General features: G+C 34.7%; 2 protein-coding genes, 1 non-coding gene and 1 pseudogene across 3 annotated transcripts; 3 read left to right on the top strand and 1 right to left on the bottom strand.

Annotated features, from left to right (window-relative positions):
• Positions 1–11,557: 11,557 nt before the first annotated feature.
• Positions 11,558–15,950, top strand: LOC131179243 (G-type lectin S-receptor-like serine/threonine-protein kinase At4g27290). The gene is made up of 8 exons (XM_058145454.1): positions 11,558–12,815; positions 12,919–13,005; positions 13,433–13,561; positions 13,773–13,917; positions 14,184–14,398; positions 14,754–14,991; positions 15,087–15,237; positions 15,309–15,950. Exons 1-8 carry the CDS (start codon positions 11,558–11,560, stop codon positions 15,612–15,614), a joined length of 2,529 nt encoding a protein of 842 aa, XP_058001437.1. The 3' UTR covers positions 15,615–15,950.
• A 28,609-nt stretch (positions 15,951–44,559) lies between these two features.
• LOC110636819 (G-type lectin S-receptor-like serine/threonine-protein kinase At4g27290) lies at positions 44,560–107,273 on the top strand (annotated as a pseudogene).
• On the bottom strand, positions 88,329–88,435 carry LOC131179607 (small nucleolar RNA R71). The gene has a single exon (XR_009148498.1). It is a non-coding gene; the product is annotated as a small nucleolar RNA R71 (small nucleolar RNA).
• A 20,114-nt stretch (positions 107,274–127,387) lies between the features above and the next one.
• Positions 127,388–128,448, top strand: LOC110636818 (G-type lectin S-receptor-like serine/threonine-protein kinase At4g27290). Its single transcript, XM_058146251.1, has 2 exons — positions 127,388–127,736; positions 127,874–128,448. The coding sequence occupies exons 1-2, from the start codon at positions 127,388–127,390 to the stop codon at positions 128,446–128,448; spliced, it is 924 nt and encodes a 307-aa protein (XP_058002234.1).
• The last annotated feature ends 15,731 nt before the right edge of the window (positions 128,449–144,179 follow it).

Below are 144,179 nucleotides of genomic sequence, written 5' to 3'. Positions count from 1 at the left end.
TCGGGGTCCCAGCGAAGAACTCAAGCCGTGACTACCCTCGAAGGACCGGGTCCCAGTGAAGATCTCAAGCCGTGTCTACCCGTCCTATCCATAGTCCACACCACATCACACGCACGCCAACGCATGCACACTGCTCCAAATTACCATAACAACATCCATGGCACTTTAACAATTGTGAATGCAACATAAATCGTGCCTAGAGTTTAACTATATAGATATATACATATAAGTGATGCATGGGCATGCTTGAACATATAATAATAGTGAAATTACAATTAAAATTAATATTTTACTCACAGACTTGACAACGGTTATTGTGGCGGCTAGGCGGAGGAAGAAGGCTGTCCCAGCTCACCTAATAATTACATTATAATTATTTAATATAATTGACTCAATACAAATCAAGAAAATATCAAATACGCCCTAAGTCGTGTCGAAAATCCGGCAGTCTCCCATATACCTTGGACCTACCAAATCTGCAAAAGGGCTCAAAACACACTTCTATATTCACTATCCATATATACACATCTCAATCAAATCACACACTCCCTCCGGGCCCATCAAATCACCATCCATCACATTATGTAAAATTTCAATTGAATCCTTATAATTGATTATTTTTGCAAAAATTGCCCAAACAAGCTCTAAAAATTCTAAAACTTTGCCCCACAGTCCTTAGCAATATTACTAGACTATTGCAAAAAGAATCATAATTTTCTAAGCTACCACAAATATTTTATGGATTTTTAATCCTATTTAAGCACTAGAAAATTATGAAAAAGCAAGGTTCGGGTTTACCTTTGCCGATTTTGACTCCGGGGACGCGCTTGGGATGTCTGATAATGGTGAGGTAGCCAAAACCTCGATTCAATTCGGAGACTTTTTCCAATAGCCGATCTGTATGGCCGAAAATTCATAGACCCGGACAACTGTCGAATTTCCTCGAATTGAAGAAACCTACAAGCCCACAACACGTGGGTTAGTACATAAATTTTATGGAATTTTCTAAGCTCATTTAATGCTTGAAAAATATCGTGAAGTTCCGTGGGACCCACCAAAAATAGTGTCGAAAATTTGAAATTTATATTGCCGCTAAGCTCTCGACGAGTGGAGCGCCTCTAGTACTCTCTGCTTTCTCGTGGGGTTCACAGCCATAGAAATTTAGCCCAAAAGTCAAAATGAATTTCGGTGTTCTTGGTGTCTATGGAAAGCTCTTGACGAGTAGATGGATTTAGACACAAGACCCGGTCCGATTGGTGGCCGGATCGGTAGGATTTCGGCCGGGAAGATGAAGTGGCGTGCTTACGCGTCGCGTCACTTCGAGCGCCTTTTTCTGGCGTCCCAGGAGGCGGCCGGCGAGCTGGGGCGGCTGGGGACGTGCGCCGGCGGCCTGGGGTGGCAGGGGAGGTGGGGACGTGGCAAGGGGAGGAGGGAGGAGAGAGAAAACGGGAGAGAAAGAGAGGAAGGAGGAAACGCGCGCGGGAGAAAAAGAGAAGAAGAAGAAGAAGAAGAGGCCGGTCTGATTTGACCGGTCCGATCCGGTCCGGTTCGATTCGGTCGGTTCGATTCAGAATACAAAATTTTGAATTTTTATCATTGGGACCAAAACGAGGTCCAAAATTCTCAAAAATTTCTAAAACTCAAAAATTCGAGACTCAAAATATATTTTTAGTTTTGCTACGTAGTCTTTAAATTAATTTTTAAAAATCATCAAAGTTTATATTTTCGAAAAATCGAATCTGATTTTTAAAATCCGAAAAATCTCAAATAATTTCTTAAAATTTAAATAAAATTAAAATATTAATATTACTCATAAAATAATAAATTTAAAATTTTTGGGGTGTTACATTCTTCCTCTTACGTAAAAATTCGCCCTCGAATTTTACACAAGGCGTAATAAAGTACATGATTACACATTGAATGTGATATGGTACTTGCTACGCATGTCCCGCCTCGACTCCTAGGTGCACTCTTCCACCGATTGGCTCCTCCACATAACCTTAACCATAGGGATCTTTGATCTTAGTGCCTCACTTGGTAGTCCACTATGGCTACATGTTGCTCCTCAAACGCCAAGTTTTCTTTCATCTCTATTACATCCAAGTTGTAGCACATGAGAAGGATTAGGAATGTATTTCCTGAGCATAGAGATGTGAAATATGGGATGAACATGTGAAAGGTTGGGTGGTAGCTCCAACCGGTAGGCAACTGCTCTAACTCTATCAGTAACCTCAAAAGGTCCAATATACTGAGGTGCCAACTTGCCCTTCTTTCTAAATCTCATAGCTCCCTTCATCGGAGAAACCTTTAGGAATACATAATCGCCTACTACAAACTCTACATCCCTCCTTCTGGGGTCTGCATAACTCTTCTACCTACTGAAAGCTATTTTCAATCGTTCCCTGATCAAAGGAACTATCTTTGAAGTGTACTGCACTAGATCTACATCATGCACCTTCGCTTCTCCCATTTCCGTCCAACACAGAGGAGACCTACACTTTCTTCCATATAGTGCCTCATAGGGTGCTACTCCTATGCTGGAATGGTAACTGTTGTTGTAGGCAAACTCCACCAAAGCTAGCTGATCATCCCATTGACCTCCAAAATCCAAAACACTCATGCGAAGCATGTCTTCCAGTGTTTAGATTGTCCTTTTAGACTGTCCATCTGTTTGAGGGTGGAAAGCAGTACTAAAGTTCAACTGTGTGCCAAGTGCCTCCTACAACTTTCTCCAAAACTGAAAAGTGTAGCCCTCTCACGATATTATGGAAACAGAACTCCATGTAATCGACTATTTCTAATGTAGAGTCGCATACTGTGCCATAGAATATGTAGTCTTCACAGGCAAGAAGTGAGCTGATTTGGTTAGGCGGTCTACAATTACCCATATTGAATCATATCCTCACGTGGTACGAGGCAACCCAGTCACAAAATCCATGGTAATCATTTCCCACTTCCATTCTGGGATAGGGAGCTCTTGTAGCTTCCGACGGTCTCGTATTCAAACTTCACCTTCTGACAAGTCAAGCACTTAGACACAAAGTCTGCTATGTCTCTCTTCATGCCATTCCACCAATAGCTATCTTTCACATCATGGTACATCTTGGTGGAGCCTGGGTGGACACTGTACAGTGCATAGTGTGCCTTTTGCATGATTTCATTTCTGAGATCGTCCACATTGGGCACACATTTCCTGAACCTTGCACTAGGGCGCCATCATTGGCAAATCCAAACTCACCACCTTCACCTGCTGTACTCTTTCTATGATCTTCATCAATTGTTGGTCTCTCGTGCTAGGAAACTCTAACTCGTCTCGCAAGTCCGCCTCACCGAAAAGTGAGCCAATAATACCCATCATCTGAAAGATCTAGGATTAATCCTTGATCCATCAACTCATGTACTTCCGAATCAACGGTCTTTTCTTCCACAAATGTGCGCCAAATCGCTGTAAGATTTTCTCGCCAAAGCATCTGCTACTACATTGGCTTTCCCAGGGTGGTACTGGATGGTGCAATCATAGTCTTTCAGAAGCTCCATCCATCTTCTCTATCTCAAGTTTAAATCCCTCTGTTGGAAGATGTACTTCAAACTCTTGTGGTCGGTGTATATCTTGCACACTTCACCATACAGGTAGTGTCTCCAGATTTTTAGTACAAAGACTACAGCCGCCATTTCCAAATCATGGGTGGGGTAGTTCTGCTCATGCCTCTTTAGCTGCCTTGAAGCATAAGCCACTACTTTTCCATTCTGCATCAAAACACACCCTAGGCCAACTCTGGAGGCGTCACAGTACACGGTGTATCCTTCACCGCTCATAGGTAGTGTTAACACAAAGGGCGGTGGTTAGACACTCCTTAAGCTTCAAAACTTTCCTCACAAATATCCGTCCAAATGATTGGAACATTCTTTCTAGTCATCTTTGTTAGGGGTGGCGCTATCCTGGTATAATCTTGCTGTAAACGACTATAGTAGCCAATTAGACCCAGAAAACTTCACACCTCAGTAACTGTTGTAGGCCTAAGCCAATCAGTTACAGATTCAATTTTCTTGGGATCTACTTGAATGCCTCCACTAGAAACCACATGTCCCAAGAATGAGATGCTTTCTAGCCAAAATTCACATTTTGAAAATTTGGCATATAGCCGTGCTCCTCAAAGTCCGCAACACCATCCTCAAGTGCCACACGTGCTCTTCCTCGGTCCGAGAGTATACCAAAATGTCATCTATGAATACGATGACAAACGGTCCAAAATGGCTTGAACACCCTGTTCATCAAGTCCATGAAGGCTGCTAGTGCATTAGTGAGTCCAAAAGACATCACCAAGAACTCATAATGATCATATCTTGTCCTGAATGCCATTTTGGACACGTCCTCACCCCGATTCTCAATCGATGGTAGCTCGATCACAGTCTATCTTGGAAAAGAATCTAGCCCTTGAGCCGATCAAACAAATCGTCGATCCGAGGAAGTGGATACTTGTTCTTCACAGCTACCTTGTTCACAAATAGAACAGAGCACCCCAGTGAAGTGATCTGACGTATGAAACCCTTGTCCAAAAGCTCCGTGGTTGCTCCTTTAGCTCTTTCAATTCTCTGGTGCCATCTCGTAAGGCGGCATTGATATGGGGTTTGTACTCGGAATAATATCAATGCAGAACTCTATTTCTCTTTCTGGTGGCAACCCTGGAAGCTCCTCAGGGAAGACATCCATGAATTCTCTGACAACAGGAACATTTTCCATGTTAACACCTTCTACAGATGTATCTCTCACCAATGCCAAATATCCTTGACATCCACGCCTCAACATTTTTCTAGCACTAATTGCTGACACCAAATTATATGGAGCCAACCATCAAAACTAAACTCTTCCACACCAGGTATGTGGAAATACACCTTTTTGTTCCTGCAGTCTAAAGTGGCATAGTGAGTTGCCAACCAATCCATCCCCAAAATTACATCAAAATCCATTACTGGTAGAGGAACCAAGTCTGCTGGGAGGATCTTTCCATCCACTACTACTGGACTACCCGGAAAGACCATATCTACATCTATGTTGTCGCTAAGTGGGGTAGCTACAGACAAAGGGCATTCTAAAGTTATAGGGCTTCTAAAATCTCATGGCAAATACAGGAGAGATAAATGAGTCCGTAGCACCCGGGTCTATTAAAACACGAGCCTCATAGGAATAGACCAGAAGAATACCTGCCACAACTGCATTTGAAGCCTGAGCATCCTGATGGGTCAGGGTGACAATCAGAGCTTGACCCCTACCCTGAGTGGCAGAACCCTGATATTGACTCCTACCTCCTGATCTGCCTCCAAATCCACGTCCCCCTTGTCCTCGGCCTCATGGCCATCGAACGGATCGCTCGCCATGCCGAAGTACCCAGATACAACTGACGAGGAACATTTGCAACAGAACCCTGTGACCCCATCTGTGGCTCACTGAACACGGGGCATTCCCTAGAAAAGTGACCTGGTTGGCCACACCTGAAGCATACTCCTGAACCCATCATACAAGGTCCTGAATGTCCTCTTCCACATTGTGCAAAAGGTGCCAAGGAGGATCCTGAACCAAACCCAGAACTACTGTACCCCAAACTATGACCACTGTTGGATCCGTACCCTGGTCTGAACCCTCGAGGTTTGTGTCTAAAATCACTTTTCTTATTCCTACTTTTTCCTCTGTAATTACTCTGGCCACCACTATCCGGAGTACCCATGTGGGGAACACCTAAAGAACCCTCTGCTCTATTTTTCTTTTCCCTTCCGCTGTCATCCACATCATAGCTAATCTCAATCTGTCTAGCTCGATCAACTACCACATCAAAAGACTGATTAGACATCATGGCCAGGTTTGCATACCTCCTGTCAAGCCCGGAATCTCTTCACCTTCATAGTTTCTGTAGCTACTGCTGTAGGGGCATACCTGCTCAATTCCAGAAATTCTGTAGCATATTTATCTACAGACCTGCCATTCTGTCTTAAGGCCTCAAAGGCCCACTGCTTTTGGTCTCTAAAACTTTCTGGCACAAACCGGTTGATGAACAGTTCCACAAACTGAGTCCACGACAAACCCTCCATCTGAGATAATATGTAGTCATTGATCCATTGTCTAGGCATAGGCCCCATGACATGCTGCATACACTCTATAAGTCTTCTATCAATCAATCGCACTCGCTCCTACCGCTCATAGGAATCCAAACACCGATATGCATCATCTGACACATCATAAGTACCAGGCACCAACTTCTTGAAATTGATGATCTGTTTGTAAGGTTTCCCTCTTGGTGCGGTGGACTGTTACTGCTATGGAGGGTGGACCATATACTGCGCCATCATATCGATGGTTCTCTCAGAACCCACCTAGAGTAGCCGCCATGGGGTCCACTAACCCGGTGCCATAAAAGACTAATCTCAGATCGTGGCACGCTCTTCTACTTGAGCTCTAGGCCTCCTACCCGCCTCCTGGCAAAGGCGCCATCATCTGTCGACACCTCGTCAGGCACTTCTGGTTCTGGTGCAGTGGCAGCTCTCCTGCTTCTACGCATTTTCCTGAAATTCAGCAGCATTAGCCCACAATATTCAAAACAACATGTTACACAGCTCTATAGACTCAGATTTATACATAATTATATGAAGCAGAAACTAGAAGCAAAGATGACAATGCAAGACGAATGTGGACCCTATTTTCCGCATGTGACTCCTATTAGACTCTTCCCAATACTTTAGACAAACATTCCCTAAGAATCTGGAGCCTAAGCTCTGATACCACATTTGTCACGACCCAACCTATGGGCCGGACCGGCACTAGGACCTAGGCCAGCCTAAAGCCCCCGAGGCCCGTAGTAAGCCTAACTATTCCTTAACCCAACTCAAAGGCCCATTGGGCCCAATTTCAAGAAATCAACCGGACAGAGTCCGGCCATAAAATGGACCTTTCAACGGGGAGTTTTTGACTCACCCGACCTGTAAACACAATAAATAATCAATTGGGGAGCTCAGCTCACCCTCCACATACTCAAATATCATAAAATAAATGGGAGCTCAGCTCCCTCATCCAACCCATCAAACATGCATAAAATAATAAGTTTACAGGTCCAAAATAAGAATTTATATTACAGACCCAATTTAAATAAATGTTTCTAACACATGCGAAAATTCTAGATATTTATAGAATTACACAAACATGAATAGACGACCTGCGAAAGAGAAAAGTAAGTTAACCTCAAAAATATACTCTTGTGGCCTGGAAAAATATTGAACAGGAGTGAGCGTTCGACTCAGAGAGTAAAATATCAATTTTAACCATAATCTCTATAACTATCTAAAACTAATGCACCCTGTAGAGTGAAATGTAACATCAGCAATATTATCACATCATAACAACAAAAAAGTAATTTGGAGCACTCACACACCCAATAATATCAATCATAATATATGGGAGCTGATCCCCTATACAGCTCTCTTAAATCCAACCTGTGCCAGCGAAGAACTCAAGCCGCACTTTCGCTCAATATACCAAATCGGGGTCCCAGCGAAGAACTCAAGCCGTGACTACCCCCGAAAGACAGAGTCCCAGCGAAGAACTCAAGCCGTGTCTACCTGTCCTATCCATAGTCCACACCACATCACACGCATGCCAACGTACGCACACTGCTCCAAATTACCACAACAACATCTATGGCACTTTAACAGTTGTGAATGCAACATAAATCGTGCCTAGAGTTTAACTACATAGATATATACATATAAGTGATACATGGGCATGCTTGAACATATAATAATAGTGAAATTACAATTAAAATTAATATTTTACTCACAGACTTGACAACGGTCACTTTGGCGGCTGGGCGGAGGAAGAATGCTGTCCCGGCTCACCTGATAATTACATTACAATTATTTAATATAATTGACTCAATACAAATCATGAAAAGACCATATACGTCCTAAGTCGTGTCGAAAATCCGGCAGAGTCTCCCCTATACCTAGAACCTACCCAACCTGCAAAAGGGCTCAAAACACACTTCTATATTCACAATCCATATATTCACAACTCAATCACATCACACAGCCCCTTCTGGGCCCATCAAATCAGTCATCCATCACATTATGTAAAATTTCAATTTAGTCCTTATAATTGATTATTTTTGCAAAAACTGCCCAAACAAGCTCTAAAAATTCTAAAACTTTGCCCCGCGGTCCTTAGCAATATTACTAGGCTATTGCAAAAAGAATCATAATTTTCTGAGCTACCACGAATATTTTATGGATTTTTAATCCTATTTAAGCACTAGAAAATTACAAAAAAGCAAGGTTCGGGTTTACCTTTGCCGATTTTGACTCCGGGGATGCGCTCGGGATGTGTGACAATGGTGGGATAGCCAAAATCTCGATTCAATTCGGAGACTTTTTTCGATAGCCGGTTTGTCTGGTCGGAAATTCATAGTCCCGGACAACTGTCGAATTTCCGCGAATTGAAGATACCTACACGAAGCCCACAACACGGGGGTTAGTACATGAATTTTACGGAATTTTCTAAGCTTATTTAATGCTCGGAAAAATACTGCGAAGTTCCATGGGACCCACCAAAAATCGGTGTCGGAAAAATTAGAAATTTATATCGCCGCGAAGCTCTCAACGAGTGGAGCTCTCTGGTACTCTCGGTTTTCTCGTGGGGTTCCGGTTTGCGAGAAATCTAGCCCAAAAGTCAAAATGGGTTAAAACTTCACGGGCAAAAATTGGACAAACCGCTCAATGGATTTCGATGTTCTTGGTGTCTATGAAAAGCTCTCGACGAGTAGATGGATTTAGACACAAGACCCGGTCCGATTGGTAGCCGGATCGGCTGGGAAGACGAAGCAGCGCTCTTGCGCATCGCGTCGCTTCAGGCGCCTTTTTTTGGCGTTCCAGGTGGCGGCCAGCGAGCTGGGGCGGCTGGGGACGTGCGCCGATGGGCTGGAGTTGCAGGGGAGGCAGTGGCGCAGCAAGGGGAGGAGGGAGGAGAGAGAAAACGGGAGAGAAAGAGAGGAAGGAGGAAACGCGCGCGGGAGAGAAAAAGAAGAAGAAGAAGGGGCCGGTCAGATCCGACCGGTCCAATCCGGTCCGATTCGATTTTGCCGGTTCGATTCGGAATACAAAATTTTAAATTTTTACTCTGCCTTGGGACAGAAAACGAGGTCCAAAAATTTCGAAAAAATTTCAGAAAACTCAAAAAAATTCATAGACTCCAAATATATTTTTAGTTTTGCCACGAGGTCTTTAAATTAATTTTTAAAAATCATCAAAGTTTATATTTTTAGAAAATCGAACCCGATTTTTAAAATTCGAAAAATCTCAAATAATTTCTTAAAATTTAAATAAAATTAAAATATCAATATTACTCATAAAATAATAAATTTAAAATTTTTGGGGTGTTACAGTCTCACTCAAGAATGATCACTCTCTGCACTTTTCTTTCCCTTGAGACCACTTTCTCATTTATTATGGAATGCTTTTAAGGGAAAACTTCTCTCTTGGCTCATTTTTGTCATAGTTTGGGTTTAGGGATTCAAAGTAATCAATTTGATTAGGTTGGGTTAGAGTCAAATGAATCAATGGTTTGATTTAGCTTCTATGACATTTTTATTTATAAAAAATGGAGAGAAACGCCACATGTTAGCTTATGTTGTAGATTTCACTTTTGGTCAAAATTAATTTGAATCATTGGACAGAATTATGGCAAATGTTAAAGGTGCGGATATTTAACCAAAATTAAAAGATATGGATATAAACGTGAATTGATGAAAAGGTGTGGCATTTTTTGTCCAATTGGCATTTGAATAAATGTGAGTGTTTCGCTTGAAATAATTAACTATTAAACTTATGTTAAGGGTAAAATTTTATTACCTTTATTATATGTTATATAATTTTTAAAATATACGATAATACTAAAAATTCAATCTATTCAATTTAAAAATAATAAAATTGTTTTTAAAAAAATAATAAAATAGAAAAATTAAAAATAAAAAATGTTTTAAATTTAAAATTGAACTAAATTAAATTTTAAAATAAAAATTTAATTTTAATACATATTAGACAAAAATATATTAAGAAATTAACTAATAAATTAATTATCATTCAAAAAAGTAATTTATGATTTAAAATAACTAAAAAAGGTCATTCTCATTTTATTTATTGTCTTAAACAGCCAAGAACCAGTCCACTGAGGGCCTATCGTCGTACTGGAACTTTAAAATGATAAACTTCAAATACCTAATTTTGGGCGTTGGAAATAATGGAAATTAATTTCTTGAGCGGAGACAGCTGGTTTGAGGCGGTCTGCTTAGGGACCGACGTAACGACAATTACCTTTGCTTTGTTCTTGGAATTCATTGCCACCGGGCTAACTTAACTATCACCTTTAAAATTGCGATTTTTTTTTAAAATTTTAATTAAAATTCATATAAAAAATTATTGGGAATGAACATTTTGTGATTTTGGGAATTGAATTGAATTCAATTTTAATCAATTATATATTTTTTAATAATCTTTCAATAAATCAAGTTAAAATTAAAAGAATAAATAAAAAAATTTAATCTATTATTAATTGAGTTTCTTAAATTCAAATCTATTCAGGCATTTAGTTATAATCATACAGTACTCAACATTAAATGCTTGAGAAAATAGCCGTCATTGTTTGAACGTGAGTTCCTAATGGATGTACCTGAAACACTGGAGTCCATGCATACAGTAAATGAGTCGATGTATACAGTATTCGAAAGGTCTAACCGCTTTGTTTTGGGTGTCATTGAATCACTAATAATAAATCCTCAACTCCCAACTGCCACCTAACTCTTTTGACCTATTCTATCTAACGGTGAGAGAATTTCTTTTTCGTTCAATTTTATTTAAAAATCAAATCGAATCGATTTTTTAAATATAATTTCAATTTAATTTTTAGTAATTTGATTGTAATTTAATTTTTATATTTAAATTTTAATTTAATTTGATTTGAATTTATATCGAAAGTTTTTAATATATTTAAAAAATAATAAATAATGTACATATAATCCATTTTTCGACTCGGCACACATCTAGTATAGTTTCAATTACATTATATTTTTAATGAAAAATCAAAACCTAACTAAAATAATAAGATCAATTTGACTCGGTTCAAATTGATTCAATATAATTTTCTTTTATTCAGTTGATGAATGGTAGTATGAACGAACATATATTTCTATATTGAAATACAGTACAATGTAGATGTGAAGTTTGATTCAATATAATTTTCTTTTATTCGGTTGATATTGATTACACGTTAATGGAGTCAAGAGACTTCAGTCATCAAAGAAGAATCAGCGTGTAAAAGATGTTCTGAAATTTCTCACATTATCATTCTCGACAACTTTCCACCGTTTCAGGGATAGATAACCAATCATTTAAAGTCTTCTGTCTTCAAAAGTTTGATTCTTAAAAATTACGTTTTATAAATTTTGGTTTCGTTCGAAATTTTAATAATATATATATATATATATACACTTAAACTTTTACGAAGGTATAGCAAGAAAAATCAATGGATGGCTCCTTCACACTTCTTATTATTTCCTCCATTTTATTGCTTATTATAACAATATCCACTGCAGCTGACACCATAACTATAACTCAACCTATTAAAGATGGAGAAAGCATAGTTTCAGCTGATGAGGGCTTTAGATTAGGATTTTTTAGCCCAGGCAACTCCAAAAATCGATACTTGGGTATATGGTACAACAAAGTATCTGTCGCGACCGTAGTTTGGGTTGCTAACAGAGAGATCCCCCTCGCCGATTTATCAGGTGTTCTGAAGATTACTGAGCGAGGACTAGTACTTGTCAATCACAATGAAACCATAATTTGGTCTTCCAACTCCACGGGATCTGTGAGGAATGTTGCGCGGCTTTTGAATTCAGGAAACCTTGTAGTAATAGATGAGGATAACCCTGAAGATTATTTGTGGCAGAGTTTTGATTATCCATGTGATACATTCCTTCCAGGGATGAAGCTTGGATGGAATAGAGTAATAGGCCTGGATCGCTACATATCGTCATGGAAGACACCTGATGATCCTGCTCGAGGTAATTTTACGTGTGGATTTGATCCTGCTGGTTATCCTGAGATGATTGTGAGAGAGAACTCAATTGAGCGTTTTCGAGTTGGACCATGGAACGGTCTTAGGTTTAGTGGATTTCCTGCGTTAAAGCCAAACCCCCTATACACATATGAGTTTGTTCTCAATGAAAAAGAAATATATTACCGTACACAGCTTCTTGACAACTCGCTTCATTCAAGGTTGGTGATAAATCGGAATGGCATTCTCCAGCGCTTCACTTGGATCGAGCGAACACAGAACTGGGAGCTTTATCTTACTTTCCAAATTGATAATTGTGATAGTTATGCTTTGTGTGGTGCATATGGTAGCTGCAATATTAAGGACTCTCCAGTGTGTAGTTGCTTGAAAGGATTTGTTCCAAAAGTTCCAAAAGAGTGGGACATATTCGATTGGTCAAGTGGTTGTGTTAGAAAGACTCCACTAGATTGCTCTGGAGATGGATTTCGTAAGTACTTTGCCGTGAAGTTGCCAGAGACTCGTAAATCCTGGTTTGATAGGAGTATCAATCTTGAGGACTGCAGAATCATTTGCATGAAGAATTGCTCATGTACAGCCTATTCAAATTTGGATATTAGGGATGGAGGAAGCGGGTGCCTTCTGTGGTTTAATGACCTGATTGATATTAGAGGATATGAGGAGAATGGTCAAGATATTTATGTAAGGATGGCTGCGTCAGAACTAGGTATGAAGTTCTTTTGATACAAAGCTGTTAAATTATTCTTTTCTTTCATTGCCTTCACCAAATATAATTGGATTTCCTGACTCATTTTCTGTTGTGACAACAGAAAATAAGTCGGGCCTAAACCATAATTTGGTCAGCAAGCTGATTGGATATGATGTGCACAGGAGCACCAATTTGACAATGAATTGGAGTAATTCTTTTTCTTAGTTTGCCGTTCGCCGTTCCATGTGTTAATCCTAGCTACATGGAATAGCAGGGGTATAATATAATTTCTCCAATGTATTGTGTGTATACTTGAATTCGTTTGCATGACAGCATAACTTAGCGTGCATAGCCTGTTACATCGTTTAGCATGAATAATAATTCAGAATAGCTAAACCTCCAAGCAGCAACATAATGGACTAATTTGCTTAGCATAAGACACTATTAGTTACCTCCAAGTTCTAACAGTAGCGACCAAATGCATATGAAAATTTGCTGTTTTTAAAAATGAATTTGGTAGCTGTGGTAGAGTTATCCAGCGCAATTAGGCCTTTTTCTAGAAAATGAATTGGAAAACAAAATTATCATTGATTTCTAACTCCCAGTCTTTCTGCTTGTGACTGCTTTATGTGTAGATGATGACATGAGGATTAAGAGTAAATCCAACGTGAGGATCATTGTAAGCTCTGTGTTATCCACAGGGATTCTGTTCCTGGTGTTAGCTATAGTCTTGTGTGTTAGGAAAGCGAAACAGCAGAAAGCTGGTACGTTTTTCACTCCTTGAAATTCTAGCTTCCAAATTATGGAAAATATTTGGGCTTGGTAATATAAGAGAATCATGAATCAGCGAATGACATTGGTAATATAGGAGAATCATGAATCAGGAATCAGGAAATGATAAGGATATAAGAGAAATGGAGATAACTTGTCTTTTTCTTTATATAAATTTTTATTCCTTCTGACTCCACTTTCCAGGAAAAGAAACTGGCAGTTTGGAAGGAAATGCAAATGACGAGGGCCAAAAAGAAGATCTAGAACTACAGCTGTTTGATTTTGGCACTATTGTTCATGCAACTAATAATTTCTCTGTCACCAATAAACTCGGAGAAGGAGGCTTTGGACCTGTTTTTAAGGTAACAAAAATTTTTTTATGGCTTCACCAATTGATTTCGCAGCTCTTTGGATTATTGTATTTCTCCAGTATGGCTTTTTCACAAATTATTCAACCAGCAGTATTTAGCCTTATTGTGGATAAATTGTGATAGTTTAGCAGTTGTTCCAATTTCAAAGACTGAACAGGTAAGCAGAGAGGTATCAAGCACTAAACCAAAATTCTAAGCCTTCATTATGAAAATCAGACTTTGCTTATTAAATGATGTGATTACTTGCAGGAATATTGAAAGATGGACAAGAAATAGCTGTGAAGAGGCTCTCACAATATTCATCTCAAGGACTCGATGAGTTCAAGAATGAAGTAATGCATATTGCCAAACTTCAGCATAGGAATCTGGTGAAGCTTCTAGGATGCTGCATTCAATCAAAAGAGAAGATGTTAATCTATGAGTTCATGCCCAACAAAAGCTTAGATTTCTTTATTTTTGGTTTGAATCTTCCAAGACCCTACATATTCAATTATTTTATTATTGTCCAAAACATGGATAGAGCATTTCTTTTCACTATTAGGCCCGAGGCAAGTTGTAGAGGCAAGATCAATTGGCAATAAATGCATCAAGAGAAGGGAAAAGTTATAGTACCTAAAATGTCCTGGTCTATAGTTTCCTTTGAAGCCAATTTGAAATTGTCTTGAAAAGCTTCGGGCTTTCTACGCTTTCAGTGGAATACATAACAATATGTTTTTCTAGGAAATTCATCAAATTGTTACTCATGCATTGCCTTTTCTTTCTCCTTTTCTTATGCTCTTACATATATAATAAGAAGGCTTAAAATATTTGATAGATCAAACACGGAGCACACTACTAGACTGGCCTAAGCGATACCACATTATCAATGGGATTGCTCGAGGACTCCTTTATCTTCACCATGATTCAAGGCTAAGAATAATTCATAGAGATCTAAAAGCTGGGAACATTTTATTGGATAATGAAATGAATCCAAAAATTTCAGACTTTGGCCTTTCTAGAAGTTTTGGAGGAAGCGAAACTGAAGCCAATACAAATAAGGTGGTGGGAACATAGTAAGTACCTTCTAAAATTGTATCCCATGTACAAGTGTATTTGTATTGTAACTTAATTCTTGTATGTTTATTTAATGTTTAATAATTTTCTGCAGTGGTTATATGTCGCCAGAGTATGCAATCGATGGCCTTTACTCTGTGAAGTCTGATGTTTTTAGCTTTGGTGTTATAGTGCTAGAGATAGTGAGCGGGAAAAGGAATAGAGGATTCAATCATACAGATCATTGTCTTAACCTTCTTGGACATGTAAGCATCACATCAATAATTTCTTATCTCTACATGGTGAATGTGAAATAACAACCATGTTAATTGTTTAGGCTTGGAGACTACAAAAGGAAGGGAGGTCTATAGAAATGATTGATGCTTCAGTGAGAAATTCATGCAACATATCTGAAGTGCTACGGTCATTACATGTGGGTCTACTTTGTGTGCAACAAAATCTAGCAAAAAGGCCTAGCATGTCAGCTGTTGTTGTTATGTTGGGCAGTGAAGGTGCATTACCAGAGCCCAAGCAACCAGGATTCTTCACAGAAAGGGATCTCATAGAAGTGAATTCCTCTTCAAGCTATTACAACTCTAGTTCAGCTAATGGTCTCACTATTACACAACTAGGGGCTCGATGAATATGCATCAATAGAGAGGAGCCCACACATTGCTGCTATTGAAGCTTTCTGCTACTACCTCTGTTTTGTTAAAGTGAAGTTGATGCAAGTGTTGCTGCTAAATTTCTTTTGACTGATTTTACTAATGAAAATGATGTTGCTATGGGATGTTTAAATATTTTGTTATTCACTAGATCTTGTATTAGGTGGAATTGTTGTAAAAGAATGGTGAAGCTTATTTTGGGGGTTTAGTTTGAATGACAAACTTCCTTAATTTATGGGAGTTTGGTCAACAAACTTTGGTAATATCACGTATAAATATTTTTCAAAATGAGTAATAGATAATTTTCCTCTCCACTTTCTTGTATAATTATTGATGTTATTTTTTATGTGGCTTGAATTTTGGATATATCTTCATAGACTCGAATTGTGACTTGACCCAAACACTTTGCGCTACGACTCGATTGGGATAAAAAGTGAGATCATTGGTAGGCTTTGAGCTCAGGAGGGTGTGGGGGCAATGCCCCTGCGATATTAACCAATATAAATATTGTAATATTATGTTCTTTTTGGTAGAGTTGTGAAATATTTGAAAAACACACTGGGGTTAGGGTTTGAGAGTTCTAAGTGATTGCATCTTGTTCTTTCTCATCATAGTGGAGTTTTTCCTCTTGTCTTGCCGACGGACGTAGACCTTACAATCAAACCACGTTAAATCCTGTGTTATTATTCTCTTTTTCTATACAGTGTAATTGTGTGATTTGTGTGTGTGCCTTAGATTTGCGTGCCTATTATAACAAACTGGTATCAGAGCTTTGTACGTGAAATTTAGAGTTTACAGTTGGCGTCGTCTTCAATGAAGTATGAGATGGAGAAGTTTGATAGTGGATCGAGTTAGTCTATGGAAGATTAAAATCAAATCTTCCTTGATCTTGAAAGGTCTATGGAAGGCAATCAAGGATAACTTTCTAAAAGATATAAAAGAGGTGGAGAAGGCTGATATGAAGGATAGAGCCTTGAGTGCAATTTTCATGAGCGTAACTGATAATGTCCTACACAAGATTGCTAGTGAAAGCTCAGTGTTTGTGGCATAGAAGAAATTAGAGGAGCTATACTCTGCCAAATCATTGACCAACCGCTTGTATCCAAAGAAAAGGCTTTACAATATGAGAATGAGCGAAGGTACCCCCATTAAAGAACATCTGGATGAATTTAATTCAATTATTATGGACCTGAAGAATACTGATATAGATATTGATAGTGAGGATTAGACCCTTATTATGTTATATTCTTTGCTACCCTCCTATGAGAGTTTTGTTGATACTCTATTGTATGGGAAAGGCGGTATTTCACTTACTAATTCTCTAAAATCAAAGGAGTTGGAAAAGAATTTTCCAAATAATAGTGAAAGATTTGATAGGGAAGGCTTGGTGAGCAGGGGAAGAACACATTCAAGGGAGGGTTCTTCCAGCAAGAAGAAATCTAAGGCCAGCAGGAAGAAATCTAAAGCCAGATTTAAGTCAAGAATGAAAAAAGCTAACTATTTTGAGTGTGGGAGCAAGGACACTTTAGGGAAGACTATCCTAAGTTGAAAAATAAAAAGGGAAAGCAACCAAAAAGTTTTACAAATGTGGTTGACAGGTTTATCGATTCTGATGGTGATAACAGTTTTGGGGAAATTCTATCTATGAGTTCAAATCATGGACAAAATTTTTAAATTCTTGATATTGGTGATACTTATAATATGTGTTCACACAAAAACTGGTTTGTCACTTACAAACAGATGAGTGGTAAGGTGTTTCTGGGCAATGATCGTGCATTTCCTATGGAAGGAACTGGCAACATTAGATTAAAGATGTTTGATGATATTGTCAGAACTATAGAGTGTTGGCATGTTCCAGGACTGAAGAGGAACCTGATTTCTCTTGGGACACTTGACTCTTATGGATTCAGATACCATGCAAAGTATGGAGTTCTCAAAGTGTGCAAGGGCTCTATGGTACTCATAAAGAGCAATTTGATTTCAAGATTGTATTTCTTCAGGGCAATACAATTTCAGGTGAAGCTGTAGTAGCATCCGAAAGCAATAATCAAAATCAAACTTAATTGTGGCATTAATGTCTTGGTCATATGAGTGAAAGAGGGTTATCTATATTGAGTAAGCAAGATTTATTGGACGGGTAGAAAATAAAATCTATGGACTTTTGTGAACACTGTGTGTTTGGCAAACAGACCAGGGTGAAGTTCAAAAAAAAGGTAGTATGCAAGACTAGAGGAACAGTGGATTATATCCACTCAGATTTATGGGGTCCTACTAGAATCCCTCCAAGAGCGGTGTCAGGTACTTTATAACTTTGATTGATGGTTACTCTCAGATGGTGTGGGTGTATTTTCTGAAAACAAAAGATGAGGCATTTTCAACCTTTGTCAAGTGGAAGACAATAATTGAGAAGCAGACAGAAAAAAAAGGTCAAGTGTCTTAGAACTAATAACAGGTTGAAATTTTGCAATCATGAGTTCAATGCATTTTGCAACAATGAAGGTATAATAAGATGTCGCACTTGTGTAAGGACACCACAAAAGAATGGTATTGGAAAACACATGAACATAACACTTTGTGACAAAGCACGAAGCATGCTCTCACATTTAGGATTGGGAAAGAATTTCTGAGCTGAAACAATTAATACAGTCTGTTTCTTGGTTAATAGATCTCTATCTATAGCTGCTGAGTGCAAACTTCTATTGAGATTTGGTTTGGTTCATCTATTAATTACTCTTAGTTGAGAGTGTTTGGTTGCCCTGCTAATGCTCATGTGAGGGATGGTAAGCTTGAGCCTAGTGTAAGAAAATGAGTATTTCTTGTGTATGCATCCAAAGTGAAAGGCTACAGGTTGTGGTGTAATGATCCAAAGTCTCTAGGATTAATTATCAGCAGGGATGTGACATTTAATGAGTCTGTTTCATTGGATAGTTAGATGAAGAAGTCAATAGTAGAATTAGATCATGGTGTTAGAGAACAGGTGGTGCTTGAGTTGATACTTCAGCAGTTTACTCTAGTGATTCAGAAGATGAGGTGCAAGATCCTGATCAACAAGAGGATGCACCTGAGCAATAGCAACAAGAACCATATAGCATTGCAACTGGTAGAGAGAGAAGACAGATTAGACCCCTATAGAGATATGCATATGCAGATCTAGTTGCGTTTGCCTTGTCAATTGCTAAAACAGTTGATGTGCATAAACCCAGCAATTATAGAGAAGCTATTTCTTATTCAGATGTAAATCAGTAAGTTGGTACTATGGGTGAAGAAATTGAATCTCTTCACAAGAATTAGACTTGGGAGCTTGTAACATTGCCTAAGGGACAGAAAGTGGTAGGCTGCAAATGGGTGTTCAAGAAAAAGGAAGGCACTCCAAGGGTTAAAGCACCTCGATATAAGGCATGATTGGTAGAAAAAGGCTTTACTCAGGGAGAAGGAATTGACTTTAATGAAGTATTTTCTCCAGTTGTGAAGCACAATTCTATCAGGGTCTTACTTGCTATGGTTACTCTTTATGATCTAGAGCTTAAGCAATTAGATGTGAAGATAGCATTTTTGAATGGTGAGCTAGAGGAGAAAATTTATATGAGTTAGCCTAAGGGATTTGTCATTCCAGGTATGGAAAACCATGTTTGCTTGCTTAAGAAGTCTTTATATGGTTTAAAATAGTCCCTTAGGTAGTGGTACAAAAGACTTGATACATTCATGGTTCGTAATGGCTTTATTTATAGTTCATATGACAGTTGTGTGTATCATGGGAAGCTTTTAGATGATTTCTTTGTTAATTTGCTATTGTATGTAGATGACATATTTATTGCTACTAAAAGCATGTCACAAATTAATATTCTGAAAAAGTAGTTGAGTGATGAGTTTAAGATAAAGTATTTGGGTGCTACAAAGAAGATTTTGGAAATGAAAATTACTAGCGATAAAAGTGTTGGGAAGCTTTTCTTGTCTCAGTAGGCCTATGTTGAGAAAGTGCTTAAGTGTTTCAACATGAATAATGCTAAGCCTGTGACTGTTTCATTTGCTGCCCATTTCAAGCTATCTGTAGACATGTCACCAAAATAAATAAGGAGATAGAGCATATGTCTATTGTTCCCTATTCGAGTGCTGTTGGTAGCATCATGTATGCTATGGTTTGCACTTGACCTGACATTTCACATGCAGTTAGTGTTATGAGTAGATACACAGCGTGTCTTAGGAAAGAGCATTGGCAGTCAATGAAATGGATTCTAAGGTATTTGAAGGGTACTACAGATGTTGTTCTGACATTTGATAGGGCCAAAATGAGTGATTCAGTTGTTAGCTATATGGATTTAGATTTTATAGGGGACTTAAATAAGAGAAGATCTCTGATAGGTTATTTGTTTACTCTTTCTAAAAGTGCTATCAGTTGGAAGGCAACATTGTAAGTTATAGTTGCTTTGTCTACCACAGAGGCTAAATACATGGCTTTAGCAGAGGCAGTAAAGGAAGCTTTATGGTTATAGGGTTTGGTGGGTGATCTTGGGTTGATATAGAATAAGCCAATAGTATTTTGTGATAGCAAGAGTGCAATACATCTCACAAAGAATCAGATGTACCATGAGCGAACTAAGCACATTGATGTCAGATATAACTTCATTTGGGACATTGTATCTTAGGGGACTATAGTTATGTAGAAAGTCTCTACACATGTTACTCTAGTAGATCTGATGACCAAATGAGTCTCAGTCAGCAAGTTTAAGCATTGCCTAGACTTAGTTGATGTTTGTAGTACTTGGTAGTGCCCTTGCAAGGGCATATGGAAAGACAGAGTGTTTATGGTTATTTGGTTGATGATGGAGGAAATTCAAGCCAAGGGCAAAAATTGTTATTTTTTATGTGGCTTGAATTTTAGATATGTTTTGATGGACTTAAATTGTGACCCGACCAAAAAACTTTACAGTGCAACCCAATTAGGATAAAAAGTGAGATATATGGTGGTAGCAGAGGGCATAGGCTGATAGGACAATGCCCCGGCGGTATGGACCGGTATAAATATTATAATATTTTACCCTTTGCAATAAAGTTGTGAGATATTTGGAAAACACACTGGGGCTAGGGTTTGAGAGTTCTGAGTGATTGTATCTTATTCTTTTTCATCATAGTGGAACTTTATGTACATGTAGAACTGGTCATGAGCAGTTGTATAACGTTTGTAATAATATTAGTTTGGATTTTTCTAATGTAAATTCTGGACTGATGAATGTAAATTGTTTTAACTTTAATAAAATATGAATGAAGTTATTTTGTTTTAATTTGAACGAAATTACTTAGTATTATTTTATTGATGATATTTGAATTGGAAATTATTGATTTGAATTTTGGAGTTTGAGAAATGATGTGATAGTTGTTGAGTTGATGAAATAAATCATTGGAAGTGTTCTTTACAGGTATTTGAAGAACTGTTTTATTAAAATACAGACGGCACTCCGCTGAAATTTTTCTAAAATTTGCGAACAAATAAAAAGGGACAAAAATTTTAACTAGTTTTCAAACTCTAATTAAATGTTTTAATACCTATTAGAAAATGCTCACCACTTCTAAAAAGTAAGAAAATGATTTTAAAATCTCTTATAGGGTACTTAATGAGTTACTGGTAGGTGAAGTTCCGCAGTTCATTAGGTATTTTACGGGATCTTGTTATGCCTTACAGAGGAGTAAGGTGTGACACTCCAATAGCTGCAGAAGATGGGTAATCATTTAAAGGAAGGTGATGTTATGGGACTTGTTACTTTCATTCACTTAGCAAAATTCAAAGCAGGCTCATCCAAATAAAGTGCTAATGCATGTCTTATGAAGGCAATTATGTTGTCATATAGCCATATTTCCCACATTAAAAAAGAATATTGAGTTTTCTATAAATCCTAAATTATAAACCAGTTATTAGTTAAAAATTGAACAATGCAACTTTCAATTGTTGTAGTGAAAAGATCAACAAAATCTTAAGATTGGGGCATATTGTCATTTCCCTATTCAAGTTTGGTGAGCCGTTATTTATGTTTAGCTTTCTTGACAAATATAGTAGAATGCATAGTCTATGAAGAACATAGTCTTGGGTAGAGTATTTGGAACATATAAAATCAAAGACTTTACACCTACATAATATACGCTCTTATATCTACTAGAATTACATCGCATAAAAATTAATAGATTCATGCTCCTTTTGGATATCCACTAAAAAAACTTAATAATATAAAGCCTCACTGGCTAGTCCACAACAATCATGGGGCACCTCATTGCGTAGATAACCAACAACTAGCCAAGCACCGAAAACAACAATTGGATTAATGCACGCAAATAAGCTTAAGAAAAATAACCATACTATCTATTTAAGTTTATTTAGAAAGACACTGCAAAGAGTAACACTTGAAGATATTAAATACTAGCATTGTATAGAACACATTTATATAAATATTATAAAGCTGAACTTTGAAATAGGTTAATACAATATTGACAAGTATTTACTCTATTTTTTTGCCAAGTGGCATCTTATGGAGAGAAAAGTTCTTTACCAATTTGTTTTCTAAGCCCCAACACCTTCTCTCTATTATTCTTCTCATTCAATTCTTATCATGAAATCTGTCTTTTGCTTTGTCTCCCCTATTTTTTGGCTTCAGTTTCAATTATTTTTCGTCTCCCCCTTAATAATCCATCATATATAAAACCCCCACCCTTTTAGCTGCTAGCATCATCAAAGAGCATATCATTGTGATGCTTATAGTAGAACGTAGCATTTCTCAAGTGTACGAAGAAGGATTTGAACTTGGAGAAATGCCTTGATAAAGGTTAAAAAGTCACTCATTATGTCTTTGGCCTGTAAGCAATCTAATAGTTGTGTTATTTGTGCTTGTTTGTCTTCTAGATTATGCATCCGATTTTGTATCAATAGATGTTATATATTTTAATTGTATGGTGTCTAAAATAAAATTTGTGTTTTTCTATTTGATTGGGCCAAGGAAATATTGTATTACATTGTTATTTTTTTTTCTTAAAAAAAAATTTGAAGTATACTACGTAATTTCATCGTGCAACGTGTGGGTGATTGGCATGTGTGAGTAAATTACTGACATTAAAAGCATTATCTAATTCTATTGCAATATCACTAAACTACACTGCTTATGATGACCTGATAAAGCCCTAAATCATGACTAATCCATGTAATGTTGTTAAAGGCGGAAAAAGGCACTAGGCAAGGCAAGGCGATGAAGGGGCATGTCGCCTGGCTGAGGCACGCTCGGCTTCTGTAAGGTAAGCACGAGGGTGGAGAGGTGAAAGGAAACGCCTTCCAAAAATAACATTTTTTTTTTTAATTTTCAATGGCAAAATATTAAAAGAACCCTAACATTTTGTCTTCATTTTCATGCCACCAAGACAAAGAGAGAGGAATCATTCTACAAATAGGTATTCTTCTCTTATCTTTCCTCTCTCTTTCTCTCCTCTTATTCTTCTTTCACCTCTCTCCCCTTCCTCTATTCTTCTCTTCTTTCAGTTGGCACAACCTCTTTCAGCACTTGCATCTATTGATTTTGTATCAATAGATGTTACACATTTTAATTATATGGAGTCTAAAATGAAAATTGTGTTTTTATATTTGATTGGGCTAAGAAAACATTTTATTGCATTGTTATTTTTTTTCTTAAAAAATTTAAAGTATACTATATAATTTCACTGTGCAACGGGCGAGTGATTGGTTTGTGTGAGTAAATTACGGACATTAAAAGCATCATCTAATTCTACTGTAATATCACTAAACTACACTGCTTATGATGACCTAATAAAGCCCAAAATCATGACCAATCCATGCAATGTTGTTAAAGGCGGAAAAAGGTGCTAGGTGAGGCAAGGCAATGAGGTGGCATGTCATCTTGCTGACGCACGCCCAGCTTCTAAAAGGCAAGCATAGGGGTAAAGAGGTGAGAGGAAACACCTTCCAAAAATAACATCTTTTATTTATTTATTTTTTTTAATTTTCAATAGCAAAATATTAAAAAAACCCTAACATTTTGTCTTCATTTTCACACCACCACGACAAAGAGAGAGGAATCATTCTATAAATAGGTATTCTTCTCTTATCCTTCCTCTCTCTTTCTCTCCTCTGATTTTTTTTTTTTCCCTCTGTCTCCTCTTCCTTTATTCTTCTTTTCTTTCGGTTGGCACAGCCTCTTTTAGCACTTGCATATACACTTTTTAGAACTTTTTTTTTTTTTCTCTTCTCTCCTCCTCCTCTATTCTTCTATTCTTCTTCCACACCATCTGTACTCTAGCAATTCCAACACTTTATTATTTTTTTTTATATCTTTGTTAGATTTATTAGATTGGTATTGTGATATGCTTTTTGTTCAATAGATACTGTGATTGAAGATAAAAGTTGACAAAACTAAATAAATTAAATTAAGGCAATGTATATAAAAATAAATGTGTGAAAAAAAACTCTTAGTAATCTAATAAATGAAAAAAACAAATAAACAACAAAATAATTATTCTCATGTAGAGATTTGCCTTTCTCAGCCATTGGAAATGCCTACGTGATAAGCATACATATTACTAAGAGTCAGAGATGAGGCATTGATGCTCACAATTTTGTGAACAATCACATATGCACAGGAATTGCCAAGAGATATGGTATATATTATGTCACAAAAGATGCATTGCTTTTCACATTGCTATAATATGGCAATTTATAACTAAACTCACAATAAGTTTGCAGCACTACTATCAATAAAAAAGACATTGATAATGGGATGGAAGGAATAAAAAGATTAAAAGGTTACATACTCAGTTAAAAATAATTTTTAATAGATTATAAACATAATGTGAATTATAAATATAAGATTCAACTATCACTCTAATAATGAATCTTGAATAAATTAAATTCTCATAGATCTAGAAAGCGTACCCAATGAGGAGTTTGATTAAGCCATATCATAGAAAAATCCTTTGATTTAATAAACTGATTTCTCCTTCTCAACTTTTCTTGATTCACACATAAAATTTTAGTGATGAAAAACTATCTTGAGATAATTATAATATATTAGACTTTATGAAAAAGAGTGTGTGACCTTAAAGGTAGAGAGATGACCAGTTTATGTATATGTACATATTCAATACTTAATTTGGTACGCCAATCAAGTAATCCTTGTAAAATTAAGTTTTTGTTTTAATTAAAATAAATATCAATTAATTTCAGACCAAATTAAAGGAATTAATTTTGACCCACATAATAATACTCATTACGGCCAAAAAATCTTACATTCGCATCATGTCCAGTATTAGGGTTATTTCCAGCAAGAATAAGAGAAATTTCTAATCCATGGCAGAAGGCTTGGTTGAACATTAGCCTAGTTTGGAATGACGACACAAATGGAAACAACGAAAATAAAGCAATTGGAATAAAGATAAGCATTCCCATCCCGGCATCATATAGACAAGCAATCGAGTAGGTCAATTTCCATAATCCTAACTTCTTCATCAAAGGCTTCCAGTATCCGCAATCTGAAATTCGAAAAGATTTTGATATTAAATTGTATATGTGACAAATAAAAGCGACACCGAAGATATAACATTGAGGCATTAGTTGGACTATGCATTCTTTCGTTCTCACTTTCTACTCACAATACTAATTTTGACATTTTATTCTCAATAGAGAGTGATTTGATAGCTCAACATTGCCTCTTAGTTATGAACTACTAAGGAAGAGATGGTGGGGAATGTTATAAATAGCTTGTATGTTAGATAGTATAGAGAGAAAGAATTCCTATATTGTTAAAATATAAGAAAGTGAAGGAATGACAAGAGTGAAATATGTATAGAATTATATATATATAATTCAATATATATTATTCTATTATGGCACTTGACAAGTATATGTGTAAAATAAAATAATTATCATATTGTAATTTTCGTAAATAAATTACGAACAGATGTGTTTATTAACAAGTAGATGTGTCTGTTAATAAACAGACATGTCAATTCTATACAAACAGTCACAACTGTTTGTATAGGTGTCTGTTAATAAACCGACATGTCTATTCTATACAAAAAGTCATAACTATTTATATAGGTATCTGTTAATAAACAGATATGTCTATATAAATAGTCACAACTATTTGTATAGGTATCTTTAAATAAACAGACATGTCTATTACACAAATAGTTGTATCTATTGGAAATAGACAAATGTGTTTATCTAGTAAAGGTGTCATGACTTTTCATTCTTTATAAATAAGGATGAGTTTTTCAATTCAGATATATACTACTTCTACTTCTTCTTCTTTTCTTCTAATCTCTCTAAATTCGGTTCCTATAAAGAGTTCTTAAAGGAAATCTTCAGGAGTTGCTGTCTGCAGATTTCAGGCTTTGTTGTATCCTGGAGGTATATTGCCATAACCTTGCAGTAATCTAGTAGGGGCAATTAATACCTTAAAGATAGTGATTCATCACGCCTCAAAGCCTATTCTACCCCACTGCCTCAATAATTTTAAGGTATTAATCGCAATGGAGTCCAAGCTGTTTCCGTGATGAATCAAGACTTTGTGAAACTTGATCGTTTTGATGGGACAAACTATGTTACCTAGAAAGATAAGATGCTATTCTTACTCACCACATTGAAGATTTCTTATATACTTGATCCAAGTCTGCCTGCTATTTCACCACCAACTCCAGAAGATTCTGAACAAGAGAAAGCAGATCGAGACAAACGTGAAGAAGATGAATTGCTGTGCAGAGGTCATATTCTTAACAACTTGTCAGATAGGCTATATGATCTATTTACTTCTGTCAAGTCTCCAATGGAAATCTGGAAATCACTGGAGTTCAAATACAACTCAGAAAAACAAGGTGTGGATAAATTTCTCATCATGAAATATTTTAAATTCCAAATGGTTGATAATATATCTGTTATGGATCAAGTCCATGAGTTACATGTCCTTGTTTCAAAACTTAAAGATTTCAAAGTGATAGTTCCTGAATCATTGCAAGTAGGAGGAATAATAGCAAAACTTCCTCCTAGTTGGAATGATTATAGGAAGAAATTACTACATATCACGGAAGATTTTTTTTTCTTGAACATATTCAGAAACACTTGCGCATTGAAGAAGAGACAAGAAATTGTGATAAGAAATTTGTTTCTGAATCTACTACAAAAGTTAATTTTGTGCAAGGAAGTCATAATTTTTAAAAGAGAAATTTTGGAAGTAAGAGAAAGTTTTCTGAAGCAGCAGGCAATATTACTAGTTATGGCAGCAACAGCAAATCAAAGAAAGGAAGAACTTGTTACAATTATGGCAAGAAAGGGCATTACAAATGTGAATGCAGGTTTCTAAAGAAACATAAGAAAGAAGATACGAATAATAGTGCTCAGAATTCCAATAAAGCAAATATAGTTGAACAAACTACTGAATTGATTGCAATGATATCAGATTTGCATATTGGAATGGTAACAGAACTCAATATGGCTACAACAACCAATTCCAATGATTGGTGGTATGATTCTGGGGCTACTGTTCATGTTTGCAATGATAAGACTCAATTTAAAAATTATGAAGAAGTTGTAAATGGGTAGAAAGTTCTAATGGGCAATCATGATTCTGCTAAAGTGGTGGGAAAAGGAAGTGTTGAATTAAACTTCACTTCTGGAAAGAAGCTATTATTAGTAAATGTGTTGTATGTGCCAGAAATAAGGAAAAATCTAGTGTCTGCTAATCTATTGTGTAAGAAAGGTTATAAGGCTGTTCTGGAGTCCGATAAAATAATTGTGTCCATAAATGGACTATTTGTGGGAAAAGGTTACTCATGTGATGGAATGTTTAAACTCAGTATTAATAATAATATGAATATTTACATTTTATCTTTGTTGAGTCATCTTTATCTTTATGGCATGATCGTTTAGCACATATTAGTTTTAAATCTTTAAAATTTATGGTTAAACATGGTTTAATTTCATATATAGATGATAATAAAAAATCTTGTGAAATCTGTATACAAGCAAAAATGATTAAGAAATCTTTTCCAAAAGTTGAAAGATCTTCTAAGTTATTAGAACTTGTGCATTCTGATATTTGTGAATTAAATGGAATATTGACTAAAGGAGGAAATATGTATTTTATAACTTTCATAGATGATTTCTCCAAATATACTTATGTTTGTTTAATGAAAAATAAAGATCAAGCATTCCAAATGTTTCAGATTTATAAATCTGAAGTTGAGAATCAAAAAGGATTTGAGAAGTGACAGAGGTGGTGAGTATTTTTCTATTGAATTTTCTTCATTTTGTGAAGAAAATGGAATTATACATCAAATTAGTGCACTTTATACACCACAACAAAATGGATTGGCAGAAAGAAAGAATAGAACCTTAGTAGATATGCTTAATTCTATGCTTGTGAAATCTAATTTGCCAACAAACTTATGGGGAGAAGCTTTACTTACTGCTTGTCACTTACATAATAGAATTCCCTCTAGAAAATTTAAGATTTCTCCATATGAATTATGGAAAAATAGAAAACCTAACTTGAATTATCTAAGAGTATGGGGCTATTTAGCATATTATAGAGTTCCAGATCCTAAAAGGACTAAATTAGGTCCTAGAGCTTTGAAAGGAGTTTTTGTTGGTTATGCCGAAAATTCCAAAGCTTATAGAATTTTAAATTTAGACTTAAATGTAATTGCAGAATCTAGGGATGTTGAATTTATTGAAAATAAATTTCATAATGACCCTATACATGAGCCCATGAATAGTTCAAGTCAAAGCAATGGTTCTAGTATTGATATTAATTTTGAATTGACTTCTAGCAACAAAAGAAAGTTAGATTCTTCTAATAAAATTAGAAGAAGTCAACGTATTAGAAAAGAAAAAAATTTACATCCAGATTTTATATCTTCTCAGGCTATTGTTTTTCTAGTAGAAGGCAATAGGTCAATTGTCTTTAACAAAATACTAATTTTGTTAAACATAGCAGATGATCCTAAAACGTTTCAAGAGGCAATGACTACAAGGGATGTGGCCTTTTGGAAAGAGGCAATTAATGATCAAATGGATTCATTATTATTTAATAATACATGGGTTCTAGTTGATTTGCCACCTGGTTCCAAACCAATAGGATGTAAATGGGTTTTCAGAAGAAAATATAACACAGATAGATCAATTCAAACTTTTAAAGCTAGATTGGTTGCAAAGGGTTTTAAACAAAAAGAGGGAATTGACTACTTTGATACATATGCACCAGTGGCTAGAATAACCTCTATTAGAGTACTTTTATCTCTATTAGAGTACTTTTATCTTTAGCATCAATATATAATTTATATGTACATCAAATGGATGTTAAGACAGCCTTTCTAAATGGTGACTTAGAAGAAGAAGTATATATGGAGCAACCAGAAGGATTTGTTTTACCAGGGAATGAAAGAAAAGTTTGTAAATTAATTAAATCTTTATATGGTTTAAAACAAGCACCGAAACAATGGCATGAGAAATTTGATTCTGCAATTTTGGAATATGGCTTTAAACATAATAGTACTGATAAATGTATTTATTCCAAGTTTACAGATCATTTTGGTGTGATAATTTGTCTTTATGTTGATGACATGCTTATAATTGGAACAAATATCGAAGGTGTGAATGATACAAAGAAGTATCTAACCTCAAAATTTAAAATAAAAGATTTAAAAGAGGTAGATACAATCTTAGGTATCAAAGTAAAAAAAATATAGTGGGGGTTTTGCTCTTTATCAATCTCATTATATTGAGAAAATATTAAATAAATTTAATCATTTAAAAGTCAAAGAAGCAAAAACTCCATATGATGTTTCTTCCAAATTAATTGAAAATTCTGGCAGGGCAATTGCTTAAATTGAGTATGCTAGTGCAATTGGTAGCTTAATGTATGCTATGCATTGCACTAGACCTGATATTGCTTTTGCAGTATGTAAATTATCAAGATACACCAGTAAGCCTAGTATTGAACATTGGAAAGCAATTTCAAGAGTTCTTGGTTATTTAAAAAGAACTATAAACTTTGGTTTATTTTATAATAAATTTCCAATTGTGTTAGAAGGTTATACTGATGCTAGCTAGATAACTAGTATTAATGATAATCAATCAACTTCCGGTTGGGTTTTTATCTTAGGAGGATGTGCTATTTCTTAGGCATCAAAGAAACAAACTTGTATAACCCATTCTACAATGGAATCAGAATTTATAGCTCTAGCAGCAGCTGGTAAGGAGGCAGAATGGCTGAGAAATTTTTTACTAGATATCAAGTTGTGGCCACAACCGATGCCTGCTGTTTCCTTACATTGTGATAGTCAAGCAACAATGTCTAGAGCTTATAATAAAATTTATAATGGAAAGTCTAGACATATTAGCTTAAGACATGAGTATGTGAGACAATTAATCTCTAATGGAATTATCACTATTACTTATGTCAAGTCTTGTAATAATCTGGCAGATCCATTTACAAAAGGGCTCTCGAGAGATATGATAAAAAATACATGTGCTGGATTAGGATTAAAAATATTCCATTAAATTTACTAATGATGGGAACCCTACTTTATAATATTATTACTAAATAAAGTTTAAAGGGTAACAACAAGTCATTAGTAAATGTTGTAATTAAGTACTTAGTGTATTAAGTTAATGGAATGAGGATGAGTTTTTATACTCTTAATGAAGTTTAAAATTATTACAAAGGAAACTTCACCTATATGAACATAGGAAGTGGTGCCGCTTCAACAAAAATGAGAATAACTTTTGTAAATGTTCATGAAAACAGGAGGTAGCACAAGGCCATATTCATGCTAAAATTTTGGTGAACTTTTTAAGTCGAACTAATTGATTCATGTGTGTAGTATTTCTGGTTCTATTTAATAGGAATCTAGATTTAAGCTAAGGCCACCATGATTTCTTTAGAACTTTGAAATACTTATACTAAGGAAAAGTTTAAATCGAAAGATACTTTTCATTATGCATGAAACAATGGGATCTTACAATACAAGCTAAGTGGGGGATTGTTATAAATAGCTTGTATGTTAGATAGTATAGAGAGAAAGAATTCATATATTGTTAAAATATAAGAAAGTGAAGGAATGACAAGAGTGAACTATGTATAGAATTATATATATATAATTAAATATATATTATTCTATTATGACACTTGACAAGTATATGTGTGAAACAAAATAATTATCATATTGTAATTTTCGTAAATAAATTACGAATAGATGTGTTTATTAACAAGGAGATGTGTCTGTTAATAGACAGACATGTCAATTCTATACAAACAGTCACAACTGTTTGTATAGGTGTCTGTTAATAAACCGACATGTCTATTCTATACAAAAAGTCATAACTATTTATATAGATGTTTGTTAATAAAGAGATATGTCTATATAAATAGTCACAACTATTTGTATAGGTATCTTTAAATAAACAGACATGTCTATTACACAAATAGTTGTATCTATTGGAAATAGACAAATGTGTATCTAGTAAAGGTGCCATGACTTTTCATTCTTTATAAATAAGGATGAGTTTTTCAATTCAGATATATACTACTTCTACTTCTTCTTCTTTTCTTCTAATCTCTCTAAATTCGATTCGTATAAAGAGTTCTTAAAAGAAATCTTCAGGAGTTGCTGTTTGCAGATTTCAGGCTTTGTTGTATCCTGGAGGTATATTGCCATAACCTTGCAGCAATCTAGTAGGGGCAATTAATACCTTAAAGATAGTGATTCATCACGCCTCAAAGCCTATTCTACACCCACTGCCTCAACAGGGAAGGTGGAAGAGCTCTGAAAACATGTTGTCATTTTTACATCCCAAAAATCAAAGTTATCATCAGCAAAAACAGGTGGAACAGTGACTTAGGCTTGTTAAGTTTAGCTATTAGATAGAATTAGTACCTGATAGTTAATATCTGATAGCTGGTAACTGATTGTAACTAATATATTTTAAGTATTTGATAAAATTATGTTCAATCGTTACTATTGATACATAAAATGACTAATAAGGTATATATCGCATTGTTTATTTTATTATTGAAATAGAATATAATTATTAATTTATTATATCATATTATTTATTTTATTATCAAAATTAATAAGTAAAAATAAAAAAATAAAAAAAATAATTTTAAAATAATATAGTATTTAAATATATTTATTTTTAAATTATGAAAATAATTTATTAATTAAAATGTTTTATATTTAATGATGGTGTGATAATTTAAATTTTTTTTATATTTTTATAAACTATATAACAGATACGATAATAATACATTTAAAATAAACTTTTAACTTCATTAAAATAATGTCGAAATGTTCACAACACTTTGAAATACATACGGCCCTTCCTGGATGCAACACGTCACTTTGAAAGAGTGGGATTAACCGAGGGTGTTTTTGTCAACACACGAAATAAATATGCGAATTTTTGTGTTTTAGCAAACATATTGGTTCAGTTATTTGTACATCTATCAGTTATTAGCTACATATGATAATTGAATCATACATCCACCTAATCCTATAAGTGGTCATGGTTTATTTTGGGCATGGAGTTGAATCAGTTGATTAAATTTGGAATGGAAACCGATCAATGGTTCATGGTTTTAAATCAGACGGAAACCTTATTATTCAGGCCTACCTTCTCTCAAACCACAATCAGACCAGAACTGTTGGTTCAGCCCATTAATTTAGTTCAAACTAGGAAAATAAAAAACATAAATTGAAAGTCAAATGGAAATTTAATGTATAAGCTAAATTGTTTGATTATTATAAATTGTAATATATAAGGCAATTTAACCAACTATTTAAGAAAAAAGTTTTGAGATAATTGCCAAAAAAATCTGTACTTTTCAAAATTTTATAATTCTACCCCCTATTATGAAAATTATTAATTTAATCTTGAACTTTTTAATCCTTGTCAATTCTATCTCACTGTTAAGAAAATTATTATTTCACTAACAGAGATGCTACGTAATACACCACATAAATATGACTTAGTTGCAGTTAACATAGAAAAAGAAGAAATATCTTTGAATGAAAGCAAAAAAGTATGTTTAATTCAATATAAATAACTTGTGTTAATATATATTTGACAAGTTGCACTTAAACAGTTCTTTACTGTTGATAGATAAAATAAAGCTATTGGATTAAGATATTTTAATAGACTTGAAATATATATTTTTGGGTAGGAACATATTATTTTAGTATATTAATATGAAAAGTATTTCATATTAATGAAATTGCATTCTTATGTGGCACTTACATGCTATCTCTGTTAGTGAAATAATAATTTTCTTAACGGCTGGGAATTAGTAAGGGTTAAAAATTTTTGGATTTAATTGGTAATTTTTATAGTAATTGATAATTTTCATAGTATAAGGTAAAATTGTAAAAATTTAAAAAGGATAGTGTCTTTTTGGAGTTAACAAAAAATTTTTTGATTAATTATAATATGATTAAGGAAATTTGAGTAAAAAAGTAAGGAAAATATTTTAATTACTTATTTTTTATAATATAACTATAAGTAAGGTAATAATGTTTTGACTTATAATTTAAAATAATTAAAAGGCTGAAATCAATACGTGCAATTAGCATAAATATGCATAGGAAATTATCATAATTAAAAAAGAAAATAAATAAATTAATGTACAAGCATAAGAAATTAACATATTGAAAAAAAGGAAGTAATGTAATTAGTTTTTCTAATTTTCCATTTAAATATTTTTTATTTAAAATAAAAAATACTAACTTAATTTTTTTTAATAATTAGTTTGACACTTAATTAAATTTTTTTTTTGAAAAAAATAATTTTACTAATTTGGAATTGGAATCACTCTCGAATCATACCAGATAGGGATGGTAACGAGTAAGATACTCACGAAATTATTCTACCCAAATCTAATTATTATTCTCAATATCCGAATCTGTCTCATATCTAATTAAATTTATTCTAAATTACCCAAATCTGAATCAAATCAGATTATAATATACATAAAATATATTTTGTACTAATAAATTATATTTTAAAAATTAATAATTTTATAAAATATTTAAATTCTATTTGTTTAAAATATAATATATTAAAATTATAAAAATTATTATGAAAAAAATATATTTTATATTTAATGCAATTGGTACCTAACATATAAAACCTGAACTCGACATGGGTGTTGTATATTAAATCCAAACCTTCTCAAACTTGATTATATATTACCATAACTTGTCAAAATAAGGTTTCATCAAGTCAAATATTCAAAAATTCCCAAGCTATTGCCATCCCTAATACTGGAATGGTTGAGGACCAATTCCTTTAACTTGGATTTAGGTTCCTTTAGCCATGAACTGGAATCAACCCGTGGCTACTCCTACTTGACCTTGGTTCCATAAATGAGTTGGCTTTGAAGAATGTACATTATGAGTATGTTTAGAGATGGTAATTTATGTCGTGTTATGTCTAAACAGGCCGTCTCTCATTCTGATATGATATATGATTATGCTCAACTCAAAACACGACACGATTATTAATCATGTCAAAACTTTCAATCTGAACACGACCTATTTATTAAACAGGTAACAAGATATGACTCGTACAACCCATTTAATAAATAGGTCAATTAAACAGGTCACATGATACAACCTATATAACATGTTTAATGACTCATTTATTAAATAAGTCACTTAAACAAGTCATATAACACGATCCTCAAAACCCGTCTAATGACTCATATGATCTGCTTACCTTAAAATTTGAGAAGATTGCAAGGGAGAGGATAGGACTTGAGCTTGGCTCTATCCAATACTCGTATAATTAATAATCAACTGCACTATACTTCAACTTTGTATATAATATTCTTAATATATGAATTACATCTATTTATAATCATTTATTTTATTAGTGTATTTGTAGAAATTATTTTATAATCAATATTAAATTTTTATTACATTTATTCCTTTAATTTTATTTCTAAAAATAAATAAAGTTTTGTTTTCAAATATTAACCATATTAGAATAACTATCTAGTTTATTCATATATAAATTGAGGAGTTATAATAAAAGGGGCCATATCAAGTATAAATGAACAAAAGTAAAATATGTTAACCTGATTAAGTGGGTCAACTTGATTAAACTCTCAAACCCATTTACGACTCAAACTAATTTATATTAAATTTAAATCTGTTTAATTATGTGCCGAGTCATATTTAGTAATCAAATTATGTTGAAAATGATAAACTCTAAGTATATTATTACAATCTAAGCCTGGCCTAGCTTGAATTGGGCCAGGCCTTATTTTTATTTATTTATTTTGTTTTTTGCAGTGGCCTTATTCATTTCCTATTTTATCGCCGGACAGGCTTCAATTGCATTTCCATGGTGCAGTTGGCAATGAGCATTCCACCAGTCATTTAATGTTTCCATATCGGGCAGGTAGAAGATATGCCCTAAATATCGTTGATTCCACACGACAATTAATGATGTTTGCTTTTTTCACCCTCTCCCTTGAAGAATTAATGTTTGTTCCACGCTAATTGAATTAAATTAAATTAAATTTTTTATTAATTAATTTTTTTTTATTTTTAAAATATTATTTTTTTAATCTTTTAAAAATTAATACAAAATTGAGAGAAATTTAACTCAATTAAAATAGAAAATATATTCGACCAGTTATCAGTTATAATCGAATTAATCAAAAAATTATAATATATATTTTATATTATTAATTAATTATTTAAAATATATTTATAATACTTTTGTTTACAAAACAATAAATATGATTTATTATTAATAAGAAATAATTACAAATTAAATATTATTACCAAAATTATAAAAATAATAATTATAAAAATATATTATTAATAATATTATAATTAATATATAAATTAATAAAATTCAATTATTTGATTGATTATGAAAGATAACTGAATCAATAACTGAAAATAAAAAAATTTTTAAAATTATTAACTAAAAATCAAATTGAACCAAGCATTACACTCATTAAGATAATCGAATTTCATCAGTTCGATTTAGTTATAGTCGAATAACACACACTCTACAACCAATTGAATATTGCAATGTTCTTATTGTAGCAAAAGTCTACAAAATTTATATAAATATTATTAAGTTGAGATAAGAAAAAGAAATACAAAAAGTTATTAATTGATGTTCTTTTTAAATTTGTGTGAGAGTATTTTTTTTCTTTCATGCGTCATTGTGAAATTTTTACATGAGTTAAACCTATTTAATAGGTTATGACTCTTGATCATGCTAATATAAATTATTAGAAACTCTTAAGTTATATCTTATTTAAATGTTTTTATTTTTATTATATTAAGTGGATCTTTAATTTATTTAAGTAATAAATGAACTTAATTAATTTATTATAGTTACAAAATTACTTTTAGAATTTAAACATTAATTTTATGGACAATATAAAAAAAGGGGGATTTTAATATATTGGATATTTTTATTTTCATTATTTCGGCCATTATTCTTTAAATATAATTTTAAAAAAATGAAATTCAAACAATACAATCAAAAGATAAGAAATGCAATACTATCTTTTTCATTATAGTTCTTACATAAATATATATTTCAATTATTTGACGTATATTAAAAGTAGTAATATTAATTGCTTGGCATTTTTACTACATATACTAAGTGGAATTGAGGCATTTGAACTATGTCGTTGAATATTGATCCTTCTAAACAACGGAGTCTGGATTGTCAATTTGAGCCTGAACTATGTCGTTGCCAAGTCCCAAGAGTCCCACATCCGGTCCTTTTCAATTTGTAAATGATTTGAGACAAGAGTCCATAATTGAAATTAGGATTAAAACAGAATTAGGATTAAAAGTTAATTAGGAAGTTATATAGTTGAGTTTTAATCAGTAAGAAATAATTAGAAAAAATGAAATTCGGTAGTCCATAATTGAAAAGAATTTGAAGTCTTTCTCAAAGTCCAAAGGCCACAAGGCCATAATTAAGAGAGTGGCAGTGCAACACGTTGAGAGGAATAGTGAGTGTTGCCGTGAAGCATAAAAGTGGAAGGCCATTAAAGCACAAGAGTTTGTGCGCGATAGTGAGGGTTACCGAAATTGTTAGATTTGTTGAGTGATTTGTGAGGGTGAGAAAAATAATTAATGTTTGTAATTAATTTTTTTTTTTATAGTAGATTTGTTTGGTAGAGTAAGTTTATGTCGAAATCACCTTAGATTTTGTTTTGTGTTCTTTAATTTGTGTGGGTATGATTTTAGAAAGCAAGTGATGTCAAAGCTGTGGTTCGAGATATCAAAGATGACGAAAACAAAATTTGAGATAGAGTTGTTCGATACAAAAAATAATTTTAATTTGTGGTAAAGTAGTTCCTTGTGCAACAAGGATTAATCAAACTTTGAGCAAGAAGCAATTGCCAACCTTGAAAGATGATAATTGAGAGGAATTTCAACAAAGGACAGTGAGTATGATTCGATTGACGTTAGCCCTTGATCTGAGGTATAATGTCTTGGAAGAGATTATATATGTTGTTTTGTGGAAGAAATTTGAGAGTTTATATATGTCAAAGTTACTCATAAATCATTTATACTTGAGGAAGAAGTTGTACAAATTCAGAATGGATGAAGGTACTGATGTAAAGGATCACCTTAATATTTTCAATAAATTAATTACCCAATTGGCTAGTGTTGGTGTGAAGGTAAATGATGAAGATAAAGTTTATTGCTCCTTACCTCTCTTCCACAATCTTATAAAAGCTTGGTAACAACCCTAACAATTGGGAAAGAGACTTAGAAGGTAGAGGAGGTTACCACAATTATCTTAGATGATGAGAAGTTCAAGAAAACAGATATTAGTAATGAAAGTGGAACTTTTGTTGTTCGTTTCAATCGTGGAAGAAGCAATACACGTGGAAATAATTGGAGAAGGAAATAGATAGAGCTCAAGCCACGAGTAGACCTTGAAGATAGAGAATGCTACTACTGTTATAAGAATGGCTACATTCAATACTATTGTATGAAGATAAAGTAAGATTTTGAAATTCAAAGAGAGTTGCGAAAAAGAAAAAGAAGGAATTGCTGTAATTGCAATTGATGATGGTGTTGACAGTAAATGTTTGAATATAGATAATGATAAGAAAAGGTAAAAGATCTATTACAAGGTGAATGGTTAATAGATTCTGCTTGCCTATTCCATGTTTACTTAAAAAATGAGTGGTTTGATGTGATTAAAGAAAAAAAGAACAGAGAGAGAAAGTGAAGCTAGGCAATGCGAACAAGATGGAGATCGAAGATGTTGGTAGAATGAAGATCAAGTTATATGATGATCGTTTGAAATTGTTAAATGAAGTGAGGTATGTTCTTAAATTCAAAAAAAAAAACTTAATTTCCTTGGATAAACTAGATTCTTTGAGTTATGGGAATCCAATTTATAGTGGAGTCATGAGAGTTAGTCGAGTTACTCTTGTGATCATGAAAGATGAGAAAATTTGTGTAAAGAATCTCTACAAATTAAAAGGAAGCACATTGGTTGGAAAAATGTAAGTGAAGGCAAGAGATAACATCAACAATCAAGAGTATAAGAGAGTATCCAAGAGAAAATTAATTTTGCAGATGTGTTAAAAACTAATTCCATTTGAATTAGAGGTGAAAATGGTTAAAATTCCAAGTAAAATAGAATTAGGATTAAAATTTAATTAGGAAGTTTTAGTTGAGTTTTAATTAGGAAGAAATAATTTTTTTTAAAAAAATCCGGTAGTCCATAATTGAATAGAATTAGAAATTTTTCTAAAAGTCCAAATTGGACTTCTTGTTCATGTGGCCTATAAAAGACAAAGGCTATAAGGCCTTAATTAGGAGGGTGGCATGTGTAGTGCAGCACGTTGAGCGGAATTGGTAAGTGTTGCCATTTCGGCCATTATTCTTTAAATATGATTTTTTTTTTAAAGAAAAAAAAAGGAAATTCAAACATACTATCAACATCAAAAGACGAGAAATGCAATGCTATCTTTTTCAATATAGTTGTCACATTAATATATATTTCAATTATTTGATGTACATTAAACAAAAACTATATCGTTGCCTAGTCCCAAAAGTCCCACTTCCTTCCCTACATTTTTTTAGCAACTTGTTAACATTTGAAGTTTCATGCTCAATAACTTTTAATTTAAATTTCTATTTTATATAAGTAACTTATAATCACAAAGACTGATAACATGCTATCATATACAATTAAAATTTGACCATATTCATTATAATACTTATAAATTTTTAAGGTTTAATTTTGACTAAAATCATATTTAAAGTTTCAAAAACATATTATATATAATCAAATATATAAGCTAAAATCACTAACACATTAATAGTTTAGTTTTCTATATTTTAATGCATATAAGTCTATATATGTATTACATTAACACACTTGTAGTATTTAATTTTTTGCATAATTTATATACATTTAATATCTTATGCATCTTGCATATATATTATTTAAATATGTTCTTATAATCCAAATACAACCTAAAACCTTGAAAAAAAAAACTAGCATGTAACATTTTAACTTTACTTGATATAAAAATAACTTGTTTATTATAAGAAAAATTAAATTTAAATTATAATATTATAAATATTAATATCAATTTGTCAAATAGTTAGATATTTTAGTATTAAAATTAAATCTTAAACCTTTTAAAGATTCAAAATTTACATAAAGAGAGAAAATGTAACTGTAATATTTAGAGATAGTTTAGTGTTAAAGTTCAACTTTACCTTTTATTATTTTATACACCTAATAGATTAGTTTATTAATTTGTTCATATATAATTAGACTTATTATTTATAATAAATAACATACTCTTTTTTATATTTTATACTACAAGCAATTAGTAATATTAAACATAAATATAAGTCACGTGTTACTTTATAGTTAAATATTTTTATTCAAATTATGTATATAATAATTTAAATATATTTTTTAAGTTTCAAATATTTATTAAAAAATTATCAGAAAACATTTTAACTTTATTTGTCATGTAAAAAATAAGTTAATTTTCATATAAATAGAATTAAAATTATAAATAATTGCATTTTATATAACTTAATCACATAATTAATAAGTTATAATAATTTTAAGCAATAATTATTAATATATTGTTTTATAAAATAATCATAAACGAAATTAATTTATTTGTGAAATTAGGAAATAAAAAAAAAATCAATGCAATTGAGCTCGTAAATGAACATGTTTACAAACCTTCAAATGAGTTAACTCACGAGCTTTCAAACAAGTCAGCTAATGCGATAGTTGAATGAGTTTATTCATGAGCTGGTGAACCTATAAATAAGTCAGTTTGTAAGCTTATATAAACGAGCCAACTTGTGAGCATTAATGAGCTAAATATTAGTAAGTTTAAACTCGACTTATTTAAAAAATGAGTTGAGATTAAATAAATCTTTAGAACTTAAGAAAATTACTGAATTACAAAATATTTCACTGCCTGAAAACTTATTTAAGACTATACAAAGACCTCTTAAGTAAACAAATTTGATCAAGTTTTGCTTTTTATAACTCTAAGGGGTCACATATTGACCTCCTCATCTGTATATTCACGGAGAAAAACATTATTAATGTCTAATTGGTAAATAGGCCATTGTTTAGCTATTGTTAACACTAAAGGTAAGCATTTGGTCGGTTTGACTTAGACTTAAAAAATTGAATTACCAAAATTATGTAAAATGAAAATTGAATCAAACAAATTAATAGAGAAATCAAATTGAATAGTTTGATTCATTAATTTCATTGAGAAAACAAATCAAATTGAAATTGAAAAATTGAATTATTGAAACTAAAATAAATTGAAATTAAAAAGAGTTTAATGTTTTTTTTTAAAAAGAAAAACTTTTAAGGAAAAGATTGTTTGGGTACATAGTGAGTATTTTTGAGCAAAAGGAGTAAAAAAAATCTCAAAAAATTGAAAAAACAAAATCTAAAAAAAGCACTGTTAGTATTAACAATGAACGTGGATATTGGATATTATTTTAGCGTATTGTATAAAAAGAGTACAACTCAACTCAACTCAACTAAGCCTTTATCCCAAAAATTTGGGGTCGGCTATATGGATTCGCTTTTTCCACTCTGAACGATTTTGGGTTAAATCCTCAGAAATGTGTAATGCTTCTAAGTCATGCTGTACTACTCTCCTCCAAGTCAATTTAGGTCTACCCCTTTTTTTCTTTCTATCCTCTAGCCTAATGTGTTCTACTTGTCTAACTGGAGCCTCCGTATGTCTACGCTTCACATGACCAAACCACCTCAATCTCCCTTCTCTCAACTTATCTTCAATTGGCACCACTCCTACCTTTTCTCTAATACTTTCATTACGGACTTTATCTAATCTAGTATGACCACTCATCCACCTTAACATTCTCATCTCTGCAACTCTTATCTTAGATGCATACGACTCTTTCAGTGCCCAACACTCACTACCATATAGCATAGCCATCGTATGGTCAGACGGTAAAATTTTCCTTTTAATTTATTGGGAATCTTACGATCACATAAAACTCCCGTGGCACGCCTCCACTTCAACCATCCGGCTTTAATCCTATGACTAACATCCTCCTCACATCCCCCATCTACTTGAAGGACTGAGCCTAGATATTTAAAGTGTTTACTTTGGGACAAGGCCACTCCATTCAAACTAACTCCTTCCCTATCACCGCTTGGCCTTCACTGAACTTGCAATGCATGTATTCTGTCTTCGTTCTACTTAACTTAAAACCCTTTGACTCTAGAGTACTTCTCCAAAGTTCTAGCTTCCTATTGACTCCTTCTCGTGTCTCATCTATCAGAACAATATCATCCGCAAACATCATGCACCAAGGAATACTCTCTTGTATATGTTTCAGTTCATCTAAAACTAATGTAAAAAGGTAAGGGCTTATGGCTGATCCTTGGTGTAATCCAATTGAAATCAGAAAATCTCTTGTGTCCCCTCCCACTGTGCGCACAATAGTAGTTGCTCCTTCATACATATCTTTCAATACTTGTATGTACCTAATAGATACCCTCTTTTGTTCTAACGCATTCCATAAGACCTCTCTTGGAACACTATCATAAGCCTTCTCCAAATCAATAAAAACCATGTGTAGATCTTTCTTCCCATCTCTATATTTCTCCATCAAGCTTCTAATGAGAAAGATCACTTCCATAGTTGAACGACTGAGCATGAAACCAAATTGATTGAGAGAGATAGAAGTATCATGACTTAGTCGATGCTCCACAACTCTCTCCCACAACTTCATAGTATGGCTCATGAGTTTAATTCCCCTATAGTTTGAGCAACTCAGATGTCTCCTTATTTTTAAAAATAGGTACTAAAATACTCTTCCTCCATTCATCGTGCATTTTCTTTGAGTTTAGAATCTTATTAAGTAATTTAGTTAACCATGCCACTCCCATATCTCCCAAATACTTCCACACTTCAATTGGTATTTCATCTGGTCCATGTGCTTTACCTACTTTCATTCTCTTAAGTGCTTCCTTTACTTCTAAAGATCTAATCCTTCTAGTATAATTTACATTCTTTTCTATTGTTCTATAATCTATATTCACGCTATTACCATTTTGACTATTATTAAAGAGATCATTAAAATAATTTCTTCATCTTTTTTTAATGTCCTCATCTTTCACCAACACTTATCCTTCTTTATCCTTAATGCACCTAACTTGGTTGAGATCTTGACATTTCCTTTCTCTCCTCCTTGCTAATCTATAAATATCTTTCTCCCCTTCTTTAGTTCCAAGTTTCTCATATAACTTTTCAAAGGCTGTGCTCTTGCTTGGCTAATCGCCTTTTTGCCTCTTTCTTTGCTATCTTGTACTGTTCATATGCCTCATTATTATCACATTTAGGTAATTTCTTATACCATTCCCTTTTTCTTTTCACCGCCTTTTGTACTTCCTCATTCCACCACCATCTCTCTTTGAGGGTGGTCCATGTCCTTAGACTCCCCAAGTACTTTTCTAGCTACTTCTCTAATCTTTGATGCCATCCTGTATCCACATATCATTGGCCTCCATATCTAGCTTCCATACTTGCACTCAAGAAGCTCATTTTTGAACTTCACTTGCTTTACTCCTTTGAACTCCCACCACTTTGTTCGAGCTACACTATTTCTTCTGACCTTACTTGAATTGTTCCTAAACTTGACATCCAAGACCACCAACCTATGTTGACTTGTTAAAGCCTCTCCTGAAATGACATTGCAATCCTTGCATAGAGCTCTATTTGTCTTCTGGTTAAGAGGAAGTCGATTTGGCTTCTATGTTGCCCACTTTTGAAAGTCACTAAATGTGACTCTCTTTTTATAAAGTAGGTATTTGCTAGTATTAGGTCGTATGCCATAGCAAAATCCATGATGCTTTTTCCCTCCTCATTTCGACTGCCAAAACCAAGACCTCCATGAACATTCTCATAACCTTGCCTATCACTTCCTACATGTCCATTCAAATCTCCACCAATGAAAACATTCTCTTCATTCGGTATGCTTTGCATTAAATCATCCATATCTTCCCAAAACCTTTGTTTACTCTCACTGTCTAGTCCTATTTGTGGGGCATAAGCACTAACTATATTTATTGTTTCTCCGTCTAGTACTAGCTTTACTAGTAGAATTCTATCTCCTACTCTTTCACACTACTCTGCGTCTTTCAATGTCCTGTCTATGATTATACCCACTCCGTTCTTGTTTCTCTCCTTTCAGGTAAACCACAATTTATACCCTGAATTACCCACTTCCTTACTTTTCTCTCCTACCCATTTTGTCTCCTGAATGCAAGCAATATTCACCCTTCTCCTTTCCAAGGTATCCACAAGCTCCATTAATTTTCCTATAAGTGATCCAACATTCCAAGTACCAACCCTGATCCTCCTCCTATCTTGCTCCTTCCTAATTGGTCTCCTTCTATGATATCTTCTATTATTTTCTATGTCTATCTTGTGTTCTGTTCCACTATTTGTTCTATTATCTGTCTTATGGACTAACTTCTTTACCCACACCCGTCCATGATGTGGGAACCCTTGCTCACTTAACACCACACCCGGGCGCCGGCATGGCGCGTCGCTTTCGGTGAACGCCCTACACCCTTGCATATTTATCACTATACCCGGGCTCCAATGTAGCGTGTCGTTAGTAGAGGACGCCCCAACGTTTATATCATTTGAATCCATATCATAGGGTGTGACGAAATTTTTACGCTGGTTGTCACCTACCGCAACCCTCCTCCTTTATCCGGGCTTGGGACCGGCTAAGCACAAACTACTTAGGCGGAGTTGTATTGTATAAAAAGAGTAAAAAATTAAAAAAAAAAGTAAAGAAAAGAAAAGAAAAGAAAAGAACCTACACATCAATGGAGTCAACAGTCAAAGTCATCGAATAACCTACACGTCAATAAAAGACGTATTGAAATTTCTCACCTCATCATTTTCAACAGCTTTCATTCGAAAACAATTTTTGGTTTTATCATTCTCAACATTAAAATAAAAATGAAGTTTAATTATATATATATACACTTAAAATTTTGCTTTAAATGAAAAAAAAAAAAACACAATTACAATAAGGCAAGGCAAGCTAACCCAATGAAGCATTTTTTTTACTTCTCATAAAATGCAACTTTTTTGCTTCTTTGGTTTTTTTTAAGGGAAAGTAATACCTTTATGAATTTGGTCCCTCTAATTGTGACCTGTGGTGTCGGATTGCGAAGACCAACAGTGTTCTCTGTCACATTCATTTTGTTTAATGTTGTTCACATTTTAGTTCAGGCATTGATGAGGTTTAAGATTTTACTGCTTTTTCTAATGGCTATTTTAACATCCTGCCATTCAAATTGCAAAGGAACAGCAGGAAAAATCAATGGAAGGCTCCTTCACACTTCTTATTCTTTGCTCCCTTTTATTGCTAATTATAACAGTATCCATTGCAGCTGACACCATTACTATAACTCAATCTATTAAAGATGGAGAGAGCATAGTCTCAACTGATGAAAGCTTTAGATTAGGATTTTTTAGCCCAGGCAACACCAAAAATCTATACTTGGGTATATGCTACAGCTAAGTATCTGTCCTGACCGTAGTTTGGGTTGCTAACAGACAAATCCCCCTCGCCTATTCATCAGGTGTTCTGAAGATTACTGAGCAAGGATTAGTACTTGTCAATCACAATGAAACCATAATTTGGTCTTCCAACTCCACGGGATCTGTGAGGAATGTTGCCCAGCTTTTGAATTCAGGAAACCTTGTAGTAAAAGATGAGGATAACCTCAAGATTATTTGTATGTAATTTTGATTATCCATGTCATACCTTCCTTCCAGGGATGAAGCTTGGATGGAATAGAGTAATAGGCCTGGATCGCTACATATCGTCATGGAAGACACCTGATGATCCTGCTCGAGGTAATTTTACGTGTGGATTTGATCCTGCTGGTTATCCTGAGATGATTGTGAAATAGAACTCAGTTGAGCATTTTCGAGTTGGACCATGGAACGGTCTTAGGTTTAGTGGATTTCCTGCGTTAAAGCCAAACCCCTATACACATATGAGTTTGTTCTCAATGAAAAGGAAGTGCATTACCTTTTTCAGCTTTGTGACAACTCACTTCATTCAAGGTTGGTGATAAATCAGAATGGAATTCTCCAGCGCTTCACTTGGATCGAGCGAACACGAAACTGGGAGCTTTATCTTACTTTGCAAATTGATAATTGTGATCGTTATGCCTTGTGTGGTGCATATGGTAGCTGCAATATTAAGGACTCTCCGGTGTGTAGTTGCTTGAAAGGATTTGTTCCAAAAGTTCCAAAAGAGTGGGACATATTCGATTGGTCAAGTGGTTGTGTTAGAAAGACTCCACTGAATTGCTCTGGAGATGGATTTCGTAAGTACTCTGCCGTGAAGTTGCCACGGACGCGAAAATCCTGGTTTGATAGTGTTAGCATAATTACAGCACTTAGCATGATTATAGGAGATTTGTGTAGTATAATTACAGCAATTAGCATGATTATAGGAGATTTATAGCATAATTATAGTAATTATTATTCTTGTCTAAATTAGCTCATATTCTCATGTATAAATAGATGTAATATTTCTGTAAATAATACACAGACAAATACACAATCATTTCCTTCATTACTTGTATTCTTTCTTCTAACATGGTATCAGAGCCGTTATTTCTAGTTTCTGGGATCTCTCTTCTCTCTGTACAACCTGTTCTGGTTCATTTTTTCATTCTTGTTATTATACCATTTTTTTTGCTCCTCATCTTGTTATCAATAGAGAAATCTGATATTTGAAAACCTATTACAATTGCTCTTGCAACTACTCTATCCTCACATCAGAAATCTGACAATCAACTCTGTAAGAATTGTAATCAAATTGGTCATGCTTTTGCATATTGTCCTACTATAGAATGCAGATATTGTCATGGTTACGGTCATATTCTTGCACATTGTTCCACACGCCCTCCAAGACCAAAAGGAGGGCATTCTAAATTCAAGAATGTCTCAAAGCCTGGATCTTCCTCTGTTGCTGCTACAGAGGGTTCTATTGCTATCACCATGAGTGATCTTGAGGCACTATTCAAACAGGTTATCTCTTCTAATTCTCCTACTGCTATGTCTGCCACTCCGGGTAATTCTTATTGGCTTTTTGACTCTGCATGTTGTAATCATATGATCACTAATCTTAAATTCTTGTCTTTTGCAAAATCTGTATCTTCCTTACCACCAATCCATACTGCAAATGGTACTAAAATGAACATCACACATACTGGTCATGTGTCTACCTCAAATCTTCATCTCCTTGACACCTATTATATCCCTAATTTGGCACTCAATCTTATTTTTGTTGGTCAGTTGTGTGAAAAAGGACTAAATGTTATTTTTTCCTCCCCATGGTGTCCAGGTATAGGATCCACAAACGGGACAGATTCTTGGGGAGGGTCGCAGAGTGGGTCGATTATTTGAGCTTGCATCTTTACATCTTCCTTAGAGATTTGTGTCTACAGCTACAATATCTAATTCCTCCATTCACCAATGGCATCTTCTTCTTGGTCTTATTTCTGCTAGTAAAATTCAACCTTTAATTTCTCGTGGATTATTAGGATCTACTAAGTTTGAGTCATTTAATTGTTTAAATTGTCAGCTTGCAAAATAGCCTGCATTATCTTTTTCTCATAATAATACTACTTCAGACACTTCTTTTGGTTTAATTCATTATGACATTTGGGGTCCTTCTCCTATTTCTTCAATGAATGGTTTTCATTATTTTATGATATTTATTGATGATTATTCTCGGTTTACTTGGTTATATTTTTTGAAACATCGATATGAGTTATCACAAATTTACATCACATTCGCAAAAATGATTAAAACTTAGTTCTCTTGTGACATTAAAATTCTCCGAACAGACAATGCTATGGAATATCGGGATTCTTCTTTACTTCAGTTTCTTAGTCAATAAGGCACTATTGTTCAACGTTCTTGTCCTCACACCTCTCAACAGAATGGGCAAGCTGAACGCAAGCATCGCCATATTCTTGATTTTGTACGTATTCTTCTTCTTTCTGCCTCATGTCCAGAAAAATTTTGGGGAGAAGCAGCTCTTCATGCTGTTTATATTATTAACCGTCTTCCTACCTTGGTTCTTCATAATTTATCTCCTTTTGAAAAGTTGTTTATACAACCTCCTGACTATTCCATACTTAAACCTTTTGGATGTGTTTCTTTTGTTCTTTTACAACCTCATGAGCATACCAAATTAGAACCTTGTGCTTGTCTATGTTGTTTTCTTGGTTATGGCATTGAACACAAAGGGTAACGTTGTTGGGATCTTATTTTTAATAAGTTATGCATCTCTTGTCATGTTACCTTTTAAGACAATACTATGTTCTCTTCTCTTTTCAAATTTCATCACTTTGTCAATACTGACTCTCTATTTTTCACTGACTCCTCCAAAGAGCTGTTTCCAAGTTCTGATCCAGATGATTATGATGTGCTCAATATTAGCCCAACTACACCTGCCCCTATTGAATCTGCACCAGTTGTTGATCCAGTACCTGTGCCTGCATCTCCTCCTAGCACTACTCTTCATCGTTCTACCCGTGTAAGAGAAACTCCTCATTATCTTTCTGATTTTCACTGTTAGTCTACTATTGTAACCCTTCATGAGCCTCGTTCTTATCGTGAGGCAAGTACTGACCCTCTTTGGCGAAAGCAGTGGATCGATTTAACTTCAGGCTTTAGAGAAAACTCATACTTGGGATTTAGTTGATCTTCCACCAAACAAGACCCCTATTGGTTGCAAATGGATTTACAAAATCAAGACCCTTTCTGATGGAACTATTGAATGCTACAAAGCTCGCTTAGTAGCCAAAGGGTACACTCAAGAGTATGGTATCGACTATGAAGAAACTTTTGCTCCAATGGTCCGATTAACATCTATTCGCAGTCTCTTAGCTATTGCTGCAGTTCATAAATGGAAACTTTTCCAGATGGATGTCAAAATTGCTTTTCTTCATGGTGATTTAATAGAAGAGGTTTATATGCATCCTCCTCCTGGTTATCATTCTCCTCATAAGGTTTGCAAACTTCGGCGAGCCTTATATGGATTAAAACAAGCTCCTAGGGCCTGGTTTGCCAAATTTAGTTCCACTCTTGCTCAACTTGGTTTTCTCTCTAGTCCACATGATTCTGCATTATTCACTCGTCGAACTAACAGTGGTATTGTTGTTCTGTTGCTTTATGTTGATGATATGATAATAACAGGAGATGATTCATCTGGTATTTTAGAGTTACAACATTATCTCAATCAGCATTTTGAAATGAAAGACCTGGGTTCTCTCAGATATTTTTTAGGTCTTGAAGTCTCTCAAAATTTTGATGGCTATTATCTATCTCAAGCCAAGTATGCATCCGACTTACTTTCTCGAGCAGGCATCACTGATAGCAAAACAATATCAACCCCATTGAAGCTCAATTGCAAACTTACACCTCTTGATGGCACTCCTCTTGATGATCCTACTATATATCGACAGCTTGTCGGGAGTCTTATTTATCTCACAGTTACTCGACCTGATATTTCATATGCTGTTCATCTAGTCAGCCAGTTTATGTTTACTCCTCACTCAACTCATTTCTCTGCAGTACTTCGAATCCTTCGTTATATCAAGGGCACTCTTTTTCATGGTTTGCACTTTTCCGCTATCTCCTCCCTAGTATTATCTAGTTACTCTGATGCTGATTGGGCTGGTGATCTGACAGATCAGCGCTCTACAACTGGTTATTGTTTCTTCTTGGGTAATTCTCTTATCTCTTGGTGTAGCAAAAAGTAAACTGCTCTTGCACGTTCTAGCACAAAATCTAAATATCGTGCTCTTGCTAATGCTACATCTGAATTACTTTGGTTACGGTGGTTATTAACTGATTTGGGTGTCACTCATTCTTCTGCCACAATGCTTCATTTCATTAATAGAAGTGCCATACAGATTTCTCATAATGATGTATTTCATGAGCATACCAAACATATCGAAATTGATTGTCATTTTGTATGTCATCATGTTGCTCATGGCACCATATGTTTGATTCCTGTCTCCTCTGTCAGCCAAACCGCTGATATATTCACCAAAACGCATCCTCCCGCTCGCTTTCAGGATCTCTTAAGCAAACTCAAGTTGACACATGTGCTACCACCTTGAGTTTGAGGGGGGGTGTTAGCATAATTACAGCAATTAGCATGATTATAGGAGATTTGTATAGCATAATTACAGCAATTAGCATGATTATAAGAGATTTGTATAGCATAATTACAACAATTAGCATGATTATAGAAGATTTATAGCATAATTATAGCAATTATTATTCTTGTCTAAATTAGCTCATATTCTCATGTATAAATAGATGTGATATCTCTATAAATAATACACAGACAAATACATAATTCTTTCCTTCATTACTTGTATTCTTTCTTCTAACAGACAGGAGTATCAATCTCGAGAAATGCAGAATCATGTGCATGAAGAATTGCTCCTGTACAGCCTATTCAAATTTGGACATTAGGAATGGAGGAAGTGGGTGCCGTCTGTGGTTTAATGACCTGATTGATATTAGAGAATATGATGAGAATGGCCAAGATATTTATACAAGGATGGCTGCGTCAGAACTAGGTATGAAGTTATCCTCATGCCTAAAACACTAATACTTGATTTTGATATTCTAATAAGTTGTCAATATGTCATATAATGGGTAATTTAACCACCTAAATGATCGTGTTGATCCTAATAACCGAAGCCAAAAAGGCAGTGAGAAAAGCACAGTAAGAACACAAATTTTTATTTCTTAGTCAGCAAGCTAATTGTATATGATATGCAGAGTAACACCTCTATGATAATATATTGTGTGTATTTGTTAAATTCTTGTGCATGACAGTATAACTTTGCACACATAGCCTAGTACATCACTTAGACCTTCACGCAGCAAATAATGAACTAATTTGGTTAGCATAAAGCACGATTAGTTACCTCCAAGGTCTAACACTAGCGACTTCAAAGTTAGATTGGTCCTCTAATTAATCTGTATCTAAGGGTGATCCATCTTGGTAATAAAATGGACCAGATACATATGAAAATATGTTGTTTTTAAAATGAATTTGGTAGTTATGGTGTAGGGATCTAGCACTTTTTTCTAGACAATGAATCGAAAAACAAACCTGTTTTTTATTTCTAACTCCCAGTTTTTTCCGCTTGTGACTGCCTTATGTGTAGACAATGACATGAGGATTAAGAGTAAATCCAATGTGAGGACCATTGTAAGCTCTGTGTTATCTATAGGGATTCTGTTCCTGGTGCTAGCTATATTCTTGTATGTTTGGAAAAAGAAGTAGGGCAAAGCCACTAAGGTCCTGTTTGGTATTGCTGTTGAAACTGCTGTTAAAAAAACCACTTTTTTAAATATACTAGTTAGAGAGTGTTAAAAAATAATTAAAAATTAAATTTGATCAGTTTTAGTTATAAGAACACTAAAATAACAAAATAACTTTTTTCAAACTGTTTTTCTCAACAGCATCTAAAATGATACTTTTATTCAGAAAAGCAGTTTTAGGCTCTGAAACTCAATGCCAAACAGGGCTTAAGTTATTCACTCATTGAAATTCTAACTCCCAAATTATGGAAGATGCATGGGCTTAGCAATATAAAAGAATCATGAATTAGTAAAGGCTAGATTATACTGGAAATCATAAGGAAAATAAGAGAAATGATGATAACTAGTTTTTCTCCTATAAATTTTTATTCATTCTGGCTCCACTTTGCAGGAAAAAAAGCTGGCATTGTGGAAGGAAATGCAGATGACAAGGGACAAAAAGAAGATCTAGAATTACTACTGTTTGATTTTGGAACCATTGTTTGTGCAACTAATAACTTCTCTGTCACCAATATACTCGGAGAAGGAGGCGTTGGACCTGTTAGAATAATGCTTTTGGACTGCACATAACCTTGTTTTACTAATTCAAAATTTGAATATTTTCTTGTCAATAATTAGTTCCTATTCTTTAGGAAATTGTTAGTCTTACTTGAGATTTTGTGGATCACATAATTAGCAGCTAGGACTTAGAATTTTTTATTGAATTTCTGTTATTCCAAGTTCTATATATGTAAGCTTGATGAATCAAATAAAATATATCTTCTGCTGCTATATTTCTCTGCTGCTATATTCTATTATTCTCTTCCATATATACCAACAATTGGTATCAGAGCTTCATTCTTGAGGGACCTATGAGAGAAACCTCTGTGAGTGTTTTTTAGGTGAGTTGAAAGCTACCAAACACCACACTTCAACACCAGAATGTCAAGCACTGAAGGAGAATCAAGTTTCTCGGCAATGGCACCACCAGTCTTCAATGGTGAAAATTATCAAATCTGGGTAGTACGAATGGAAGCCTACCTAGATGCTTTGGATCTATGGGAGGCAGTTGAAGAAGACTAAAAAGTTCCTACACTACTCGGCAATCCAACTGTGGCCCAAATCAAGATTCACAAGGAAAGAAAAACTAGAAAATCTAAGGCAAAGGGGTGCCTATTTGCAGCAGTTTCATCAACAATCTTCACTCGAATCATGTCTCTAAAGTCAGCCAAAGCCATATGGGATTATCTCAAAGCAGAATATGAAGGAGATGATCGAATCAAAGGCATACAGGTGCTGAATCTCATTAGAGACTTTGAATTGCAGAAAATAAAGGACTGAGAAACCATCAAAGAGTACTCTGAAAGGCTTTTGAATATAGCGAACGGAGTGAGATTACTTGGTTCTGAGTTTAAAGACTCCTGTATTGTTGAAAAAATTATGGTTACAGTGCCTGAAAGATTTAAGGCTACCATAATCACTTTGGAAAACACAAGGATCTATCTAACATCACCTTGGTAGAGTTGCTAAATTCCTTATAGGCACAAAAACAACGAAGGGTTATAAGAGAAGAAGGCTTTATTGAGGAAGCCTTACAAGCCAAACATGAAGATGGTGGGAGAAACAAATAGAAGAAGAACAAGAAGAATTAGAAAGCAAACAGAGAAGGTGCTATCAGTAATAATAGCAAGAGAAAAGCAGGAAGTTTGAAGGGAAAGTATCCTCCTTGTAAGCATTGGAACAAGCTAAGTCATTCTCCTTTCAAATGCTGGAAAAGACCTGACGCTAAGTGCACCAAGTGCAACCAATTTGGGCACGAAGCTATTATTTGCAAGAACCAAAGCCAGCAGTAAGAAGCAGATGCTCATATTGCTAATGAAGAGGAGGAAGATCAGCTCTTTGTTGCAACTTGTTTTTCCATCAATATTTCAAGCGAGTCTTCGCTGATCGATAGTGGATGCACCAATCACATGACCAATGATAAAAAGCTCTTTAAGGAACTGAAGCCCTCTAAAATTTCAAAGGTCAGGATAGGTCATGGCGGTTATATTCAAGCAAAAGGAATAGGAACCATTGCCATTGCAAAACATTCAGGTACTAAAACTATTTCTGATGTGTTATATGTACCTGACCTAGACCAGAACCTATTAAGTGTTTGTTAGCTACTAGAAAAGGGTTTCAAGGTGTTTTTTGAAGATAATCACTGCTTGATCAAGGATGCTACAAGTCAAGATTTGGTTAAAATAAAAATGAGAGGCAAAAGTTTCTCATTAGATCCAGCTCAGGAGGAGCAGTTAGTTTTTTCAGCGAAAGAAAATGTTGCTGCGTTATGGCATGAAAGACTTGGACACTACCATTATCAAGGGCTTATCAAAATGCAGAAATCTGAAATGGTAAGAGACTTGCCCAATTTTAAAGTGATTTCTACAGATTGTCGTGCTTGTCAATATGGGAAGCAAAGCAAACTTCCATTCCCAACATCCAATTAGAGAGCCACAAAAAAATTGCAGCTGATCCACACTGATGTAGGAGGGCCTCAAAGAACTTCTTCACTTAAAGGTAGTCGTTATTACATTATTTTTGTAGACGATCTAACCCGAATGTGCTGGATTTATTTTCTAAAATTCAAATTAAAGGTTGGGAACACTTTCTGGAATTTTAAAGCAAAGGTGGAAAATGAAAGTGGTTGTAAAATTCAGACTTTAAGGTCTGATAATAGCAAGGAGTACACTTCACATCAGTTCAATTTATTTTGTGAGGTAGCAGGAATTGAACGTCAACTTATAGCTCCTTATACTCCAGAACAAAATGGAGTTAGTGAGAGAAAAAAACATATTTATTATGGAGATGGCTAGATGCATGTTGCATGAAAAGAATTTACTAAAGAAATTTTAGGCAGAGGCAGCAAACACAGCGGTGTTTCTGCAAAATAGACTCCCCACAAAGGCAATGAAGAATAAAAATCCTTTTGAAGCATGGTATGGGTACAAACCTCCAATGAATTTTTTTAAAGTGTTTGGTTGTCTTTGTTTTACCTATGTTCCACAGGTTAAACGAGATAAACTAGACAAAAAGGCTGTTACAGGAATTTTCATTGGATATAGTACAGTTTCTAAGGCGTATAAAGTCTTCCAACCTGAAACTGAAACTATAACTATCAGCAGAGATGTGCATTTCATTGAAAATGAAGAGTGGGATTAGGAAGACTCAAAGACTTCCATGCAAAAAACAAGGTCATGGCTAGATGAAAGGGAGGATTATCCACCAGTTAGAGGCACTCGATTGCTCTCTGACATATGCCAGAGATGCAATGTTGCCATATGCGAGCCTGTTGACCATGAAGAAGCTCTCAAAGACCCTAGGTGGAAAAATGCAATGAAGGAGGAGCTGTTTATGATTGAAAAGAACAAAACTTGGGAGCTTGTTGACAAACCCCAAGGCAGAAAGGTAATTGGGGTGAAATGGGTGTTTAAAACTAAGCTAAATGCTGATGGTTCAATTAACAAGCATAAAGCAAGGCTTGTAGTTAAGGGGTATGCACAGATTTTTGGTGTTGATTATTCTAACACATTTGCGCCAGTTGCTAGGCTTGACACAATCAGGCTACTTCTTGCTATATCTGCACAACTTGGCTAGAAAGTGCATCAAATGGATGTTAAATCAGCATTCCTTAATGGAATTCTAGAAGAAAAAATTTATATCAAGCAACCCAAAGGTTTTGTTGTGGAAGGCAAAGAAGACAAGGTCTATAGACTACACAAAGCCCTTTATGGCCTAAAATAGGCCCCAAGAGCCTGGTATAGTCAAATAGACAATTACTTGCTTGGTCTTAGCTTTGAAAAAAGCTTTTCATAATCCACGCTTTATGTTAAACATAATAGCAATGGGATACTTGTTGTTTCTTGTAGGAGGGGGGCGTGAGGCGAAATATCATCCATTAAAATTATATAAAATGCACCAAGTAATACCCAGGAAAGATGGTGGAGTCACAATGTTCTCACTTAAGTACCACCTCCTTAGACAGTATTCCCTAGACATGCACTTCATACAATCCTAATAGAATCAAACCACTGGTAAGTACCGTCTTCTCATAACACAACCATAGTACTAAGGATTTATGCCACAAAGGCATAGATAGACAGGAGTCGCCACCCGGGTAATAATTGGGACATATTCAGTGTTTCTTCCGAGGGTCATGGATGGCAACTTACTCCTTGCAGAGTTTCCACAACTATCATTACCATAGCCCAATGTCTAGGTTCGGGATAGTGGGCACGTAAGGGGAAGGTGTTAGGCACCCCTTACGCCTGGTCTAACATCGTTGATTCGAGTGCCAGTCCTCTACTAATGTTTTTAGAAGTTTTGTTTATTATTCCTTTATTAAACTTTATCCTAAAAAATGCAATTCTAATCCTACACACGCAAGTAATTCACAAAAGGATTATTGTTTACACACAATTTTCATACACAAGTAATTCCTATCTATGGGGTTGCTAATTATTTAAATAATATTTACTAGATGACTAAAATTAATTTATTATTGAGAATTTAATTTACAAATAAATTCAATTTCAAATAACCCTACGTTTCTATTTAACCTAATTAATTAATTTTCACCAAGTTACCCTAAGGATAATTGAACTAAGTTAATTATGTACATGTGTAATTTATTCTAATATCACATAAGGCCCAAACAATCACAACCTAATAAAAATTTCTATCATGCAAATTTATTTTATAATTACCAAATGTTAAATTAAATTTATTTTACATGCCAATGTTAGTTTAATTTACAAATAAGATTAATTTTAATTTATAAAGTATTTATTTAAATTAATTACATGCAAAAGTCAGTTAAATTAAAAACAAAGTAAATTTTAATTTACCAAATAAAAATTCTATTATTACTACAATTTCATGCCAATGGTTATTCGAGGAGTTTAGAGCTACTTACCTGTTGGTAAATACAGTTGCCATTGAGGCAAGCTACCCTTAAAAAAGGTCTTCTCTTCTAGTATGACAATGATATCCCTGGCTTACTTCCGTTTAGCTCCACATAAGCTCCACGCAAATGCCCTTTTTGGTACTTACCTTAGGGCTACTTACCAATTTTGTTTGTAATAAAAATAAAGAAACTAAAGAAACTAAAGAAAATAAAAGAAATAAAGAAAATATTAATAACAATTTACATTGGATTCTAACTTTAGTCTCCTAAAGGGTTAAGATTCCTAATTTGTTACAACTACCTAATGGTCTAAGTCTTCTAACATGATCCAAACACTTCATAACACTTCTTGAATTAAAAGAATACAGAAAAATAGATCAAATATCAATTAAAACCCAAGAAAATACAAGAACATGCATAAATATACAATTTCCAAATTCTAACAGATTAACGGTAGCAAGAAATCCGATTTTTTAAAAATAGTTAGACATGCCTAAAAATCATAAACAAAATTACAGAAGACAGCCTACATATCATACAAGATCATAAAATTTATAAATCAAACAAAACTCTAGCCGAATGGTCTACATAAATCGTAACTTTTCTAAGTGACAGAATCATACTATTTTTTTGTAAAATTTATAACTCATTAACCACAATAGATATGAATGCAAAACCAATTGGAAAAGATTCATAAGATTCTGAAATTAATTTTAGACACTAGATTTACACAAAAATATTAAGAAACAGGAGAGATATGGGCTCCATAAGTCGGGTATCCTGTAAATTGGATTTTACAGGAACCCTAAATTTAAATAGCCATAACTTACAAAATATTAAAACTTTTGTTGTCCCAAAATAGTCCAAGAGGGGGGGTGAATTGGACTTTACAATTTTTCGGCCCTTGCTTGTAGCCTAATGAAAAATTGTGGTTTTGTTCAACTAGGTGCTCCTTTATATATAATGACAGTAATATGTATTTCAATAATGTGTCCCTAAATTGCAATTCAAGCTTCAATCAATATTTATACCGATTTTTAACATAACATATATCTCAAAATATTCAAATAAATTCTCAACCTACTCAATATATCCTCAAGTATATCAACTCAATCTATTCAATTAACACTCAATATCATGCATAGAAATTAAATTACACAAAAGTAAAGAGATTAAGGTTAGAGAGATCAAACACAATGATTTTTATAGTGGTTCGGCTTAACTAGCCTACATCCACTCTCTCAAAGAGCCTTCTTTGAGTCTTCTTGTCACACCTTATCCCTCTGTAAGGCATAACATGATCCCGTAGAATACCTAACGAACTACCGAACTTCACCTACCGATAACCCATTAAGTACCCTACAAGGGATTTTAAAACAATTTTCTTACTTTTGATAGGCATTAAAACATTTAATTAAAGTAGAAAACTAGTTAAAATTTTTTTTGTCCATTTTATTTTTCAGCAAATTTTATAGAAATTTTGGCAGAGTGCCGTCTATATTTTGAGAAACAAGTTCTTCAAATACCTGAAAAAAAGCACTTTTACTAATTTTTCTCAACAACTTCTTCAACTCCACAACATAACCAACCAATTTCTCAAGTTTCAAAATTCAACAATCATCATTTCTCAATTTTCAAAAATTCAGTAAACAACAAAATACTATCAATCAATTTCATTCAAATTAAAATAAAATATTTTGTCGACACCATATTTTGGCCGATCACCGAAGTCAATGAATTTTGAAAATCGACCCTTAACTGACATTCCTCAGTTACAAGTAACCTGATAAGGAAATAAACCGATCCTGTATCTAGTCAAATGTTTTCCGATCTCCCGATAAAGGAGAGCACATTAATATCAAGTCTCCACGCCATCCAATCTCATTTTTGATCTCTCACCAGAGAGATCAAACCAATGTCCAGTCTTCATGTCGTTCAACCTCAGTCCCAATCTCTCAAGACAATATCAAGTCTCCACGCCAGTCAATCACATTTTCGATCTCTCGTTAAAGGAAATCAAATTAATGTCAGGTCTTTGTGCCGTCCAGTCTTATTTCCGATCTCCCCTTTATAAACATTGTGGAAAATTGTTTAATAAAGTTAAGGTCGTAGTCCAACTTAATGGTGTTTTCGAGCTTAGGACGTTAAATCAAGTTTCCAATTTTAATGACCTAAAGTTCTATCCATTGTTTATTCTCGGCTTAGGCCGATCTCATGCTTACAATGTTTTTCCGACCTCTCATACATAGATTAATAATCGATTTTAAGTTTGGTGTTCTAACATGTTCGAACAATCAAGTGCTTGTACAATTTAGATACTTTTCGATCTCATCAAGTCATTGAACAAAAGAGAGAATTTCATTTCATTTCAAAGTAAAAAAAATACAAGTCATTTGGCTGGAGGATCACCCCCAGCCTGTTCTACATTTTGCTTGCCCTCTTTATCTCCCTCAGCTTCCTCCTCACTCTCCTCTTCTTCTTGAGGAGCCAGGTCCACCATCTAAGAGAAGTCCTCCTCAGGATAACGCCTCCTAAGCTCGGCCAAAAGGTCATCGTGGGCATTCACGTAAGCACCGGCCTCCCTCATCACTGCCTCTTCTTCTTTCACTCTAAGTTCTTCAGTGAGGCGAGCAACGTCAGCAGTTTGGAGCGCCTGAGCTTCTCCGAGCTCATGAGCCTGCTTAGCCAATTTCTCCTCATAGGATTTCATCCGACCCTCAATTTCGGCTCTATAGTCCTGGGCGAATGAAAGTTGAGCTCGGGCAGAAGCTGCATCCTGAACCACCTTCAGGATCTCTTGCCTCAGATGATGAGCCTTTTCCCTGATGATGTATTGGTTTGCCAAGCTCTCCATGCTTAAACTCATCGTCTGGGCCAGGAGATCGTCGATGCTGCCTGGGGTCAACCTATGCCGATCCTCCTGGAGGCAAATGGAAGCCCCCAGAACCTTAGCTAAAGCCGGGTTCTCCCGAACAGAGCAGTTCTTCTCCAAAGAATGAATGAGGACCTGGGCACCGCGGGAAAGAGTCCTCACAGCAGGTTGGGAAGGTCCCCCTTCCGCACTTGAAGCAGCTGGAGGAGGTTGTGGCTCTTCTTGTCGAGGAGGAGACTGAGTTACTTCTATTTCAAGGATCAACGGTCCCGAGGGTAGGGACGAGCCTCCCGGCACCTCTCCTGAATCATGCCTTGGCGTCTGTGAGGCCTCGGCGAGCTTTATTTCCCACACCTTCCTGGAGACCTCCCTCTTACGTTTTCGGCTCTCTTTGGAAGCATCTTTGCCCGCCATACCTGCATAAAGAAAAGTCAGTGAGTTCGCTAAGGCCTAGAGATTAGAGATATAGAAAGTACCAGGGCTGAGGTCAGAGAGCTGAAGCTCGTATTCTTCGTCGGTAACCAGCCACATCATCCAATGATGCAGTTCGGCCATCACCGCATCTAAGCAGGAGAACTTCTGAGTGGCCGCCTGATCCTTTAGCTCCATTACCATGGCACTCTCATCCCTATTCAGGGCAACATGCTTCGGAAGTGGCGGGACCAGATCTGAGCCACCGAGACATGGTGAAATTTCAGGACGTCCTTGAAGAAGTCATCAAGGGAAAACTGAAGTCCGACTTTTAATTGCTCTTCGTACACCATGATCGCATCATTTTCCTCGAAAAAGTGATCGACTCTGAGATCGCCATGGCATCTGATTAACTCGAAGGAGTCAGTTCGAAGGTTGTATTCTTGACTAATGGATTGCAGATCGGTTTCCTGGAGGACCGATGGTAACTCGTCCACCGGGAGATTTTCTCTACTTGAGGAAGATGTCTACCTTGATTGAGCTGCTCGACCATGAACTAAAGCGGAAGTCGTTGGAGGTTTAGATCGCTCACCTGGTCCGACCACTTCAATGTCATCCGATGACCACGAGACCTGGACGAAAGGGGGGTTCTTCGCTCTCTGACCCTCGGCGCCACTCATTTTCAAAGAAATAAAAAGGTTTAAGAAAGAGGAGGATTAAAGTCCTTACCGGAGTGTGATCAGTGCCGGAAGAACTTGAAGAAATGAGAGAATTTTGGAATCGCTCGCGAAGTGCTGAAAATAACATAAGGGAGCAACCGACTGACCCTTCCCCTATTTATACCCGTCTGAGCATTCAATGCTCACAGTGTCCCAAGCGACGCATCGGTTAGCGGAATCCGCTTGCTTTTCTAACACGTCGCAGGAAGATTCTAGAAATACCATAAATAAAATAAGAAGAGATCGACTAATCAAGATTGTAGGATTAAGGCGGATGTTCGGAGTTATAGTTCGGCTAAGGGTAGTTCAGTTAGGAACCCGATCAGATATGCACATTAGAGATCGAAAAATAACCAATGCAATAATTAAATGATAACTGACAAATAAAACTTCATTCTATTTCCAAAATGACAGATTACATCATTTGGGCGATCTCAAGAGATCGGATTTCATCATTAAGATCCTTTAAAGGTCAGATTACATCATTTGGGTGATCTCTAGAGATCAACACTACATCCTAGTAAGAACCTATGTCAAAGCCTAGTCTTGTAGCTGAATCAAAAGATGTGCTATAGGCACCGGATGGATGTACAGCTCAGATGGAGTGACTATGACTCTCATGATGATGAGGAGTCATCGTCAATGTCATCGACCAGAACCGAGCTGCAGTCGGGACGCCCGATGTGGCGAGGAGCCAAATGAACTTCAAAAGGCAGTCACCTATGTTAAGAGGGAAATTAGCAGTCTTCTAGCTCGAAATCGGTTTACCGATTATATCGATAGATTGACCCGAGATCGGTATGATCGATATTTTCGATTTTGATCTGTAAATTAGTCTGGTTCTCTCACTATCATTGGATGTGGTTATCATGATTTTCTGATTACTGGGGTCGTAAATTTTCAGTCGGGAAGCAAAGAGAATAGTCTGAAAAAGATAAAAAATGGTCACCATGGCTAGAATGTTATCGGAGAAACTTGGACAAGAGAAGTGAAAATGGGAAGAGAAGAAATGGAATGTGGGGGAGATTCCCCGCTGAGGCATATATATAGGGGACCTGAGCATTTATTACTGGCGAAAACCGAAGCGAACGCATAGGTAACCGAAGAATTAAATGCTTTGACCAGGGTAGATCGGATAAAAGGGAAGGTTCTAGAATGGGAAAGATCGGGAGAGGGCCTCGATATGAGAGATCGAAAAAGAGTCGTGACTAAGAGAACGGAAGGAATGGAGATCGAAAAGGAAGACAAAAGACTTCCAATAACTTCCTTCATAATCAGAGCCGAGGTAGTTAAAGCGTTGCAGGCAGGATCAAATCTTCACTGCACTCTTCATTTGCAGAATCGCCCGCAATGCTGACAGACGCCAGGACAGTCATGACAGTCCTATGCTCCTCAATCTCCACCATTGATCTCACTTGTAAGGATAAACCCGGAGCCTTTGGATCGAAAAGTGGACGACAGGACCAGCGCCTTTTGTTCCCGGCCTTTGGATCCATCTTGATAGGAAGATCCTGAGCCGTTGGATCGGAAAAAAAGAAAGGACAAATATTCTGAATAGGATCTCAACCATCCATTTTGATTCTCTTCAATTCTCAGGCATCAGATCGTGCCCTTTTAAATCTAAACCTTCCATCTCCCCAGAAGAGATCCTGACCCTGCATTAGGAGCACCCGTTCCCTATAAATACCTGCATGCAATATTGTTGAAGGAGGATGACGGACAAAAAAGGGTGGTGGTGATTATAGTGGAAGGACTCTGAAAATTAATTCAGTCTTGCTACTTTGAGCTTACATAAAATCGAGAAACTCCAGGAACTAGTTTTCTTGAGTATCTCCTTTGATAGAGTTTACGAACCTTGAAATTCTTCATTTTCAATTTGTTCATCACTCTGCTATTACCATTTTCGTTCGGTTTCGTCAGTATCACCCCCCCCCCCCCCCCCAAAATCTCAACTCATTATTCTGTTCAGCTTGATCTTATTCTGACCCGGCTTCCGTCGCTTTGGTTCTACCGCGTTCTCCCAATCTCAAAGTAAGCATTGGTCCTTATACCACCAGCCTTCAACGCAGTAATCTTTGTAGCTCCAGAGTTAGTTCAATAGTCTCAATCTTCCACAGGCAAGTGTTTTAACTGCCATTTTGTTGAATGCCCTTGTCTATCTTCTCTAGCTTTCCTTTTAAAAATTTCTTCTATGTTCAGTTACATTAAAATCCCAAAACAGTTGCAGTAAATTGTTATTTTGTTGAATATCCTCGGTTGGTTTTCTCCAGTTTTTTTTTTAAAAGGTTTCTTTCATATCCAGTTTTAGAACAAGTTGTCTAGGCCAGTAGTCATTTCTTGTATCTTCTCTTATTGTTATTTGCAAATCTCTTTTATCATTATCTGGTTCTTAGTTTCTTTAATAGCAGATGTTCATCCCGTAGGCAACTTGTAACTATTCAAAAGAACGTAGGCATGGGTATTTCGATATAAGAGTTTTCAAAATAAATAAAAATAACAAAAAGAAAGTTGTAACAAAAGGTCAAATGGTGGGTTAAACCAAATAAGTCTAGAGGTCGGGCTATGGAGCTAGCCCAGAGGATAATGTAATAAATTGAGAATCCGATAAGTTCGGATTCCTAGCGAGTAACCAAAGAGATCGGACTAAAGAGTTCTGAGAAGGCGATCACATAAGAGATTGGCAAAAAGTTCGGTCCAGTATCCCCTTTCTAGTTATAAGGCATCAGTGGGTTAAGAGAAGCCTCCGGCGCCAGGACCCTTCGTCTAAGGTCCTTACAATATGTGATTGTAACAAATACTAAAAGAGATCGGAGGAGAGTTCTTATCCGATTCTCAACCAAAAATTTTAATAAATATGTGGAGATCGGAGGAAAGTTCTTATCTGAGATTCCTCACGCTTAACTCTAAATTAAGTACTAAAAGAGATCGGAGGAGAGTTCTTATCCGATTCTCAACCAAAATTTTAATAAATATGTAGAGATCGGAGGAGAGTTCTTATCCGAGATTCCTCATGCTTAACTCTAAATTAAGTACTAAAAGAGATAGAAGGAGAGTTCTTATTCTATTCTCAACCAAAATTTTAATAAATATGTGGAGATCGAAGGAGAGTTCTTATCCGAGGTTCCTCACGCTTAACTCTAAATTAAATACTAAAAGAGATCGGAGGAGAGTTCTTATCCGATTCTCAACCAAAAATTTAATAAATATGAGGAGGTCGGAGGAGAGTTCTTATGTGAGGTTCCTCACTTAAACTTTAAACAGATTACCCTAAGGGATCAGGAGAAGTTTTTACTCGAATTCTCTTAAATCCAAACTAAAATATCACAATATACAAAGTAACCCTCTAAATAAAGAACCACTACACAACACCGACTCACTAAGAGTCATCTCATGTACTTATGTGTTCGGGTAACCCGAACCAGTGAAAAATCAAATATTCCTTTTTATCTAAAGGATTAACATTATCATTCTAACCCCCAAATTACCCTATCAATTTATGAAAGAGCATAGCATTAAATCTGTTTACTCTCATTGTGGGACGAGGTGGGGTGCCTAACACCTTCTCCGCCCGTATATGGACCCCAAACCTAGAATCTCTATTTTTGAAGTGGTTTCTTTTAATTTATCTTCACAAATGGTTTTCTTTAATTTTCCTAAAAATTAAAGTGGCGACTCCTCACATTTCCCACTTAAGTGAAGAGCTTTCGTCCGGGAGACCGCAAAATATCTTGTGACATATTTCCCTTCATATTTCATTAAGGATAAAACAATTTATATACATCATTACAAAAATTTACATTAAAAGAAATTCAAACTAAAATTTATTACAAACTTTATACAAACTTTGTACAAGCTGCTCAAGACCAATTTTACATGTCCATACATTTATGTACATTACATACATCAAAATAAATTTATACAGTCAGGGTACAAAATATACCCAATATAACTTCAAGGTAAGTCACTCCACAATCCTCAGCAGCTCACTCTGCTGCTCCTCTAGTCTCTAAATCTGCGACAGCAATAACAGCCATCGCTGAGTACTAGGACTCAGTGGTGCACAACATACTAAAATATTCTTTATGCAGACTTTAAATCACATTTATTCAAAAATTAAACTGAACATGAGAATTAAATACAAAACATGAATTATGAGATTTTAATCTAATAATTTTATTTCGAAGTATCAAAACGTTCATAAAACCCATAGTTATATCATGCCATTCGAAACAAATATAATCTCAATAGCCAGAGGCTAGGGAAAAGTCATATCACAAGGCTAGCTAGCTCAAATATATGGATATCCATTCAATTTCTTCTTCTACTGGCACACACCTCAACACTTCAGCCAGAGAAGGAATCAAAATTCGAAACTGATTACCCCCACTAGTCATGCTAGTGAGGTGTTCAAATATATGGTTATGACACTGTGGTTTCAAAACTTATCTTAACAATTTACTAAACATTGTCATTTCAAATATACACAAATAACTTTCAACAATTTAAATCAAAAGCATCATAATAATGTCACAATTCAATATTTCACATTATTCAAAACAATATGCAGAAGATAATTTACAAAAATTATACGTTGTGCACAAACCTCAAGCGAGTCACCTCTTGGCCTTGACTCGATTCTTCGGGTTCTTTCCCAGTGTTCTTTTCCACTGAAACACACAGTTTCACAGTGTTTCAGTATCATAACTTAGCATAAATCTAAAAATAAATTTAAATTCACTTTTACCTAGCTCTAATGTGCTAAACTTGATGTTTTTTAAATTTTGTGTTTCGGGATTACTATTCACTATACTATTCAAGTCAAATTGTCGACTTTCTAAGGCTTAATAGGTATGGGAATTCCAACTTCACCCACATACCATATTTTGGTCACTAAATTTGTTGGTTTTGGTTGTTTACTCAAATTCTAAGTCTTTTAGGCAAATTTGCAAATTTTCAGTTTTGATGTCTGAAGTTGCACTGTTCCATTAGTCATTTTACTGTTAGAATTTGGCAAAACTTTCTTCAAAGAAAATGTTTCCTACTGTCTTAAGTTTATTCTCCTTTTTGAATCACTCCAATTGGAGTTTTTTAGCTCAAGTTATAGCCATTTGAAAAATGGCTGCCAGATTAGACTTAACCCAGATTTCTGGGCAAATTTTGGTTCTGGCAGTTTTAGGTCACTAACTTGGGGTGGCCAAATAACTTGGTTAATGGCATAATTTGGGTTTGTATTCTTCATAAAAGTTTTAGGTCTATATCTCAACTATCCATTGGTAAAATTTCAGGTCATTTTGACCTGCCTAGCTCAAGTTATGGCCAAATGAACAAATACTGTTCATTTGATTAGTTTGTACAGGCCAGACTGAGATTTTTCAGATTTGGTCAATTTATTCACTAGGTTTTGGTCACTTTTTGGGCATGATTCCTAAATAGAAATTATGTCATTTTGTATCTATTTTCATTCCCAATTGGTCTCATACCAATTGGACTTGTAAATTTTCAGTTTTGGTCCCTTTGATCCTGCTGCCTGCAGCATGACCACATTCAATCCGAATTTAATCTCAACTCCAACACTTCCAACACACTTCATTTGGTCACAAATGACCATTTCTCACCTCAAACTAGGTCAAACACATCATTTACCAATTTCTTACATTTTTGTCTCTAAACCCTAAGTGTCCAAAACCCTAACTCACTAATTTGTTGCATTTAGCTAATTCAAAGCATATAATCATAACCATTCAACTCCTTGATGTTCATATTCACCTCTAATTCAATCAAACCCATGCAAATCATACCCTCACACATGCTGGTTGAATTTTCCTTTAGTCCCCTTAAGATGTTTTCTTTTCATTTTAAATGAATTTCTAAGTTTATTCAACTATAAACACAATTAAATCAACTAACAAATCAAGTTTAGTTTACTAACCTTATGCAGAATTTTTCCACCTCTCCAAACTTCTTCTTTCTTTTTCTTTTTGTTGTAAATCTCCTTATCAAGGTCTAGTTACAAGATTTAGTGATGGAGAGTAGGATTTCTATGGTGGGAATTAGGGTTTCTTCAAGCTCAAAATGAGCTTTAATGGAGTTTGGTGAGGGAGAGGGTGAGAGAGAGATGGTTCACAATTTTTTAAGAAGATGAAGTCTTTTTTTTTTTCTTTTCTTTTCTTTTTTATTTTATGAATTTAGTCTTATGGAAGACCATAAATCAAATTAAATAAATTTTTAATTATAATATTTATGGCATCATGCATGATGTCATGCATGATGTCATCTCTTTTCACTTTTTTAATTTTCTTTTTATTTTTTTCTATTTATTTTTCCATTAGTTTTTTAATTTAATTCTCGATTCTGAAATTTTCTTTTCTCCGATTTTATTTGACAGTTAGGTCAGGAGTCAGCTCTCGGGGTCAATTGACCAAATTGCCCCTCGCCAGTTCAACCCGGTTTGCAAATAATTCAATATTTCTTCCGGCTCTCTGACCTAATTATTTGACTGGCTTAACAACCTTTTTTCATGATTTTCTCTTTTCCACTGTGTTTGTAATGGTTCTAAGGACCGCGGCGTCACATTTTACAGTTCGAAATTTGAGTTTAAATTGACTTCGCAGTCTTTCCCGAGAAGGTCACCCATCGCTGTGACTCTCGGCTTGTTTAACTTATGTTCTGTTTTTCTTATTTATACTTAACTAATTGACAATTACTAATTATTTGGGTTTATGGCTTATCTAGTTGTCTTAGATGTGGGTCTAATCCCCTTAATAGTTCGGACCGACACCGGTCACCGAAATAGTGAAATATACTAGGCTATGCAAATAGGGGTGTTACAATTCCCCCCCCCCTCTCTTAAATAAATTTTGTCTCGAAATTTTACCTGGTATCAATCTCTAAACAACTGTGGGTGCTATCTCCTCATGTCCTCCTCTCGTTCCCAAGTAGCCTCTTGGCTCGAATGATGGTTCCACAGCCCTTTTACCAACGGTATCTACTTGTTCAGTAGCTGCTTCACCTCATAAGCCAGAATCTCTATGGGTTCTTCTTCATATGTGAGGTCTGGATTCACTTCAATTTCCTCTACTGGTAGTATATGAGATGGGTCTGATCGATAGCTCCTCAACATAAACACATGGAAGACATTATGTATCTTCTATAACTTTGGAGGTAGTGCCAATCGATATGCCAAAGGACCCACTCTTTTTAGAACCTCATATGGCCCAATGAAACGAGGACTCAGTTTTCCCTTTATGCCGAATCTCATAATTCTCTTCCAAGGGGAAACCTTGAGGAATACTTTCTCACCCACTGCATACTCAATATCTCTTCTCTTTAAATCAATGTAGGACTTCTGACGGTCTGATGCAGTCTTAAGTCGATCTCTGATCACCCTGATCTTCTCCTCAGTTTGCTGAACAATTTCGGGTCCAATCATCTTTCTTTCACCCACGTCATCCCAACACAATGGGGTTCTACATTTTCTACCATACAAAGCTTCATATGGAGGCATCCCAATGCTTGATTGGTAGCTGTTGTTGTAAGCAAACTCAATCAAAGGCAAGTGTGTATCCCAACTACCCTCAAATTCAATCACACAAGCCCGTAGTATGTCCTCCAAGATCTGAATTACCCTCTCAGACTGGCCATCTGTTTGTGGGTGGAATGCCGTACTGAAGTTCAATCTATTTCTTAGGGCTCTCTGAAGACTACCCCAGAATCTAGAAGTGAACCTAGGATCTTTGTCTGATACGATGGATACTGGCACTCCATGCAGTCTCACAATCTCATCAATGTACAACTTGGCCAATCTTTCTAAACTGTAGTCCATCCGAACTGGCTGAAAATGAGCAAACTTGGTCAATCTGTCAATAATGACCCAAACTGCATCATGACACTTTTGTGTCCTCGGAAGTCCCATCACAAAATCCATTGTTATTCTCTCCCATTTCCATTCTGGTACTAGTAGTGGATGTAACAATCCAGCGGGTACTTGATGCTCTGCCTTCACTTGCTGACAAGTTAGGCATTTAGAAAAAAACTCTGCCACATCTCTTTTCATACCCATCCACCAGTAATGCTCCTTTAGCCCCTATACATTTTTATGCCACCAGGGTACATGGCAAAAGGAGACTCATGTGCTTCCTTCAAAATGATCTGCCTCAAACCAACATCATTAGGAACACATATTTTGCCCTATTGTAGCAGTAGACTATCATCTCTTATTGAGAATTCTAGTTTCTTACCCTGTTTGACTTCTTCCAATAGCTTCTGATACTTCTGATCACTCTGAGCAGCCATTCTGATTTGATCACTCAATACTGGATGTACATGCCATACAACTGTTGTCTGCCCCTCATCATTAATCTCTAAGCTGGCATGTAATGATCTCAACTCATGTACCATAGATAAAGGAGTAACCCGTAGACTTGCCATAGTCTTGCGACTTAAGGCATCAGCCACAACATTAGCTTTCCCTGGCTGATAGTCTATCAGACAATCATAGTCTTTTATCAACTCTAACCATCTCCTCTGTCTCAAATTCAACTCTTTCTGAGTGCCCAAATACTTCAAACTCTTATGATCTGTGTAGATATAGAACTTCTCTCCATACAAATAATGTCTCCAGATCTTAAGAGCAAACACTATAGCTGCAAGCTCCAAGTCATATATTGGATAGTTTCTCTCATGCAGTTTCAGCTGGCGTGATGCATAGACAGTGACATTTCGATCTTGCATCAATACACAGCCTAACCCATTATGAGAAGTATCACTGTAAACTGTATATTCTTTACCCAGAGTAGGTAAAGTCAGGACTAGAGCCTCCGTCAAACATTTCTTCAATTCATCAAAACTCTGCTGGCATTTATCCGTTCATTGAAATTTCACATATTTTCGAAGTAACTTGGTCAATGGAGATGCCAACATGGAGAATCCCTTCACAAATCGACAGTAGTATCCAGCTAAACCCAAACAACTGCGAATCTCCATGATATTTCTGGGTGGCCTCCAATTAAGGACAGCTTCAATCTTACTTGGATCTACCTTGATGCCCTCTATCGATACTACATGCCCCAAGAAAGATATTTCTTTTAGCCAAAATTCACATTTTGACAATTTGGCATATAGCTGTTTCTCCCTCAAAGTTTGTAGTATAATCCGCATATGTCTATCAAGCTCTTCTGCACTCCTCGAATAGACCAATATATCATATATGAATACCACAACAAACTAGTTGAGGTATGGTCTGAAGATAGTGTTCATCAGATCCATGAAAGCAACCGAAGCATTAGTCAAGCCGAATGGCATGACTAAGAACTCATAATGGCCATAACGGGTTCTGAAGGCAGTTTTAGAAATACTCTGCTCTTGTACTTTCAATTGATAATAACCTGATCTCAGGTCAATTTTGGAGAACAGAGCTGCACCCCTCCACTGATCAAACAAGTTATTAATGCGGGGCAATGGATATCTATTCTTTATTGTCACCTTATTCAACTGTCGATAATCAATACACAAGCGGAGAGTGCCATCCTTCTTCTTAACAAACAACACTGGTACTCCCCAAGGTGACACACTAGGGCGGATAAAGCCCTTGTCAAGCAGCTCTTGCAACTGCACTTTTAACTCTTTCAATTCTGTAGGTGCCATTCTATATGGTGTTATAGAGATTTGGTCTACACCAGGCATAACATCAAGCTCAAATTACACTTTTCTTTCTGGAGGTAATCCTGGAAATTCATCAGGAAACACATTCAGAAAGTCACATACAGTAGGAATGTCCCTTAGTGTTGTACTCCCCACTTGGGTGTCTATCACATGAGCCAAGTATGCTTCACACCCCTTTCTGATCATCCTTCTGGCTAGTGCAGCCGAAATGATGTTTGATGGCAGTAAATGCCTCTCCCCATGTATTAGCACATCACCATACAGAGGGAGACCAAAAGTGACTATCTTCAATCTACAGTCAATCATGGCGTGATACCTGGCTAACCAATCCATGCCCAAGATAATATCATAATCTCTAAAGGGCATTTCAATCAAATCTGATAGGAAAACATGTCCTTGGATCACCAAAGGACGTCTCTATAGATTCTGTTGACCCGAACCTTTTGTCCTAACGGACTAGTTACTAGCACTTCAAAACCCATTTGGACACATGGAACAGCAAGTGAACTGACTATGCTAGCACTAACATATGAGTGGGTTGAACTTGGATCAAACAACACAAATACTTCTTGATCGGAGATAGAAAATATACTAGCTATAACATCAGAAGTCTCAGCCTCTTCTCGCTATCTCAACGTATAAACCCTGGCTAAAGCACTTCCTTGTGCTGACTGAACAACAGCACCTTGACTGTCAGAAGCAGTGCCTCTACCTCTACCTCTTCCTCTGCCAACTAATTGTGAACCTCTGGGAGCAGGACTTTGAATAGATACTTCTGCAGTAGTAGGAGCTGGACCATATTCAGGAGCACTAGTGCAGCCTTTAGCAAGATGGCCTTGCCTCCACAGTTAAAGCAGGCTTCTCTTACCCAATAGCATTCTCCCCCATGAATCTTGCCACAAGTCTCACAGGGGCAGGTAGGATATGAACCCCTGCTTGACTGCTGACTAGACCTAGGGGGTCTCTGTCCAGAGAATTGGCCCCTTCCAAACCTTCCACCTCGACCTCTGCTAGGTCCACTAAATTTCTTCCTCTTCCCAGAAGTACCACTATGACTTGGCTCTACTGATTTTTTCCCCTTATCTTTCTCTGATTTCTCAGCTTTCTCTGATTTTTCCTTTACAATGGTTGCTTCTGTTTCAATTCTCTCCAACTCAAGTGCTTGAGAAATGAGTTCTGAAAAATTGTTGTGTCTGAATCCCACTACTTGCATCCTCAAACTAGGCTTCAAACCCGTCTCAAATCTCTTGCATTTTGCCTTGCTGGTAGAAAGGAGACTCCCAGCATAGTGACTTAAGCGAGAGAACTCTCTCTCATACTCTGCCATTGATATACTCCCTTGCTTCAAACTCAGAAATTCTTGTAGTTTCTGATCTACATATGCGTCTGGGACGTATATTTATCTAAATTCTCTAATGAAGTCATCCAGGTCAGTACTGGTGGTTCAGCCAAGCTGTGGGGGATGGTCTTCCACCAATCATACGCATCCCCTTGCAGTAGTGACACAGAATATTCAAATTTCAGTTCATCTTGGCAATGCAGCTTCTTAAACACTTTGTCCATTCTTTCAAGCCATTGCTCTGCCTCAAGCGGGTCTACTGTACCCTTAAATTCTGTAGCCCCATACTTCAATAACTTATCATACTGTCTGGCTAGAGGCAGTGGTTGTGCCACAGGTGTCTGGGTGGAGCATGAGCAGGCATACCCCTAGCCATTTGTTAAAACATCGCAGCAATCTGCTGTGTAAACTGTGCAGGAAACTGCGACATTTATGGGCCTGGTGCTACTGATACACTGACATTCTGTAAAGCTGGGGCTTCCCCTTGTGTCTCAGCTTTAACAGATTACTCGACTGAGAGATCCCCTTCTTCCAATTCAGTATGAAGTTAGGGTATCTCCTGAACAAATAACACATGGAGATTTCCCTATGTTAGTTCATATTTATGATGTAATGCACTGTATGTAACAAATATGGCATTGAACAGTTGTACTTAACAAGAAAAGACAAATTCTCAAGTTAAAACATACTTCAAAAATTTGCTCGAATACCACTAAAACATGTCACACCTTATCCCTCTGTAAGGTATAACATGATCCCATAGAATATCTAATGAACTACCGAACTTCGCCTACCGATAACCCATTAAGTACCCTACAAGGGATTTTAAAACAATTTTCTTACTTTTGATAAGTGGTGAGCATTTTCTAATAGGCATTAAAATATTTAATTAAAGTTGAAAACTAGTTAAAATTTTTTTGGTCCATTTTATTTTTTCACAAATTTTATAGAAATTTCGGCAGAGTGCCGTCTATATTTTGAGAAAACAGTTCTTTAAATACCTGAAAAAAAGCACTTCCAATAATTTTTCTCAACAACTTCTTCAACTCCACAACATAGCCAACTAATTTCTCAAGTTTCAAAATTCAACGATCATCATTTCTCAATTTCCAAAAATTCAGTAAACAACAAAATACTATCAATCAATTTCATTCAAATTAAAATAAAATATTTTCCTTCATATTTCATTAAGGATAAAATAATTTATATACATCATTACAAAAATTTACATTAAAAGAAATTCAAACTAAAATTTATTATAAACTTTATACAAACTTTGTACAAGCTGCTCAAGACCAATTTTATATGTCCATACATTTATGTACATTACATACATCAAAATAAATTTATACAGTCAGGGTACAAAATATACCCGATATAACTTCAAGGTAAGTCACTCCACAATCCTCAACAGCTCACTCTGCTGCTCCTCTAGTCTCTAAATCTGCGATAGCAATAACAGCCATCGCTGAGTACTAGGACTCAGTGGTGCACAAAATACTAAAATATTCTTTATGCAGACTTTAAATCACATTTATTCAAAAATTAGATTGAACATGAGAATTAAATATAAAACATGAATTATGAGATTTTAATCCAATAATTTTATTTCGAAGTATCAAAACCAATTTTATAAAACCCACAGTTATATCATGCCATTCGAAACAAATATAATCTCAATAGCCAGAGGCTAAGGAGAAGTCACATCACAAGGCTAGCTAGCTCAAATATATGGATATCCATTTAATTTTTTCTTCTACTGGCACACACCTCAACACTTCAGCCAGAGAAGGAATCAAAATTCGAAACTGATTACCCCCACTAGTCATGCTAGTGAGGTGTTCAAATATATGGTCATGACACTGTGGTTTCAAAACTTATCTTAACAATTTACTAAACATTGTCATTTCAAATATACACAAATAACTTTCAACAATTTAAATCAAAAGCATCATAATAATGTCACAATTCAATATTTCACATTATTAAAAACAATATGCAAAAGATAATTTACAAAAATTATACGTTGTGCACAAACCTCAAGCGAGTCACCTATTGGCCTTGACTAGATTCCTTGGGTTTTTTCTTGGTGTTCTTTCCACTGAAACACACAGTTTCATAGTGTTTCAGTATCATAACTTAGCATAAATCCAAAAATAAATTTAAATTCACTTTTACTTAGCTCTAATGTGCTAAACTTGACGTTTTTTAAATTTTGTGTTTCGGAGTTACTATTCATTATACTATTCAAGTCAAATTGTTGACTTTCTAAGGCTTAATAGGTATGGGAATTCCAACTTCACCCACATACCACATTTTGGTCACTAAATTTGTTGGTTTTAGTTGTTTACTCAAATTCTAAGTCTTTTAGGCAAATTTGCGAATTTTCAGTTTTGGTGTCTTAAGTTACACTGTTCCATTGGTCATTTTACTGTTAGAATTTGGCAAAACTTTCTCCATAGAAAATGTTCCCTATTATCTCAAGTTTATTCTCCTTTTTGAATCACTCCAATTGGAATTTTTTAACTCAAGTTATAGCCATTTGAAAAATGGCTGCAGGATTGGACTTAACCCAGATTTCTAGGCAAATTTTGGTTCTGGCAGTTTTAGGTCACCAACTTGGGGTGGCCAAATGACTTGGTTAATGGAATAATTTGGGTTTGTGTTCTTCATGAAAGTTTTAGGTCTATATCTCAACTGTAAATTGGTAAATTTTCAGGTCATTTTGACCTGCCTAGCTCAAGTTATGGCCAAATGAACAAATACTGTTTATTTGGTCAGTTTGTACAGGGCAGACTGAGATTTTCCGGATTTGGCCAATATATTCACTAGGTTTTGGTCACTTTTTGGGCATGATTCCCAAATTAAAATTGTGTCATTTTGTGTCTATTTTCATTCCCAATTGGTTTCATACCAATTGGACTTATAAATTTTCAGTTTTGTTACCTCAAAGGGACCTTGGTCTTGCTGCCTGCAGCTTGACCACATTCAATCCGAATTTAATCTCAACTCCAACACTTCCAACACACTTCATTTGGTCACAATTGACCATTTCTCACCTCAAACTAGGTCAAACACATCATTTACCAATTTCTCGCATTTTTGTCTCTAAACTCTAAGCGTTCAAAACCCTAACTCACTAATTTGTTGCATTTAGCTAATTCAAAGCATATAACCATAACCATTCAACTCCTTGATGTTCATATTCACCTCTAATTCAATCAAACCCATACAAATCATACCCTCACACATGCTGGTTGAATTTCCCTTTAGTCCCCTTAAGATGTTTTCTTTTCATTTTAAATGAATTTCTAAGTTTATTCAACTATAAACACAATTAAATCAACTAACAAATCAAGTTTAGTTTACTAACCTTATGCAGAATTTTTCCACCTCTCCAAACTTCTTATTTCTTTTTCTTTTTGTTGTAAATCTCCTTATCAAGGTCTAGTTACAAGATTTAGTGATGGAGAGTAGGGTTTCTATGGTGGGAATTAGGGTTTCTTCAAGCTCAAAATGAGCTTTAATGGAGTTTGGTGAGGGAGAGGATGAGAGAGAGATGGTTCACGTTTTTTTAAGAAGATGAAGTCTTTTGTTTTTTCTTTTCTTTTCTTTTTTCTTTTATGAATTTAGTCTTATGGAAGACCATAAATCAAATTAAATAAATTTTTAATTATAATATTTATGGCATCATGCATGATGTCATGCATGATGTCATCTCTTTTCACTATTTCAATTTTCTTTTTATTTTTTTCTATTTATTTTTCCATTAGTTCTTTAATTTAATTCTCGATTCTGAAATTTTCTTTTCTTCGATTTTATTTGGCAGTTAGGTCAGGAGTCAGCTCTCGGGTCAATTGACCAAATTGCCCCTCGCCGGTTCAATTCGGTTTGCAAATAATTCAATATTTCTTCCGGCTCCCTGACCTAATTATTTGACTGGCTTAGCAACCTTTTTTCATGATTTTCTCTTTTCCACTGCGTTTGTAATAGTTCTAAGAACCGCGGCGTCATATGTTACTATTCGAAATTTGAGTTTAAATTGACTTCGCAGTCTTTCCCGAGAAGGTCACCCATCACTGTGACTCTCGGCTCGTTTAACTTCTTATGTTCTGTTTTTATTATTTTTACTTAACTAATTGACAATTACTAATTATTTGGGTTTATGGCTTATCTAGTTGTCTTGGATGTGGTTCTAATGCCCTTAATAGTCCGAACCGATACCGGTCATCGAAATAGTGAAATATACCAGGCTATGCAAATAGGGGTGTTACACTTCTCTCCACTATTTGCTCTTTTAAAGGCAAGAGACCAAAAGCCCTTTACAACGTTTTCAACACCAAGCTTTTACCAAGGTAGCTTGAACCATTGACAAGTGTTATCTTAAGCACTCACACTCTCAAGCTTCAATAGGTGCTTGTACAACCTCTCTTAAATGCAATTTAATGTTTTAACACTCACTCTCACTCAATACAAATCAAACTATAAAGAAGAGATGAGTTGATTTGCCAATGGTAGCTCAAAGACTTTAAAGCTCTTCAATGAAAGCAATAAATGAAAAATCAAAATTGGAGTGCAAATCTAGGCTTTCATCAAGTGCAAAATGAAGTAAAGAAGGTGTATTTATAGTCCCAAATCATTTTAAACCGTTTGAAACCTTTTTGGAACGTTATACACTCTGCTCTAGGCAAAATAGCCGTTATTTTGTCTTTTTATGCGAAGTTGAGCAACTCTGATCATTTAGCAAACTAATGAAATTTTGGCAACAGTAGTAAACTAGTTAGTAAACTAATGTTTTAGCAAACACATTAGCAAACTAATATTTTAGCAAACAGGTTAGCAAATTAATTTATCAGATGCCTGTTTCAAATTATAATCTTAAAAAAAATGATTTAGACCTTAAGAAAAATATATATTCCAATAGTAATATCCAAGGTCATGATGAGAGGAAATTTTAAAAGAAAAAATTAATTTTGAGCTCCATTTGGCTAAACTTTCATCTATTCTTTTTACACAAGTTCTAAGACTTAATTTCTAACTCTATGACTCTCATACCTTTAGTTTGAGTCTTGTCTTACATACTCTTATTCTTTCTCATCTTGGATTTGTCTTGAGATGCTTTTGAGTATTTTTCCTCCTTAGATGCAACTTCAAAGACTCTTTATGAATAAGAGAAAGAATCTACACATCACTTTAAAGTTGGGTTAGATAGATTTTGTTTGAGTTTTGTTATCATCAAAATCAATGCTCATTTTGAGCTACACGGGGTCAACAATCTCCCCCTTTTTGATGATAACAAAACTCAATTGAATGATCAATCAAAAATAAATAAAAGTGTGCGTAAGTTAATGTATATCCAAGCAAGTTAGCATGCGGAAAATGCTCCCCCAAAATATATGCACATAATTTCCAAGAATTTTATCAGCTATATAAAAACTCCCCTTGAATTTATGCTACAAAGCATGTTCATTAGATATTCACAATATTATCTCAATATGCAAAAAAAAAAAATTTTAATTTGCACATAAACATACTTCCATTTTCAAAGTACTTTCATCTGTCAAAGTATAAACACATATCCATCCTATTCTCCCCCTTTTTGTCATCATCCAAAAAGAAAACAAGAGATATTAATCCAAAAAGAGTCAAGTTAGTCCAAAACTTAAACGCAGTAAGGCAAACAGTAGCAAACTGAAAAATCAGTCAACAATAGTAGCAAACATACTAGTAAACTAAAAATGCAGATAGGAAACTAAAAATCCAGATTATGTTCTAATCATTAAGTCTTTTGCTCCTTCGAGTAGCTTTGGAAGGCACCATCTTCTTCATGGAAGGTTTAGTAGCAGGTTGCTGAGAACCTTGGTCAGCTAAATGCTCATGCTCCTGTGGCTCATCCTCATCAGATGAGGTTTGAAGGGCAGTAGCCAGAGACTAGTATGGATTAGACACCGTAGACTTAGATCTTTTTCTACCTTTCTTGGCTGGAGGTGCAGCAGTGGCAGAGGGTTGAGATGGAGCACTCTCTTGTTGATCTTTCAGAGAGGCTTCCTTTTACTGTGTAGTGTCAACTGCAGGGTCCATAATTTGTTCACTCTCAAGTTCAACAGCTAGCTCACTTACAGGTTCTACAACCTGTTCACTACCATGCTCAACAGGGGCATCAGCTGCAGGTTCAACTTCAGGTTCAACAACCTATTCACTAACATGTTCCACAGCAGCAGTAGACTCACCAAGCCCCGTACCTTCAAACTCAACATTACCATGAGCAGAGACATGAGTAGCAGGAGAAGAGGCATCATTTGCAGGTACATCAGTCTCAACTTTGGTTGGGAAACTAGTTTCCCTTGCCTGCTGCAGATCTACAATTAGTTTCTTTAACTCCTCATTTTGAGTAAGCAAATGAGTCACTTTGTAATCAATGACATCCACAAATTTTCTCAGAAGTTCAATAGACTGATGTGTTGTACTAAATTGATCATTAATAGAAGTTCTTAGCCTTGAAGCTCACTCATAAACTCACTTTGAGAATCTGAATCAACTTTAGCTAAGGAAGATCCACCCTTTTCAAACCGTTTCTTTCTTCCATCAGTATCGGAGTGAATTTCTCTAAGCACAATCAAATCTGTCCTAGAACTCTCCTTAGAGACATTTATATCCAACTCTTTAAACAAAGCAGTCAAGAGATAAGCATAAGGCAATTTTCCAATCCCATAAGCTTTACACATATTCTTGAAAATCAGATATGCCAAATTCATTCTTACTCTGTTAATAATATGCCACATGATGCACATATCCAGGTAACTCAAATAGCCATAGCTGCCAGACTTAGGACAAAAAATATAATTCACCATACTGTGAATAATTTTAATATGTTGAAAAGCTTTTGTGTTAGTGGACTTTTCACTAGTGGTAGTGTTAGCAGGAAAGACTTCATTTTCAAACTCAGCCAAGTTAATGCCTGGAACTCTAGCAACATCTCTATGAGTAGAGATTTTATTTCCATCATTAGGCAATCTTAAAGCCTTAGCAATCAACTCAATAGAAATGACATACGCACTATCATTCAAGGCAACTTCAAATTTGTCTTCTTCATCAACTATTCTTAGAGTTCTATAGAATTCTTGAACCAATCTAGGGTAATAAGCATTAGTGCATTCACCAACGTTCATCCATTCTTGAAATTCAAAGAGTTCTTTGAATTGAAAATTTACTTAATCAAAATAATCCCATTTGATGAACTTACAATCAAGTAGTGCTTTATCAACAGAACCCGAAGATTTTGCAACACCCTTTTTGCGTTGAGTATCAATCCCGTGCATTTTTCTCCCCTTTTTCTTTTCTAGTGCCATCACAGTAGGTTCGACTACCTTAGATGGGTTGGAGGATACACTAGTCGATTCAGTTTCTGGTGTTTTCTTCTTTTCCTTCAATTTCTTTCTTAATGCAGCAAAAGGGAGATCTTCAAATGGCGACGAGGACGATGAAGCAGCAACAGCAGTAGGAGTTTTTCGTTTGGTGTGCGCCATAGATGGGGAAACAATGGCGATGAAGAATGGGGAATGTTAAAATGGCTTCTGGTGCAGTGAGAAATGAAAGAGAGATGAGAGATTTAATCGATGATTAAGATGGGCGTTCGGATGAATATGGGTTAGAGTTAATGGCAAGAAAATTTGGAAGAGTAATGTTGTAAACCAATGCAGAGGAGAGAGAGTCAGGAAAAAAAAATTTGATGGGTGACGGTTTCGTGTAGTAGTGGTTAATGTTTCTTGAGTCCCGCGTTTTTCTCTTCTAATGTACCTTATCTGAACTTTATTTTTTATTTCAAATATGTCTATCTATCTCCATATATATATATATATATATATATATATATATATATATATATATATATATATATATATATATATATATATATATCTGACACAGCAAGGAGAATGTGAATAGGTAAGTGCATTGTTTGACACGTAGAGAATTTCAAGCACAATCAACTTTTGGTTTGAAATTTGAATAGTACACGATACAACAAACTAATTTTAGTTAAGCAACATTAGCATACAGCTTAGTAAACTAATTTCTCAAGTACACAAATAAGTTAGCTAATGTTCTTTAGAGTTTTCTCAGCAAATTTATATCACAGCAAATTACTCACACATTGGATAATATGCAGATATATTAAATCACTATGAATTAAATTTCAAGCAAGTGGTTCACTAATGCTAATTTCCCTTCTAATTTTACAAAAGGTTTCCTCATTAAGTGGTTTTGTAAAAATATCAGCAAGTTGATTTTCAGAGGCAACAAATTCTATTTTGATATCTCCATTTTGAACATGATCTCTAATAAAATTATGTCTGATCTCAATATGTTTTGTTCTTGAATGTTGGACTGGTTTTTTGATCAAGTTTATATTACTTGTGTTGTCACACCTAATTGGAACAAGATTATATTTTAAACCAAAATCTTCCAATTGTTGTTTCATCCATAAAATTTGAGCAACACAACTACCAGCAGCTATATATTCTGCCTTAGCTGTAGATAGAGCTACTGAAGTTTGTTTCTTACTGTGCCAAGAAACTAGTGCAAGACCAAGACATTGACAAGTACCTAAAGTACTTTTTCTATCCAATCTACTTCCGGCAAAATCGAAATCACTATAACCAACAAGATTAAATGATTCACATTTTGGATACCATAAACCAATTGAGTGCGTGCCAATGAGGTATTTGAATATTCTTTTAACTGCACTTAGATGGGATTCTTTTGGACATGATTGAAATCTTGCACACAAGCAAACACTAAAGTGTTTGTCTGGTCTAGATGCAGTAAGGTACAAAAAAGAGCCAATCATACCTCTATAAAGCTTTGTATCAACTTCTTTACCTTTTTCACCATTGTCCAATTTAATTGTTGAACTCATAGGAGTGCCCATGCGCTTCAAATCTTCCATTTTAAATTTCTTCAACATGTCCTTGATGTACTTTGATTGATTTATGAAGATGCCATCTTTCATTTGCTTAATTTGAAGTCCAAGGAAGAATGTGAGCTCCCCCATCATGCTCATCTCAAATTCATTCTGCATAATCTTAGAAAATTTCTTGCAAAGAGATTCTTTAGTAGCACCAAAAATTATACCATCAACATAAATTTGCACAATGAGCATATCATTATGATGTTTCTTAACAAAAAGTGTTGTGTCCACTTTGCCTCTTTGAATATTATTTTGTAAAAGGAATTTACTAAGCCTTTCATACCAAGCTCTAGGAGCTTGTTTTAAACCATATAAAGTTTTAGTAAGCTTATAAACATGATTTGGATGCTCATGATTTTCAAAGCCCAGAGGTTGTGCAACATACACCTTCTCATCAATACAACCATTTAAAAATGCACTCTTGACATCCATTTGATAAAGCATAAAGTCCTTGTAACATGCAAAGGCACACAATATTCTAATAGCTTTCAATTCTAGCAACTGGAGTAAAGGTTTCATCAAAATCAATCCCTTCCTCTTGGTTGTAGCCTTGAGCCACTAGTCTAGCTTTGTTTCTAACAACATTGACTTTTTCATCTATTTTGTTTCTAAAAACCCATTTAGTACCAATAATTGAATGATTTTTTAGTTTAGGCACCAAATTCCAAACTTTATTTCTCTCAAATTGATTTAGTTCTTCTTGCATGGCAAGAATCCAACTTTCATCATTTTGAGCTTCTTCAAAACATTTAGGTTCAATTTGTGAAACAAAGGCAGCATTACCAAAATATCTTCTCAATTGTGCTCTAGTCATCTTCCTTTAAGATGGATCATCAAGGATGTCTTCTTGGAGATGATTTCTATGGAATCTCCATTCCTTAAGTAAATCTTTATGTTGGGGCTCATCTACTTGTAATTCTTCTAAATTTGGCATTTCTTCATTGATTTGATCATTATTGGCATTATGGACATCTATTGTGGTATCTCCTTGAGTTTCTTCATCTTTGTCATCAATTTGTTCCATTTCTTGGCTTGATATTATATTTTCTTTTCCAAACACCTGCTCATTATTATCATCACAAACATTTTTCCTTCTAATAGAAGGGTTAGTCTCATCAAACAAAACATGAATAGTTTCCTCAATAACTAACGTTCTTCTATTAAATACCCTATAAGCTTTACTCTTTGTTGAATACCCAAGAAAGATTCCTTCATCGGATTTAGCATCAAATTTCTTTAAGTTATCCTTCTTGTTATTTAAAATATAGCACTTATGACCAAATGCTTTGAAATATGAGATATTTGGTTTTTTTCCTTTCCAAAACTCATAGGGAGTCTTTTTCAAAATTGGTCTAATCAAAATTCCATTCAACACATAGTAAGAAGTATTAATAGCTTCAGCCCAAAAATATTTTAGCAAATTATTTTCATTCAACATGGTTCTAGTCATTTCTTGCAAAATCCTATTTTTCCTTTATACAACCCCATTTTGTTGTGGTGTTTTAGGAGCTGAAAAATTATGGTTGATTCCATGTTTATCACAATATCTCTCAAATAAATGATTTTCAAATTCAGTTCCATGATCACTTCTTATAGATGTGATGCAAAAACCTTTTTCATTTTGAACCATTTTACTAAAAGAGGTGAATTTCTCAAAAAGTCTCATCTTTGTGAGCAAGGAAAAATATCCATGTATATCTTGAATAGTCATCAACACTAACTAAAGCATATGTCTTCCCACCAAGACTAGTAGGAGATACAGGTCCAAATAAATCAAGATGAAGCAATTCCAATGGCCTAGTGGTAGACACAATATTTTTAGATTTAAAAGATTCTCTAGTATGCTTTCCTACTGCACATGCCCTACGTTGAAATTCATTTTCATAATTAATCTTGGGGAGACCATTAACAAGTTCTTTCTTAGACAATTTTGAGAGTGTATGCATGCTTGCATGACCTAATCTTGTATGCCATAAATAACTAGAATTATCAAAAGATACTAGACATGTATCATGATTAGTTTCAAAATTATTTATGTTAAGCAAGTAAACATTATTAGATTTATTGGCAATGAACAATGTATCATTATCTTAGTTATTGATTGTACAAAGAGAAGAAGTGAACTTTACCTCAAAACCTTTATCACAAAGTTGGCTTACACTTAGCAAGTTGTATTTCAAACCTTCAACAAGCGACACATCTTCAATACAAGGTTTGGTTCCAATTGTGCCATTTCCAATTATTTTTCCTTTTCCTTTATCTCCAAATTTCACATGTCCTCTATCTTCCATTGTGATTTTTGAAAACTTGTCCTTTTCACCGGTCATGTGCTTTGAACAACCACTATCTACATACCATTTTTCACTTTCCTTCATCCCTTCGAAACAAACCTAAAATTTAATCATTTAGCTTTAGGTACCCAAGCAACTTTGGGTGTGACACCCCTTACCCGTGTACAGTACACCCGAGTAAGTAATGCCACCTGGTGTACCGGCACACTCTAATATTCCTCAATTAATTTAGACAATGCTTTTGCATATAATTTATGAAATACAATTTATTTAAACCATTCATCAAAAGTATCATTCATTTAAGGTTCCGAAAATTTTAAAGAAAATCCGGCGGAGTACCGGCTAAAAATGGAGAAAACCGTTCTTCGGAACCTGTTAAAAACACTTCCAATAAACAAATTCATTCATTCTCAACTTCAATATCATCACAAAACTCAATATCAAGATTTGAACAATTTTTCAGTTTCAGGTTTCAACAACCTTTTCATTTCTCAACATCCATTTCTCATATACAAGCAATAAATACATGCTCAAATCTTGCATTCATAGTCATAACTTTCATTATTTACATAAACATCAAAATATATTACATGAGTTCAAGTACATATGAGAAAATACAAATCGCTACAAAATATCAAAATGACAAAATGACACCTAGTGCCCTACCGATGCAATCGCAGTAGTGAGGTGACACGGACACCGAGCAGAATCCGGATGGACTCACCTACCGTGGTCTACTGGGCTCACGGTCGGAATCTCCAGTACCTACGCGTGGCAAAAGCAACGCGCTAAGCAATAATGCTTAGTGGTGCAATAATATAATAGAAGAAATTGGCAAGAAAATAAATGTGTATGCAAAGTGTATGCTTTCTTTGTTTGATTTTGGTATATTCATTAATTCATTAACTTTGTTCACTTTTATTCATTTGATTGCCCCAAGTAACCTACACTAGACGACTGGACTGGATAACGGGTAAACTGGCACTGGGTACCTAGTACCTCGGGCCGTCACACCATCGGTCACATATGCATCTCCCGGTGTGCAACGACTAACAAGCTGTAAATAATATCAGGCACAAGGCCAAGTCTCAATGCAAAGTCAGAATGGCTAAAAGCCATAAAATCACAGAATGGCATTTTTGCCATGTGCAGTACTGCTAACTGAACCCTATTGGCATGCCAAACTATCCAAACCAATCTTGTTAGGTATACTAGGGCATTTGAAACTCTTAAATTCGTCAATTTGTGAATTTTAATTTTTTTTTGTGTTACTATTCATCATTGGTCAACAAAAATATTGACTTTTAGAATAAAAATGTGTACATCAACTTTGGCACTCCCAACATACCACATTTGGTGTTTAAAACTTGTTAGCATTAAGAGTTTTTGCCATTCCAAAGTGTAACTCAACACAAACAGATTTTTCAGTTTTGGTGAGTCAACTTCACTGTTTCATTGGACACTGTTACTGTTGGAATTTGAGGAAATGTAAAACATGAAAGTTGTTCCTTATTTTGTCTAGTTGAATTTCCTTTTTTGAATCACTCCATTTGGAGTTTTGTAGCTCCAGATATGGCTCAAAAACCCAGGCTGTCCGGATATGCAGTCTGCAGAATTTTATCACATCTACAGTGCATGAACAGTGACTTGAGTCACTTGGTTGAATGGGTTCTGGCCATAATTTGGGGTAGGTTCCTTCATGAAAGTTGTTTGTCTATGTCTTAACTTGTTGCTGTAAAAATTTCAGACCAATTGACAAAATCTACAGTGACTTATGGCCAAATGAACAGTTACTGTTCATTTGGTCAAATTCTGCAGAGGCAGTTTCAGGGTTCCGGATTGTGGCTGAGTTTTGACCCTTTTGCTTTGGTCTTTCGGGCATGGTTTCTTCAGCAAAAATGTGCCATTATAAGCCTAATTTCATGTCCAATTGGCCAAACATCAATTGGACAAGCACAGCCCAAGTTATGGCAGTGCAAAGGGACTGAAATTTCAGTCCCTATGCTGCTGTCCATAGGGCAGTTTTCACCTCACTTTGCCATAGCATTTTTCAGTCCTATTTATGGTCAACATATCTAAAATGGTCACTAATTGACCATTAAAATGTGCCCTAACAATTTCCTAAACCAAGTTTACATTTTGCTCACAAAACCCTAATTCAAGTTCATGTTTTACACAACTTACCTTTGTTAACTTTTAATCCATTATTCTTGTGTTTATCAACTTCTAATATAATTCTAGATCACTTCAAGCTCATAAAAACACTCCCTCCTATTCCATAGCTAGGGCAGCCAAAATTCAAGAGCTCATACACTTAGGTTTTTGTTCATTTAAATCACAATTCTCACTAAGTTTCAAGTCCTAAACCATGAAAATAATGAGTTTTTAAGTTATAGTTGCACTAACCTCTTTAATGGCAGAATTTTCCAAGATTAAACTTCACTTTCTTTCCTTTTCTTGGCTGCCAAACACTCCTCCTTGGTGTGGGTATAATTTTTAGTGAAGAGAGGATAAGGTTTTGAGGTGAAATAAGGTGAGGTTTGGGAGCTTTAGTGAGCTTTCATGGTGGTTTGGGTGGAAGGGAAAATGGGTTACGGGAATATGGAAGAGAATTGCAGAAATGGTGTTTTGTTTTTACTTCATTTTAGTTATATTTATCTCATTTTAATTGGCTTGTCAATTTCTAATTGGTGGGAAGCTTTTAAATGACCTCATATGATGTCAAAATTGACATTTATTCTCATTTTTCTTTTCTTTTCTTCTCTACTCATTTTCACTTTAATTTTTAGTAATATTTCTTCATATTTTATGTCATATTAATTATTTACTCAACTGGACAAGTCGGCCAAAAATCACCTCGGAAGGCGAAATGACCAAAATGCCCTCCGTTTGGCTTAACGGGTCAAAATTGTCTGTACCGATTGAAAAATTTTTCTAGGTATTTTCTTGGCATTCTAATGCCATAGGAACCTCAATAACCCTTCTCTGGAGTCCCAAAAATTATTTTATAATTTTTTTCCCCGGGTCTAGGGCTCCTCGTTGCGAGAACCGCAACTTCCCTCCGGTGACCCATCGCTTGGGCACCGTTTATTTCGATTGTATTTTATTTCTAAAATTTTTACTAAATTTTTCTTATTAATATTTGAGTTAATTAGGGTTCCTAACTTTAGTTTAAATATTTTTCCGGACGTTCTAGCTATCCGGACCGACACCGGTCACCGGAACAGTAGAATGTACGGAGTGGTTACCGGGAGGGTGTTACATTGGGTCCTTGGGGGTTAGTGACCTTAGGTAAGGTTCCCTTTGGCACCCATACCTAAGTGTACAAGAACTAATCATATGACCTCTTTTATTACAATAATAACATGTGATATTAGGCAAGGAGGATGTAGATGCTTTAATGAAATAATTCTTGTATTTGCCATAGTTCATGAAACCATCAAAACCAATTCCATATTTTTCATTTGAAATTCTTTGGTTTCCAAGAAGTACATCTAGACTTTCTTTTCCTTTTGTAAATTTTGCCAAATCATTTTTCGAATATACTATTTTAGCTTTAGAAATTTTATTTTTCTCAATGAGCATTTCACAAGTTTCTTTTGAGATTTTCAACTTTAAATCTAGTTAAATCTAGTTCTTTAAACAAGGCAATTTGTCCTTTGTAAAATTCATTTTTTTTATACACATTGGACATGGCAATATTTTTTGATCTCAATGATTCAATTTCTAAATTCATTTTAGTACACTTTCTCTTGTAATTTCTATACTCATCATATACTTTAGCAATGCAAGTTCAAGTTCTTCTACATTAGGAGGTTCATAAGAGTTTACCTCATTGTCACTTTCTTCTTCCTTTTGTGAACTCTCGACTTTCTCTTCAAATGCCATCATACAAAGGTGAGTAGTCTCCTTGTCACTTGATTCATCATTTGAAGATTATTCACTGTTGCTCCTTACTACTTTCATAGCTTTCTTGCTCCTATCTTCTTTTCCTTTCTTCTTTTTGATTAATGGACATTTGGGCTTGATATGTCCAAGTTTGTGATACTCATAACATACAACTTCTTCTTTTGAATCCCTGAAATGTTTATCCTTGGGAGTATACATTTTCAAGAATTTCTTGTATTTGCTTCCTCCCTTCTTGAAAGCTCTTTTGAATTTTCTAGCAAGCATAGTGATACATATATTTTGCATAGTCATTTAGGTTTAATTTCATAGCCATTTTATTTTATTATTAGTCACTTTTAGCTAATTTCATTAGTTATTTAGATAGTTTTTCATAATTGCCAATTTTGGATTAATTTGTAATTTTTACTTTGTTTTGTAGGAAAAATGGTGCTTTTGAGGGACTAAAAAGAAATTTTACTTTTGAGGAGTGATTTCTACAGCCAAAGATGTCAAAAACAAGTTTCAAAGTTGAAGTATGCATTGGCCAAATTGCACATAACTTACCGCATAAGTTATGCAGTTCTACATAAGGAGAAGAAACAATGTCCCAAGCACCTGCCGAAATCTGCATAAGTTGATGCATAACTTATACAAATTTGTGCCTCCCTTATGCAACCTCACAGAATTGTGCATAACTTAGACAGTCTTGGACCTTGCTCATGCAGTTTTGCACAGAGAGCCAAAAACCAGCCGAAAACTGCATAAGGGATTGCATAACTTATGCAGTCCACTTATGCAGTCCCACAAAGACTTCATAATGAGCTGGCAGAAGATTCCCTCAGAAAAACACACCTCAAACACACCATTTTAGGGCTCCTTGTCAGAAAAAAGTTATAAATAGACCCTTATCCCATTTTAGAAAAAGGGAGGAAAAAGGAGAAGAAGGAGGGCAGCAGCTGAAGAGTAAAAAATGTCACCCACACCATTTCCAACCAGATTTGGAGATTTCTTTCTTTTCTTGCATATTTCTTACCTTTCTTGTATTGGGTTTCTTTGTTCTTAGCTTAGATTAAAGTTTTATTTCCTTATTAACTTAGAATATCTTGTAAATATTATGGATAGTGAGTAATTTTCATTAGATTCTGGAGTTGGGATGTAATGTTTGAGATATTTTGTGGATTTTGATTGGGTAATCCATATTTTGTGGTCTTAATGAGTTTTATTCATTTCTTGTGTGCTCAATGACATGCTTAGTGTAGGATCCCATTAAGTGATGTTCTTAATCCATGGTTGAGGCACCGAAAGGAGAAAGCCTTGTGATAGATAATCAAGAAATTGGACTTAATTAACTTAGATCTAGAAATAGACTAAGGATTAAGAGGATTTACAGATTAATTAAGGAACTTAATGGGTCTTGATTAACTTTAACTCCACGAAAGTAGGATTAGATTGATTAAGGCACTCTTTGTCCCACTCGAAAGGGTATTCAAAGGATTTAAGAATTAATCTCCTTAAAACTAGTAAGTTCCACAAGATTGGATAACCAATTTAAAAATCCCAAAATAGCTTGAATATGAACTCCCGAACTCCGGAATTGCCTTTTTATCATTGTTAATTTCCAATTGAATTTAATTGCTTGCCATTTTAAATCTTGCCATATTTCAATTTGCTTGTTTTAATTTGATGCAAATTTAGTTTAATCATTACATTGTTGAATAGATCATTAATTTTACACATATAGAATTCAAACTTCAATATCCATCAATTTATTGCTTTAATTTCAAAAATAGTTCAAATTAGTCATAATTTTTATATCAAAAATTCAATCATTAACACAACTCCTCGTGGGAATGATATCTTTTCTATACTACTTGTATGACCCGTGCACTTGCGGTTGGGCCACATCAAGTTTTTGGCGCCATTGTTGGGGAGTTGTTTGTTTAAGATTGAATTCTTAATTATTTTAGTTGTTTATAGTTTTATCTTTGTTATCTTTTCATTTTGTGTTTGTTTGTTTTTTTTTAGGTACTCTTAATCTTTTATGAGAAGAGCTAGAAGCACAAGTGACACATCCTTATTATTTAATCCTGAAATTGAGAAATTTTGTAAAGCCAACAAAAAAGAAACCAGAAAAAGAAAATAAGCTTTGAGAGAAACTGAAATTGAAGCAGACATGGCTGATGAAAGAATTAGAATTGGTGGTGGTAATGCTGGAAATGATCGAAACAATGAAAATGTAGCCCAAGGTGAAGAAGTTGTAAATGCTAATGTGCCGAGAGGAAGTATGATGGATCATGCTTTTTCTCGTTTTGATGACTTGAGAGAGAGTATAGCAAGACCAAGAATTGATGCAAATAGCTATAAGATAGATTTTGGGGTTCTTCAAATGATTCAAAATTCTCAATTTGGGGGACATCCTTCTGAAAATCCACACACACATCTAAAGAAGTTTGCTATGATTTGTGATATGCAAAAACAACCTGGAGTATCTGATGATGCAGCAAGATTGAAGCTATTCCCATTCTCTTTGAAAGATAGAGCATTGGATTGGCTTGACTCTTTACCTCACAACTCCATTACAAATTGGGAGCAACTCACTGATGCATTTCTTACACAATATTTTCCACCTAGAAAAACTCAAGAATTGAGGAATCAAATGACAGCTTTCAGACCAAGAGAAGATGAAACTCTCTATGAATCATGGATGAGATGGAAGGAATTAGAGAGACAATACCCACATCATGCCATTCCAAAATGGATGATAAACCAGAATTTTTACACCAATGTTACTCCTGCAATTAGAGGGATAATTGATGCTCAAACAGGAGGAGAATTTATTATGAAGCATGAAGATGAAGCTTATGAGCTATTGGAGAAAATTGCAAAGAATACTCATCTTTGGAGTAGTCCAAGAGGACCAGCTCCAACTCAAAAGAGGCAAGCTGCTGGAATGTATGACCTTGATCCATTCAACATGATTAATGCAAAGTTTGATGCACTTACAAATGTTTTGGCTAAGAAGATGGAAGATTTAAGTATGTTGGTTAGTTCATCATCATCATCTGGAAGTTCAAAACAAGTTGCTTATGCAGAAGGAACTACTAGCTGTGGAGTAGACTATGGAGAGCAAGCTGCATATGTTGGTAATTATGGAAACAAACAAATGGGGAATCCTTACTCTCAAACTTATAATCCAACTTGGAGGAATCATCCCAACTTTTCATGGGGAAATCAGCAAAATCAAGTTCTAAATCAGAATCTTCAGCCACAACAGCAACAAGGAATTCCATATCAGCAAAATAGGCAACCATTGCCTAATTTTCAACAGAGAAACATGAATCCTGCACCTCCACCAAAACAGCAAGAACAAAGTTCCACCACAGAAGCTTTATTACAACAGATTCTTGCTAACCAAACTAAACATGATGAAGAGATGAGAGAGATGAGAGCAAGCTTAAAACAAATGCAAACACACAATAGAATGTTGCAAAATCAGATTGCACAACAAGCATCTTCCTCAGGTACCAAGTCTTTTGGAAAACTTCCAAGTCAACCGGAAAACCCAAGAGAGCAGTGTCAAGCTATTACTTTAAGAAGTGGGAAGGTTGTAAATAATGAGAAGAGTAAAAAAAATGAGAAAAGTGAAAATAGTGAGAAGAGAGAAAATGAGAAAGAAACTGATGAGAGTGAAAAACAAGAAAATGAGAAAGAAAGTGCAGAAAAATGTAAAGAGAAAATTGAAGAGAAGTATATACCTCCAGAGCCCTACAAGCCACAACTTCCCTTTCCACAAAGATTTCAAAAAGCCAAGCGTGATAAGCAATTTGGAAAGTTCTTAGAGGTCTTGAAGAAGCTTTACATAAATGTGCCTTTTATTGATGCTCTTTCACAAATGCCCTCTTATGCAAAATTCTTAAAAGAAATTCTCTCAAACAAGAGAAAACTTGAAGACCATGAAACTGTAGCTTTGATTGAGGAATGCAGTGCTATCCTCCAAAGGAAACTTCCTCCAAAGCTCAAGGATCCAGGGAGTTTTTCAATTCCATGCCACATTGGGGAATCATGTTCTATAAAAGCTTTATGTGATTTAGGGGCTAGTGTTAGCCTCACGCCCCTCTCCATTTACGAGAAGCTTAATATGGGAGATCTTAAGCCAACCCACATTTCTCTTCAGTTAGCTAACAGATCAATTAAGTATCCTGAAGGGATTTTGGAGAATGTGCCTCTGAAGGTTGGGAAGTTCTATATACCTGTTGACTTTGTCATCTTGGACATGGAAGAGGATTCTAATATTCCAATTATCTTGGGAAGACCCTTTCTAGCTACAACAGGAGCATTTATTGATGTTAAGGGAGAAAAATTGACTCTTAGAGTTGGTGAAGATCAATTGGTTTTCAATATTAATAACACTATGAAGAAGCATCATTCTGAAGCTGATACTTGTTTGAGAATTGATATCATTGATGAGCTGGTTGAAGAACACCTCAGAAAGAGATATCCGGAAGATCCACTTGAAAACTGCTTGGTTCATGTAGGAAGCATAGACTATGACAACCCTCATGTGGCTGCATATGCTCAACATTTAGAGGGTAGTCCACCAATCATTTCTGCTCCAGTTTTTCAACTCACATAAAAAGAAAAAGTCGAATCTAAGCAACCATCATTCAAGGAAGAAGATGCACCTAAGGTAGAACTTAAGTAACTTCCTTCTCAGCTCAGGTATGAATTTCTTGGCACCAATAACACTTATCCAGTAATTGTAAATGCAAACTTGAGCACTTTAGAGGTTGATAAGTTGTTAAGAGTGTTGAGGCAATTTAGGAAAGTTTTAGGATATACCATAGATGACATTAAGGGAATAAGCCCACACTTTTGCATGCACAGAATTATTTTGGAAGAACATTGTAAGCCATCTATTGAACATCAGAGGAGGTTAAACCCAAATATGAAAGAAGTTGTTAAAAAGGAAATTTTGAAATTGCTTGATGCAGGGATCATATATCCTATCTCAGACAGTACTTGGGTGAGCCCAGTACATGTTGTCCCAAAAAAGGGTGGAATGACAGTGGTCAAAAATGAAAATAACGAATTAATTCCCACCAGAACAGTAACTAGTTGGCGAATGTATTAAATATTGCCACTAGAAAAGATCATTTTCCACTTCCCTTCATTGATCAAATGTTAGAAAGATTGGCTAGGCATTCTTATTTTTGCTATTTAGATGGGTATTCAGGATTTTTTTGAATCCCTATCCATCTAAATGATCAAGAGAAAACCACTTTTACTTGTCCATATGGAACCTTTGCTTATAGGAGGATTCCATTTGGGTTGTGTAATGCACTAGCCACTTTTCAAATGTGCATGATGGCAATCTTCTCAGATTTCATTGAAGATATAATGGAGGTTTTTATGGATGACTTTTCTATTTATGGATCTTCATTTGACATATGTTTGGCTAACCTTTCTAAAGTTTTCAGCGATATGCAGATATTGACCTTGTGTTAAACTGGGAAAAGTGTCATTTCATGGTTCAGGAAGGGATAGTGCTTGGACATTTGGTGTCTAACAGAGGAATAGAGGTTGATAAAGCCAAGGTTGAAGTGATAAAAAAGATGGCTCCTCCTACCAATGTCAAAGGAATTCGAAGTTTTCTAGGACATGCCGGGCTCTACAGACGCTTTATCAAGGATTTTTCTAAAATAGCCAAACCTTTGTCTAATTTGTTAAGTCATGAAATACCATTTGTATTTGACCAAGAGTGTTTGGATGCCTTTTGTAGGTTGAAGCAAGCTCTTATCACTGCACCAATCATGTAACCTCCCGATTGGAGCCTACCTTTTGAAATTATGTGTGATGCTAGCAACTATACAATTGGAACTTTTCTTGGTCAAAGAAAAGACAAAAGGGCTTATGCTATTAATTATGCTAGTAGAACATTGGGTGAGGCTCAAACAAATTATGCAACAACTAAAAAGGAATTCTTAGCAATTGTCTTTGCACTAGAAAAGTTTTGGAGATTAGAGATAAGAAGGGAGCTGAAAATGTAGTTGCAGATAATCTTAGTAGGTTAAAATTGGATGATGAAGAAATGGATGAAGTCCCTATTAATGAGTTTTTCTTGGATGAACAACTTTTCTCTCTTGTTGCTAAACTACCTTGGTATGCAGACTTGGTGAATTATCTATCTTGTGGAGTTTTACCTCTAGGAATGACATGGCAATAAAAGAAAAAGTTTTTGCATGAGGTAAAATTTTATAGATGGAATGATCCTTTACTCTTTAGGAGATGTTGTGATGGTTTAATAAGAAGATGTATTCCTGATGTGGAGACACAGAGTGTTATGCATCATTGCCATACTTCTGATTATGGAGGACATTTTGGAATCTCTAAAATAGCTAGTAAAATTCTGCAGGCTGGTTTCTTTTGGCCAAATCTTTTTAAGGATGTGAGAAAATTTGTGTTAGAATGTGATAAATGTCAAAGGAGTGGAAATTTGTCAAAAAAAGATCAAATGCCTCTAAATGATATTCTTGAAGTGGAATTATTCGATGTCTGGGGAATAGATTTTATGGGGCCATTTCCTCCTTCATATGGTAATATATACATTCTAGTTGGAGTTGACTATGTGTCAAAGTGGGTGGAAGCTATTGCAACTCCAACTAATGATGTTAAAGTGGTAGTAGAATTCTTGAAGAAATTTGTCTTGAGTAGATTTGGAGCTCCAAGGGCTGTAATTAGTGATGGGGGTTCACTTTTTTGTAATAAGCAATTTGAGAGCTTAATGAGGAAGTATGGTGTTGTGCACAAGATAGCTACCCCATATCATCCTCAAACTTCAGGACAAGTTGAAATTTCTAATAGAGAACTCAAATATATCTTGGAGAAAACAGTGAGAAATTCTCGAAAAGACTGGTCTGTCAAACTAGATGATGCTTTATGGGCATATAGGACTGCTTACAAAACCCCATATAGGAACTACTCCCTTTAGGTTGGTGTATGGTAAGTCTTGTCATTTACCTATGGAGCTAGAACATAGAGCATATTGGACCATTCAGACCTTGAACTTTGATCTCAAACAAGCTGGCGAGAAGAGGCTATTGCAACTTAATGAGCTTGAAGAATTGAGGATGGATGCCTATGAAAGTGCCCGTATTTATAAAGAAAGAACTAAAGTTTGGCATGATAAGCATCTTAGAAAAAAGGAATTTAAAGAAGGTGATTTAGTTTTGTTATTCAACTCGAGATTGAAATTGTTCCCTGGAAAGCTTAAATCAAGGTGGACTGGTCCATATAGAGTTTCTAAGGTTGTCCCTTATGGAGCAATTGAGATTTGGAGTGAAAAATCTGGGAATTTTAAGGTCAATGGGCATAGATTGAAACATTACATAACTTGAGACCCAATAAAGGGAGCAAACTATTATAAGCTCTCTGATCCCTCACCTCTTTTTAGTGAAATGCATGAAGAGTCCAGATAAGGACTATAAATTAGCACTCTTGGGAGGCATCCCAGGTTTTTTTTATTTTGCTTTTGTTAATTTACTTTTATTTACATTACTTTTGTTTTTATCTTAAATCTCCCCAAATTCAATTTTTGACATTGTTGAATCTTATCCCTTGTAGATGTATTTCAATGGATGAAGGTTGTTGAACTGCTGGGGAGTGACTCTTAATCTGATATTTTGTCCTTCAAATCTCCCAAGATTGGTTTATTTTCACTGAATAACCTGTGCAGGTCTGCTTCTTGTTTTATGCAGAGAAATGAAACTTTCAGCAAAGAGGGGTCTGCAGCACATGGGATTTGTTTCTTTGTTGAGGTTGGGTGTGTAACTTTTAAGTATTTGTGCTTATCATGTTAATATGATGGTAAGTGGGTCATTTTTGTAGTTTTGAGCTTATGTGGGTTGTGTGATTCAATGTGGACATGCTGCATTTTCTTGGCATAACTTGGAGAGTCCATTTTCTTTTATGGATAAATGCAACTTTGTGCAGATTTTTATTGAACTTTAATATGCTAAATGTTAATTTGCAGAGTTGGGGTTGAAATGGCATAATTCACAAATGCCTCTTATGCAGAACTCACTTCTACAAGCTTGTATGATGCAATTGTGATGGATTTTGTATATATTGATGTGTTTTTGGTGATAATTTCTCATGATTTATGCTTCATAGAATTATATTTCTTCATTCTAGTGTATTTTTCAAACTTGCAAATCATTTTCAATTGTAATCTCAATCTTGTTGAATTGTGCAAAAGTAACTGCATAGCTTATACAAACCTGCATAACCACAATTTTTGCCATTTTTCATCTCTGCTGCAATCTGCATAAGGATGTGCATAGCTTATGCAATTCTGCACAGCCACATTTTTGCCAAATTTCATATCTGCCGAAACTTGCATAAGGCAGTGCATAAGTTATGCACTTTCGCATAACCACATTTCCTGGAATTCCATTTTCTGCAGAAACTTGCATAAGGGAGTGCATAGCTTATGCACTTTTGCATGACCACATTTCCTGCATTTTCAAATCTGTCGAAATCTGCATAAGGGAGTGCATAGCTTATGCACTTTCGCATAACCACATTTCCTGGAATTTCATTTTATGCCGAAACTTGCATAAGGGAGTGCATAGCTTATGCGCTTTCGCATGACCACATTTCCTGCATTCTCAAATCTGCCGAAATCTGCATAAGGGAATGCATAAGTTATGCACTTTCGCATAACCACATTTCCTGGAATTCCATTTTTTGCGAAACTTGCATAAGGCTGCGCATAAGTCATGCACTTTTGCATAACTGACTTTTCGCACTTCCATTTTCAGCCGAAACCTGCATGACCAAGTGCATAAGTTATACACTTTTGCATAACCAATTTTTCATACTCTTTATTTTCTGCCGAAACCTGCATAAGAGTGTGCATAACTTATGCACACTCATTCTCCCCTTATGCAGTTTTACACATGTCCTGTACAAATCAAAAAAATTTTTTGGCACCCACTTTCCCACCTCCACTTCCCGTCGTTCCTGTTCACACTTCCCCCATGTCCATTTTTCTCGGCATCACTCTTCCTTCCCACACCTCTTTTCACCGCCCGATACCCTAACTTCCCTTTACCTCTTTCACTTTCTTCTTGCCTCCTCCATTCTCACCATCAACAACCACCATGGAATCGCCTCCCCATTCCCCTCAAGGCTCTCCTCTCCAAGTCACGCCCTTGGCAATGTGATCCCCCAATCCCGATTCTCCTCCACAATAAACCCCTCCACCACCTCCCACATCCACCTATAAGAGGAAAATTCGATCGAAATCCACCCGACCCATAGCTTCTGCACCACCTCTCACAAAACGCAAAGACCCACCTACCACTCCACTTTCAGAGCCTCCACCTAAAAACCCCAAAACTTCAGCCTCCACACGATAGGGGGTTGGCGTTTCCACCTCTACCCCACAAACCAAATCACCCTCTTCTAGCAAAAAGCAAACTTTAGCAGTAACACAGGTATCCAAACTACCTTGGCCCCTTCCTGATGCAACTCACAAGGCAACCTTTAAAAGACTAAAAGACAGGAAAGTGCAACCCACTAGGTACATTTCTGCAGATGCCCTCCAATTAGTTGGTTTATTTGATAATGTTGTTGCCTACCTTGATGGTTTGGGTTGGATGGAATTTGTGCATAAACAAGAACTAGTTTATCCAGCTCTAGTTTTGGAATTTATTTCCTCATTTTCTGCTACTCTGAAATTGCATGAGATAGATTACAAGCCAACTATGAAGTTTAGGTGTTTGGGGCAAAATAGAGAGCTATCATTAGACCAATTTCATAGTATTTTTGGGTTTGCAATTGATGGACTATTTAGGGTGCCATATACAGGCATAGAGGTAGCAAATAAAGGTGTTTGGAATGCTGTTCAGTTTTGGAGGAGTATCACAAACCAACCTCAGAGTTTTTATGCTGGCAGATCCAAGACCTCTCAAATACTAGACCCTGCACTTAGATTTATCCATAGGCTTATTGCTAGCACTATCTTGGGCAGAGGGACTAGTTCTGGTGCTGTTGGAAAATCTGAATTGTTCATGCTATGGTGTGCTTTTCACAAAGTCAAAGTATCTCCTAGTTACTTCTTTTGTGAGCATGTGTTACATATTGCTACCAAATCTATAGGTGATATAGTCATGGGTGGGCTCATAACTGTTATAGCTAAGCATTTTGGTTTTAATCCGGAAGAGCATCCTCTACCAGCACTTTCAGACACTCTATATTTTGATGCTACTCACCTATACAAAACTGGATTCAGTTTGCCACCTTCTGACACTGCACAACCAGCAGCAGATACAAGACCCACTGCACAACCAGAGGAACAATCTATACCACCAGTCCAACAGCATCCTATTGAACCTGCACCATCCACTCAGTCTGCACAGGATATCCCAGCAGATTCTGCACAGCCAACACCTTCTGCAACTGGACCCTCTTCATCTACAGCACCTCCTCCCTTCAACACTAAAGCCTTATTCACCTATTTTGAGAGGCTTAGTGATGATGTATACTTTGTGGATAGGAAGCTTGAAACTGGTCTTTATACTCTCAAGGATCGTCATGATCAACTCTTTGATTTTGTTATGGAAACCAGAGATAAGCAGAAAGAGTTAAAAGAGATGATGAAGCAGCTCATGGTTTTTCTGGGAATGCCACCTCCACCTCCATCACCTCCTCCAGAACCACCCCTTCGGCAGCAGCCAGCTCCATCCAGTCCTTTAGCAGCATCTTTGGACAAGGGAAAAACCATAGAATTAGACTAGTTTTTATTTTGCTTTTGTTCAAACTTCTAGGAGTTTTTCTTTTTGGATGTGTTGAAACAATTTTAGTTTGCCTTGAATTCTGTTTTCTTGAAGTTCTATTGGATGGCTATTCCATTAGTTTTTCATTGATTCTCATTGCCTTCACTGCCCTTTTGTGCATACTTGTCCATACACTGTATATATTTACATGCCTCTACTGGTGTTTGCACATTTGTCCTTGCTATATCATTATGCAGTAGCTTTTGAATATACTGACAGGCTGTGAAACTCCTTATGCAAATATTCTGCATAGCCTGTGCAGTCCCTTATGCAACTCATGCAGAACTGCACAGCTTATGCACCCTCTTTATGCAAATCGTTTCAGATAAAGATTTTATTCTCGCATAACTCATGCGACTTCTTATGCATCACCATCATCTTTTGAATTCACATCTGCTTTGTACCAGGTAATTCTTTCTTTTTGCTCTTAAATTTAACTATTCCTGGTTATTCCTCTTTGCTTTGAGTTTTTATAATGCACTGCTTGAGACATTGAGGACAATGTCTAATTTTGAGTTTGGGGGTGCGCATTTTGATTTTTGCTACATTTTTCACATATTGAGTATAGAAACATCTCATCCCATTCCATTTACATATATTGTAAATATTTTACATATACATCCATACATACATATACATAACACATTTACACACACATTATACGTCACTTAGAAATTATACACACTGCATACAAATAAACTTCCTCCATTTAGTTGATGCATTGCTCATTTTTAGGAATCATGCATTAAAATCTTTTGCTAAATCCCTTGAGTATTGAAAAGTTGCCTATGAGAGTGATTTGACTTACTTTTAGTTGGGTTTGTGGATTGAAAGTTTCCTAAGAGGTGCAAGGTTTTGAAATGTTTATCCCTTGCCTATATCTTCTTAGCCAAAAAGCCACCCAACCAGTCCTTTAGAGATTGGAGTGTTTAGAGGGAGTTATTGGATAAAAGGTAGTCAAATGATGTCTCACCAATCCTAGAACAAATTTTCTAAACCTTTCACGGTGAAATACCAGCTTGTACTTGAAAAGAGAGATGATTAGGCATTCTTTGATTTAAACATTCTCATTTTAAACCTTTGGCCTTTTTCCTAATTAAAATTAACCCTTGCAAACCCCTTTTAGCCTTTTTATTCCTAATTTTTCTTGAAACCCTTATTGCTACATAGCCAATGAACCAAACTCTCCAACCCTTTTCATGAGAATAATTATTTATAACATTAGGTACATATTCAAAAAAAAAAAAAATACAATAAAAGGGAGAAGAAATGCTTGTCATCTTATAAAAGTGCTAGTATATGTGCTTTTCACTATTGTCATTCAAATTGAAAGAAATCCACCCAAAGTAATTAAAGGAAATGAGTTTGGGGGTGGCATTTTTAGGGACAATCATCAAGAGAAAATGCAAGATACAAGTTTAAAGTGTCAAAGTGTCCTTCCATTTTTATATGTTTTGTAAAATATGCTAGCACTTGACAATTCTCATTGTGTATTTCTCTCCTCCATATATATATAAAAAAAAGAGAAAAAAAAATAAAATAAGAAGTGTACCTTATGTTTTCAAGATTGAAAATATTCTCATGCTTTGAATCCTTTTTACCCCTTTTTCTTCTTAGCCTCATTTTGAACCCCATGGCCCCATTACATCCCTAAAAAGACCTTTGATCTCTTGATAGTACTTGCTACATTAGTGGAGATAGGAGTAGTAAATTTGCCTATGGGATTGGAAAACTATCCATTCATTCATTTAATTCCATCATTCTATATAGAGACACTTTGACTATTGATTGTCCTAGAATTTCTTTTGAGCATGACTCTCTCTTTTGATTGGTTAGTTTGGGAATTTTGAATGATAATTGACTTGATGGCTAAGCGGTGAAAGCTTGGATAAGCATTAGATTCTTTGCATTTTGAAGGATGGGTATATGGATTGTTGGTATGGTTAAAGGTGTGTTAAGTTACTTTAATAGGTGATTTTCATAGCTCTTTGGATAAGGCACCCCTAAAAATTGCATTACATTTTAAAGTTTGCTTGAGGACAAGCAAAAGCTTGAGTTTGGGGGTATTTGATACATACATTTTGCATAGTCATTTAGGTTTAATTTCATAGCCATTTTATTTGATTATTAGTCACTTTTAGCTAATTTCATTAGTTATTTAGATAGTTTTTCATAATTGTCAATTTTGGATTAATTTGTAATTTTTACTTTGTTTTGTAGGAAAAATGGTGCTTTTGAGGGACTAAAAAGAAATTTTACTTTGAGGAGTGATTTCTATAGCCAAATATGTCAAAAACAAGTTTCAAAGTTGAAGTCTGCATTGGCCAAATTGCGAATAACTTGCCGCATAAGTTATGCAGTTCTGCATAAGGAGAAGAAACAATGTCCTAAGCACCTGCCGAAATCTGCATAAGTTGCCGCATAACTTATGTAGATTCGTGCCTCCCTTATGCAACCTCACAGAATTGTGCATAACTTATGCAGTCTTGCACCTTGCTCATGCAGTTTCACACAGAGAGCCAGAAACCAGCCGAAAACTGCATAAGGGATTGCATAACTTGTGCAGTCCACTTATGCAGTCCCACAAAGACTTCATAATGAGCTGGCAGAAGTTTCCCTCAGAAAAAGACACCTCAAACACACCATTTTAGGGCTCCTTGTCAGAAAAAAGTTATAAATAGACCCTTATCCCATTTTAGAAAAGGGGAGGAAAAAGGAGAAGAAGGAGGGCAGCAGCTGAAGAATCAAAAACGTCACCCACACCATTTCCAACCAGATTTGGAGATTTCTTTCTTTTCTTGCATATTTCTTACCTTTCTTGTATTGGGTTTCTTAGTTCTTAGCTTAGATTAAAGTTTTATTTCCTTATTAACTCAGAATATCTTGTAAATATTATGGATAGTGAGTAGTTTTCATTAGATTCTGGAGTTTGGATATAATATTTGAGATATTTTGTGGATTTTGATTGGGTAATCCATATTTTATGGTCTTAATGAGTTTTATTTATTTCTTGTGTACTCAATGACATGCTTAGTGTAGGATCCCATTAAGTGATGTTCTTAATCCATGGTTGAGGCACCGAAAGGAGAAAGCCTTGTGATAGATAATCAAGAAATTGGACTTAATTAACTTAGATCTAGAAATAGACTAAGGATTAAGAGGATTTACAGATTAATTAAGGAACTTAATGGGTCTTGATTAACTTTAACTCCACGAAAGTAGGATTAGATTGATTAAGGCACTCTTTGTCCCACTCGAAAGGGTATTCAAAGGATTTAAGAATTAATCTCCTTAAAACTCGTAAGTTCCACAAGATTGGATAACCAATTTAAAAATCCCAAAATAGCTTGAATATGAACTCCCGAACTCCGGAATCGCCTTTTTATCATTGTTAATTTCCATTTGAATTTAATTGCTTGCCATTTTAAATCTTGCCATATTTCAATTTGCTTGTTTTAATTTGATGCAAATTTAGTTTAATCATTACATTGTTGAATAGATCATTAATTTTACACATATAGAATTCATACTTCAATATCCATCAATTTATTGTTTTAATTTCAAAAATAATTCAAATTAGTCAGAATTTTTATATAAAAAATTCAATCATTAACACAACTCCTCGTGGGAATGATATCTTTTCTATACTACTTGTACGACCCGTGCACTTGCGGTTAGGCCACATCACATAGCCATTTCATCATCATCATCACTTGAAGCACTTGAGTTGTCGCTTGAGTCAACTTTGAATGCAACTCCTTTCTTCTTATTTTCATCCTTGTTTGACTTGAGAGTAATGCTTTTCTTCTTCTTTTGCTCATTTTCAACTTCATCTTTCTTATATATCATCTCATGTGCAATGAGAGATGCAATGAGTTTATCATAAGTGAATGTTTTAAAATCCTTGGTATCTTGGATAACTGTAGTCTTTGCTTCCCAAGATTTTGGAAGTGATCTAAGAATTTTCTTCACAAGTTCAGCTTCCTCAAATCTTTTACCAAGTGCTTTGAGAAGATTTATAAGATCGGTAAACCTTATACTCATATCAGTAATTGATTCTCCTGGCTTCATTTCGAAAAGCTCATAATCTCGGATAAGGAGGTTTGCTTTGGACTCTTTGACGACATCAGTTCCTTCATAAGTGACCTCAAGCTTATCCCAAATTTCCTTAGCAGATTGACATCCTGAAACACGATTGTATTCATTAAGGTCAAGTGAGCAATGCAAAATATTAATAGCTTTAACATTTATAGAAATTTTCTTCCAATCATTGTCATTATATTCATCTTCATGTTTTGGTACTTTTGTAGTTCCTTGACCATTCTTTTGAGGAATATGTGGACCATTTTTAATAATTCTCCATGCATCAATATCTACAGATTGTATGAAATTTCTCATTCTTACTTTCCAAAATGAATAATTAGTGCCATTGAAGAGTGGTGGTCTAGTAATTGAGTAGCCTTTCGCTAGTGGTGCGGGTATACCGGCAGTGTTACTAGATGAACCATCCATTATGGATTACTCCAAGGTTGTAACACCCTAAGCAAGAGAGACAAGCTCTGATACTAATTTGTTGTCCCAAAATAGTCCAAGAGGGGGGTGAATTGGACATTACAATTTTTCGACCCTTGCTTGTAGCCTAATGAAAAATTGTGGCTTTATTCAACTAGGCGCTCCTTTATATATAATGACAGTGATATGTATTTCAATAATGTGTCCCTAAATTGCAATTCAAGCTTCAATAAATATTTATACCGATTTTTAACATAACATGCATCACAAAATATTCAAATAAATTCTCAACCTACTCAATATATCCTCAAGTATATCAACTCAATCTATTTAATTAACACTCAATATCATGCATAGAAATTAAATTACATAAAAGTAAAGAGATTAAGGTTAGAGAGATCAAGCACAATGATTTTTATAGTGGTTCGGCTTAACTAGCCTACATTCACTCTCTCAAAGAGCCCTTTTTGAGTCTTCTCTCCACTATTTGCTCTTTTAAAGGCAAGAGACCAAAAGACATTTACAACTTTTTCAACACCAAGCTTTTACCAAGGTAGCTTGAACCCTTGACAAGTGCTATCTCAAACACTCACACTCTCAAGCTTCAATAAGTGCTTGTACAACCTCTCTTAAATGCAATTTAATGTTTTAACACTCACTCTCACTCAATACAAATCAAACTATAAAGAAGAGATGAGTTGATTTGCCAATGGTAGCTCAAAGACTTTAAAGCTCGTGAATGAAAGCAATAAATGAAAAATCAAGATTAGAGTGCAAATGTAGGCTTTCATCAAGTGTAAAATGAAGTAAAGAAGTTGTATTTATAGTCCCAAATCATTTTAAACCATTTGAAACCTTTTTGGAACACTATACACTTTGCTCTAGGAAAAATAGCCATTATTTTGTCTTTTTGTGCGAAGTTGAGCAACTCTGTTCATTTAGCAAACTAATGGAATTTTGGCAACAGTAGTAAACTAATTAGTAAACTAATATTTTAGCAAACAGGTTAGCAAACTAATTTACCAAATACCTGTTTTAAATTGTAATCTTAAAAAAATGATTTAGACCTTAAGAAAAATATATATTCCAATAGTAATATCCAAGGTCATGATGAGAGGAAATTTTAAAAGAAAATTTTAATTTTGAGCTCTATTTGACTAAACTTTTATCTATTCTTTTTACACAAGTCCTAAGACTCAATTTCTAACTCTATGACTCTCATACCTTTAGTTTGAGTTTTGTCTTACATACTCTTGTTCTTTCTCATCTTGGATTTGTCTTGAGATACCTTTGAGTATTCTTCCTCCTTAGATGCAACTTCAAAGATTTTTTATGAATAAGAGAAAGAATCTACACATCACTTTAAAGTTGGGTTAGATAGATTTTGTTTGAGTTTTGTTATCATCAAAATCAATGCTCATTTTGAGCTACACGGGGTCAACAACTTTTTTAGTGATTCTTGAGCCTAAAATTAATAGAATTTCGAGTAGAATATGAATATAATTTTTACAAAGTTTTTACAGATTCAGAAAATAACGAAAAATAATAAAAATACGAGAGACAGAAACTAAACATGTGTAGAGTTGTGTATCCCCTCAAATTAAACATAATTACATGATCTATATGAACATATAAAATAAATTAAAAACAAGAAACATAGAATTAAACATTACATGGCATAGATCTTGAAAAGAAAATAAAAGAACTAACCTTGAAGAAATATAGCTAGAAAGAAAGAAAAACTAAAAGAATTTTGGCTATTCCTCTCTTTAATTTTTTTTTCCTTTTTTTTTTTTGTCTTCTCCTCCCCCTCCTCTTCTTTTTATTTTTTATCAGTGGGGTATTTATAGGGTTTTAGGAGAGAGGTGTGATAGGGTTTGGAGTCCTAGGGTGATAAAGTTCAGATAACTTAAACAACTAAGATTACAGAATTTGGGTGAGACAGAGATATGAATGAGGTATTTTAATCAATAGGAAGAGAAGGGAAGGGGAAGGCACCAATAGAAAGTAAGGAAGAGGCGTGTTAGGGTTTGGAGTCCTAGGTTGATAAGGTTTAGATAACTTAAATAACTAGGATTGAGGAAATTGGGTGAGACTGGGATATAGGTGAGGTATTCTAACCAATAGGAAGAGAGGGAAAATGGTGGCACCAATAGGGGGTGAGAAAGAGAGTGGGGCCAATGGGGGAGAGAGAGTTTGTATGGGAGAGGGATAAAGAAAAATATATTTTTTTATTTTAATTTTTTAAAAAATAAATTAAATGGGTCATATTTAAAATTCCTAACTAGGCTTTCTTAGGCCCATGGAGTCCAATTAAACTTAATTAGGTCTATTTAAGAATTACCCATATTAAATTTAAACAAAACAAAGATTTTATTTAAATTAAATTAATTTCTCAAAAAACATTTTTTTTTTCAAGATCATGCCACGGAATTAATAATTCAGCTCCATGCCTCCAATTATATCTTACAGTCATATAATTTTTCATCATCAGGTTTCCCACAGCCTTAATGCACATACTCATCACAAAATAAGGGTCTACATTTCTCTTTATGTGGATGACCTTTTGATTACAGGGAGCAGTTCAAAGCTTATTAATGAGTTCAAGCTAGATATGAAGCAGGCTTTTGAAATGACTGATCTTGGTCTAATGACGTATTTCCTTGGAATGCAGATTAAACAAGAAAAAGAAGAGGTTTTCATTTCCCAGAAGAAATACGCAAAGGAGATTCTCAAGAAATTCCGAAGGGAAGAGTGCAAAGAGATGAATACTCCTATGAACCAAAAGGAGAAACTAGGCAAAGATGATGGAGCTGAAAAAGTAGAGGAAACGTGTTTCAGAAGTTTCATTGGGTGCTTGATGTATCTTACAGCAATAAGGCCTGATATATTGTATGCTGTCAGTGTTTTGTCAAGGTTCATGCATTGTCCCAGTGAAGTGCATTTAAAGACAGCAAAAAGAGTTCTCAGGTACATCAAAGGAACCACTAACTATGGAGTCAAGTTTCAGAAAAGTCAAAACATAAAGTTGTCTGGATATTCTGATAGCAATTGGGGTGGTTCCTTGGATGACATGAAGAGTACTACAGGGTACTGTTTTAGTCTTGGCTCTGGAATTTTCTCATGGTGTTCAAAAAAATAGGATATTGTCACTCAATCTACTGCAGAAGCAGAGTTTGTGGCAGCTACAGCAGCAGTAAATCAAGTATTGTGGCTGAGGAAAATCTTGGTTGATTTGTATATGGAACAGACTAAAGGTACTGAAGTATTTGTGGATAACCAAGCTGCAATAGCTATTTCTCACAATCCCGTGTTTCATGGGAAAACAAAGCACTTCAATGTCAAGTTTTTCTTCTTGAGAGAGGTGCAAAAAGATGGAGATATAACTCTTGTCTACTACAAGACGGAAGAGCAGCTGGCTGATATATTTACAAAGCCTTTAGCAGTCAGCAAATTTGAGCTTCTCAGGCAAAAACTTGGAATTTGCAGTCCCTAAAGTAAGGAGGAGTGTTAGAATAATGCTTTTGGACTGCACGTAACCTTGTTTTACTAATTCAAAATTTGAATATTTCCTTGTCAATAATTAGTTCATATTATTTAGGAAACTGTTAGTCTTACTTGAGATTTTGTGGATCACGTAATCAGCTGCTAGGACTTAGAATTTTTATTGAATTTCTGTTATTCCAAGTTCTATTTATGTAAGCTTGATGAATCAAATAAAATATATCTTCTGCTGCTTTATTTCTTTGCTGCTATCTTCTATTATTCTCTTCCATATATACCAACAGGACCTGTTTTTAAGGTAACAGTCTGAAGTAGCAAAAGTTTTTTATGGCTTCACCGATTGATTGTGCAACTCTTTTCCATTATTGTATTTCTCCAGTATGGTTTTGTCACAAATTATTCAGCCAACAGTACTTAGCCTTATTGTGGATAAAATGCGATAGTTTAGCAATTGTTCCAATTTTAGAGACTATAAACTGGTAAGCAGATACGACTTATTAAATTGTTCTAAACTTTCATAATCAAAATTAGACTTATTAAAAGATGAGATTACTTACAGGGAACGTTGAAAGATGGACAAGAAATAGCTGTGAAGAGGCTCTTAAAGAATTCAACCCAAGGACTCAATGAGTTCAAGAATGAAGTAATGCACATTGCCAAACTTCAGCACCGGAATCTGGTGAAGCTTCTAGGATGCTGCATTGAATCAGAAGAGAAGATATTAATCTATGAGTTCATACCCAACAAAAGCTTGGATTTCTTTATTTTTGGTTTGAATCTTCCCAAGACCCTACATATTCAATTATTTTATTATTGTCCCAAACATGGATAGAGCATTTCTTTTCACTATTGTTTTGCCTCCTTTGAGGGACCAATGTTTGAATAAAGGCCTGAGGCATGTTTTAGAGGCAAGATCAGTTGGCAATACATGCATCAAGAGAAGGGAAAAGTTATAGTACCTAATTTGTCTTGGTTTATATTTTCCTTTGAAGCCAATTTGAAAATGTCTTGAAGAGCTTCAGGGTTTCTCTACTTTAGTGGAATAATAAAGCATACCTATCTGTTTTCACTGGAAATTCATCGAATTGTTAATCATGCGTAGCATTTTCTTTTCTCCTTTTCTTATCTTATGCACTTACAAATATAATAAGAAGGGTTAAAATATTGGACAGATCAAAGGCGGAGTATACTACTAGATTGGCCTAAGCGGCACCACATTATCAATGGGATTGCTCGTGGACTCCTTTATCTTCACCAAGATTCAAGGCTAAGAATAATTCATAGAGACCTAAAAGCTGAGAACATTTTATTGGATCGGGAAATGAGTCCAAAAATTTCAGACTTTGGCCTCACTAGAAGTTGTGGATGAAATTAAACCGAAGCCAATACAAATAAGGTAGTGGGAACATAGTGAGTGCCTTCTAAAATTGTATCCCATGTACGTTTATTTGTATTGTGTCTTAATTCCTATACCTCTATTTAATGTTTAGGAATTTTTTGCTGTGGTTACATGTCGCCGGAGTATGCAATGGATGGCCTTTACTCTGTAAAGTCCGATGTTTTTAGCTTTGGTATTCTAGTGCTAGAGATAGTGAGCGGGAAAAGGAATAGACGATTTAGTCATACAGATCATCTTCTTAACCTTCTTGGACATGTAAGCATCACATCAATAATTTCTTATCTCTACATGGTGAATCTGCTATGACAACTAGTCAATTTTTTAGGCATGGACACTACAAAAGGAAGGGAGGTCTATAGAAATGATCGATGCTTCGGTGAGAAATTCGTGTAATCTATCTGAAGTTATACGGTCAGTGCATGTGGGTCTACTTTGTGTGCAACAAAATCTAGCAGAAAGGCCTAGCATGTCAACAGTTGTTTTTATGTTGGGCAGTGAAGGTGCATTACCTAAGCCTAAGGAACCAGGATTCTTCACAGAAAGGGATCTCATAGAACTGAATTCCTCTTCAAGCTATTACAACTCCAGTTCAGCTAATGATCTCACTATTACACAACTAAGGGCACGATAAATAATGCATCACTAGAATTGAGCCTGCGTGTTTTGTGGAAGATGGGCAATCATTTAAAGGAAGGTGATGTTGTGGGACTTGTTACTTTCATTCTCTTAACAAAATTCAAAGCAGGCTCATCCAAATAGAGTGCTAATGCAAGTCTTATGAAGGCAACTGGTTTGTCATCTAGCCATATTTCCTACACCAAATAAGAGAATATTTGAGTTTTCTGTAGATCCTAAATTACAAAGCAACTGTTAGTAAAAATTGAACGATGCAACTATCAATTGTTGTAGTGAATAGAAAAACAAAATCTTAAGTTTGGGGCATACTATCATTTCCCCATCCGAGTTTAGTGAGCTTATGCTGTGGTAGTTATTTTTGTTCAACTTTCTTGATAAATATAGTAGAGTGTAGAATATAGTCTTTGAGGAATAATCTCACCTCCACTTTTTGGGTAGAGTGTTTAAAACATATAAAATCAAAGACTTCACACCTACATAATATAGGCTCTTGTATCTGTTGGGTATCTTTATGCCCTGATGCCAAACTGTTGAAAAATTGGGAGCAAGAGAAATAAAAAGCCCAAAACCAAAATGGACTTGAGTGAAGAAAACTTTTCATTAGCAAGTACTAAACAGTGATTTTACAAACCAAAGGAACACTCACTGCATATACACTTAATTTCTCTCGCTTACACCAGCACTCTAACATACACAAGACTTTCCCTCACCCACTCACTTGTGCACATAGCTCACGCTCACTTGGATACACATGCACACACACACACATAAGTGTTTTCACATTCTTCACTCTCGCACTTGTACGCAGCATGAAGACACAAAGCACATATTTATAGTTGATGTAGGATGGTAATGAGAAGCTCCAGATGCTTCTCTACAGTCGGCTAAGCTGGAGTCGGTGATGAAGCATTCTCCAAGCTTTTTTAAAGTCGGTCATGAAGCTTTAACAAAGATTCTTGTATGGCGGTGAGAAGCTTCTCCAAGCTACTGAATTTTTCTATACCTTGTCTTCTAGAAATGGTGAGGCAGTGTTGATATCTTCAATACTCCCCCTCAACACTGACTCTCTATAACTCCACTTTCATTCTCTTGCTTTTGAATTCCACGTTTATCTTGATCATAGTAGCCTTCAATATTGATGTAGTTAGCCATTATATATTGCAATATATCTTCAGGTTCTTTTTTTTGGCCATTATTGCGAAGTATCTTCTTAGTTCTTTCATGCATCATGTTAGCATAATTACAGCAATCAGCATGATTATAGGAGATTTGTGTAACATAATTACAGCAATCAGCATGATTATAGGAGATTTGTGTAGCATAATTATAGCAATTATTATTCTTGTCCAAATTAGTTCATATTCTCATGTATAAATAGATGTAATATCTCTGTAAATGAGACACAGACAAATACACAATCCTTTTCTTCATTACTTGTATTCTTTCTTCTAACATGGTATCAGAGCCATAAAACTTTTATTTCTAGTTTTTTGGGGTCTCTCTCGCTCTCTCTACAACCTGCTCGGTTCATTCTTTCATACCTATTATTATACCATTTTTTTTTCTCCTCATCTTGTTATCAATGGAGAAATCTGATATTTCAAAACCTATTGCAACAGTTCTGACTGGTTCCAACTATAATCTTTGGGTTCAAGGAATGAAAAGTTTTTTGATAGGTCGCAAGCTTTGGCGTATTGTTACCGGAGATATCACTACGCCGACAAGAGAGAACGATGAAACTGATGCAAAATTTGCTGACCGTCTTGAGGATTGGGATAGTAAAAATCATCAGATCATCACCTGGTTTCGCAATACCTCTGTCTCGTCCATCCACATCCAGTTTGCTAATTATGACTCTGCAAAAGAAATCAGGATTTTTGGCTAATCGATATCGCACCACCGGACTTGCCCACTATTATCGATTGTGGACTACTCTTCATAATCAAACAAGAAGCGAGTCAATCATGAATGATTTTCTTGCCCAGGTCCAACCTATTTGGAATCAAATATCTCAGGCCAAAATCAGTGAAGATCATCTTCATCTCATTCAAGTTCTAATGGCTCTTCGATCAGAATATGAGGCCGTTCGAGCGTCCCTGCTACATCGAAATCCACTCCCATCATTGGAAACTGCTATTCAAGAGATTATTTTTGAAGAGACTCGTCTCAGTTTGGATAAAACTCCTCAATTTGAAGCTGCTCTTGCAACTACTCGATCCTCACATCAGAAATCTGGCAATCAACTCTGTAAGAATTGTAATCAAATTGGTCATGCTTTTGCATATTGTCCTACCATAAAATGCAGATATTGTCATGGTTACGGTCATATTCTTGAACATTGTCCCACACGCCCTCCAAGATCAAAAGGAGGGCATTCTAAATTCAAGAATGTCTCAAAGCCTGGATCTTCCTCTGTCACACCTGTCTTTGCTCATCGAGGGCTCTACTGCCATCACCATGATTGATCTTGAGGCACTATTCAAACATGTTATCTCTTCTAATTCTCCTGCCATGTCTGCCACTCCGGGTAATTCTTATTGGCTTTTTGACTCTGCATGTTGTAATCATATGACCACTAATCTTAAATTCTTGTCTTCTGCAAAACCTGTATCTTCCTTACCACCAATCCATACTGCAAATGGTACTAAAATGAACATCACACATCGGTCATGTGTCTACCTCAAATCTTCATCTCCGACACCTATTATATCCCTAATTTGGCACTCAATCTTATTTCATTTGGTCGCCAGTGAAAAAGGACTAAATGTTATTTTTCTCACCATGGTGTCCAGTGCAGGATCCACAAACGGGACAGATTCTTGGGAGGGTCGCAGAGTGGGTCGATTATTTGAGCTTACATCTTTACATCTTTCTCGTAGATTTGTGTCTCAGCTACAATCCCTAATTCCTCCATTCACCAATGGCATCTTCGTCTTGGTCATGCTTCTACCAAGAAAATTCAACCTTTAATTTCTCGTGGATTATTAGGATCTACTAAGTTTGAGTCATTTAATTGTTTAAATTGTCACTTGCAAAACAACCTGCATTATCTTTTCCCATAATAATACTACTTGCACACTCCTTTTGGTTTCATACATTCAGACATTTGGGGACCTTCTCCTATTTCTTCAATAAATGGTTTTCGTTATTTTGTAATATTTATTGATGATTATTCTCGGTTTACTTGGATATATTTTTTGAAACATCGATCTGAGTTATCACAAATTTACATCACATTTGCAAAAATGATTAAAACTCAGTTCTCTTGTGACATTAAAATTCTCCGAACAGACAATGCCATGGAATATCGATTCTTCTTTGCTTGATTTCTTAGTCAACAAGGCACCGTTGTTCAACGTTCTTGTCCTCACACCTCTCAACAGAATGGGCGAGCCGACGCAAGCATCGCCATATTCTTGATTCTCAGACGTACTCTTCTTCTTTACGCCTCATGTACATAAAAATTTTGGGGAGAAGCAGCTTTTCATGCTGTTTATGTTATTAATCGTCTTCCTACCTTGGTTCTTCATAATTTATCTCCTTTTGAAAAGTTGTTTGGACAACCTCCTGACTATTCCATCCTTAAACCTTTTGGATGTGTTTCTTTTGTTCTTTTACAACCTCATGAACATACCAAATTAGAACCCCGTGCTCGTCTATGTTGTTTTCTTGGTTATGGCATTGAACACAAAGGGTATCGTTGTTGGGATCCTGTTTCTAATAAGTTACGCATCTCTCGTCATGTTACCTTTTGGGAAAATACTATGTTCTCTTCTCTTTCCAAATTTCATCACTCTGTCATCGACTCTCTATTTTTCACTCCTCCAAAGAGTCGTTTCCAAGTCTGATCCAGTGATTGTGATGTGCTCAATATTAGCCCAACTACACCGCCTGTTGAATCAAGACCAGTTGTTGATCCAGTACCTGCGCCTGCATCTCCTCCTAGCACTACTCTTCGTCGTTCTACCCGTGTAAGAGAAACTCCTCATTATCTTTCTGATTTTCATTGTTACTCTACTATTGCAACCCTTCATGAGCCTCATTCTTATCGTGAGGCAAGTACTGACCCTCTTTGGCAGCAAGCTATGACTGATGAACTTCAGGCTTTAGAGAAAACTCATACTTGGGATTTAGTTGATCTTCCACCAAACAAGACTCCTATTGGTTGCAAATGGATTTACAAAATCAAGACCCGTTCTGATGGAACTATTGAACGCTACAAAGCTCGCTTAGTAGCCAAAGGGTACACTCAAGAGTATGGTATCGACTATGAGGAAACTTTTGCTCCAGTGGCCCGATTAACATCTATTCGCAGTCTCTTAGCTATTGCTGCAGTTCGTAAATGGAAACTTTTCCAGATGGATGTTAAAAATGCTTTTCTTCATGGTGATTTAACAGAAGAGGTTTATATGCATCCTCCTCCTGGTTATCATTCTCCTCATAAGGTTTGCAAACTTCGGCGAGCCTTATATGGATTAAAACAAGCTCCCAGGGCCTGGTTTGCCAAATTTAGTTCCACTCTTGCTCAACTTGGTTTTCTCTCTAGTCCACATGATTCTGCATTATTCACTCGTCGAACTGACAGTGGTATTGTTCTTCTGCTGCTTTATGTTGATGATATGATAATAACAGGAGATGATTCATCTGGTATTTTAGAGTTACAACATTATCTCAATCAACATTTTGAAATGAAAGACCTGGGTTCTCTCAGCTATTTTTTGGGCCTTGAAGTTTCTCAAAATTCTGATGGCTATTATCTATCTCAAGCCAAGTATGCATCCGACTTACTTTCTCGGCGCAGCATCATCGATAGCAAAACAGTATCAACCCCATTGGAGCTCAATTGCAAACTTACACCTCTTGATGGCACTCCTCTTGATGATCCTACTTTATATCGACAGCTTGTCGGGAGTCTTGTTTATCTCACAGTTACTCGACCTGATATTTCATATGCTGTTCATCTGGTCAGCCAGTTTATGTCTGCTCCTCGCTCAACTCATTTCTCTGCAGTACTTCGAATCCTTCGTTATATCAAAGGCACTCTTTTTCATGGTTTGCACTTTTCCGCTACCTCCTCCCTAGTATTATCCGCTACTCGATCTTGATTGGCTGGTGATCCGGCGGATCGTCGCTCTACAACCAGTTATTGTTTCTTCTTGGATAATTCTCTTATCTCTTGGCGTAGCAAAAAGCAAACTGTTGTTGCACGTTCTAGCACAGAATCTGAATATCGTGCTCTTGCTGATGCTACATCTGAATTACTTTGGTTACGGTGGTTATTAACTGATTTGGGTGTCACTCATTCTTCTGCCACAATACTTCATTGCGATAATAGAAGTGCCATACAGATTTCTCATAATGATGTATTTCATGAGCGTACCAAACACATCGAAATTGATTGTCATTTTGTACGTCATCATGTTGCTCATGGCACCATATGTTTGATTCCTATCTCCTCTGTCACCAAACCGATATATTCACCAAAACGCATCCTCCCGCCGCTTTGGGATCTCTTAAGCAAACTCAAGTTGGCACTGTGCTACCACCTTGAGTTTGAGGGGGTGTTAGCATAATTACAAAGAATCGGCATGATTATAGGAGATTTGTGTAACATAATTACAAAGAATCAACATGATTATAGGAGATTTGTGTAGCATAATTATAGCAATTATTATTCTTGTCCAAATTAGTTCATATTCTCATGTATAAATAGATGTAATATCTCTGTAAATGAGACACAGACAAATACACAATCCTTTTCTTCATTACTTGTATTCTTTCTTCTAACACATCATACGCTTATTTGACTCCTTAATTGTATTCTTTGATTTTAAATTGTCTTTGTAAGAATTTTTTTGGTAATTAATATGTGTGACTTTATAGGTAGAGAGAGGACTATATATATATATGACCCAATATTAATTGATATTTACTTTAATTAATACAAATCCTAGTTATACAGGGATTACTTTAATTAACTTAAATCCTAATTCTAATTAATACAAATCCTTATACAATTAGAATTAGGATTTACGTTATTTAAAATAATCCATGTATAATTAGGATTTGTATTAATTAAAGTAAATATCAATTAATATTGGGTCATATATATATATAGTCCTCTCTCTACCTATAAAGTCACACATATTTTCTTTCATAAAGTCAGAGATATTAGAGTCATCTCAAGAAAATCTTCTATTACTAAAGTTTTATGTATGTGAATTAAGAATGGTCAAGAGGGAGAAATTAGTTTATTAAATCAAAGGGTCTTTCTCAATTATTACCATGGCTCAATTAAAACTCCACATCAGGTACGCTTTCTAAATTTATAAGAATTTATTTATTCAAGATCCATTATTAGGATGATAGTTGAATCTTACGTTTATGATTCACATTATGTTTATGATTGCTATGATATATTAATAATTTATTTTACATGTGGTATCAGAGCCTTAGGTTTTGAACAATTAAATTTCTCTATTAAATTTATGATGATGAATATAATGTTGAAGTTCTTACTTGTTATTAGATATAGCTAGAATTAAAGTGTAGATCGTGAAAGTTTTATGATTAATGTTAATGATTAAAATAATTATAATAATATTTTTATTAAATTTTGACCCAATTAAGTTTTGGGCATGAGGATTATTAACACGATGAAAAATCGTATTATAAAGAGATTTAAGTTTGAGATCATATTTTCTCAAAAGAAAGAAATTAAAAGAAATAAAAAAAATTATATATCAAAGTGGCTTAATTGTTTTGGCCATAAATTTCAAACTATGTGAAAACATGTTTGTGATGAAAGATGCTTAAAATTAATTAATTAATTAATTACTAAATTCAAGTTTTTGCCAAAATTTAAATAGGCTATGAAAGTTCAACATAATGAAGAAAACGTGTTGGAAAGAATAATTCTTTTGGGAACATGTTCTCCCGAAAGCAAGAAAAGTGAAAAAAAAAATTTATATTTCCTACCCAATCTAATTAAGATTTGTAATTAAACCTAATGAATGAATAAATATTAGGTTTATTAAAATACTTAATTTATATACATGCCTTATGATATTTGTTTTAGTTCACCAAAGTGACCAAACTAAAATAAAATAAAATTAATAGTTTGTTAGTCACCAGAGTGGCCAAACTGTGAATGATATTTATAGGCATATAAAATTATCAGTTATCCATAATAATAGATGCCTATGATGAAAATTGGATTAATTAATACCCACTAATCATCAGAACTTAAAAATTTTACCCAAAGGTAAATCAATTATTCTATGAATAGTGAGAATTATGAAGACAATAATATTTTATCAAATATATATTGGATGTCCAAAGACAACATGCATATATTATGTAAGTTAATTATTGTCTAATCAAGTTTAAAGATATTTAATTTAGGATAGTATATTATAGTATCTACCCAAATGAGAACTATAGTATACTGTAACTATTAAAGTTATCTGAATCTATTTTGAGCATATAAATATCATATTGCAGCTTTTTCTCATCATTCACAAGCTTAATCTGTTATTGTTTTAATGGATTGAACTTCTTTGAATGGTGTGAGTAAGTCAAGTTCCTTTTAGGTGTCTTGGACCTTGATTTGACATTATTGAAAGACAAACTCGTTGCTATTATGAATACAAGCAGTGAGAAAGAGAAGTTATACCATAAGCAATAGGAATTGGTAAACAAATTGAGCCTTATGTTTTTGCGAATGACTATTGCCAATAACATTAAGACTATAATTCTACAAACTAAAAATACAAAAGAATACCTTAAACTTAAGAACCTAAATTTATGAAAGATATGTTCCATTCTGAAGCTAAGTCACTCACTGGTACTCTAATAGCATAACTCATGACCATGAAGTATGATGGATTAAAGAGTATGCAAGAGCACATTATTTAAACAAGTGATATTGCGGCAAAACTAGAAACCCTAAGGATGACAGTTGATGATTCTTTCTCGGTGTAGTGCAATCTAAACTCATTATCTCTTGAATATGGGTCATTTCAAATTAATTACAATACTATTAAGAATAAGTGAAATGGTAATGAATTGGCCAGTAAGCTAGTTAAGGAGGAAATAAGAATAAAAAATCAAAGGACTCATTCTGTCAACATTATGGGTCAAGAAGCTAATAAAGGACTTAAAGTTAGAACCTACAAGTTTAAGAAAAAAGAAAAAAAGAAAGGATCTTTAAATGTTACTCAATATGAGTAAAATGAATAAATAGTAGATAAGTGTTGCTTCTGTATGAGAGTAGGACACTATCAGAAAGATTGCCTTAAAAAAAATAAAGCTTGATTTGAAAAGAAAGGTAACCTTTATGCTTATGTATGTTTCAAATCAAAATTATTTGAAGTTCCTAATAATACTTGGTGGTTTGATTTTGGTGCTACTATTTATGTCTCCAATGTGATGAAAGGATTCCTTACAGTCTAAATTGAAAACCCAATCATGATTTCCTATTTATGGGGAACCATATGAAGGCTCCAATTGAAGGCATAGAGACTTACCGTTTGGTATAAGATAATGGCTATCAACTGGACCTATTACAAACTTTCTATGTGCCTTCAATTTCTAGGAATGTCATTTTTTGTTTCGAAACTTGATGAATTTGGGTTTAATGTTAAATTCAGGCATGGATGTTTCAATTTATTTAATAATAATGATAATTCCATTTTGTTTCTGGAATCCTTACTGATGATTTATGTATACTAAAACTTGATAATTTTATTGAATCCTTGCCTATCACTTATAGCAATATTAGAATTAAGCATAGTAGATTGAATGAGAATTCTATTTTCTTATGGCATAAGCGTTTAGGTCACATATTCAAAGAAAGATTAGAAAGGTCAATAGAAAAAGGGATTCGATCAAGTTTAGATATTACTAATCTTAATGTGTGTGGATTGCATTAAGAAAAAGCAAACCAAACACGATAAGAAAAAAGCCATACAAATCAATAAGGTTCTTGAAATAATACACACCAACATATGCAGGCCCTTTGATGCTCTATCTTTTAACGAAAAAAATGCTCTATCTTTCTAGGTAAACCACACAAAGCCACCCTTTAGAAGCTATCCTATGAAGAACTAACAAATGTGAACCACAAAAAAAAAAAAAAAACCATTAAGAATATCTCAAAGAGAAAAGAGATTGGCAATTGCTGATTATTATGTGGTTTACCTGGAAGAGTTAGATTTTGATATAAAGAATCAATAAAGATTTAGTTTTATTTTCAAAAGCCATAGGAAATTACAGAGTTTGTTGGTTAAAAGCCATGAAAGATGAGCTAAAATCCTTGGAACAAAATAACGTATAAGATCTTATCAAATTGTCTAAAGTATCTAAACGAGTTGGGGGTAAATGGGTCTTTAAGACCAAGCACAACTCGAATGGCAATATCAAATGATTAAAATACCGACTTATTATAAAGAGTTATACTCATAAAGATGGTGTTTACTATAAAAGGACTTTCTTACTAGTCTAAAAGAAAGACTCATTAAAAATTATTAAGGCATTGGTGACTCATTATTATTAGAGTTACACCAAATTGATGTAAAAATTGCCTTTCTAAATATAGAACTTAAAGAGAAAGTTTATATGGACCAACCTAAAGGTTCAAAAAAGCCATATGGTGTGTAAACTTAAGAAATCAATATATAGACTTAAGTAATCTTTCTACCAATGGTACATTAAGTTCATTGATACCATAAAGTCTTTTGATTTAAAGAAAAAGTTATTAATTGATGTATATATCTTAAGATCAGTGGGGGTATGTTTATTTTCTTAATTATGTATGTTGATGATATGTTACTTGGTGCAAATGATTTGGGCATATTATGTGAGATTAAAGATTTTCTCTCAAAGAATTTTGAAATAAAAGATATAGAAAAGGCATCCTTTGTGATTGAAATAGAAATTTTCTATGATAGATCACAAGAACTATTAGGATTGTTCATAAAATCTATATTGATAGAAGTTTAGAGAGATCTATGCATAAATATTCAGTAGGAATTGTTCCCATATAAAAAGGGAACAAATTTAGTCTCAATCAATGTGCAAAGAATGATGTGAAATATAAAGAAATGGAATCAATTCCTTATGCTTTAGTTGTAGGCAATTTAATGTACGCTTATACTTGCACAATTCCTTATCTTGAAATTGATCACTAGAAAGCTGCAAATAAAGTTTTATGGTACCTATAATGAACTAAAGATTTCATGCTCACTTATAGAAGATGCAATCATTTAGAAGTGGTTAGATATTCAGATTCGGATTTTGCTGAATGTGTTGACAATAAAATTCTATTTTGGCTACCTGTTCCTATTAGCTGAAGGAACAATATTATGGAAAAATACCAAAATAGACTATCATTGTTTTATCCATTATCAAAGCAGAATTTGTACCATGTTTTGAAGTTATAATTCATGCATTATGGATGCAAAATTTTATCTCAGAACTTGAGGTAGTCGACACCATTAGCAAGCCACTGAGAATTTATTATGATAATTCCATAGTAGTATTTTCTCAATAAACGACAAATATGCCAAAGATATCAAGCATATGGAATTAAAGTATTCTATCGTTAAGGAGAAAGTTCAAAAATAAAGAGTATCTATTGAGCATAATAGTATTGATCTCATGATAGCAAATTCATTAATTAAGGGTTCACAACCTAAGACATTTAAAGAATATTTTCTTATGATGGGTCTTGGTTATATTAACGTAAAATGTATTGGCTTTGATACTCTAAGCTCAATGATCTGTTTCTGATATACATTAAATTATTTCCTATTTCTCATTATTATGTGCACACAATATCTCGAGTGAATGATAACAGAAAAAATCTTTTCAAGATATTATTGTGGACCATGATGTGATATACATATATCTATTATGTACCTACTATGATAAGTTGTTAGTGTTGTGGTATATGAAAGGAAGTATGTAATTAAACAATGTACAGCTGCTATAACCTACACTTAGTAATTTATTGTAGGAAGGTAATTATAAAGTACATTATAGAAAGGATTTGTTTATTCTATGCACGCCTAATATTTGTGTTATTAAAGTTTACATCACTTAATTATTGTGCCAAGTAGGAGAATGTAAGATTTTGCCTGGTAATTAATATTACCATATGGGCCAAAATCAATCCTTTTAATGTGATCCAATATTAATTGATATTTACTTTAATTAATACAAATCATAATTATACAAAGATTACTTTAATTAAAGTAAATCCTAATTCTAATTGTATAAGAATACTTAATAGATGTACCAGATTAAGTCTTGGTGTGTGTGTGTGTGTGTGTGTGTGTGTGTGTGTGTGTGTGTATATATATATATATATATATATATATATAAGCTGGTCCTCTCTCTACCTGGTCCTCTCTCTACCTATAAGGTCACAGACATTCTCTTTCATAAAGTTAAAGATATTAGGGTCATCTCAAGAAAGTCTTCCATCACTATAGTCTTATATGTGTGAATCAAGAATGGTCAAGAGGGATAAATTAGTTTATTAAATCAAAAGATCTCTATCAATTATTACCATGGCTCAATTAAAACTCTGCATCAAGTTCGCTTTCTAGATCTATGAGAATTTATTTGTTCAAGATCCATTATTAGGGTGATAGTCGAATCTTGCTTTTATAATTCACATTATGTTTATGATTGTTATGATATATTAAAAATTTATTTTACAGTCTTCCCAATTTGGAATTTCTTTTTGTTCTTGTACTATTGCCATTTCATCCACTTCAGCATGCATTTACCTTTGTTTCATAACTTCATCTCCAATTTCTTCTTTACTTGTAGACCATAAAAGCTCCTCCACTGAACTAGGATTATGCTGCACTTCTTCTCTACATTCTTCTTTCAATGCTTCTTTCTCCCCTTCACGATTAAATTCTCCAATTGACGTCAATGCAAAAGTGAATTCCTTATCTTCTTCCATAAACAAACTTAGAGCTACCTCATCAATACTTGGACTTGAATTCAGCTGATGAATTTTTACTTCATCAAAGTCAATTTCTTCTTCTAATGGAACTTCTTCAAAGAAGTTTGTTGCTATCAAGTCCCATTCTTTTTCACTTTCAACTAACTTCGTTGTAGTGAAAGATCTTCCATGTCCCATTCTTCCTCACTGTCATATTGCACTTCATAACTTCTTGAACTAACTACATTTCCTTGTATTGATTTCTTATTGAACTAACCTTGTCCTATGGTAGTGAGTGCAATCTCCTCCTACAATTCCACACTATTGAATTTTGTAGTCTCTTCTAATTGTGTGGACTCACCAACATTGTGTAGCTTTACAATGGCACAAGTAGCATGAAAATCCCATTCTTTTTCAATTTCAACTTTAGGTTGTGAGATTATCACAATGTTCCCTTTTGCCCTTTTATGCCAGTAATCTCAAGCATAGTGGCCTCTTTTGCCACACACATAACACTGGTTATTATTGTAACAATTTGTCCTATTCTCTGTCTAATTGTGGTTGTGTTGGTAGTGGTGAGCTCCCCCTTGTTGCCAACTCCTTCTTGGTTGATGACTCTACCATCCTTCTTGTTTTGAACTTTTCCCAATTCTTCATCTCACAACTTTTGGATCCTTCTCCTTGCTCTTCTTTGTACTAAAGAAAGCCTTTTCATTCTCTTTAACTGAGACTTTAGACATTTGATTGTCTGGAGCCTCCTGATTAGCTAAAATATTTTCTAACTCATTCAAATTTAGCTCTTTAGCCCATCCATGGGTTGCTGCGACAAGAGCATTGAACTCGGGGAGCAATCCATGGATTATAATTCTTCTCATTTTGGTCTCAGCAACTGCCACCCCCCCAACCCCTTCTTTTATTATTTTTTTTTTTTGGTTTTAAATTGCTATTTGTGAAAAATAGAAAATTTCCCTTAAAATTTAATATTTTCCTTCCTTAAAATTTAATATTTACCCCTTAAATTTTGACTTAAATAAAAAAGACCAAATATTTAATTTGTGTCCTCTTTGTTAGAAAAAGTTAAACAAGTGAAGGATAAAAGAATTCAATTCAATTGTAGGATTTGAGAATAAGATGAATAATTTTGTATTTGTGTTTTTTTTTTCTTTTAAATTCTCAAATAAAAAAATTATTGTGGTTTTATGTATTTTTATAAGTATCAAAATCTATTTTATAAATTAATTTTCCATACTCTCAATTTTAATTTTTGTTGTTAATATAATAAATATAAAAAATTGATAATTTGTATCATAATTTTTTTTAAAGTTTTGTTAATTTTAATAATTAGGTAACTTGTTGGAATTATCATTGGCCCTTGAAATTGTTAAAGGTCATATTTAAATTCATCTTATTGTGATTCTTATATATGAGTTTTCTCAAATCTTACTTTAATTCATTGCAATTGAGTAAAATATTGTTGTTATATTTGGTTCCTAGAATTATTAAAATCATGATATTGTAAGTTTTTTTGTGTTAATTTTTTTATTTAGATTTTTCCTCATTATACTAATAAAAAAAATACCAAATAAGAGTTATATAGAATTTAATTGAATTTCATATCTTAATATTGATTTTGATTGCTATAATGCTTATTGAAATAAAATAGAAAAAAATAATCATTCTAATGTTGATTCGAGCAGGTCTTTATGCAATTTTTTCTATAATAGTTTGCCCCTTAATTTCAAATCTTGACTTCGCCCCTGGATATAATATATATTATATCACAAAAGATGTGCTTATAGCATGGCTAAAATATGGCAATTTGTAACTAAACTCACAATAGGTTTACAGCATGACTATGAATAAAAAAGACATTAATAATTAGGATGGAAGAAAAAAAAATGTTGAAAAGATACATACTCAGTTAGGAATTCTCATCATATCCAGTATTGGGGTTATTTCCAGCAAGAATAAGAGAAATTTCTAATCCACGGTTGAACGCTTGGTTGAACATGAACTTGGATTGGAATGATGATACAAATGGGAACCACAACTGGAATAAAGTTGAGGATTCCCATCCCGGCATCATATAGATGGGCAATTGAGTAGATGGATTTCCACTATCCTAACTTCTTCATCAAAGGCTCCCATGCAGCAGCAATTTGAAATAAGAAAAGATTCTAATATTAAACTGTGTATGTGACAAATAAAAGTACACGGGAGATATAATATTGAGGCATTAGTTAGACTATGCATTCTTTCTCACTTTCTACTCACTAAACCAATTTTTGAATTTTGGTCATCTTATGATGCTTGACATAGCTCCTACAGAGTGAATTTATGCTCAATCGAGAGTGATTTGATTGCTCAATATTGCTTCTCAATTATGAACTACAGAGGAAGAGCACTCACGGTCCCTTCGGTTGCACAGATGGACCAACAATCAATGTATTTTGAGCCCTGCCCTTCTGCAGGATTCTAGAATCATCTGGACCTATATAACAAGAAAATCATACTTTACACAAAGATCTAGACTAATTGCATCAACATATATACTCAAATCAATAATATTATTGAAACAATCCCTCAAAATTTTTTACACATTTGATATTTTTTTTTCTGACACATGTTCTGAATCAAAGTCAACATCGGTTAGTGGTCTTGGATGTCAAGTTTAGAAACAATTCAAGTAAGGTTAGAAGAAATAGTGTAACTCAAACAAAGTGGTGGGAGTTCAAAAGAGTAAAGCAAGTGAAGTTCAAAAATGAGCTTCTCGAGTCTGAAGCATGAAAGCTAGATATGGAGGCCAATGGTATGTAGATACAGATGGCATCAAATATTAGAGAAGTAGCTAGAAAAGTACTTAGAGAGTCTAGAGGATATGGACCACCCTCAACAGAGAGATGGTGGTGGAATGAGGAAGTACAAAAGGCAGTGAAGAGAAAAAGAGAATGGTATAAGAAATTACCTAAGTGTGATAATAATGAGGTATATAAACAGTATAAGATAGCAAAGAAAGAGATAAAAAAAGGCAGTTAGTCAAGAAAGAGCGTAGACCTTTGAAAAGTTATATGAGAAACTTAGAACTAAAAAAAAAAAAAAAGAGAAAGATATTTATAGATTAGTAAGGAGGAGAGAAAAGAAATGTCAAGATCTCAATCAAGTTAGGTGCATTAAGGATAAAGAAGAAAAAGTGTTGGTAAAAGATGAGGACATTAAAGAAAGATGGATAAATTATTTTGATGATCTCTTTAATAATAGTTAAAATGGTAATTGCATGAATATAGACTATAGAGAAATAGAAAAGAATGTGAATTATACTAGAAGGATTAGATCTTTAAAAGTAAAGGAAGCACTTAAGAGAATGAAAGTGGGTAAAGCCTGTGGACCCGATGGAACACCAATTGAAGTGTGAAAGTGTTTGGGAGATATGGGAGTGGCATAGTTAACTAAATTGTTTAATAAGATTATAAAATCAAAAAAAAATGCCTGATGAATGGATGAGGAGTATTTTAGTATCCATTTTTAAAAATAAGAGAAACATACAGAGTTACTCAAACTATAGGGAAATTAAACTCATGAGCCATACTATGAAGTTGTGGGAGAGAGTTGTGGAACATCGACTACATCATGATACTTCTATCTCCCCTAATCAATTTGGCTTTATGCCTGGTCATTCAACTATGAAAGTGATCTTTCTTATTAGAAGCTTGATGGAGAAATATAGAGATGTGAAGAAAGATCTGCACATGGTTTTTATCGATTTGGAGAAGGCTTATGATAATGTTCCAAGAGATGTCTTATGGAGAGTGTTAGAAAAAAAGAGGGTATCTATTAGGTACATACAAGTGTTGAAAGATATGTATGAAGGAACCACTACTATTGTGCACACAGTAGGAGGGGACACAAGAGATTTTCCTATTTTAGTTGGATTACACCAAGGTTCAGCTGTAAGCCCTTACTTTTTTATATTAGTTTTAGATGAATTGACGAAACATATACAAGAGAGTATCCCTTAATGCATGATGTTTGCAAATGATATAGTTCTGATAGATGAGACACGAGAAGGAGTCAATAGAAAGCTAGAGCTTTGGATAAATACTCTAGAGTCAAAGGGTTTTAAGTTAAGTAGAATGAAGACAGAATACATGCATTGCAAGTTCAATGAAGGCTGAATTGGTGATAGGGAAAGAGTTAGTTTGGATGGAGTGGTACCATCCCAAAGCAATCACTTTAAATATCTCGGCTCAGTCCTTTAAGTAAATAAGGGATGTGAGGAGGATGTTAGTCATAGGATTAAAGCCGGATGGTTGAACTGTAGATGTGCCACGGGAGTTCTATATGATCACAAAATTCCCAATAAGTTGAAAGGAAAAATTTACCGTACAGTCATACGACCGGCCATGTTATATGGTAGTGAGTGTTGAGCACTAAAAGAGTCGTATGTATCTAAGATAAGAGTTGCGGAGATGAGAATGTTAAGGTAGATAAGTAGCCATACTAGGCTAGCTAAAGTTCGTAATGAGAGTATTAGAGAAAAGGTAGGAGTGGTGCCAATTGAGGATAAGTTGAGAGAAGGAAGATTGAGGTGATTTGATCATGTGAAGCATAGACATACAGAGGCTCTAGTTAGACAAGTAGAGCACATTAGGTTAGAGGATAGAAAGAAAAGAAGGGTTAGACCTAAACAAATTTGGAGAAGAGTAGTACAACATAACCTAGAAGCATTACACATTTCCGAGGATTTAACCCAAAATCGTTTAAAGTGAAGAAATATAGCCGATCTCAAATTTTTGAGATAAAAACTTAGTTGAGTTGAGTACATGTTTTGAATCAATTAGTAGTGAAAATCATATGCCTTTGCAGTAGTGTTTCACAGAAAACGAAAATTCCATCTTAGTTTTGCATGCTTGAACATAGCATCTTCTTGGTTATATCAACAAGGATTCTAATCCTGTATATGGCAGAACTGCATGAGTAGTTCATATATTTTCAATGTTGCAGAATATGCTTCAGTTTAGGCAATTACTATAAAAATACAATATTTACCTAATCTAGTATTGATATATAAGGTAAATTTTTTGATTGATTATAACTTGTAATATATTTAAAGAAATTTAACCAAACTATTTAAGAAAAATTTTGATTAATTATAATTATTAAGGAAACTTGATTAAAAAATTAATGAAAAATATTTTAATTACTTATTATTATAATATAACTATAAGTAAGGAAATAATATAACAATAAATATGATTTATTATTTATAAAAAAAATTATAAATTAAATATTATTACTAAAATTGTAAAATAAATAATTATAAATAATATATTATTAATTAATAATATTATAATGATAACTGAACCAATTTGTATGAATATCCACTTATTGAAAAAGGTATCTAATTTAAGCATTGTAGTAGCTGGGAGTCCTGTTCAAAATTTCTCCTTTTAATTGCAGACATTGAAGTGCTCAGTCTCAGAAGCCCCGTGTCATCATGAATGTTCTCATATTATATATCAGACACTTATTACTACCAATTTCCAGTTGTGAATCAATTGTGATGTGCTAATTATTTGTTAGGAAACTTTTGGCATGTCATTATTGGATGTGTTCATATTATATCATGAGAATAAAGTAGGATAGTAAATTTTTATGTTTGGGACACCGGAAGGTGAATTGCTAGTAAATAATAAGCCCAGTTTGATTTTATTCTAGTTGTTGCACTTTCCAACATATATTTTCACCGATGGTTTTGATGGAGCGAAGTAAGATTTTTTTTAATGTAAAATAAGGTATCAAAACCTCCACAACTCATTATTTTAGTGAATTAAAAAAAGTAAAGACTTTACCTCCCTTAAAAACCTTTCTTCCAAATGAACTTAATACCTTAAAAACCCATACCTTACCTTTAAAATCCCATCCCAAACATAGTATCAGGGGTGTGCAATCGGTGATTCAATTTTATTTCAAACCGATTTACAATAACTGAAAATTAAAATATAAAAATTTTAAGAGCCAAACCGAAATATGGATAAAACCGAATTGAAAATTTTTGATTTGGTTCACTGGTTTTGATATTCTCTTCCTTGGTTACACAGAGTAATCCACATTCACTTAGTGCCACTAACAAGAATATAAACTATTTCTTTTTTTTTTTTTTACAAAACATATAAGAATTCCATTTATCAAATTCTGAGTAATATAAACAATCAAGGACTGGATCATGAACAAATAAACAAGCAGATATTTAAAGTGGTTCAAAATTCCAAGGACGAGTTGCGAATGAACAAACGCAAAGGCAAGAACCACAGATTCCATTGAAGGAACAGGCTGTACTAGCTACAGGGCTCCAATTTAAGAAAATCACCTTCTACGAATAAGCTTTGCACACTAAACATAGATTCAACAAAAAGAAAATCTCCACCCTAGATGGAGAAGACATAAATCTTCAAAATGAGGTAGAAAACCGATAGATCTAACGACAACTATATAAGAAATCACATAAAAAAACACAAGATCTGAAGATTATTTCAAGAAAAAACACAAAAAACTAAAAGAACAAAGAAAATCAAAGAAAAAAAAAGACCAAAACACTAAGAAAGGAAGAAGAAAAGAAGGAAAAGTTAACATGGAGGGAGAGCCCCGGGCGCGGGGGGCGCCCGGGGTTTGGGGGGGTGGGGGTGGTTGGGGTGGGTGGAGAAAGAGGGGGTGGGGGTTGGTGTTGGTGGGGTGTGGTGTGGTGTGCCGGTCAAAAATGGTTGCCGATAACCCCAGTAAGTTCCAGGAGCGGTGGAGAGAGAGAGAGAGAGAGAGAGAGAGAGAGAGAAGGTTTTGGCTAAAAACTATTTCTATTTAAAAAAAAAAAAAAACGAATGAGGCTAGAGCAGAGAAGATTTGCTAAAAGAAGATCTGTTGAAGGTCATAACGAAACCAACAGATGAGCGAATCTAGTAAAACTATCGCAAACCACATCCGTGCAAACCAAAGGCCGAAGCAGGAAGCCAGTGCCAAGATTGAGAGTGAGAGTCGAGCAATAAGGACTCGAGGAGCGACGAGAACTTGAGGAGAAGCGATGAGGACAGCGATGATGATGATTAAAAAACTACCAACGGTCGACGAGGATCGAGAAAGGTAATCAAAATCAAATAAAAACCAAATTAAATCGGTTTGATTTGATTTTCGGCCATACCCGAATTACGCTCATCCTTAAATGCTTTTCCAATGAGTGTGATTTGAAATTAACTATATTAAATTGAGATAATTGCCAAAAAAAAATTCAATACTTTTTAAATTTTTACAACTCTATTCTATATAAACGTTGCTAATTAAATCTTAAATTTTTTTATCTTTACCAATTCTACTATACTATTAATAAAACTTCTATCTCATTAATAGAGACACCACATTAACTGCTATATTAGATATCACGTCATGCCAACAATACCGTATGATTGGTAAAAATTGAAAAGTATAGAGTTTAATTAGCTATTTAATTAGTATAAGATATAATTACAAAAAAAAAATGAATGTACAAGGTATTATGATAGTTTTTTTTTCTAAAATTATTGAATTTTAAAATATAAATTATTAATTATAAATATATTTTATGTAGATAATTTTTACGGGTACTTTATATGTTGTTGTCCCTAACATAATCTAATAATTAAAAAATAAATTTTCCTTAAATATTTACTATAAAAGTTATTTATAATTAATTAAAATATATACGGCAACAATAAAAACAAGTCTCCAAAAATTAGTTAAAATTGATTATATGGATCATTTTTCACCATTTAATTATGTTTGAAATCAATTTCGTATTAATATTCAAAGGTTATAAATTTTTTGATATTACTTCCTTTAATGTTATTTTAGGTATCTTTCTTTCTATTCTCATTTTTAGCACTACTTTACTATATTTTTATGCTAAAACATTTTTAGATCAATCAAATTAATCCAAATAGAATTGCTAATTTTAGGTCAATGAAATTAATGTAAATTAAATTGTTAATTAATTCTCAATTTTAAAAATAATTTGAAATTTTGTATAAATTAAAATGAATTGGGAAAATTGCCAAAAAAACAACTTTGCACCTAAAAATTTTTCAAAATTATACTCATATTAAGAAATCATCAATTTACCAATTGTATCCTATCGTGGAGTAACGTGATATCTAACATGGCATCTCCGTAGCATCTGATGTAGCGTCTCCATTAGTGAGATAATAATTTTGTTAATAGTAAGGTAGAATTGATAATAATTAAAAAGTTTAAGATTTAATTGATAATTTTTATAGTATAAAATATAATTATAAAAATTTTAAAAATACATGATTTTCTTTAACAGTTATCCCTATTAAATTTTAAGTTTGTGCTTGGAAATTTTTTTTTTCCTGGTGAGAAAGTCTACTAAATCTAACCCAAGGTTTGCGTAATTGGTTTGGCCATTAAACTATTGCCAGAAAGCCGATCGGGCACTTAAAATTAAAATTAAAATTTTGTTACCTAATCAATCAAATTCAGAAAATCATGATTTGTGATGTGATTTGTTATTATTATTATTATTATTATTATTATTATTATTATTATTATTTTAACAAGTGATGTGATCTATTAATATTTGAATGATGTGTTAGTTATTAATTATTAATTGAATGTGTGTATTCAAACGACTCAATGTAAACACCATTTTCTATTGCTGGTACAAGTTTGCCCAAAGTTGATATCATCTAATTGTAATATAGAAAGTTAAAAACAAAATAGTCTGTATAGAAATCTACAACAAAGAGTTTTCAAGTTGAAGAGCCTATTCGAATTATATGGTTTGAGTCCGTCCCTGAACTGATAGAAACATGATGAGAAGCACAAAGCATCAATGGAAAACCTTACTCTTCTACCTTTTTGCTTCTTTCTTAACCTCCATCTTCGTAACACCAGAGGCAATAGACAGCATATCTGCATGCCAAACAATTAAAAATGACGAGTCCATTGTATCGGCTGGTGGGACCTTTGAATTGGGGTTCTTCAGCCCAGAAAATTCAGAGTATCGATTCTTGGGAATATGGTACACAAATATATACAGTTCAGTGGTATGGGTTGCAAATAGAGAAACCCCACTCACTGATTCATCTGGAGTTCTAAAATTGGAGGATGGAATTCTCACTCTTCTCAACCAGAGCAACAATATCATTTGGTCTTCCAGTGCATCAAGGCTAGAGCATAACCCAGTTGCATAGCTCTTGGATTCAGGAAATCTTGTTATTAGACATGAAAATGATCATAACCCAGAAAATTTTTTGTGGCAAAGTTTTTATCATCCTGGCAATACTTTCTACCAGGAATGAAGATTGGAAGAATAGTTGAAGGAATAGACCTGTACATCTCATCGTGGAAAAGCATCGATGATCCTTCCCAAGGAAACTTTACGTTGGAGATTGACAGCAGTGGATTACAAGTGATTCTGAAACAAGGTATGGCAGTGAAAGCTCGATCAGGAATGTGGAATGGGCTTGGGTTTAGTGGGATGCCCATTATGAAACCAAATACCTTGTATAACTTCACTTATATTTCTAACCAGAGGGAGAAATACTTCACTTACGAGCTTCTTAACAAATCAGTAATCTCAAAGATGGTTTTGGATGAAAGTGGTAAAATGGAGCTCTTTACCTGGAATGATCTTGCTCGCAATTGGATTGGCTTCTCAGTCGTACCAATGGACAAATGTGATGCTTATGCTTTGTGTGGCGTTAATGGTATCTGCAGCCTCAGCAACAGTCAAACATGTGGATGTTTGAATAGATTTATCCCAACAAATTGGGAGACAGATTGGAGAAGTGGGTGTGCTCGGATAATGTCTTTAGATTGTCAGAAAGGAGATGGATTCATTAAGGTATTCCAACATCAAATTGCCTGACACAGAATTCATCAGTGAATGCAAGCTTGAACCTTGAGGAATGCTGGATCGCCTGCTTAAAGAATTGTTCTTGCTTTGCTGTTGCACTCATTTCTTATAGACATTTTAAGATAGTTTTGCATCCATTTTACCCTTATATTTTAGCATATTTTATGTTTTAAATTTTATTTTAACTTATTTGTTTATTTGTTAACTTTAGTTACTTTACATTTGATTTTTGTAATTTTGTTATTTTAATAGATTTTTGTGGCAAATTGAAAGTCAATGAGTGTATTAGGAAGTGATTTGAAGAAATTTGAAGCCCCTTAAGCATGGAGTAAAGTTTAAGAAATCAAGCCTTGGAAGATTAAGTTTGCCGAAATTTACTTAGATTTTGCTAATGATGTTGCTTAGGATATGTCATGTTGCTTAACCTTAAGCTTGGGGCAAGCCATAAGTCAAGCATAACTTAAATCCAACACATTCACATTTTCATCCACAAACTTGCCGAGATTTGCTTAGGGTCTTGCTTGAGATCCTGCTTAGGGTAAGCAGCAGTGCTTAAGGTGCAATTCAGGTCAAATTAGAAGTCAAACATGAGCAGAAAAACTCATTTTATCCTAAATCTGCCAAGATTTGTTGAGGATCTACTTAACCTTATGCAAACAGTGCATGCAGAGGTCGAAAATAGTTGAAAATGTTGCTTAAGGTAAGCAGTACCCTAAGCAGACTGTCCAGAACGTGAACAACTTTGTTGACCTGGATATTTTTATACCTCATTTTCTATCCACTCCTTGGCTCTTTTCCATTTTTAGGGCAACTTTTGGGACCATATAAAAGCATAATTTCCTAGTTTTTATCACAAGAAGAAGTGAGGAGAAAGGGAGAACAACGAAAATTAAGAAACACAAGAAAAGAATAAGAAGGAGAAGAGAGGACGCTATTTCTGCTGGAGAGCTGCTGCTAAGTGATTTTCAACTGCAGTTTTTCAGAATTTTAGGCTCTCCTTTCCCTGGATTTTTCTATTCTTAGTCTCTTTTTAAGTTTCTTTTGTTAGTTTTATCATTTTCTCTTATAAATTTTACTATGATATAATAGTTTTTCTAAGATTTCAGAGTTGGGTTGTAATGTTTTGAATCTATTTGTGGATTTGGATTGGGTTTTATCTAGATTTATATAAATATGAGTTTTTATTCTTTTCCTTATATTTTTTATGACTTACCTAATGTTGGATCCCATTGGGTCTAGTTTTTAATCTTTGATTGAAGGATCGAGAGGTGAAAATCATTGATAGATAATCAAGGATTAGAACTTGAAATTGCCTAGATTTAGAAATAAACTAGGATTTTAAGAGGATTCATTGATTAGTTAAAAAACTTAATGGGTTTTAAGTTAATCAAATATCGTACGAAAGTATATTTGATTTTCTTAAAATATACTCTTTGGTTTGCTTGAAAAAAATATCAAAGGATTTTAGAATCAATCACTTTCAAACTCTATTTTCTTTTAAAATTGGATGACCCATGACAAATCCTGATATATTTAATTCATAAACCCCAAGTCTAGAATTATTTTTACTATCAATTAGTCTTTGTTTTTGCTTGCTTATTATTAATTTAGTTAATTTTTGCTTAGATTAAGATTTTATTTACATTACCCATTGCCTATTTTCTTTATTTTCCATTTAAATTGTTGCATTTAGTTAATGTTATATCAAGCACGCAAATCTACGGCACACACACAAATCGCATAATCACATAATATTAAAAATAGAAGAAGAATAACACAGGATTTAACGTGGTTCAACTGTAAGGTCTACATCTACGGGCAAAATAAGAGAAAAAGTTCCACTATAATGAAAAGAGCAAGATACAATCAATCAAAACTCTCAAACCCTAACCCAGTGTGTTTCTCGAATATCTCACAACTCTACCACAAATGGTAGAATATTATAATATTTATACTAGTACATACCACAAGGGCGTTGCCCCCGCACCCCCAAGGAGATTAGTGGTGGGCTTCGGGCCAGGGCCTATCGACCAGTGCCCTCCGTTACCACCACAGATCTCACTTTTTATCCCAATCGGGTCGCAATGCGAAGCTTTTGGGTTGGATCATAATTCAGGTCCATAAAAAAATATATCCAAAATTCAAGCCACAAAAATAGCAATTCTTCCCCTTGGCTTGAATTCCCTTTATCATCAACAAAATAACCACAAAAATACTCTGTCTTGCCATATGCCCTCGCAAAGGGCATTACTGAGCAGTACAAACACCAACAAAGTCTAGGCAATGCCTAAACTTGCTTACTGGGACTCCTTTGGTCATCATATCTGTTGGATTATCATGTGTAGAGACTTTTTGCACAACTATAGTCCCCTAAGATACAATGTCCCAAATGAAGTGATATCTGACATCAATGTGCTTAGTTCGCTCATGGTACATCTGATTCTTTGTAAGATGTATTGCACTCTGGCTATCACAAAATGTTGTTGCCTTGTTCTGTATCAACCTAAGATCACCCTTCAAATCTTGTAACTATAAAACTTCCTTTACTGCCTCTACTAAGGCCATATATTCAGCCTCTGTGGTAGATAAAGCAACTGTAGCTTGCAATGTTGCCTTCCAACTAATAGCACTTCCAGAAAGAGTAAACAAATAACCTATCAAAGATCACCTCTTGTCTAAGTCCTCTGCAAAATTTGAATCCACATAGCCAACAACTGAATCACTCATCTTGGCCCTGTCAAATGTCAGACTAACATCTGTAGTACCCTTCAAATACCTCAAAATCCATTTCACTGCCTGCCAATGCTCTTTCCCAGGACACACTATGTATCTACTCACAACATTAACTGCATGTGAAATGCCAGGTCGAGTGCATACCATAGCATACATGATGCTACCAATAGCACTCGAATAGGAAACACTGGACATATGCTCCATCTTCTCATTTGTTTTGGGTGACATGTCTGCAGATAACTTGAAATTGGCAGCAAACGAAATAGTCACAAGCTCAGCATTATTCATGTTGAAATGCTTAAGCACTTTCTCAACATAGGCCTGTTGATATAAGAAAAGCTTCCAAACACTTCTATCTCTGGTAATTTCCATTCTCAATATCTTCTTTGCAGCACCCAAATCTTTCATCTCAAACTCATCACTCAACTGCTTTTTCATAATGTTAATTTGTGGCATGCTTTTAGCAGTAATAAGCATGTCATCCACATACAACAGCAAATAAACAAAGGAATCATCTGAAAGCTTCTTATGATACACACAACTGCCATATGAACTACGATTAAAGCCATTACGAACCATGAATGTATCAAATCTTTTGTACCACTGCCTAGGAGATTATTTTAGACCATATAAAGATTTCTTAAGTAAGCAAACACAGTTTTCCATACCTGGAATGAGAAATCCCTCAGGCTGACTCATATAATCTCATCCAACTCACCATGCAAAAATGTTATCTTCAAATCTAGTTGCTCAAGCTCTAGATCATGAAGAGCAACCATAGCAAGTAAGACTTTGGTAGAACTATGCTTCACAACTGGAGAAAACACTTCATTAAAGTCAATCCCCTCCCTCTAAGTAAAGCCTTTTACTACCAACTGTGCCTTATATGGAGGTGCTTCAACCCCTAGAGTGCCTTCCTTTTTCTTGAACACCCATTTGCAACCTATTACTTTTTGTCCCTTAGGCAATGTTACAAGCTCCCAAGTCTGATTCTTATGAAGAGATACAATTTCTTTACTCATAGCACCAACCCACTGATCTGTATCTGAACAAGAAATAGCTTCTCTATAATTGCTAGGTTCATGCACATCAACTATCTCAGCAACTAACAAGGAAAACGCAACTAGATCTGCATATGCATATCTCTGCGGTGGTCTAATTTGTCATCTCTCTTTACCAGTTGCAATGATATGTGGTTCTTGTTGCTGTTGCTCAGGTGCATCCTCTTGTTGATCAGTATCTTGCACCTCATCCTCTGAATCACTGGACTAAACTGCTGAAGTATCAATATCAAGCTCCACCTATTCTCTAACACTGTGATCTAATTCTGCTATTGACTTCTCCCTCTGATTATCCAATGAAGCAGACTCATTAAATGTCACATCCTTGCTGATAATTAATCATGGAGATTTTGGATCATTGCACCACAACCTATAGCCTTTCACTCCAAATGCATACCCTAGAAATATGTATTTTCTTGCCCTCAGCTCAAGCTTACCATCTCTCACATAAGCATAAGCAGGGCAACCAAATACTCTCAACTGAGAGTAATCAACAGGTGAACCGAACCAGATCTCAAAAGGAGTTTTGCACTCAATAGTTGTAGATGGAGATCTATTAAGCAAGAAACATGCTGTATTAATTACTTCAGCCTAGAAATCCTTTCCCAATCCTAAATGTGAGAGCATGCTTCATGCTTTGTCACAAAGCGTTCTGTTCATGCGTTCTGCAATACCATTCTATTGTGGTGTCCTTGTACAAGTGCGATGTCTCACTATACCTTCATTGCTGCAGAATGCATCGAACTCACGATTACAAAATTCCAATCCGTTATCAGTTCTAAGACGCTTTACCTTCTTTTCTGTCTGCTTCTCAATCATTGTCTTTCACTTTATAAAGGTTGAAAATCCCTCATCTTTTGTTTTCAGAAAATACATCCACACCATTCGAGAGTAATCATTAATCAAGGTCATGAAGTACCTGGCACCGCTCTTGGAAGGAATTCTGTTAGGACCCCATAGATCTGAGTGGATGTAATCCACCATTCCTCTGGTCTTGCGCACTGCCTTTTTATCGAACTTCACCCTGGTCTATTTGCTAAACACACAGTGTTTACAAAAGTCCATAGATTCTTTTTTCTACCCGTCCAATAAATCTCTCTTGCTTAACATAGATAATCCTCTTTCACTCATATGACCAAGATGCATATGTCACAATTGAGTCTGATTCTGATTATTGCTTTCGGATGCTACTATAGCTTCCCCTGAAACTATACTGCCTTGAAGAAAATACAATCCTGAAACCAAACTACTCTTCATGAGTACCATAGAGCCCTTGCACACTTTGAGAACTCCATTTTCTGCATGGTATCTGAATCCATGGGAGTTAAGTGTCCCAAGAGAAATCAAGTTCCTCTTTAGTCCTGGAACATGCCAACACTCTATAGTTCTGACAACGCCATCAAATATCTTCAATCTGATGTTACCAATTCCTTCAACAGATAATGCACGATCATTGCCCAGAAACACCTTGCCACTTATTTATTTGTAAGTGACAAACTAGATTTTGTGTGGACAGATGTTATAAGTAGCACCAGTATCAAGAATCCAAGAATTTTATCCATGACCTGAACTCACGATAAAATTTCTCCAGCACTGTCATCACCATCAGAATCAATAAACTATCAACCACATTCGCAGAACTTTTTGGTTGCTTTCCCTTTTTATTTTTCAACTTGGGGCAGTCTCTCCTGTAGTGACCTTGCTCTCTGCACTCAAAATAGTTGGCCATTTTCATTCTTCACTTAGATCTAGCCTTAGATTTCTTCCTACTGGAAGAACCCTCCCTTGAATGTGTTCTTCCTCTGCTCACCAAACCTGTCTCCTCAAATCTTTCTCTATTATCTAGAAATTTCTTTTTCAACTCCTTCAATTTTAGAGAAATACTAACATTGTCTAGTGAAATACTGTCTTTCCCATGCAATAGAGTATCAATAAAAGTTTCATAGGAGGGTGGCAAAGAACAAAACACAATAAGGGCCTGATCCTCACTATCAATCTCAATATCAATATTCTTAAGATCCATAATGATTGAATTGAATTCATCCAGATGTTCTTTAATGGGCGTACCTTCGCTCATTCTTAGATTGTAAAGCCTTTTCTTCATATACAGACTGTTGGTCAGCGATTTGGCAGAGTACAACTCCTCTAATTTCTTCCATGTCGCAGATACTGAGCTTTCACTAGCAATCTCGCGTAGGACATTATCAGTTACACTCATGAAAATTGCACTCAAAGCTCTCTCCTTTAGATCAGCCTTCTCCGCCTCTTTTATGCCTTCTGGAAAGTTATCCTCGATTGCCTTCCGTAGACCTTGTAGGATCAAGGAAGATTTAATTTTAATCTTCCACAGACTGAAACTCGATCCACCATCAAACTTCTCCATCTCATACTTTATTGAAGACAACGCCATCTGTAAACCCTAGGTTTTGTGCACAAAGCTCTGATACTAGTTTGTTATAAAAAGCACGCAAATCTAAGGCACACACATTAATCGCACAATCACATAGTATTGAAAATAGAAGAAGAATAACACAAGATTTAACGTGGTTCAACCGTAAGGTCTACATCCATAGGCAAGACAAGAGAAAAAGTTTCACTATGATGAAAAAAACAAGATACAATCAATCAAAACTCTCAAACTCTAACCCAATGTGTTTCCCAAATATCTCACAACTCTACCACAAATGGTAGAATATTACAATATTTACACTGGTCCAACGCCCCCGCACCCCCAAGGAGATCAGTGGTGGGCTTCGGGCCCGGGCCTATCAGCCCGTGCCTTTCGCTACCACCACAGATCTCACTTTTTATCCCAATCGGGTCGCAGCGCGAAGCTTTCGGATCGGATCACAATTCAAGTCCATAAAAAAATATATCCAAAATTCAAGCCACAAAAATAATAGTTAATTAATTCTTATAAATTGCCATTAGTCTATATAATCGAAGCAACCATAGTCTAGTACTCAAACACAATTCCTCATGGGAACAATACTTTATTTATCACTTTATTTTGATACGGCCCTTGTACTTGCAGACTCATGCATCAATGGCATATACTAATTCAGATATAAGAGCAAGTGAATGCGCACTCTGGTTTGGTGAACTGATTGACATGAAGCAGTTAGCAGAGAATGGAAAAGACATTTACATCTGGATGGCTTCTTCTGAAACAGGTATGAAAATGCGGCTAAGAAACACAAACAGCAACACGCTACAAGATTATAGTAACTAAAACGACCATAACTTTGCTCTGCTCCTTTGAAATTCACAAGTAAATTATACTTCTTAAATATTTTAAAATGATAGTGCATAGAAAAAAGAAAATGTGCTGCTACACTGCATCAGGCAAACAAAAAACCAACTAAAAGCTGAAAGCAAATAAAACAATAAACCAGATGAAGCAAAAAGCTTAACTCTGTTTCAATAATTAGCTGCAAAAGCAAAACCCATCTCAGTCCCCTAATCGATCTCATGAATTTGGAATTCATGCTTTTTACCCGCTTCTGCTGCAGGTCAATTGGGCTCCAATAAGAAGAAAATAGTAATGACCATATCATTGACAGGAATGCTTCTCCTACTTTTCTGTTTGAGCATTTTCATATGCAAAAAAAAGAAATTAAAGAAACGAGGTAATTAAACACACAACTCGTGCATGTTTTTCTATTCACATTCTTTGATAACTAGTGCAATTGAAGTTATTTATTGAACAGGGGATTCAGGAAAATTCTCTTACATTAATAACCAGAAGAAAGATCTACAGTTGCCAGAATTTGACTTTGCTACAATAGTTGAAGCAACTAACAACTTCTCAATCAACAATAAACTTGGAGAGGGTGGCTTTGGACCTATCTATAAGGTAACCATTTCATATGTGTTAAAATGGCTCTAAACACCAAATTTGCATAGAAATTTTAATTAGATTGCAATTTTTTTTGTATCTTACATCATGATTTATGGGGAAAAACAAAAAGACTAAGATTGAGCATTTGCAATGGTATATATAGGCATTTCTAAAAGATTTCTTATTTCTTCTCAGCACTATGTACTCAAAAATTGACTGCCTCTTGCAAGTGGGATGACTTAAGCTCTATGGAGATGTGTATGTGAAAAATGCCTTCCTAATTTTGAGAAACAGTCAACAGACATAGAATCATTGTCATTTTACGAGAAGCAGTCATTTATTTCCTGGTCATGCCTATACTTGACAATTTCATATTTCTACAATTGAAGCTCCATTTTGTTAATTAGCTTCCTTGTTATTCTTTTCTATTGCATTTTACAATAGCACATTTAGCAAATGTTGGAACTTTATATTTTAAATAGATGAAATTTTGTAAACTGCATCAAACTCAAATGTCAACTTTCACTGATAGAAGTGTGCTTTGCTTATTATTTGATCGAAATGCTATTTACAGGGAATGTTCAAAGATGGACAAGAAATTGCTGTGAAGAGGCTTTTAAAGAATTCAAGATAAGGACTTGATGAGTTCAAGAATGAAGTCATGTACATAGAAAAACTTCAGCACCGAAATATAGTGAAGCTTCCAGGATATTGCTACATTCAAGAAGAAGAAAATCAATTGATCTATGATTTCATTCCTAACAAACGCTTGGATTTCTATATTTTTTGTATGAGTCTTCCAGAAGTTCATATGTAAATTTACTTTTGGTCAGTACTCTTCCCTGTTGTTATCAAACAAACCCATAAACCGACTACATTACAGTAATGAGTTGATCAAAGACCTAAAGACATATTTTGGAAGCAAAATCAATTGGCAACACATTGATCAAGAGAAAAGGAACATCCATAAGTACCTTAATTTTCACCATGTGAATTTTCCTTTAAAGCCCATTTCAAAATGGCTTGCAAGGGAAGGAGTTTCTTTGCTTTCATGCCACATGTGGCACCACATCAATTTGTTCTTATTGCAAATCATCAAGCATTAAGTGCAACCTTTGGTTATTTCATGAACATTGTGAATCATTTCATTTGCATTACCCCATATTTTTTCTTTTAATTTAATTTACATTCAGCAACGGAGTATCCAGAGTGGATTGACTTGCACACAATATTGGACAAATCAAACACAAAGAAGACTAATAGAATGGCCGATGCGCTACCACATTATAAATGGGATTGCTCGTGGACTCCTCTACCTTCACTAAGATTCAAGGCTAAGAATAATTGTAGGTTGTTTCAGATAAAGAAGTGGAGAAAAAACTTATTTCATTCCTTTAATGCATATGCATATATAGCATTACAAAAGGTGCATCAACCATCACATCTCTAATTACTGTTTACATCAGCTTTTCTACCTAAAAAACAGAGAGCCATACTTGGCCATACTTAGCCATACTTTCAAAACCAAAAAATTAGGCAAAGTACATTGATTAAAATGATACAATTTCTGCATAATGTGATAGCAATAATGTCATAACTATCATCACTCCTCCTTGGCATTTTTTCTGGAAACACCAAGGCTGCTCCTCAATGTTTCAAATCTTGCTTTGGACAAGCCCTTTGTCAAAACATCTGCAATTTGAGCTTTTGAACCACAATGAACTAGCTTGACTTCTTCATCTTTTTCTGCTTCTCTGATGAAGTGGTATTTAATCTTAATATGCTTGGTTTTCCCATGAAAGACAGGATTCTTAGCCATTGCTACAGCTGATTGATTATCACAAAAAATGATAGTAGCCTCTTCTTGATCATGCTTAAAATTCTTCATAATTTTTCTGAACCAAATTGCTTGATTCATAGCAGCAGCAGCAGAAATATATTTTGCTTCAGCAATGGATTGAGCCACAACATCTTATTTCCTTGAGCTCCAACTGATGACTCCTGAGCCAATAGAGAACACAAAACCTGAAGTGCTTTTCATGTCATCAATTGAGCCACCCCAATCACTATCTGCATAGCCAACTAGCTTTACCTCCATGCCACTTTTGAACCAAATTCCAAGATCAATGGTTCCTTTCACATACCTGAGAACCCTTTTTGCAGCTTTGAAGTGATTTTGGCTTGGTTCATGCATGAATCTTGATAATAAGCTTGTTGGATACATGATATCAGGTCTGGATGCAGTGAGATAAAATAAACAGCCAATCACACTTCTGTAAATTCCAGAATCTATCTTCTCAGAACCATCTTCTTTGCTCAATTTTTCATTTTGAGGTGTAGGAGTATCAATGCTGTTGCAATTTTCCATCTCAAACTTCTTCAGAATTTCCCTTGCATATTTTTCTTGACATATAAATGTTCCTTGGTTCGTTTGATGAACTTCCAAACCAAGAAAAAAAGTCATTTTCCCAAGATTAGTCATCTCAAACTTAGATTGCATCTCCTTCTTGAAGTGATTTATAAGATCAATATTATTACCAGTGATTAGAAGATCATCAACATACAATGACACTAGTAGTGTTTCACCATTTTCAATCTTCACATGCAATGTGGCATCACCCGCTTTTGCTATACCAAGCTCTAGGGGCCTATTTTAATCCATATAAAGCTTTCTTGAGTATCTTCTTTTCCCTTTACTGTGAAACCAGGAAGCTGTTCCACAAATATCTCCTCTCGCAAATAACCATTCAAAAATGCTTATTTAACTAGTAGCCTCTCGCAAATATCTCCTCTCGCAAATATCTCCTCTAGCTAATAAATTCTCCAATTTTTCTGAGCTGCTAAGGCAATGAGAAGCCTTATTATATCATACCTTGCAACTGGTGCAAAGGTATCTATGTAGTCAATACCAAATTGCTGTGAATATCCTTTCACAACTAACCTGGCCTTGTGTTTGTTTATAGAACCATCGGGGTTTAGTTTCATCCTATAAACCCACTTCACTCCAATTACTTTTTTATTCAGTAGCTTATCAACCAATTTCCAAGTTTCATTCTTGTGAATCATCCTCAGCTCCTCCTGCATTGCATTCATCCAACTTGATGATTTCATTGCTGCTTCAAGACTTGTTAGCTCAAGAAATCGTGTTACATCTCTCATAAACATCCTCTAAGGATCTAGTGCCCCTCACTATAAATTCTGAATCTGTGTCACTATTAGACTTAGCTTCTTGTTGTGCTTCTGTTATTTCTTGTTCTTGAGGAATGTCCTTTTGAATTGAATTGTTATTCAAAGGCTCTACTTATAATTTCTCCCAATCCCAATATGCTTCCTCATCAATTTTTAAATCTCTACTAATCATCACCTTTTGTGTTTGAGGATTGAACACTCTGTAACCTTTTTCATTACTGTTATAACCTAAAAAGATTCTAACTTGAGACTTGTAATCCAACTTATCCCTTTTTACTGCTGGAATGTGAGCATAGTATATGCTTCCAAATACTTTTAAATGTTCAACAGATAGTTTTACCCCAAACCAAGCTTCAAAAGGAGTCTTAACTCTCAATGCTTTTGTTAGAAGTCTGTTAAGAAGGTAAACTGATGTGTTTACTGCTTCTGTCCAAAATTTCTTTAGCAGCTTCTTCTCAAACAAAAGGCATCTAGACATCTCCATAATAGTTCTATTTTTTCTCTCACTCACTCCATTTTGCTATGGTGTGTAACTGACTGTAAATTGATGTTGAATTCCTGCATCTTCACACAACTTTGTAAGCCCTCTATTGCAGTATTCAGTCCCATTATCTGTTCTAAGAGCTTTAATCTTGAAATTGCTTTGATTTTCAACCATAGCCTTGAATTTCTGAAAGATATTCAAAACTTCTAATTTCTATTGTATAAAATACACCCAGCAAAACCTTGAAAAATCATCAATGAAAAGCCAAAGTACTTGCTCCCATTGAGTGAAGGAGAACTCATGGGACCACAAACATCACTGTGAATAAGCGGCAACTTTTCAGTAGCTCTCCACGACTGATTTATAGGAAAAGCCATTCTTGTTTGCTTACCAAACTGACATACACCACAAACTCTAACTTGATCTTGCGTAAAAGGTAAATAATGAACTAAACCTTTATTATGCATGTGTTTAAGTGACTGGAAATTTCAGTGACCAAATCTCCTATGCCAAAGTGAGGATTCATCAACAACACCAGAAAATGCATGAGCATCTAACTTATTCCACTTCAAGGAAAAACTTCTATCTTTCATTTTTATTGACATTAATTCAGTTCTAGCAGGATCCATTATAGTGCAAGTCATATCTTTAAACAATAATGAATAATGCTTTTTAAGTATTTGACCCACACTTAATAGATTTTGATCTAAACCAAGTACATACAAAACCTCAGAGATGAGTTTGATACCAGTTGAAGTTCCCACTACAATTTCACCTCTCCCTCTGACTTCTAGAAATTCTCCACTTCCAATTTTAACTCTCGAACTAAATAATCTGTCAAGCTTCTTGAATAAATCAACTTTTGAGGTCATATGATGTGTGCATGCACTATCAATAAGCCAAGAATCACTACTGGTAGTAGCTCCATAACATGTTGCAACAAACAATTTTCCCTCTTCCTGCTCTTGGTTCTCTGCAACTTGTGCTTGTTGTTCCTCTTGAGTTGCTTTTGATTTGCAAACTCTCTCAACATGTCCAAATTTTTTACAAGATATGCACTGAATGCCAGGTTTATACCAGCAAAACTTTTCTAGATGATTAGTTTTTTTATAATTTTCCCTTTGTTCTTCATGACAAATGCATTCTCAGTTTGATCTTCTAGTCTCAAAGATCTTCTCTGTTCAGTAGCTTGAAGGGCATTAATTAACTCTGCAAGTGATATTTGAGAAAGATCCTCTGAATCCTCAAGAGAGGAGATTTTTGCTTCAAACCTTTCAAGAAGACTCACAAGAATTTTTTCTACCACCCTTTTATCTGGCAAATCCTCTCCAAGAAGTCTGATTTGATTGACAACTTTTATAACTTTATCAGAATATTCTTTGACATTTTCTGTGACAACCCTCACCCGACTACAGTGTAGCCGAGCGAGGCATGTCATACTTGGTGCCGGAGCACCCTATCTTATCTTCCTTTATTCCTTTAATCATTTTCAAGTTATTATCTTTTAATATCAATTATTTTTAGACGGAGAAACTAACGGAGTTTCCCCTATTTTATTAACGTTTGACATGTTTCACTATTCTTCTGTTTGAAAATTTCAATAATATATTAAAATAAAAATCTCATCATTTCATGCATCATTTATATATTTCAATTCCGCATTCAAATCTATACAATTTCATTCATATCCATTTCCATATATTCCCATTCATGCTCAACTCATATATGAAAATTTTCAATCTTCATTAATTACATCACATACCGATTTAATTACATTTTCATAATTTATATTACAATACTATAACTAAGCATTTTATACAATATACAAATTATGACCTATATGGGCCCTATCTATATGCATTGCTGAGGAGGTGACAACTTATACACTTCTAACACTTCTGCAGATCAGAACTTCAAAATCTCTGTTTTGTATTCGCTGAGCTTTACCTTATTACCTGCGCGAGGAAACAATTCATTGTGCTAAGCATTTCTGCTTAGTGGTGCAATAATATAGCAAAGAAATAATATACAATAAAGAAAGAAATCGATTATACTTTGGATACTCTAGAATTTAATCTAATTTATATAATGCTTATAGTATCAACTATCTTTCGTTCTAATTCATTCCTATTAAGAAGCAATTTATTTCTAAATTCACAGTAATAATATACTTATATCTCTTTTGCAAATCTTTTTATCATTTCATTCAATGCTTTCTACTAAATAACTAATCTAATTTATTTTAAATATTCTTCTTTTATTTAATTACTAATATTTTCAGTTGCTATTATCCTTAATTCATTTCAATAAATTTTACTGCCCAAGTAACCTATAATAGGCTGACTAAACTAGATAATGGGCTGTTGGCACAGGACACCGCGTTGGCACAGGACACCGCGGTGCCTCAGGCCGTCATACCATGGGATGCAGAACGTCAACTACGTATGCAATCAGAATGGCTAAAAAGCCATGATAACACATAATTGGGCATAAAAGTCATGAGTGTGGGCATAAAGCCATGAATACGGGCATAAAGCCATGAATGTGGGCATAAAGCCTTTCGCAGTACTGCTAAAATAATACCCTATTGGCATGCCAATCTATCCAATTTGACACATGTGTCTAGGCAATACATGGGCACATTATACCATTATTTTATTAAATATTTCGATTATAATTTATAGTATTTTAATTTTTATTCATAGCAAAAGCATAAATACCGAAATCTTATTCCTACACAATTTATGCAATTCATCATACCATCGATGATAATTTCAACTCACATCAACCAATTTTTCATGTACCATTCGTACATCTAAATATTTTTCTTTCTACAATAATGAGAACTAATGTCTCATTCATACATTAATATGATTCATTTATTCATTATACTATTTATATAACTTATCATTCATATTCCAAGTAATCCATGAACATTTCATGGATTTCAAATTTAACTAAATTTTTCCTAAATCCTAGAGTCGCTCAACTTTAAGAATTTAAATTCATTAATCACATTATATATTAATGATCATATTAGCTTCTCTAATTTATTTTACTATTTCCTAAATCATTGAGGTCACTATTCACATTATTATTTACTCAAAATGTTGACTTTTTTTTTTATATAATAGGTATGTTAATTCCAATTGCACTAAGATCTCACATTTTGGATTCTACATTTGTTGGCATTGATTGCCAATTGCAATTCAAAGCCTCCTATCCCTCTCTGTAAATATGCATTACATTTTTAGACAAAGTTAAACAGAAGGCAGCTAGAGGGAAAGGGAAGAACTATCTAGGACGTACAATTGTGTCTCAGCCACATGTACCTCCACCAGTAAGGCCGCATATATCAATTATGGAATGTCTATCATTCCTACCAACCATTCTTCTGCCACTCGAATCCTTTTTTTCTTTGTCATGAGAAGTTAAATTTAATAATTATTAAATTAAGTATATATATATATACACATTTATTATATACACTTTAATTAATTTTATATAAATTTAATATTAATATTTAATATAATAATCATTAAGTTCTTTCTCATATGAAGTCGAATTTATATTTGATGTAATTTTTTTTTTTAGGATTACTTACACATGTTAATCTCATTTTGTTTTTAATGCAATCAAACTATTTCATACTTAGGCTTTGTTTGTTTCACGAAAAATAACTTGTATATGAAAAATATTTTTCATGTAAGAAAATATTTTTCATAAAAATATTTTTGTTATTTGGTTATAATATTAAATTAATGATATGTATTTATTTTATGGATATTACACATTTCTGAGGATTTAACCCAAAATCGTTCAGAGTGGAGAAAGCGAATCCATATAGCCGACCCCAAATTTTTGGGATAAAGGCTTAGTTGAGTTGAGTTGAGTTGAGTTGAGTTGAGTTGTATTTATTTTATATATATATAATTATGTTCACATTTTAATAAGGCTATCAAAGTTAAGAAAAATGACTTAATTTTTCCTTTGATCAGAAAAATATTTCTATTCATCAGAAAAATATTTCCATTGATCAATTTTTTTAAATGCTCCAAACGTCAAAAAATACAGAAAATATTTTTTAGAAAAATATTTTTCATAAAACTACCTAAAGTTTATCATCAGCGTTTTTTTCATTATATATAATGTATCAATTATTAAATTTATTTAATATTTTTTCTTCATTCGATTCTTGAGGCAAGGAGGAGTAGCCGATGGCACGTCAAATCCTTTGTTTTAGACATACCCACCTTCATATATATATATATATATATATATATATATATATATATATATATATATATAGTTCTCCGTTCAATCCTCCCTCTATATATATTTGAGTTCTTAAGTTATATTAAGAAAAGGTAAGGGGCTGGAACTAGTGTAATAAATAATAAGTGAAACAAGATCACTAACCATCAGGAATTAATGA

This window comes from Hevea brasiliensis, chromosome 4 (genome assembly GCF_030052815.1).
Source record: "Hevea brasiliensis isolate MT/VB/25A 57/8 chromosome 4, ASM3005281v1, whole genome shotgun sequence".
In the NCBI taxonomy this organism is placed as follows: domain Eukaryota; kingdom Viridiplantae; phylum Streptophyta; class Magnoliopsida; order Malpighiales; family Euphorbiaceae; genus Hevea; species Hevea brasiliensis.
Note: the sequence above shows the minus strand (reverse complement) of the source record. Positions and strands in the feature narration are given on the sequence as shown.

Excerpts from the sequence above, each read along its gene's own strand:
- LOC131179243 (XM_058145454.1), top strand. The coding sequence starts at position 11,558 with ATGGATGGCTCCTTCACACTTCTTATTATTTCCTCCATTTTATTGCTT. Across the intron at positions 14,399-14,753 it reads CTTAGATTTCTTTATTTTTG|ATCAAACACGGAGCACACTA; the intron begins GTTTGAATCTTC and ends AATATTTGATAG. Across the intron at positions 14,992-15,086 it reads AATAAGGTGGTGGGAACATA|TGGTTATATGTCGCCAGAGT; the intron begins GTAAGTACCTTC and ends AATTTTCTGCAG.
- LOC110636818 (XM_058146251.1), top strand. The coding sequence starts at position 127,388 with ATGATGAGAAGCACAAAGCATCAATGGAAAACCTTACTCTTCTACCTT. Across the intron at positions 127,737-127,873 it reads CAATATCATTTGGTCTTCCA|GAATGAAGATTGGAAGAATA; the intron begins GTGCATCAAGGC and ends ACTTTCTACCAG.